General features: G+C 42.8%; 3 protein-coding genes and 1 pseudogene across 7 annotated transcripts; 1 reads left to right on the top strand and 3 right to left on the bottom strand.

Annotated features, from left to right (window-relative positions):
- Positions 1-8,577: 8,577 nt before the first annotated feature.
- ZNF285 (zinc finger protein 285) lies at positions 8,578-22,020 on the bottom strand. Its single transcript, XM_023544187.2, is given in 5 exon segments — positions 8,578-9,264; positions 9,266-9,645; positions 9,648-10,211; positions 21,503-21,629; positions 21,943-22,020. Coding segments are annotated over 5 exon segments (1,836 nt in total).
- Positions 22,021-39,266: 17,246 nt separating this feature from the next.
- LOC104845553 (NADH dehydrogenase [ubiquinone] 1 alpha subcomplex assembly factor 4-like) lies at positions 39,267-53,475 on the top strand (annotated as a pseudogene).
- A 331-nt stretch (positions 53,476-53,806) lies between these two features.
- On the bottom strand, positions 53,807-74,639 carry LOC100665953 (zinc finger protein 229-like). Of its 3 annotated transcripts, none has more exons than XM_064293778.1 (7): positions 74,576-74,639; positions 73,418-73,478; positions 62,019-62,105; positions 61,764-61,819; positions 57,987-58,113; positions 57,635-57,730; positions 53,807-55,704 (listed from the first exon to the last, which is right to left on the bottom strand). In XM_064293778.1, the coding sequence occupies exons 3-7, from the start codon at positions 62,050-62,052 to the stop codon at positions 54,095-54,097; spliced, it is 1,923 nt and encodes a 640-aa protein (XP_064149848.1). In that variant the 5' UTR covers positions 62,053-62,105; positions 73,418-73,478; positions 74,576-74,639; the 3' UTR covers positions 53,807-54,094. The 3 variants fall into 3 exon arrangements, with proteins under 3 accessions (XP_064149848.1, XP_064149849.1, XP_064149850.1); XM_064293779.1 differs by having other exon boundaries at positions 72,885-73,478; positions 74,576-74,590; XM_064293780.1 differs by lacking the exon at positions 74,576-74,639 and adding an exon at positions 72,885-72,983 and having other exon boundaries at positions 73,418-74,556.
- Positions 74,640-88,109: 13,470 nt separating this feature from the next.
- On the bottom strand, positions 88,110-123,048 carry ZNF180 (zinc finger protein 180). 3 transcript variants are annotated; one of them, XM_064293781.1, is made up of 5 exons: positions 122,775-123,048; positions 118,626-118,715; positions 108,122-108,196; positions 100,437-100,563; positions 88,110-99,114 (listed from the first exon to the last, which is right to left on the bottom strand). In XM_064293781.1, exons 2-5 carry the CDS (start codon positions 118,674-118,676, stop codon positions 97,379-97,381), a joined length of 1,989 nt encoding a protein of 662 aa, XP_064149851.1. In that variant the 5' UTR covers positions 118,677-118,715; positions 122,775-123,048; the 3' UTR covers positions 88,110-97,378. The 3 variants fall into 3 exon arrangements, with proteins under 3 accessions (XP_064149851.1, XP_064149852.1, XP_064149853.1); XM_064293782.1 differs by lacking the exon at positions 122,775-123,048 and adding an exon at positions 119,653-120,033 and having other exon boundaries at positions 118,626-118,713; XM_064293783.1 differs by lacking the exons at positions 108,122-108,196; positions 118,626-118,715; positions 122,775-123,048 and adding an exon at positions 108,024-108,104.
- Between the last annotated feature and the right edge of the window lie 21,131 nt (positions 123,049-144,179).

A 144,179-nucleotide genomic window follows, 5' to 3' on the forward strand; every position in this document is an offset into this window, starting at 1 on the left:
AACAGAGTAGAACTACCCGTAGGGCTTCCAAGGAGTGGCTGGTGGGTTCGAACTGCCAGTCTTTTTGGTTAGCAGCCAAGCTCTTAACCACTGCACCACCAGGGCCCCAATCCCATATAGGTAATTCTTATAAGAGCACAATGCTCAAATCAGGCATTTTTTTTACTAGTTAAGCTAAACTCTGGTTTTAAGAAGACTTCAGGGGATATTTTTGGCTGAACTTTTAAAGATTACCTCAGGGCAATAGCTTCAGGATCGGGGAAGCATTATTCTGCCTACTTCATAGGTTAATCGCCCCATTTGAACACAAAATGAATTTTCAAATGTGGAAATTTCCTCCACACTTGCTTTAAGGTCCAAAAACTGGCTTCCCTTTCTCAGCCAGGAGCCCTGGTGGCACAGTGGTTAAGAGCTTGGATGCTAATGAAAAGGTCAGCAGTTCGAATCTACCAGCCGCTCCCTGAAAACTCTATGGGGCAGTTCTACTCTGTCCTATAGGGTTGCTATGAGTTGAAATCGACTCACCAGCAAAGTTTTTTTGTTTGTTTTGTTTTGTTTTTTTCAGCTAACAATTCAGTCACTGTGAAACTTACTTTGGTTGCAACCTTATTTTCATTTATTGTTTTTTTTTTGTGTGTGAGGTAATTCTGCTGTGATGAGATGTTCCATTTTAAATATCCTAATTTTTCTGACCATTGATTTCCTGTGAGTTGGAAATATTGTGTACAGTGTTTAATCTGGTAATATCTAAGTATTTTTTTTTTCTTTAGCACAGCTAATAGTGTCAATAAGGAGCCCCGGTGGCACAGTGGTTAAGTGTTCAGCTACTAACCAAAAGGCCAGTGATTCGAACCCACCAGCCAGGAGAAAGACGTAGCAATCTGCTTCCATAAGGAATCCCTATGGGGCAGTTCTACTCTGTCCGATGGGGTCGATGAGTCAGAATTGACTCAACAGTAATGGGTTTTATACTGGCACTGAATGACAAACATAATACTTCATTATTTAATTTGATGACAAAACAATCTACACTCCACTGTGCCTTAATCTCATGACATTTGAAGTTTGCTTTTCTCTTTTCTTGTTTTAACATGATAGAAATGCACTGATAATAAGTAAATAAAGCATCGTGGCACAGTGACATACCTGGTACTGAAAAATCTGTTGAGTTAAAACTTTGTCTCTGCAATTTGTGGTGTGCTCAGCACAAGTGAGGAAACCCTGGTGGCATAGTGGTTAAATGCTTCAGCTGGTAACCAAAAGGTTGGCAGTTCAAATCCACCAGGCGCTCCTTGGAAACTCTATGGGGCAGTTCTACCCTGTCCTATAGGGTCGCTCTGAGTGGGAACCGACTCCACGACAACAGGTTTGATTTGGGTTTTGGAGCAGCGGTGGTAAGCAATGAACGTCACAGATTACTCAGCTCTGCTGTCATAGCATGAAAGCATCCACAGACAATATGTGAACAAATAAACATGGCTGTATTCCAACAAAATTTCATTTATGGACAGCTAAATTACCATGTGCCATGAAATATCACTCTTCTTTTTCTTTTTCAACTATTTAAAAATGTAGAAACCATTCTTGGCTCATGCGCCATGCAAAAGCAGGCAGTGGGCTAGATTAGGCCATTGAGCCATAGTTCACTTGCTCCATCTTACCTGCAGCTAGAGCTCCAAACTGATCTATAAATTCAATACAATGTCAATTAAATGCAAGCTTTTATTAGAAACTAATAAACTGAAACTAAAAATTACATGAAAATGCAAAAAACCTAAAATAGCCTAAATTATTTTTAAAAGAACAAAGAGAATTTACAATACCAGAATTCAAAACTTACTCCAAACGTATAGTAATCAAGACAACATAGGATTGGCTTAAAGACATTTATATAAGTATCCAGTGTTGAGCACCCAGTGGACACAGCATCATTTCTTAAAGGCTATTATTTCTCCAAAACATTTCAAAGCTCAAAAATTAAGTGACTGTATATGTGCGGGTCTGTTTTTAGATTCCCTATCCTTTTCCATTATTTTTCTATCCTGAGCCAATGCCACACTGTATTAATCGTATATTTATAATAAATGTTGATATCTGGTGGCGTAAGCCCCCAAATGTTCTTCATCACAGCTTTGTTCATCATTACATAACAGATTAAGGAATAAGGTTTGTTGGGAAAACATACAAGCCAAGGTCAGCAAGAGAAGGCACCAAACCCAATGCTGTCGAATCAATTCCAACTCATTGTGACCCTATAAAAAAAGAGAAAAACTGCCCCTAGGGTTTCCAAGGCTGTGATCCTTAGAGAAGCAGACTGCCACATCTTTCTCCCACGGAGCAGCTGGTGAGTTGGAACCTCTGACCTTTCAGTTAGCAGCTGAGTACTTAACCACTGTGCCACCAGGGCTCCCACAGGATCCCAATTTCTCCATAATCCCTTAGAGAAGTACCAGGGCATGGATGAAGCTTGTTGCAGGAAGGGGCCATGCCCATCCCTTTGTTTTTCCTCCCTTCTTAAAGGGCAAGCATGAGGGTACCTATGTTGGTGAGGGAATAAATTGACTATATGGGCAGCAAGCAGTCTGGCTTTAGCTGTCAACTCTTCACTGAAGTGGCACGAGAAAGCCAGTCCCTAGCACATCCCACTATGCGGAGGAAGCCATTGGGAAGCTCAGCTCACATGCAACCCCTCTCACTGAAGAATGTGGCAGTCCAAGGCCCTACTAGCTCCTGGCCTAGGCAACCCAGTGAGCTCATGGAATCATTGCACACAGTTGTTACTGTGAATGGTAAGATTTTGTTATATTTTATAACTGGCTTTTGCTGTCACATAGTGATACTATTAGCTTTTCTGCATTGATTTTTTTTTTTGTCCAGCCGATTTTTAGACCCTGTTATTTCTAACAGTTTTTCAGTTGATCGAATTTTATAGGTAGACTGAATTTTAAAAGTAGGCAATGTTGCTGCCTAACATATTAACAGTATTTTCACTTTCTTTCCAATACTTTTCACTAATTTTTTTTATCTTGTCTTACCCCTGAGTCTGGGCCAGTCCTCTGATTTGCTTTAACCAAGAGGACGCGGTAGAAGTGACATTGGGTTTGTTCCGTGCCTAGGCCTTAAGAGGTCTCTCAGCTTCTCCTCTAGAAACCGTGATACCAGGTGTCTGCTCAAGGATGAGAAACCATGAAGAGAGAGAACTCTTATAGATGGTCCCACCTATGACCATCATAAAACAGCCAGGCCCAGCTGGCTGAAGATGCACGGGGAAGCCTAGGTGAGGTCAGCTAGCGTATCCACATCAGAACCGCCCAGCTAAGCCCAACACAAATTGTTAACCTGTAGGACAGGAGCTAGATAAACTTGTATTTAGAGCCACTAAGTTTTGGCGTGTTTGTTATGAAGAGCTAATTCACATACCTAGGATGAATTATACATGGCCAGTGTCCATTACTCTTGTATTAAACCGTTGGATTTGACATTTTGATGTTTATTTAGGATCTCTGCAATTATGTTCGTAAATGAGGTTGGTTTGTCAATAGTTTCCACCGACTTGATCAGCTACACTAATTTCTGCTTTTTCCGTTTTACTTTTCTACCTGTGGAGAGAGGTTTCTGTTAGCATTACACATTTATAAAGCTAAATGTGATGTGCAAAGGCTTCTGTGGCCCAAACAGAATTAAGCTTGTATTGCTTGTGGCACCTCCACCAGGGCTGAGGGCTGATCATTGCCGTGAAAGAATGTTGCACCCATTCTGGACACAGAAGCCTCCTTCCTGGGATAGTGTTCACCCCGGATTTCACTTCTGACACATTCATGTTACCTTACTGATCATGGATAATCTCATCAAGATGGCACTTTATCCCCTAGAAGAGCTCTCTGACCACATGAGCTGTGAGAAACTTATTCACCAACCTCTCCCACACCAGACTTCTGACATGTCTCCTAGTTTGTCCATAGGTGTTGAGACCAGTCTGCCAAGCCCTTTAAGCCTACAACTATCACACAAAAGATGGACAATGAATATATTTCCTGTATTTTCTATCTAACCACTGTTCGATTTACATGAAATTCACTGTACTCTTTGACCCTCAAAGTCCCATTTAAACAGCAGTTTCAGTCGTCACCTGATCAGTCTGGGTCCAATGAAGAGACAGAAATCACACAGTGGGTTAAACAGGGGAAGTTTAATATAAAAAATTAATAAACTGATGGAAGAGTAACTATAAGATTAAGAGTAAAGAGTAACTATAAGTAACTATAAAAGTAACTATCACACACATACAGGGAGAGTACCCAAAGAAGAACAAACTTACAAGGGGAGCCCTCACCCCAAGGCTGGGGTTCAGACTTCATTGGAGATGTAGCTACAGCCCATTGGATGGCAGAGAAGCTTTCTGTTCTGCCTTAATCAGAGCTGGTCCCCAGTTGCCGGGCAGGCAGGAAGCAACATTCCAGGACATAGGCACATCATAGGCAAGCTGATACTGGTAGCCGAGTGGATGGACAAGCAGATGGAGCAGTGCTGGTGGCGGGCACAGACGAGTCACAGCCAGTGGCCAGACACACAGGCATGCAGAGGGAATGGGTGTGTCAGTGCTGCTAGGAGGTCCACAGTGTGTGGTTATCCATGCTGAGAGTCTACAGGAAGGTGATCGCCAGGGTGAGTCTGCAAGGTCCCGGAGAAAGTGTGCATTCTAGGCATGTGGTTAGTGCAAAGCACCACCAGATGGCCTCACGCCCTCACTGCTGGCTGACTGAAGCTGCCAGAAACAGCAGCAGAGCCCCTGTCTCCTGCAATGTCCTTCCAGCACCCTCTACTGAGAAAGCTTGGCATTGTGCTCACCGTGAAGGAGAAATGCTCAAAGGAACTCCAGTCATTATGAAAGAGCTTGTATTGAAGGGTGAATTTGGAGCTAAGAAGCAAAAAACTTATACTCTTTCATCAGTTTAATAATTCTTGATATTAAACTTCCCCTGTTTAGCCCATCATGTGGTTTCTGTCTCTTAATGGGACCCAGGTTGATCAGGGGACAACTGAAATTGCTGATGTGACTGACGCATCACCCCTAGACTTAACTACAATCATTGCCATCCGAGCTGTAGGTCAGTACCTCTGCAAACTTCAGGTTACCTAGGAAGACACATACGATAAGGTTCAGCAGGCCAAGGATCAGCCCAAGAAGTATCCTGATCAGTGCAGAGACTCAGGGAAGGTCACTCAGTGAGAGGACAACTGGCTCTCTTACTGGTCCATTGCACTAGTTACTCACGCAAGGAGTTAGAATACAGCAACTACCTGGCAACAGGTCAAGCCTATTGCCTTCTATTTCTAGCAGTCTCTTTCCAAGGCAAAACTTTACAATCTTTCGTCATTACTTGCTCTCTCCAAACAACCAGTCTGCCCTATCATGAGTTCTATTGACAACCTATAATGAAGAAATATTGTGTAAGAGTTGCTGAACATCTAATGATAAAATTGTTACAGAGAAGAGTAAAGCCCAGCGAAAATAATTTGGGGAATTACAGTCCTACTTTAGGCTTACCCCTGCCTGGGTTAAGTTCTCCAAGCAAACAAACCTTGAAACAACACTGAAAAGTTTAGAGGTAGGTGGGGGGATGGTCTCCAGTGCTGCTCTGAACTCTAAAAATCTTGTGTGCCAGCCAGGGATCATACTATAATAACCTTTTACAACTTTGTTTTCTTTTTTTTCTAAACAATATATGGACACTTTTATAGGTGCAGATCAGATCTAAGGGTGGTTGATGTTAGCTGCCGAGTCGGCCCCTGACTCATGACAATCCCATGCACAACAGAATGAAACACTGTCTGGTCCTGGGCCGTATCCGTGATAGGTTGCAGATCAGATTGTTTGTGATCCGTAGGGTTTTCGTTGACTGATTTTTGGAAGTGGATCACCAGCCCTTTCTTCCTAGTCCATCTTAGTCTGGAAGCTCCGCTGAAACCTGTTCAGCAGCACAGCAACACACAAGGCTTCACTGAGGGACAAGTGGTGGCTGTACATGAGGTGCAACGGCCAAAAATGGAAGCCGAGCTACCCGCGTGGAAGGCAAGGACTCTACCACTGAATGACCAATCATAATTTACTCAATCTCTTATTCATGGACTGTTAGGTTGTTTACAGTTATTACTATTACCGCAAACATCGTTGGAACATGCTCCCTTCTGAAACCATCTTTTCCCACTTGCGCATTACCTCCTAAAGATAGAGTCTAGGAAAAAGGATCATAGGCTCAAAGACAACGCACATTGTACACTGTGATACACGAAATCCTCTCCAGAAATGTCATGCCTGTTTTCTTTTTAACCAACTTATATAAGAATGCTCATTTTCCACTCTCTCTTTTTTTTTTCTTACTGACAGTGAGTTTTGTTAATCTTTAATGACTGCTCACCTGATCAGGAAGAAAATAACACTTCAGGGATGATTTTATTTGCATTTGAAAGGCTCTTCCATATACAAATCATAGCTAGGAGAAAAATGTAAGAAAAACTAGGAATAAAATATGACCCAAATGAAGAAACCTATAAATCAACTAAGACACAAAAATGGTATTAATGATTATTGAAGAGGAAGAAAGGTAATTGTGAAGATATCCTCTCTTCTCAAAAATGAAGATAATTCTAAATTGCATGATTAAATTCTACATAATACGAAGATAATGTAATTTCAAATGAAATCACAATTTTGGAGGTAGTTGACAAAATGAGTGCCCTTTAAAAACCATTATTATACAAGACTTCTGAGAAGCAGTGTATTTGCTTCTGACAGTGAACACATTTGATCTTTTTTACAAGTTACTACTTGCTTCATTAAATGTTAGTTTTATCTAATTAATTTTATTAAGACTATTTGCAGGGCACCTAGCTAATTTTTTTTTTTTAATTGCATTTGAGGTGTGAGCTGACAAACTTCTTCCTCCAACACACATTATGGAGTTTTGTTACATATTACAGAGCTTTTCTACTACGTAGGATTAGGATTTCTTAGATGGATAAATTGTACTTTTTACAAAGTTTTACCACATGTACATCAACTGGAAGTTTTCTCTTTTATGTACACACCAATGAATGGAAAGATTCTCACTGAAGACATCCTAGCCACATCATTCCAGATGACTTCCTTGCCATGTAGAGCCTTAAAGATTAAAAAGTTTGAACTTAGAATTATACTGTTGCTTTCCTATGTGGACTCCAATGACTGTGAAATATGTTGCTATTAAATCTCTCCGTATTAGTCAGGATAGGAAAGGCAACGCTGTAGTAACAAATAAACTACCAAGATCTCAGTAGTATCACACAGTAGCTGTTTGTTTCTTACTCACAAAAAAGTCCAGCACAGGTCAAATAGCCACCTTCCAATATCCCAACCTGGAACATGCAGCCTCCAAGGTCACCTTGACAGGGAAAGAGAAGCCTGGAGTAGTACATCATGAAATGTTTCTAAGGGCCGAGCCTGGAAGTAGCTCATATCATTTTGCTCACACTCCATTGGCTGGAACTCAATCGCAGAGACTCACTCTTAACTGCAAGTGTTGCTGGGAAATGAAGTCTCCCTATATGCCCAGGAGATGGAACCAGCGTAACAGATACAGCACTGTCTCTGCCACACTCTTAAAATATCACTCCTATAGAGCTTCCCACCTACATAGAAATCTAATAGATTTGAACACCTGAGTATGGATTAATGTTCTTAAAACACTAATAACATGGGTGTTTCACTTCCAAGCACACTTTTAAACATCCTTTACACAAAGGGTATCTTTTTCGTACGGACTCTCTCAAAAACCTAAAGGCTTTAGCTGAGCTGAAGTCCTTACCATACTCATCCCAATTAAAACTTTAAAAAAAAAAAATTTTTTTTTTTCATGGGTACGGGCAGTCTCTGGGTTACAAGCGAGATCCGTTCCTAAGTCTGTCTTTAAGTCGAATTTGTAGGAAAGTCAGAACAGTCTGTGTTTAAGCCAAATTTGTAGGAAAGTCAGAACAGGCACATACAGTTCTCATTTAGTGTCAGTCTAAATGTCTGCCTTAGTATATAGTATATATTTTACCTTTCTATGCATATAAAACACTTCCAAACCACGCAATGTCTTCAGAGCATCACAAAGTGGTGTGTGCATTTGTTATGATGAACTATTGTATTTAACTCAAATTTTTTAATATATTAGGCTTTATGGTAGTCCGTTCTTTAGTACGAATTCTCTGTAAGTTGGATGCTCATAACCCGGGGAATGCCTGTACATCCTTTAATGAGAATGTGACCTCTAACTCTTGCCGCTGCCACAAACCACCTATTGTAGAGGATCACTTACTTTGCCACTGCAGCAGAAGTCACTTGACAGGAGCTGCACAGAGGTTCTTGAAATTTGTAGAAGTTCCCTGGAATGTTCCTAAGAATCACCTGCTTCAGTGCTGCAGGCTCACATCATAGATGGCAATGTCTCTAACTTTTGCTCCTCCAGCCTTTCGAACAGCTGAGGAAGCCCCTCATCACCTGGGATACGTAGAGTGGCTTCTGTTTTCTGGTTGATCCCTGCCTCACTACATCTATCATGCTTCTGTCCTTGTATGCAGTCTTTGATGAGTAAGCAGGTCTGAGATATAACTAAAACCCTCGCCACACTCATGACATGTATATTGTGTCTCGCCTATATGCACCCTCTGATGAGCAAGAAGATATGAGTTGCGACTGAAGCCCTTACTACATTCTTTACACTTCTAGGGCCTCTCTCCTGTGTGGACTCTGAGATGAACATGAAGATCTGAATTCCGGCTGAAGCCTTTACCACACTCGTCACATTTATAGGGTTTCTCTCCTGTGTGATCTCTTTGATGCAAATGAAAATATGAGCTATAACTGAAGCCCTCTCCACACACGTCGCATCTGTAAGGTTTCTCTCCAGTGTGAACTCTCTGATGAGTGTGAAGAACTGAACTGTATGCAAAGCCCTTGCCGCACACGTTGCATTTGTAGGGTTTCTCTCCTGTGTGGACCCTCTGGTGGATATGAAGGTGTGTGCTTTGGCTGAAGGTCTTTCCACACTCATTACACCTATACGGCTTCTCTCCCGTGTGCAGCCGCTGGTGGACTTGAAGAACGGAGCTGGAACTAAAGCACTTACCACACTCACTGCATTTGTAGGGTTTCTCATCTGTGTGTACCCGCTGATGGACAAGAAGATTAGAGCTCTGATCAAAGGCCTTCCCACACTCTTCACCTTTATAGGGTTTTTTTCCCTGTGTGCACTCCCGGATGAATACAAAGCAATGACCTGAGTCCGAACCCCTTATCACACACATCACATTTGTAGGGCATCTCTCCTGCATGAATTCGGTGATGGTTGTGCAGAGAGGAGGTCTGCCTAAAGCCCTTACCACACTCATCACATTTATAGGATTTGTCTCCTGAGGGGACTTTTGGATGTCTGAAAACGTATGAGCTCTGTTTGTAGCCCTTGGCCCACTCGTGACATTTATAAGGTTTCTCACCTGAATGGGTTTTATCAGGAACAAGATCTGAGCTCGGACTAAAGTCCTGTCCACACTGGTCACATTTATAAGATTTTTCTCCTATGCGAGTGCTGTGATGAGTGTGAGGATTTAAATCATCTGTGAAGCTCCACAGTGATTACATTTGAAAGGTTTTGGTACTGTATGGACTACCTTATACTGTCCAACTGTTTTCATAACCAACTTTTTCCCACAGTTGTTGCATCTACAACATTCCACTCCTTTACATTCTTGGGAATTATCACGACCACGTGAGGTCCAATCGAAGCTCTCATCACACTGATCACATCCATACACTTTCTTTTCCACATGAATTTCCTTACACCTTCCCTGAGAATTCTGGGGCTCAGTCATGATGCTGGTTTTTCTCCAAGATTCTGAGGTCAGAACCTGTGTCAGCCCTTTCCAAGCTGATGGGTTTTCTAAATTAATTGCATTTACCACAGTTTCATTTTCCAAAATCTGAAGAAACACTCTTGCCCATTCTTCACAGAAGGAGACACCTTTTTCTAAAAGTTGGGGACAAACTCCTTGACGATTTATGACATAATCCTTATTCTCAGTTAAGTCACTGAGTCTTTGTTTCCAAATCTGCCAGCAGTAGAGCACTTCTTGTGAGAGGTAACTCAATCCTTTCTCCTGAAGATTTGAAACGTTGCTTTTAATTCTGTCTCCTATAAGGACAAAGAATATTTGGCTAAGAGATCAAGTAAACTGTCCAGAGGTTTACTGAAAATGAAATAGGATAGGGTGTGAAGTTGTCACTGGCTTCTATGCAAACACAATGCAATTTGAACCAGTAATTCTAATCCGCAAGCTTCCAATTAGAAATCAGGTGTTGCAGGGAAGTCAAAAGAAATCTTGGGAAGAGTTTATAAAGGAATTGGCACCCAAAATAAAACACCAGATGATTTTGCAGTAGAAGAAAAGGCACTAGAACTACCTGACAGGGAGTTCGAATCTCTAATATTCAGAGCTATCCAAGAGTTGAAGCAAAAAGCAGACAAAAAATGAGGAAAAAATAGACAAATTCATGGAAAATACAGACATAAAAAAAGTGGAAGAATTCAGGAAAATAATACAAAAATAAAATGTGAAAATAAATTCACAACTGAGAAATCATACAAAAGATAAACAACAAGATTTCAGAAATGGACAGTGTCATGGAAGGCCAGAGAAGCAGGTTTGAAATGATGGAAGACAGGATCAGTGAAGTTGAAGACAAAGACTTGGATACGACTCTGAGGAAAAATCAGAAAAAAGAACTAAGAAAAATGAAGAAACCCTTCATTTTATAAAGGGAGAAATTTACCTCCCTGCTATAAGAGGAGGAGTCAATAAAAAGTGTTTAATTATTTTGCTACGGACAGTATGAAGAAGGCTTCCGTGTGATTCACGTATACACACACACATGCACACATGATACAAAATAATGGGGTGTTATATGCTTTTTTTTTATATGCTAGACAAGGAACCCTGGAGGCACAGTGGTTAAAGGACTTGACTGCTAAGTGAAAGGTTGGCAGTTCGAACCCACTAGCCACTCCATGGGTGAAAGATGCCACTATCTACTTCAATAAAGATTCCAGCCTTGGAAACCCTATGCGGCAGTTCTACTTCATCCTACAGAGTGACTATGAGTTGGAATCAACTGGACAGCAACAGGTTTGGCTTTTGGTTTTATATATTGGACATGGTAAGACACATAAAGGAACACAAGAATCTCCCAAGACACAGTATAAAGGTTGTAGAAACAAGCAATGTGTCCTGTCTCCTGATAACGTTCCCCTTTTCACAACACTTCCATATGGTGTTGGGCTATCATGTATGCTTATGTATCACCTGTACAACTGTACATGCTGGGCCTAAAGCAGCAGTGAGGACTGAAAAGGGGATAACACTGGTCCTGGGGTTGAGGGGAGGCACATGTATACATCTGAGACAGGCTTAAAGAGATATCCTTTTTATTTTCCCTGAGGTTCTCTGGCTTCATGACAAGATAATATCCACTACGATCCTGAAATCCACTTCCTTAATTTCTCTCCTTTTAGGATATTGCAAAATCTCAAATACCCATGACTCTGAGAACAGGAAGTGTGGCCTTGTCAATTGTCTGGCACACAGGGAAGCAATATTATACTAAAGGGCCATAACAGATAGGGGTGAGGCAGAATAGGGTGGTCACACCCCTGGCATCCTAAAATGGGCTTCAAAATGGCCTGAACACCATGGTCAAGACCATCTGGACACTGCTCTTGGTTCAAGGTAGTTTCTGGGTCATTTTATTGAAAGTGATTTTAGTTTGAAAAATAGTGTCAGGAAAAGGGGGTCTTTGAGTTACCTACAACAGGCTCAAAGCAATGGTTTTTCCCAATTGTTTTAATTGTAACCCATAGTAAGAAAAGCATTTTATACTGCAAGCTAGTACACACACACATACACACACACACAGACCATTAACTGAAACAAAAGTTTTACTAGTTGATACTTACCTTACTATGTGCAATGCATGCAGATAAACTCTTTTGTGTTCTATTCTATAAAATCTACTTTGCTTTTAAAAAACTGCTGGACTATGAAAGGGCAAATATCGTTTGAGTCTACTTACATGAAATATATAGAATAGGTAAATTCATAAAGACAGCAAGCCTATTAAAGGTTACTGGGGGGCTGGAAGCGAGGGTGGGAATAGGATGTTATTGTGTAATGGATACAGAGTTTCAGTTTGGGGTGATGAAGCCATTTGGAAAGTGGGATTTGGAAGAAGTCTGGATAGATAATGATAAAGGTTTCACAACACTGTGAATGTAACAACATTGTAATATATACTTAAAAATGGTAAAATGGGGGCCGGAGCCAAGATGGCGGAATAGACAGACGCTTCTGTCGAGCCCTCTTTACAACAAAGACCCGAAAAAACAAGTGAAACGAGTATATTTGTGACAAGCTGGGAGCCCTGAGCATCAAAGGTAAGCTTAGACAACGAACTGAGGGGCAAGGGGAGGAAAAGACCATTCAGAAGTGGAGAGGAATTGCTGGACCTGAATCGCGGGGAGCCCTCAGGCACCATTCCTGGAGCAGCTGCGGCGGCGGCGGGCTGGCCCTAGCGTTGGGCCGCAGTTTCCTCAGGGAGATGCAGCCAGCCACACAGCCCACTCTCACCTCCGGAACCTGAGGAAAAGGGCGCTCTCGGCAAAAGCTAATTACTTGTGTATATTTTACCGTGCCCCCCGACCACCAAGCCGGCTTCAGCAGCTGAATCCCTAGGCCTGAGATAGACCCTGGTGAGCACCTGGAGCCGTCCTCCCAGCCTTGGGGAAGGAAAAAATTTCCAACTGGGGGGAAAAGATAATTTGCTAGCTCCATTAACTGGGGGAGCTCAGGACAGAAGCGGCTCCTGTCCAGGCATAAACCGTCTGTGGACCTTGAGCACCTTTCCCTTCTGCATGGACCTGTGTGGGCCTATTTCAGGAGAATAGGCCCTTGTTGGCAAACTCCAGCCATTTCAGCTGTGCGGTGGAGAGGTGGGAGTTTGACGTTTGACATTGCTTTGCCTATTAAACAAGGTACACACCTACCCACAACAGGGATCTAAGGACGCGTGGCTCCACTTGGGTCGCCTAGCCACCTGCAACAGGGGCCCAGGGATAACTGGTACCTCCCAGTCCTTACAACAAAATCTTTGGGTGCCCATGGTCCCTCTGCAGAGCCCACCCACCAGCACGCTCTAGGGAACAGAGACGCATTTTCCTCAGAGACACTTGGGGGTCGGTTCTCAGCCCCCTGCCTTGTTCAGAGCGTGACCCCCTGCTGCAATCAGATATGGGTATATACGCCAAATACCCCTGCCCCTCTAAGACTGTAGGACAGAGCCTGTACCACACACTTGATATCAGCTACCTGGAAACCTGAGCTGAATTCATACAAGAACATTGAATGGACTCCTAGACTGATATACCTGATAACAGCTCTGCCCAGCCGGGAACAGGACACCAGAGCTCCAAAGGCGAAAAAAATCAAGCTAGCTCACTCAAGCAACCCATAGGGGTATACCGAAACAAAACAAAGCAAGCAGCTACAACACAGTAAGCAAGCATAAACTAATACAATAACTTATAGATGGCTCAGAGACAACAGTCAATATCAAGTCACATAAAGAAACAGGCCATGATCACCTCAACAGGCTCTCAAAACAAAGAATCCAGGGATCTTCTATATGAAAATGCATTCCTGGAATTACCAGATGCAGAATACAAAAGTTTAATATACAGAGCTCTTCAAGACATCAGGAAGGAAATGAGGCAATATGCAGAACAAGACAAGGAAGAGACAGATAAAACAACTGAAGAAATTAGAAAGATTATTCAGGAACATAATGAAAAGTTTAATAAGCTGGAAAAATCCACAGACAGACAACAATCAGAAATTCAGAAGATTAACAATAAAATTACAGAATTAGATAATTCAACAGAAAGTCAGAGGAGCAGAATTGATCAAGTAGAAGCTAGAATTTCTGAACTCGAAGATAAATCACTTGGCACTAACATATTTGAAGAAAAATCAGATAAAAGAATTTTAAAAAATGAAGAAACCTTAAGAATCATGTGGGACTCTATCAAGAGAAACAACCTACAAGTGATTGGAGTACCAGAACAGGGAGGAATAGCAGAAAATACAGAGAAAATTGTTGAGGATTTGTTGGCAGGAAACTTCCCTGATATTGTGAAAGATGAGAAGATATCTATCCAGGATGCTTATCAAGCTCCATAAAGGTAGATCTTAAAAGAAAGCCACCAAGACGTATTACAATCAAGCTTGCCAAAACCAAAGATAAGGAGACAATTACAAGAGCAGCAAGGGATAAAAGAAAAGTCACCTACAAGGGAGAGCCAATAAGAATAAGCTCGGACTACTCGACAGAAACCATGCAGGCAAGAAGGCAATGGGATGACATATTTTAAAAATTAAACGAAAAAAATTGCCTGCCAAGAATCAGATATCCATCAAAACTGTCTCTTAAATATGAAGGTGAAATTAAGACATTTCCAGATAAACACAAGTTGAGGGAATTTGTAAAAACCGAACCAAAACTACAAGAAATACTAAAGGGACTTCTTTGGTTAGGAAATCAATTATATCAGGTATCAACCAAAGACTAGAAAACTGGGCAGAGCAACCAGAAGTCAACCCAGTCAGGGAAATAAAAAAAAAAAAAAAAAAGCAAGATTAAAAAAAATAAAAAAGCCCAACACAGGGTAACGGCGATCTTATTATATAAAAGAAGACGACATTAAAATAATAAAGAGGGACTAAGAAATGTAATCATACACCTTCCATATGGAGAGAAAGATACAGCAATACAAAGAAATAAAAGTTATAAATTTAGAAAAACAAGGATAAATAATAAAGTAACCACAAAGGAGACGAACTATCCTACTCATCAAAATAAAATACAAGGGAAAAATACAGACTCAGCAGAAACAAAATCAACAACAACAAATATGAGGAAAGGACAATATCTAAAGAAAATCTACATAGCACATAAAATCAAGTGGGAAAAAGAAGCTGTCAACACACAAAAGAAGACATCAAAATGATAGCACTAAATTCATACCTATCCATAATTACCCTGAATGTAAATGGACTAAATGCACCAATAAAGAGACAGAGAGTTGCAGAATGGATTAAAAAATAAGATTCGTCCATATGCTGCCTACAAGAGACACACCTTAGACTTAGAGACATAAACAAACTAAAACTCAAAGGATAGAAAAAAATATATCAAGCAAACAACAATCAAAAAAGAGCAGAAGTGGCAATATTAATTTCTGACACAATGGACTTTAAGGTTAAACCCATCAGAAAGGATAAGGAAGGACACTATATAATGATTAAAGGGACAATACACCAAGAAGATATAACCATGTTAAATATTTATGCACCCAATGACAGGGCTGCAAGATACATAAAACAAACTCTATCAGCATTGAAAAGTGAGATAGACAGCTCCATAATAACAGTAGGAGACTTCAACACACCACTTTTGGTGAAGGACAGGACATCCAGAAAGAAGCTCGATAAAGACACAGAAGATCTAAATGCCACAATCAACCAATTTGACCTCGTAGACATATACAGAACACTCCACCCAACAGCAACCAACTATACTTTCTTTTCTAGTGCATATGGAACATTCTCTAGAATAGACCACATATTAGGTCATAAAGCAAGCCTTAGCAGAATCCAAAACATTGAAATATTATAAAGCATCTTCTCTGACCATAAGGCGATAAAAGTGGAAATCAATAACAGGAAAAGCAGGAAAAAGAAATCAAACACTTGGAAACTGAATAATACCCTGCTCAAAAAAGACTGGATTATAGAAGACATTAAGGATGGAATAAAGAAATTCACAGGATCCAATGAGAATGAAAACACCTCCTATCAGACCCTTTCAGACACAGCAAAAGCGGTGCTCGGAGGCCAATTTATATCAATAAATGCACATATACAAAAAGAAGAAAGGGCCAAAATCAAAGAACTACCCCTACAACTTGAACAAATAGAAAGAGAGCAGCAAAAGAAACCCACAGGCACCAGAGGAAAACAAATAATAAAAATTAGAGCTGAACTAAATGAAATAGAAAACAGAAAAACAATTGAAAGAATTAACAATACCAAAAGCTGGTTTTTTGGAAAAACTCAACAAAATTGATAAATCATTGGCCAAACTCACAAAAGAAAAACAGGAGAGGAAGCAAATAACCCAAATAAGAAATGAGATGGGCGATATTACAAGAGACCCAATGGAAATTAAAAGAATCATATCAGATTACTATGAAAAACTATACTCAAACAAATTTGAAAACCTAGAAGAAATGGATGACTTCCTAGAAACACACTACCTACCTAAACTAACACAAACAGAGGTAGAACAACTAAATAGACCCATAACAAAAGAAGAGATTGAAAAGGTAATCAAAAAACTCCCAACAAAAAAAAAAAACCCTGGCCTGGACGGGTTCACTGCAGAGTTCTACCAAACTTTCAGAGAAGAGTTAACACCACTACTACTAAAGGTATTTCAGAGCATAGAAAAGGATGAAATACTACCAAATTCATTCTATGAAGCCACCATAATCCTGATACCAAAACCAGGTAAAGACACCACATGAAAAGAAAATTATAGACCTATATCCCTCATGAATAAAAAAAAAAAATGATGCAAAAATCCTCAACAAAATTGTAGCCAACAGAATTCAACAACATATCAAAAAAATAATTCACTATGACCAAGTGGTATTCATAGAAGGTATGCAGGGATGGTTAAACATTAGAAAAACAATTAATGTAATCCACCACATAAATAAAACAAAAGGGAGAATCACATGATTTTATCAATTGATGCAGAAAAGGCATTTGACAAAGTTCAACACTCATTCAAGATAAAAACTTTCAGCAAAATAGGAATAGAAGGAAAATTTCTCATCATAACCACCCCTCCAAAAAAGGGGCATTTATACAAAGCCAACAGCCAACATCACCCTAAATGGAGAGAGCCTGAAAACATTCCCATTGAGATCGGGAACCAGACAAGGATGCCCTTTATCACCACTCTTATTCAACATCTGGAAGTCCTAGCCAGAGCAATTAGGCTAGATAAAGAAATAAAGGCATCCAGATTGGCACGGAAGAAGTAAAAGTATCTGTATTTGCAGATGACATGATCATATACACAGAAAACCCTAAGGAATCCTCCAGAAAACTACTGAAACTAGTAGAAGAGTTCAGCAGAGTATCAGGATACAAGATAAACATACAAAAACAGTTGGATTCCTCTACACCAACAAAAAGAACATGGAAGAGGAAATCACCAAATCAATGCCATTTACAGTAGCCCCCAAGAAGATAAAATACTTAGGAATAAATCTTACCAGAGATGTAAAAGACTTATACAAAGAAAACTACAGTACACTTCTGCAAGAAACCAAAAGAGACTTACATAAGTGGAAGAACATACCTTGCTCGTGGATAGGAAGACTTAACATTATAAAAAGGTCTATTCTACCAAAAGCGATCTATACATTTAATGCAATTCCGATCCAAATCCCAACGACAGTCTTCAATGAGATGGAGAAACAAATCACCAATTTCATATGGAAGGGAAAGAGGCCCTGGATAAATAAGGCATTACTGAAAAAGAAGAACAAAGTAGGAGGCCTTACTTTACCTGATTTTAGTACCTATTATACTGCCACAGTAGTCAAAACAGCCTGGTATTGGTACAACAACAGACACATGGACCAATGGAACAGAATTCAGAATCCAGGCATAAATCCATCCACTTATCAGCAACTGATATTTGACAAAGGCCTCAAAACAGTTAAATGGGGAAAAGACAGTCTTTTTAACAAATGGTGCTGGCATAACTGGATATCCACGTGCAAAAAAATGAAACAAGACCCATACCTCACTCCATGCACAAAAACTAACTCAAAATGGATCAAAGATCTAAATATAGAATCTAAAACGATAAAGATCATGGAAGAAAAAATAGGGACAACGTTAGGAGCCCTAATACATGGCATAAACACTATAAAAAACTTTATAAAGAACGCAGAAGAAAAACTAGATAACTGGGAACTCCTAAAAATCAAACACTTATGCTCGTCCAAAGACTTCACCAAAAGAGTAAAAAGACTACCTACAGACTGGGAAAAAGTTTTTAGCTATGACATTTCTGATCAGCACCTGATTTCTAAAATCTACATGATACTGCAAAAACTCAACTGCAAAAAGACAAACAACCCAATTAAAAAATGGGCAAAAGATATGAATAGACACTTCACTAAAGAAGACATTTAGGTAGCTAACAGATATGTGAGGAAATGTTCACGATCATTAGCCATTAGAGAAATGCAGATCAAAACAGCAATGAGATTTCATCTCACTCCATCAAGGCTGGCATTTATCCAAAAAACACAAAATAATAAATGTTGGAGAGGCTGTGGAGAGATTGGAACACTTCCACACTGCTGGTGGGAATGTCAAATGGTGCAACCACTTTGGAAAACAATTTGGCGCTTCCTTAAAAAGCTAGAAATAGAACTACCATATGATCCAGCAATCCCACTCCTTGGAATATATCCTAGAGAAATAAGAGCCTTTACACGAACAGATATATGCACACCCGTGTTTATTGCAGCACTGTTTACAATAGCAAAAACATGGATGCAACCAAGGTGCCCATCAATGGATGAATGGATAAATAAATTATGGTATATTCACACAATGGAATACTACGCATCGATAAAGAACAGTGAAGAATCTGTGAAACATTTCATAACGTGGAGGAACCTGGAAGGCATTATGCTGAGTGAAATTAGTCAGGTGCAAAAGGACAAATATTGTATAAGACTACTATTATAGAACTTGAGAAACAGTTTAAACTGAGAAGAAAATATTCTTTTGTGGTTACGAGAGTAGGGAGGGAGGGAGGGTGGGAGAGGGGCATTCACTAATTATAGTGGATAAGAACTATTTTAGGTGAAGGGAATGACAGCACACAGTACAGGGGAGGTCAGCACAATTGGACTAAACCAAAAGCAAAGACGTTTCCTGAATAAACTGAATGCTTCGAAGGCCAGCGTAGCAGGGACAGAGGTCTGGGGACCATGGTTTCAGGGGACATCTAAGTCAATTGGCATAATAAAATCTATTAAGAAAACATTCTGCACCCCACTTTGAAGAGTGGCGTCTGGGGTCTTAAACGCTAGCAAGCATCCATCTAAGATGCATCAATTGGTTTCAACCCACCTGGATCAAAGGAGAATGAAGAACACCAAGGACACAAGGTGATTACGAGCCCAAGAGACAGGGCCACATGAATCAGCGACTACATCATCCTGAGACCAGAAGAACTAGATGGTGCCCAGCTACAACAGATGACTGCCCTGACAGGGAACACAACAGAGAACCCCTGAGGGAGCAGGAGAGCAGTGGGATACAGACCCCAAATTCTCATAAGACCAGACTTATTGGTCTGACTGAGACTGGAAGGACCCCGGTGGTCATGGCCCCCAGACCTTCTGTTGCCCCAGGACAGGAACCATTCCCAAAGCCAACTCCTCAGAGATGGATTGGACTGGACAATGGGTTGGAGAGGGATGCTGGTGAGGAGTAAGCTTCTTGGATCAGGTGGACACTTGAGACTATGTTGGCATCTCCTTCCTGGAGGGGAGATGAGAGGGTGGAGGGGGTTAGAAGCTGGCGAAAAGGACACGAGAAGAGAGAGTGGAGGGAGAGAGCAGGCTGTCTCATTAGGCGGAAAGTAATTGAGAGTGTGTAGCAAGGTGTATATGGGTTTTTGGGTGAGAGACTGACTTGATCTGTAAACTTTCACTTAAAGCACAATAAAAATTATTTTTTAAAAATGGTAAAATGGCAAAGTTTATGTCATATATATTTTACCACAATAAAATTAAAAAAAACAAACTACCGATCTGAACTCTGGCCTTGGGGAGAGGGTTCCCCTCCTACGCTAACTTGATTTCAGGACCCACCAATGGAGTTACATTCTGCAGTTTGAGAAACAACTGACAGATATGCGTATTTAGGCAAAAGAGCCCTAGGTCTAGAATCCACAGATATAGTGGTACTTCAGTTTCACACGGCTATTAAAAACACCAGGTCCACAGTTTGTTGCCCTGGAGTCAATTCCAACTGACAGTGACTTTACAGGACAGAGTAGAGCTGCCCCGTAGGGTTTCCAAAGAGCAGCTGGTGGATTTAAACTGCCAACCTTTTGGTTAGCAGCCGAGCTCTTAACCACTGCGCCACCAGGGCTCCGGAGTCAGATTGGCAGGGTTCAAATCTAACTTCCTTTTCTTCCAAGCTGTGTGACCACAGGCAAGTTACTTATCCATTCTGCACTTCAGCTATTTCAGCTGTAAAAGGGGGTTAATAATGGCAATTATCTCATCAACTAAACTGAGGTAATACATATCTGCATAAGGGCTTTTGAGAAATTGAAATTAGCTTAGATAATTATCAAAATATAAACAAGCTGTTATGGATTGAATCGTGCCCCGCAAAATATATGTTGTAAATCGTAACCTCTATGCCTGTGGCTATAATCCCATTTGGGAATGAGTTTTCTACTACCTTAATGAGACAGAATTAGTACAGTGTGTGTCTTGAGTCAATCTCTTTTGAGATTTAAAAGGAGCAGATTAAGGACTCACAGATGGGGGAAGACAGATGCCACACCACATGAAAATCACCAAGGAGCGAAGGAAGAGACGCTGAGAAGACAAGAACAATTCCCCAGAGCTGATGGAGAGACAGAGCCTTTTCCTAGAGGCAACAGTCTGAATTTGGACTTCCAGCCTCCTAAACTGTGAGAATATAAAGTTCTGTTTGTTAAAGCCCCCCTACTTGTGGTATTTCTGTTATAGCAGTGCTAGATAACTAAGACACAAGCTAACACTTAATATCGCACTTACTATGTACCAGGTACTCTTCTCATAAGTGTTAACCAAATCAAAGATTTGGTTTGTTTCCTTTGACACTAGTTTGTCCCATTATCCCCTAAGGTGCTTGGTGGTGTGTGAACTTCATCAATCTCATGCTGAGAAATACGAGGAAAGAATGAGAGCCTAAAAGTGTGAGGAAGTAAGAGACAGCTCACTAACCACATCAGCCAAGCCCACAGGCCAGCAGGTGCAGCGTTGGAGGGGGGCTCCCTCGCCAAACTTCACAAAGGGCCACCGCTCACATTTATCTACAAAAAAAATCTAAACTGCAGAGTTCTCACCTGCACATGCATCTCTTTGGAGTTTGCTCTCCATCGGCCAGAGTTTCTCTTTGTGCTCCGACTGGAATATTCTATCTGGCTTGAAACTGATCATTTGAGAAAACAAATCCAGTGGTTTGAGGCTTAGCTCTAGAAGGTGATTGTACTCACCCACTGAGACGAGGTTCCTGAAGTTCTCCAGCATCACATTTCGGTACAGGCTCATCTGGGTCTTGTCCAGTACTGCCAGCTCCTCTTCAGTAAAGACCACAGCCACATCCTTGAATGTCACTGCTTCCTAAAACACCGAGCACACTCCACATCCATCATCCATGCAAATGACCATTGGAAGAAGAGAAAAGCTGCAAGCCGTGCCTGTCATTAAGTGAACTGTCTCTCTGCCCTAAAGCCTCACTTTTCAGCCACGCTTTGCAATGCTGGAGCTGGGGACTTGAAACCACACTTCTGCCTTGCAAGCTGGCTCTATGTCATGCTCTGACAGTTGGTGAAGGGGGCACTAGAGGGATTCTGCAAAGCTAGCAGAGGAAGAAGGGGCTTTGTCCTTCTTGTTTGCTTCCTGTTCTTACATCACCCCAGTAATGCTACTTTACCCCGACAGCAGCAGCTCCTTTCCACAGCAATAGCTGAATCCGTGTGGCAGTTTTTCCAACACTTGGAGAACCAGCCATCATGCCCCGCCTCACAACCACCAGCACCGGCCAGCTGGGGTCTCCACATCAGAAGTCTGGGTCCCAGGCCTACAGTGCTCCTTCTCTGAGCTCAGAGACACCAGCCAGCCAGCACACCTCCTCATAATTTGGAGGTTCCACACCATACGGCCCCTCCTCTAAGTTTCCAAGTCTCTTTCCTTTGTTCCTTCAATGTATGGACTGAATTGTGTCCCCCTAAAATATGTGTGGAAACCCTGGTGGTGTAGTGGTTAAGTGCTACAGCTGCTAACCAAAGGGCCGCTATGGGGCAGTTCTGCTCTGTCCTATAGGGTCACTTTGAGTCGGAATCAACTCGATGGCACTGGGTTTTAAAATATGTGTTGGAATCCTGACCCTCGTACCTATGGATGGAATCCCATTTGAAAATAGGATTTTCTTTGTTATGTTAATAAGTCCCTATCAGTATAGGGTGGGTCCTAAACCTAATCACTTCTGAGTTATAAAGAACAGTATAGATGAAGATTTGAGCACAAATGGGAGGAAGATAAGCTGCCATGTGGGAATCGCCAAGGAACCGAAGAAAGCCAGGGCCGCAGACGCTGAAAGAAACAAGGGCCTTCTCCCAGAGCCAACACAGAGCGAAAGCCTTCACCTAGAACTGGTGCCCTGAGTTCAGACTTCTAGCCTCCTAAGCTGTGAGAAAACAAATTTTAACTTTTAAAGGCACCCACCTGTGGTATTTCTGTTTCAGTAGCACTAGGAAACTAAGATACTCAGAGAGGTTTGTAGCTACTTTCTGCAACGGCTACGGCTACTTCGTGATCCATTAGAGTTCTTTCTTTACCCTTCAGTTGCCTGGTTAACAACCTGATGCCTAGGTAAACATTTTTTATATTATATTCTCTCTGTTCAAATAGTTGATACACTTTTCATTTCCTCAATGGACACTTAATAATACAAAAGCCCTGAGAAGCATGGAGGAAATTCAAAGTTTTGAGTGAACAAAGTTTCTCTTCTCCCCTCCACATTGCCTGTATCACACTGTTAGCCACCCATGCTCACACAAAGAATGTTACAATAAATGTCCATGAACGTGTGCCTTTCAGTGCTTGTAAGGGTGCTTCAGGAGCCCTGGTGGTACAGTGGTTAGGAGCTCAGCTGCTAACCAAAAGGTCAGCAATTCAAATCCACCAGTCGCTCCTTGGAAGCCCAATGGGGCAGTTCTACTCTGTCATATAGGGTCAGAATTGACTGGACAGCAACGGGTTTACAGGTTTTAAGACTGTTTCTACAGAATAAATTCCTAGACCACAGCCTACTGAATTACTGTGGTATACATGTTTTATAATTTGATTGATATTTTCAAAATTGTCCTCTAAAAAGGTTGTGCTGATTCACAGGCCTCGTAGTGTTTGGATGTTCCATTTACCATCACTCACCAAGTCTTGGCATTTTCAATTCTCTTTCATGGCAGATTCAGCTATTTCTATCAAATTAAAGGACACTGAGATGATAGGCCACCACCAATCTGTCAGTCTGTCATACTGTGATGGCCCGTGATGCTGGAAACCATGCCACTGGTATTTCAAAGACCAAGAGGGTCACCCACGATGGGCAGGTTTCAGTGGAGCTTCCAGACTAAGACATACTAGGAAGAAAGGCCTGGCACTCTACTTCCAAAAATTAGCCACTGATAACCCTATAAATCACAACAGAACACTGTCCAAAATAGTGCTGGAAGATGAAACCCTCTAGTTACATCCATAGTCACTGTAACAATGGACTTGAGTTTACCAATGACCATAAAAACGGACAGGGCCAGTTTCCTTCTGTTGTAATGGGGTCACCACGAGTTGGAGCCACCTTAGAGCAACTAACAACAAAAACAATAAGACAAGACAGCTAAAAGCACCGGCTCCTGGATCAAAAAATAATAATAAAATGGTAAAAGGAAAAGCGTTGGGATAACTGGGAACATCTGGATATGAACTAAATATTTAAAAATAGCATCGTATCAATGTGTATAATCTAGTAGCGTCAGACCTCATCTAACTGCACGAGGAGGGATGAGAATCACCACCATCAGCCCCAAACTGGTGCCTATGAGGTGGAGGTCAGACATACCTCCACTCTCCAACCTTTTACCAAATTCTGACACCAGCCGTCCCTCTCATGGTACTCTCTACTTCTCTGCTGGGTTCAATAATTCATTGAAATGGCCACACAGAATGCCCAAACCATACTCACAGTTACGGGGTTTATTAGCAAAGTAGCAGGTTACAATTCAGGATCAGGATCAACTTGAAGGAAACAGGATACAACTTAGGATGTAGGATACAGTTCATCAATCAGGACGGCTTCCAAACAAGACAGCTCTCAGCTCCTTCTCAGCTGAGTCCGCAGGCAGGCCCTTCGCTCAGGCCTACTGCTGCAGGGCCACACTGGGCCTGGCCTCTGCCCTGCCTGGGCAAGTGTTACAGCTCTTTTGGCTCTGCCTACAAGTGCCCAGAGGCACCCCAAACTTCCAACATGCCTCCTGCCCAAAGGAACTCAGCTCTCTGGCTCCATAGGTCAGCAAGCACACTGAAGCCATCTGCCAGTCCCATGCTGCTGCCTGTCCCTTGCCACCGCTGGTCCTATGTGCAGCTGTCTCGTGCCACTGCTATCTTGTGCTACTCCCATCTTCAGTGTTAAAAGTCTCTCTTTATCCTGAGTCTAGGAGGTTCTCAGCCCAGAGCCTGGGACCAAAGGAGGCACTCTGCTCCAGGTTCTTTTTCTTGATGGTGGCAAAGTCCCTCTCAACTCTGTAGGATTAGCCCTTTTATAAGCCTACTCCTCCCATCAAGACCATGAACTGACCAATTCCCTCAGTAGCCTACAGTCACCTAATTTGCTTAGTAATCAACCAACCCCTGCAAGGGTTTTACACACTTTGTTTCCACAGTAAACTGTCCAATCCCTTTGCAAGATTGTGGCCTAGCAAATCATTTTGGCAGAACTACAAACCCAGGGCCAGAAAGGTCATACATAAAGAGAAATTGTTGTACTGCAGTGTAAAATTTGAGTGTGATAATAGTACTGTGGAAATGTAGGAGAATGCCATTATTCTTAGGCGATACATGCTGAAGCATTTAGGCATGAATTATAACGATGTCTGAAATTTATGCTCGTCTGGATCAGCAAAATAAAATAGAGAGAGGCATGCATGTAAGTATGCATATACTGTATTTTTACTCAAGTAGTGTGTGACTTTTAAGTTTGTCTGCCAACCGGACCCTTCCCCCATGAGGTATTTTCATAAGATTGCTATGCTCAACTTTTTACAGCAACATGCAAAAAAAAATTGGCATAGCAACACTTACGAAAATACCTCACAGGGAGAGGGTGCGGTTGGCAAATAAACGTAGAAGACATGCATTATCTGCATAAAAATATGCTATATTATTATTTTTTTTATATTATGTGTATGTTTGTATGTGCTTGTTAACAAATGGTGAATCTAGGTGAAGAGAATACATTACATTATTCTTTATCAGACAATGTTCCTCTGCCATTCCTAAGCTTTTCACTATCTAATTCTTTTCAGAAATAGACTGTTGGGTCCTTGTTCTTAGTCTTCTTAGCCCAGAAGCTCAGCTGAAACCTGTCCACCATGGGTGACCCTGCTAGTATTTGAATATTGGTGGCATAGCTTCCAGCATTACAGCAACACACAAGCCCCCACAGTACGACAAACTGACAGACGCATGGGGAACAGACTGAACAGGTATGGTGAAAGGATACAACCCTAATGCACACCTTTCCTGACTTTAAACCACACACTATCCCCTTGTTCTGTTTGAACAACTGCCTCTCAATCTATGTACAGGTTCCTTATGAGCACAGTTAAGCGTTCTTGAATTCCCATTCTTCGCAATGTTATCCCTAATTTGTTATGATCCACACAGTTGAATGCCTCTGCACAGCCAATAATACACAGGTAACATCTTTCTGGTATTCTCTGCATTCAGCCAGGATCCATCTGACATCAGCAACAGTATCCCTGGTTCCAAGTCAACTTGTTGTTTTTTTTTTTTTTTCTAGTGCCATCGAGTCGTGGCAACCACTTGTAGGCACTGATAAAGTAGTTTGTTATGCAACGCTGCCATCTCCTGGTCATATCTTTTTCCTTGACCAGCAAACTCCCTGGAACTTAATACTCACCGCCACTGAGTCAATCTGACTCATAGCAACCCTGTAGGACAGAGCAGAACTGTTCCATAGGGTTTCCAAGGCTGCAATCTTTAGGGAACCAGACTACCACATCCTTCTCCCACAGAGCAGCTGGTGGGTTCAAACTGCCAACCTTTCGGTTAACATTTAACACTTAACCACTGTGCCAGCAGACTCCTAATCCCAAATATAGGAAATATAGGACCATGAACTTAGTTTCTGCAACAAAACAAAACAAAAACATACAAACAAATCCGTTGCGATTGAGTTGATTCTGACTCATAGCAACCCTATAGGACAGAGTACAACTGCCCCATACAGTTTCCAAGAAGCGCCTAGTGGATTTGAACTGCCAAGCTTTTGGTTAGCAGCCATAGCCACCAGGGTTTCCAAGTCATTACTAGGGGAGAATAAAGTAGAGAGAGGGTTGTTCCAGATTAGAAGAGATTATGAGATGTAACAACTAAATGTCACACGCAGACCCTCGGATCCTGATTCAAACAAACCAACTGTAAGAAAACATTTTTGAGACAATCTGGGAAACTTGATTATTGTCTGGGTATTTGTTAGATGATAATTAATTCGAAGACTTCAAAGAAGGATTGATAATCTCATTAGTCCATGTTTAAAGAAATACATACTGAAACGTATGGGGGTGTGTGCTAAATTAGATTGTTGTTTAGAAATACCCTCTCCCATGCTCTCCAATCCCACTAATGGACCACAGTGTATTTCTCTACCCCGTGATTTTGAATTTGAACTTGCTCAGGCTGCCAGGTGACAGTGTGCGAGTTCTCAGCCTAGGCCTTACAACATCTTGCATGCTTCTATTTGTGCTCTTGCACCTCCTCCATCACTGTGACAACGTACCTGAACCATTACACGAACCATTCGTTACCTCAAGCCAAGTAATACCAAGTAAGTACAGGTAGTCCTCGGCTTATGATGGGGTTCCATTCCAATGACTCCATCGTAAATTGGTTCTGACGTTAAGTCAAATCTCTCTCTCTTTTTTTTAGTATTCATTATTTCCTTTTATTATCAGTATCTTTAGAAATAAAATCTTTGAATGTCTGCGAGTGAGCCTCTGAGAATGATAACATCAGGAAATTACATACTGGAACACTGATGTAGACATATTACCAAACGATAAGATGTACAAAAAAAAAAAAAAAGATGGTCATAAGTGCAGTTTGTCATAAGTGCAGTTTGTCATAACTTGAATATGTCATAAGTCAGGGTCTACCTGTACTTAGGACATTGGCTTTGGGGCCAGGCCGCAAGAGTTGCGGAAACTGTTTAGGAGGCTGGAAAAATGGTGGCCTGAGTGATGTAGTGGTGAAACATTTGGTAAGACTGTTGCTGGTGATAATGGCAGAAGGTAGAAAATGTACCTAATAAATTTGTGGACTTGGGCAAGATGGCTTCCAGGCAGAACATTGAAAGTGTGAGCTGGTTTATTTTAGTTGCATATAATAAGGTACTATAAGAAAGTAATGAGCTCAGGGAAAAATAAAGATAACCAGTATGAAATAACACGCATTCTGGGATTTTCTTTAAAATACTTTGGGAAAGAAAAATGAGATACATGGCAAAATGTGTGTTTTTTTAAATAATTTATTTTTGTTGTTGAGAATATACACATAAACTCATTGCTCCCTAAGTTTCCTACCTAATCTTTTGAGTTGCTGTTGTCAGTTTGATCCCATATAGGTGTGTGTGTGCATTACGTGAAAGTTAACAGAGTAAATTTTTTCCCGTTTAATAGTTTGTGCATAAAGTGTTTCTTGACCTTGGTTTTATTCCCCACAATGTGTCAGCACTCTCCTCCTTTCTGCCCTGGGTTTCCCATTTCCTTTTGTCCTGATTTTCTACCTCTTCCTGCCTTTTCACCTTTGCTTTTAGGCAGATATTGCCCTTTTGATCTTGTATAATTGATTGTTCTAAAGAGTACATTCCTCTCAGGTGTTACTGTTTATCTTATGGGCTTGTCTATTGTTTAGCTGGGAGGTGGTCTCCAGAAATAGCCTCAGTTACAGGTCAGAAGGGTGTCTTAGGGCCATAGTCAGCGGTTCCTCCAGTCTCTGTTAGACAAATAAGTCTGGTCTCTTTTGTGAATTTGATTTTTTGTTCTACATTTTTCTTTCACTCTGTCCAGGATCATCTGTTTTGATCCTAGTGAGAGCGGTTGGTAGTAGTAGCTGGGCACCATCTAGTTCTTCTGGTCTCAAGGTCATGTAGGCTGTGATGCATGTAGTCAATGTGGTCCTTTAGTCCTCTGGACTAATTGGTCCCTTGAATCTTTGGTTTTCTGCACTCTCCTTGCTCCAGAGGGGAAGAACCAATAGTTGTATCTTAGATGGCTGCTCACAAGCTTTTAAGACCCCAGACACTAGTCACCAAAGTAGGATGCAGAACATAGTCTTTATGAACTATGTTGTGCAAACTGGCATACATGTCCCCTGAGTCTATAGTCCTTTGTCTTCTAGCCTAGGAACTTCACCCCTTGAGGTGTTTAATCATATCTAAGAGTTTTCCCTAATTGTACTCCTTGTGTGCTCTATATGAAATATCTATATAGAAATACCCACTGCCAAGCCTGTACCTGCCAGTGGGTATGTTCCTTTACACCCTCCCACACCTCTTGGTGTATCGATCTACCTATTTATCCATTTGTAAATTATTGTTTGTTAACACTATTGTTGCAGGATTGCCTAAGCTATAGTAGTTACCGTAAAAAGTTTCTCTCAGTGCCCTCTCCTGCCTTGGTCATGTGCTGACTCCCCCAGATTATGTACTTTCTCTTCACCAATATTAACACATACGTTCTGCCTATTTGGTAATTTCCCTTCCTTCCCCTGTCCATCCTTTGTAATCATCAAAGAATTTTTTTTGTCTTTTTTTTTTCCTGTTTGTAAGCCTTTTGTTGTCACTTTATAATAGTGGTCTCCTACAGTATTTGTCCTTTTATGATTGACTTATTTCACTCAGCATAATACCCTCTAAGTTCATCCATGCTGTGAGATCTTTTATGGATTCCATTCATCTGCTGGAGCCCTGGTGGCACCGAGGATAAGAGTTAAGGTTAGGAGTTCGGCTGCTAACCAAAAGGTCTGCAGTTGGAATCTACCAGCTACTCCTTGGAAACCCTATGGGGCAGTTCTACTCTGTCCTATAGGATCACTATGAGTCAGAATCGACTCAATGGCAATGGGTATTCATCTGTTGATGGGCACTTAAGCTGTTTCCATCTTTTTGCTACTGTGAATAATGCTGCAATGAACGTGAGTGTGCATATGTCTATTTGTGTCACGGTTCTTATTTCTTTAGGGTAAATACCTAAGAGTAGGATTGCTGGATTATATAGTATTTCTATTTCTAGCTTTTTAAGAAGTGCCATACTGCTTTCATAGTGATTATACCATTTTACATTCCCCCCAACAGTGTGTAAGGGTTCCAATTTCCCCATAATCTCTCCAACATTTTTTATTTTCTATTTTTTTTGTTTGTGTGTTTGTTTTTTATTATGGGCAGTAATGTTGGGGTGAGATGGTATCTCATCATAGTTTTGGGTTGCATCTCTCTAATTGCTAAATATCTTGAGCATTTCTTCATATGTTTGTTATCAGCCTGAATGTCTTCTTTGGTGAAGCATTTGTTCATATCCTTTGCCCATTTTTTAACTGGATTGTTTGTCTTTTTATTGTTGAGATGTTGCAGTTTTCCATAAATTTCAGAGATTATACCTTTGTCAGATATGTCGTAGCCAAATTTTTTTTTCCCAATCAGTAGGTTCTCTTTTGGCTCTTTCAGAGAAGTCTTTTGTTGAGCATAAGTGTTTAATTTTTAGGAGGTCCCATTTATCTGGTTCATCTTCTGCTGTGTGTGTATTTTTAGTTATGTTTGGTCTTCTATTTATGCCATATCTTAGGGCCCCTAGCATTGTCCCTATTTTTTCCTCCATGATCTTTATTGTTTTAGGTTTTATATTTAGGTCTTTGATCCATTTTGAATTAGTTTTTGTGTATGGTGTGAGGTATGGGTTTTGTTTCATTTTTCTACAGATAGACATCCAATTCTGCAAGCACCATTTGCTGAAGAGACTGTCTCTTCCCCATTTAATGGTCTTTGGCCCTTTGTCAAAGATCAGTTGACCATAGGTAGATTAGATAGTTCTTAAAAGAGCACAATGCTCAAGGAAGATATTCTTTAATAGTTAAGCTAAACTATTGTTTGGTTTTAAGAAGACTTCAGGGATATTTCTGGGTTAAGCTTTAAAGATTATCTCAGGGCAAGAGTTTCAGGAGTTCATCCATCTCCATGGCTTTGGAAAGTAGATTCCATGGAAATTTTAGATTCTGTTCTGTATTTCCCCCCTTTTGATCAGAATTATTCTATAGAACCTTTGATCAAAATGTTCCGTAAAGTAATGGTAGTCAGGCACCATCTGGCTCTTTTGGTCTGATGGCAAAGGAGGCAGTTTCTCATGGAGGCAATTAGCCACATATTTCATTATCTTCTCCTATTTCTGACTCTCTGTCTTCCTCTGTTGCAAATAGAGACCAATTGCTGTGCCCTGGGTAGCAGCTTGCAAGCTTTTAAGACCCCAGTCACTACAGAACAAACTAAAAGGTTGAACAGAAGCACTGAACACATTATTAGGCCAATTAGCTGGGATGTCCCATGAAACCATGGCAAAATGTTAATTACTGAAACCAGCACGATGAATACTATACATGGAGGTTCATAATACTATTTTCTCTGTGTATGTTCATAACTAATTTTTTTCATGATTAAAGAAAATCTTTGCTCCATCCTATGATGGACTTTTTCATGTGTCAAATTGGCTAGGCTACAGTTTCCAGTTACTCAATTAAACACAAATCTAGGTGTTCTGTGCAGGTATTTTGTAGATATGATTAAGGACAATAATCAGTTGAGTATGGGTAATATCCTAAATAATCTGGGTGGGTCTGATTCAATCAGTGGAAAGGACTTTAAAAGCAGGGCTAAGGCTTCCCTGGTGCCCTGGTAGCGAAATGGTTAAGAGCTCAGGCTGCTAACCAAAAGGTCGGCAGTTTGAATCCAACAGCTACTCCTTGGAAACCCTATGGGGCAGTTCTACTCTGTCCTATAGGGTTGCTATGAGTCGGAATCAACTAGATGGCATACAACAACAACGCTTCCCTGAGAGAAGAAGCAATTCTACCTGCGGACAGCAGGTTTAGACCATGACCAAGATTTCCAGCCTGGCCTTCCTGATGGCCTGTCCTATGAATTTCAGACTGTCTTAGCCTGTTCCCATAATCAGGTAAGCCAATTCATTGTAATGACTCTCTTAATATATATCTCCTACTGCTTCTGCTTCTCTGGCTGAACCCTGACTGATACAGACAGACCCATTCAAATCTTGCTACTTACGTGAACCAGACCAGTGACACTCAGAGTGTGGTCATGTGTACAGACCACAGATGCTATAAAAGTTTCTGAACTTTTACACTTGATGTCTGTATTTCCCTCTCATGGACCTATAATAGGCAGTTCATGACTGTAAAAATGGTGTGGGGGCAGCATCTGACCTCCTCTAACTTCACAGAGGGGAAGGAGAATTAAGATCAACACCCCAAGGCTGATTCCTATGGGCAGAGGTCAGACATGCCTCCTCTCTCTGCCATCTTTACCAGTTCTGACACCAGCTGTCCCTCCCATAGCACTCTCTATTTCTCTGCTAGGTTCAATAGTTCACTGCAATGGCCACACAGAAGTCACAGGCAATACTCATGATTACGTGGCTTATTAGGGAAGTAACAGATTATAATTCAGGTTCAGGAACACTTAGGATACAGTTCTTCCATCAGGCCAGCCTCTTCACAGCCATGCCTGCAGACACATCTCTCTCTGGCCCTCAACCTCTGCTGTGCTTGAACAAGTATCACAAAGCTCTTTTAGCTCTGCCAATAAATGCCCCCCTTCCCTGACACCCCACTCTGCCAGTAAGCCTTGGCTGCAGGTGCTCAGCTCTAGCTCCGTGGGTCACCAAACCTATGTCCACCAAGTGCCCAGAGGCACCCTACTCCACCAGCAAGCACTGCCCAAAGGCACTCAGCTTTCTCACCACGTCATCTCCTGTCAGTCTCCTGGTTCTGCTGCCTCTGCTGCTGCCATTTCTTCTTGCTTTCTTGTCATCTTCAGTGTCACAGCTCTCTCTCTGTCTCCTGGGTCTAGAAGGGTCTCAACACAGGGATCCCAGGTTCAAAGGACACACTGCTGCTGGTTCTTCTTCCTTGGTGGTGGTGAGATCCTCTCTCTGCTTTGGAATTGGCTCTCTTTCAAGTCTAGCAGAATGGCAAAACTGACCAGTCTCCTTGGTGGGCCACAATTACCTTATCTGCACAGTCCCACCCGATCACTTGAGTGGGAGTTACCAGGCCACGGTGAGAAGGGCCACACAAAAGCGATTCATCACACCTCAATGAATGGCACTGGTCTATGGACCACTCTTGGAGTAAAATGGAACTTGACATCTCTGAGCCTGTTTGTGAATTTCTACAAAGGAAAAAACACCTCCTACCTCAGCTATAAGCAAGGTAAAGCGTCTAACACATAGTTGTTGCTCAAAAAATGCTGAACTCCTTCCGGAAAATAGAGGCATCCAGTTCCTCAGAATGGGTGTGATATTTAAAGAGAAATAAGGAAAGCTTAACTTGCCTGGAACTTAATCATACTATCTCCCTCTTGGAAAGGGCAGGATCTAGAGAAAGGAGAGCTGTGAAGAAGAAAGAACTCATGAAGTAAGTTGTGAACGGATATTGGTTCCTTCCGATCGCTACAATTTTCTCACACATTCTCCTTCCGCAAGATATCCTTTCCCCTCACTTCTCACTCTCAGCAGACTGATCCTGATCTACGCAGTTTGCCCTTCCCCCTTGCTCCACCCCACCACCAACCTCAGACCCTTGTGTAACTCCTATCTCTCTCCTCCAGCTTTCAGGTCAAAACCTCCATATTCTTTCCTTTTCTCAGACTTGTAAACGCACTGACATCACCTATATCCTAATTACTCTGGAAAAAAGGTTACAAAATTGCTGATTTGGAGAGAGAGTTTAGGATGGATTCTTGTTGACAGACGTCTTCTTTTGCTTCTACCTTCAAGGAGCCAGACATGTTTCTGTGTGGCTGGGGCCTGTGGTCTAAAGAGCTTTCAGTTAGCTAAGACCTTGAATCTTGGCTTCCAAAACTCTCCAGTGCTCATCACCTAGAGCCTTATTGCTTTTGCAAATATTGACTGCACGTTGTTGTTGTTAGTTGTCATGAAGTCGATTCCAACTCATGGCGACCCCATATGTGCTCCATAGGGTTTTCAAGGCCGTGACCTTTTGGAAGCAGACTGCCAGACCTGTCTTCTGAGGTGCCTCTGTGTGGGTTCAAACTGCCAATCTTTGGACTACTAGACAAGCGCTTAACATTTGCGCCACTGAGAGCCTCCATTGACCACATGCCTACTACACATAAAGACACATTCTCTGCGCTGGAGACACTCACAGTATACTGAGCTATGAACTCTCTAGGATTACATATTATTGTTATTTTAGGTGCCGTCGAGTCAGTTCCAACTCGTAGTGACCCCACGTACAACAGAACGAAACAGTGCCTGGGCCTGTGCCATCCTCACAATCATTGCTATTTTTGAGCTATGTTTGAACCCATTGTTGCAGCCACTGTGTCAATCCATCTCCTTTTCACTGACCTTTTACTTTACCAAGTATGATGTCCTTCTCCAGGGACTGGTCTCTCCTGATAACATGTCCAAAGTACATGAGACAAAGTCTCACCATCCTTGCTTCTAAGGAGCATTCTGGCTGTACTTCTTCCAAGACAGATTTTTGTTCTTCTGGCAGTTCATGGTATATTCAGTATTCTTTGCCATCACTATAATTCAAAGGCATCAATTCTTCTTCAGTCTTCTTTATTCATTGTCCAGCTTTCGCATACATATGAGGTGACTGAAAATACCATGTTCAGGCACACCTTAGACCTCAAAGTGACATCTTTGCTTTTTTAATGCTTTAAAGAGGTCTTTTGCAGCAGTTTTGCCCAAAGCAATAAGTCATTTCATTTCTTGGCTGCTGCTTCCATGGGCTCGGATAGTGGATCCAAGTAAAATGAAATCCTTGATAATCTCAATCTTTTCTCCATCTATCATGATATTGCTAATTGGTCCAGTTGCAAGGATTTTTGTGTTCTTTATGTTGAGGTATAATCCATACTGAAGGCACTAGCAGAAAGAACCCAGCAGTTGAGGCCCCTGGTTCTCAAATAGAAACCCTCCACATGTACATACACTCAACACCCTTCTGTGTCCTGCCTGGATAAATGGATTTCCCTCACCCTCTGGCTTCCACTTGAGTTCAGACAATGGGGAAAGCCAGAAGGAGATCTACGGAAAAGACAAGAGTGAGGTCACAGTATTTATTCCTCCAGCTCTTTCCCTGCAGGTTGCTTTGGGATGGCTATGTTCCATGTCCCTTGACCAGGGGCACAGTTCCCATCAGGTGGCCTTCATCTGGTAGCTCTTTTTCCAGGTTCTGGTAACTGCTCCCTCCCTTAGTCTTTCAAGCCTAGGAGTAGTTAAGGAACCCTGGCTTTGAGATATTGCAATACCCTTTGTTGTGTACCACACCCTGCCCACACCTTTTTTTTTTTTAATTGCTATAAAAATATATTTAACACATTTGCCAATTCAACGTTTTTCATGTGTACAATTTTGTGATAGCAATTGAATTAATCCTGTTGTGCAACCCTCACCAATAAGCATTGCCAAATTTTCCTTTGCCATAAACAGAAACCCACTGCTTCCTAAACAATGAATCCTCCTTTCCCCTTCCCTTCCACCCCTGGTAACTACTAATAAAACTTTGATGTCTATACCCTGGCCTATTCATCTCATACAAGTGGGATCATACAATATTTGCCCTTTTGTGGCTGACTTATTTCATTCAGCATAATGTTTTCAAGGTTCATCCATGGTGTAGCACATATCAGGACATTTCTCTTTATGGCTGTGTAATATTCCACTGTATGCAGTTACCACATTTTGTTTATCCATTCATCTGTTGATGGACATTTAGGTTGTTTCCACCTTTTAGCTACTGTGGATAGTGTGGCAACAAACGTTGGTGTACATGTGTCTGTTTGCATTGCTGCTTTCAAGTTTCTTGGGTATATACCTAGAAGGAATTCCTGGGTCATATGGTACCTATACCCTTTTAAATTGTCCCTTTATTAAGCTCTACTTGTTACTCAATTTGAGTGTTCTGTTTATTTCCTGGGAATCCCTGGGTGGTGCAACTGGTTAATGGGCTTAGCTGCTAACTAAAAGATTGGAGGTTTGAGTCCACCCAGAGGCAGCTTAGAAGAAAGGCCTGGAGATCTACTTCTAAAGAATCAGCCATTGAAACCCCTGTGGAGCACAGTTCTACTGTGACACATGTGGGAGTTGCCATAAGTTGAAATTGACTTGAAGGCAACTGATGGGTGATGGTGGTTTATTTCCTGCTGGGACTCTGATGAACCCTGTAAACACAGTGGGGGAGCTTAGTATATAAATGTCGCTTATTTAGGCACTGTGGGAACTCCAAAGATTAAAAAGTAAAAACCAGAACCATGGCTTTGTCCTCTAGACAGTGCTTCTCAAACTATCTGTGCTGAAGGTCCAGTTTATTATTACTATCACTATTATTTTCAGTCTGTCACAGACTGATATTTTGATAAAACACAGTAAAAAGAAATTACTAGAAAAAGGAAACAAAACAGGCATGCAAATTACAAGTCCAATTTTTTAAATTATTGTTGTTGCTGTTAGGTGCCATTGAGTCAGTTCCAACCCATAGCAACGCTATGTAAAACAGAAGGAAATGCCACCCAGTCCTGTGCCATCCTCACAATTGTTGTTATGCTTGAGCCCACTGTTGCAGCCACTGTGTCAATCCATCTCACTGAGGTTATAGATTGCTCAATCATGATACTATTCAAATTGCTATACAATTTTTTAAATATTTTCTCTCAATCTCTGAAATTATCTTGTCACAGACCAATAACATATTCTCAGACTGGCATCAGTCCATGAAACACATTTTGAGTTGCACTGCTCTAGCAGCTCACAAAGTTATAGAATCAGGTTAATAAGGTATGAAGTGTCTTTTTGGTAACACCTTGGACTCTTTCCTGCCTATAAGAGATGGCACTGATCATCCCTTTTTTCTAGAGTCCAACAGAAATTTATTGAACCCATTGTTATTAGCTGCCGCTGAGTTGGCCTCTGACTCATTGTGACCTCATGCATACCTGAGTAAACAAAACACTGCCCAGTCCTGCACCATCCCCATGATCAGTTGCAGATTGGACCCTTGTGCTCCATAGGGTTGTCACTGGGTGGTTTTTAGAAGCAGATCACCAGGCCTTTCTTCCTAGTCCGTCTTAGTATGGAGGCTCTGCTGAAACCTGTTCAGCATCATAGCAACACACAAGCTTCCACTGACAGACAGGTGGTGGCCGTGCGTGAAGTACATTGGCCAGGAATCGAACCCAGGTCTCTCGCGTGGAAGGTGAGAGTTCGCCCACTGAATCACCACTGCCCTCCTTCAGCTCATTAGCATAGCAGTTATCATATAATTTTCCAATGGCTAAAACCTACCAGAAACATCCCTTCCTTCCTCTATCCGAAAACTATAAATCACAAAGAAATAACTAAGCCTTGGTTTTTTATCCACAGTGCCTTTTTGCAGGTAAAAATCCTGCCATTTATCAAACGCCCAATGTTTCTTGCCATTAACAAATTCATAAATAGAACAGCTCTGATGCAGAGATACAAATACATCAGGCTCTCCTCTTCCAGAGCCCGTTCCCGCTTAAGAGTCTACAATGGGGCAGGCTTATTTCCATGCACACGTACACACATGGATATCCACACAATGTGTGTGTGGAGGCGGGGTGGGGTCGGTTCCCTGGATGTTTGGGTTTCAGCCTCTCCCTGCCTGTATCAAAGTCAGCGTCCCAGCAGGAAACAGATGGCACATTCAAATTGGAAGAGAGTTTAATAAAGGGACTACTTACGATGGGAGCCCTGGTGGCATAGTGATAAAGCACTTCGCTGCTAACCAAAACGATGGTGGTTCAAACCCACCAGCTGCTCCACAGGAGGAAGATGTGGCAGTCTGCTTCCATAAAAATTACAGCCTTGGGAACCCTATGGGCAGTTCCACTCTCTCCTATAGAGTTGCTAAAAGGAAACTCTATGGGGCAGTTCTACTCTGTCCTATAAAGTCACTTTGAGTTGGAATCAACTCAATGGCAACCGGTTTCGTTTTTACTGTGGTGAGTACTTCCCTTACCATAGTACTATACTGTGGTTGCTTAATTATTTCCCTCTTTGCCTCTAAGCTCAGAAAGTACAGGGACCTTACTCACTCATTCAACAAATAATCTATTAAATTCTTCCTGTACACTAGGAAGTGATCCAGATCTAGAAGATATTGCAGTGATAAGTCCTATGGATTTAAAAAAAACAAAGGAGGCAGAGAAGGAGTGTGATTACCTACATAATTTACCACTACTTGATATTTTATCATTTAGTCATTTGTTTATGTTTATCATTTGTCTTTCCCCGCTAGACTGAAAGCCCCCCGAGAATTGGACTTTTTGTCTATTTATTCTCAGCTTCTTGTATTCTCACAATGAAGAACAATGCCTGGCGCAGAGTAAATACTCAGTGAATATTAAGTGAATGAATGAATCAAAGTTGTCTGTAACAGTCCAGACTCAGGATGCTGGAAATTGCCAAGCACCAGCTGGTTTGACAGAGCCCACCCTTAAACAAACAAAAAGCTAGGCCTTTTGAGGCTTGACCCTGACTGCACATTTGAGGTCTTGGTGACTGAGGACACAGGGGGTCTAGTCTGAGGGGAATTCCCGAGGTCCGGCCCCTACTTGCTATATGCAACTCAGTGGGGACTCAACCTCTTTATGCTCTGGGCACCATGTATATATATTTTATTATGAAAATGTCAAACACATTCAGAAGTAGACATAGTATAATGAACCCCCATGTATCAATCACCCAGCTTAAACAATTACCAACACATGACCACTCTTGTTCCAACTACATCCCTCCCCACTCCCCATGGTCCCACATATGATTTTAAAGAAAATCCCTGACGTTGTATTATTAAACCATAAATATTCATAAATATTTCATTATGTAGCTCTAAAGGACACTATAATCACATCTCATGAGCCCCAGTGGCACCATGGTTAAGCATTGGACTGCTGATGGAAATGCCAAAAGGTTGCTCCGCAGGAGAAAGGACCTGGCGAGCTGCTCCCACAAAGATTCCAGCTTAGGAAATCCTATATAGCAGTTCTACTGTGTCCTATAGTGTCGCTACTTGATGGCATACAACATAATCACCCCTAGAATAATTAGCACCAATTCTCTAATTTTTATCAAATACAGAGTTAATGTTCAAATTTCCAACTTGTTGACTGCAATTTAACAATTAACGATTTGTCATGTAATTTATGGAAACCCTGGGGTCTTAGTGGTTAAGTGCTACCACTGCTAACCAAAAGGTTGGCAGTTCAAATCACCAGGTGCTCCTTGGAAATTCTATGGGGCAGTTCTACTCTGTCTATAGGGTCGCTATGAGTCGGAATAGAATGGACCGCAACGAGTTTGGGTTTTTTGGGGTTTTGTTTGTTTGTTTTGGTTTATGTATTTTATAATGCTCAATATTTACACTACCTGGCTCACAGCATGCTGGTGAGAATGAGGTTAATTATCTTCGCAAGTCCTTTTCTAAATGGACCCAAGAGTCACAAAACCCCAGATTTACTACTAGAGACAGGGGATAGGTCGCCCTGTTCCCAGAGGGCAGAACCTCTGCAGGACAACCAAGAATGCCTGCCTGGAGTCAGAGCTGCCAAATCCCAAACACTGAGTTTACAACCCAAGAAGGTCCTCTCTGCAAAGGAAACCTTGGCGTGCGGGAGCCGGAATGCTCCCGGCCAAACCGAGAGATGATCAGCCCAAGCGATTCCCCAGACCCTGGATGCACAGTTTGAGCCACCCCGCCCGCCAGTCAGGGACGCACGGCCCAAGACTTTACCCCCCCGAACCAGCGATGCACAGCCCGGGTCAAGGGCCCCGACCCCCCGCCCCGGTCCAGAGATTGAAGTCCCCAGACTGCCCCAGCCCCGAGCCGGGGATGCACAGCCCAAGCCACTACCCTGGAACTTGAAGCTGCACTACCCAAGTCAATCCCCCAACTCGAGGCTGCCCCCCAAACTGACCCAAGGTCTCCCCACCGCATCTTAGGGAGGCCGGGTCGGAGACCCTCACCACCCACCCTACCGAGGAGGAGGTGTCATCGGTCCCCCAGTCCCCGCTTCCAACTCCTCCCACTCCCATAGACGGGGCTGGGTCATAGCCGCCAGCCCTCTAGTCCCATCCCCGGCGAAGCCGCCAACGGGGTCGCGGTCCAGGCGGCCCTCACCTCAGCGCCCCAAGTAATGTGGGCCGCTTTGCGCTCCCGGAACCACGGCGCATGCGCACAGAAGCCTGTGGACTACAATGCCCAGAAGCCCCTGCGCGGCGCGGGGAGGGGAGGGCCGTTAGGGTGCCTTGGGGAGTCGGCCGGGCCACCCGGGCAATGTCCATTTATCTGTAATAATAACGATGAAAATAATAGTGAAGTAATAATACTGATTAAAATATATCGCTCCTCACCCGTAATAAACGGAAGCAGAAAGACTCCTCACCTAAAGTTAAAAACTAAACCAAACCCGTTGCCGTCGAGTGGATTCCGTCTGTGAGAATCCTTATACTTATTTTGTAGAGTAATCCTTTAATTTCAAAAGCGTGCAACTTTTCAATTAAAAATCACTTAAAAGTGCTTTTTTTCCCCTTCTAAGATCACAGGTCGTTTCTATTGAAGAGCTTTCTGGAAAATATCCTGCTAAGCTTGACACAAGCTGCCAGGTAACTTGTTTCCCTAGAATGGACTGGATTGTGGTGGTTCCCCCCCCCCCCCGCCCCAACCCCGGCCCATAAGAAACTGAGAGAATTGACAAACATTTTCTGCTGTCCTTAATCAGAGGATAGCAGGGGTCTGGGGTATCATTAGTAGTCCCATGGTGATGCAACGATTAGCGGTTCAACCCACCCAGAGGTGCCTTGGAAGACAGGCCTGGCAATTTGCTTCTGAAAGGTTGCAGCCTTGAAAACCCTATAGAACAGCTCTACTCTGCACGCATGGGGTCACAACGAACCATGATTGGGAACTGACTCCATGGCAACTGGTTTGGTGTTTGCTTGAGGAATCTCTTAATAGAGTAATATTTCAACAAATTAAGAGAACATGGACAGTTTTCAGATTTTCTGTGATAAGAACCTCTTTTTGGGATGTCCCCTCATTCACATTTTAAGTCTTCTACTAAATAAAGTATCTTTTTATTTGGTGCCATAAGGGGGTAAGAAAATTGAATAAGAATTTCGCCACTGCCGTTGCCGTCGAGTTAATTGCAACTCACAGAATTTCACCAGAGGGCCACAGTTCAGGACTGAAGGAAAGCAGCTAAAAGGGTACAATCTCTTCCCACAGTTGCTTGGTCCTCCTGGCAAAGACTCTGTTTTTTCTAGTTGTTTAAGGTAGAAGCTTAGATTTCAGATCTTTTTTTTTTTTTTTTTTCTAATACATGCCTTCAATGTTATAAAGTTCCCTCTAGTTACTGCATTCGCTGCATCGGTCGAATTCTGATAAATTGTGTTTCGTTTAAAGTATTTTTTAATTTCTCTTCAGACTTCTTTTTTGACCAAGGTGTTATTTAGGAGTGTGCTGTTTAATCTCAAATATTTTGGTTTTCCGACTATCTTTCTGTTTCGATTTCTACTTTAATTCCATTGTGGTCTGAGAACATACTTGATATGATTTCTATTCTTTTAAATTTGGTAAGCGTGCTTTATGGCCCGGGACATGGTCTATCTTGGTGAATGTTCCATATGAGTTCAAAAAGAATGTGTATTCCGCTGTTGTTGGATGAAGTATAGTAGAAAAGTCAATGAGATCCAGTCAATTGGTTGTGCTGTTCATTTCAACTATGTCCTTTGCTGATTTTCTGCCTGCTGAATCTGTCAGTCATTGATGCAGGGGGGCTGCTGTCTCCAGCTATAATAATGGACATGTCTATTTCCCCTTGCACTTTTATCAGTTTTTGTCTCACTTATTTTGACACTCTGCAGTCTGAAACCCTGGTGGCATAGTGGTTATAGGGCTACAGCTGCTGACCCAAAGGTCTGCAGTTTGAATCCACCAGGTGCCCCTTGGAAACACTGTGGGGCAGTTCTACTCTGTCCTATAGGGTCGCCATGAGTCAGAATCAACTCAACGGCAATGGGTTTGATTTCTTTTTTGGGTAGTCAGGTCCATACATATTCATGATTGTTATGTCTTCTTGGAGAAGTGGACCCTTTACCATGATATAATGCCTCTCTTTATCCCTGATAATTTTCTTGGTCTGAAATCTGCTTTATTTGAAATTAGTATAGCTACTCCAGCTTTCTTTTGATTAGTGTTAGCATGATATAAAGGAGCCCTGGTCGTGCAACGGTTAAGCGCTTGGCTGGTAACCAAAAGGTTGGCATTTCAAACCTACCCAGCAGCTCCTTGGGAGAAAAGACGTGGTGATCTGCTCCCATAAAGATTTCAGCCTAGGAAACCTTACAGGGCAGTTCTACTCTGTCACATGGTGTCACTATGGGTCTGAATCTAGTCTGCGGCACCCAGCAACAAGAACAGTATGATATATCTTTTACCATCCATTTACTTTTATTCTGTCTTTATATTTAAGGCAGATTTCTTGTAGACAACATACAGCTGCATCTTGTTTGTTTTTTTGTATTCACTCTGATAACCTCTGTTTTTTAATTGGTGTATTTAGACCATTCACATTTAAAGTAATTATTGGCCCCGAAACTATTGCCCTGAGATCATCTTTAAACCTTAAACCAAAATATCCCCTTAAGTCTTCTTAAAACCAAACAATGCTGTTGTTGTTGTTAGGTGCCCTCGAGTTGGTTCTGACTCAGTGACCCTGTGTACAACAGAACGAAACACTGCGGGGTCCTGCGCCATCCTGACAATCGTTGTTATGCTTAAGCCCATTGCTGCAAGCCACTGTGTCAATCCATCTCATTGAGGGTCTTCTTTTTCACTGACCCTCTACCAAGCATGATGTTCTTCTCCAGGGACTGGTCTCTCCTGATAATATGTAAAACAAACAAACAATAATTTAGCTTAATGAGTAAAAAATATCTGCCTTGAGCATTGTGCCTTATCTATGTGGGATCAAACTAACAACAGCAACTTGAAATATTAGATGGGAAACTTAGGGGACAGTGAGTTTATGTTAATGGAAAATAATTTTGAAAAGGAGGGTAAGAATGGCTGCCCAGCTTGAAGATATAATCATTGTGACTGAACTGTTCATGTAGAAATTGTTGAATTGGTATATGTTCTGCTGTGTGTATTCTCACCACCAACAAAAACGAAAATAAACTATTAAAAAAAATTTTTTAAAGAATAATAAAAGTAAAAATGGTTAAAAAAAGTGATTATTGATATGGCTGGATTAATACCTACCACATTTGTAACTTCTCACTTCTCTCATCTTCCACACTGAGATGTTCTGGGACCTTAATTTCATATATTCTTTTTTCCTCATTGACAAATATTTAGACTTAACGTAAGATTTACTGTATTTTTTTTTTTTTTTACACACTTATTGTTGACCTGTACGTTTTCCTCTTTGTCTTGCTGGACTATATTCTTAAGAAGTTTTTTTCAGAAAGTCTGTGGGTGTTAAATGAGCGCCAGTGGCGCAGTGGTCAAGAACTCAGGCTGCTCACCAAAAGGTCAGCAGTTCGAATCCAGCAGCTGCTCCTTGGAAACTCTGGGGCAGTTCTGCTCTGTCCTCTAGGGGCGCTATGAGCCAGAATAGACTTGACAGCAACAAGTTTCCATGTGCAGTGTCTTCATTGCTCTCACAGTAAATGCTTCTTTGCCTAGGCATAGAACAATAAGATAAAAGTCATATTATTTCAGAGCTTTGAAATATTATGTCACTCTCTTAGTCTTTTGTTATTGATGAACAGTACGATACCAAATTATTCTCATTCCTTTATGGATAATATTTGGGTTTTACTTCCTTTCTTGAAGATTTAAGATTTTCTTTCGTTATCTTTGTCTTAGTTATCTAGTGCTGCTGTAACAGAAGCATCACAAGTGGGCGGCTTTAACAAAGAGAAATTTATTCTCTCACAATCCAGGAGGCTAGAAGTTGGAATTCAGGAAGCCAGCTCCAGGGGAAGGCTTTGTCTCTGTCTGCGCTCGGGGAAGGTCCTTGTCATCAATCTTCCCCTAGTCTAGGAGCTTCTCGGCGCAGGGACCCCAGGTCCAAAGGACACGCTCCCCTCCTGGTTCTTCATTCTCGGTGGTAGGAGGTCCCTCTGTCTCTCTGCCCTGTTCTGTCTTTTAAATCTCAGAAAAGATTGACTCAAGATACAGCCTAATCTTATAGATCGAGTCCTACCTCATTAACAAAACTGCCTCTGATCCTGCCTAATTAACATCATAGAGGTAGGATTTACAACACAGAGGAAAATCACATCAGATGACAAAATGGTGGACGATCATACAATACAGGCAATCATGGCCTATTCACACAATACTGGGAATCCTGGCCGATTCAATCTATAACAATCTTCAACTGAAATTCTACCATGACTTATTTGGATGAGAGTCTTTTTTTTGTTTGTTTTTTTTAATTTCTTCTGTTGAGCACACATCAGTATCTTTCAATAAGAATCTCCAGCTCTATTTTCTTGTTTTTTCTTTTTTTTATTCTCTACTATTGGCGCAGTGGTTAAGTACAGGGCTGCTAACCAAGGGGTTGGCGGTTCAAACCCACTAGCTGCTCCGCGGGAGAAGTATGTGGCAGTCTGCTTCCATGAAGATTACAGCCTCAGAAACCCTGAGGCAGTTCTACTCTGTTCTATAAGGTTGCTATGGGTTGGAATGAACTCAATCAAGGGCAGTGTGTTTTGCTTTTGGTTATCATATCTGTACTTTCTTTTTGGCACTTTTATTTGTCAAATGGAAACCCTGGTGGTGTAGTGGTTAAGAGCTACGGCTGCTAACCAAAAGGTCGGCAGTTTGAATCCACCAGGTGCTCCTTGGAAACCCTTTGGGGCAGTTCTACCCTGTCCTGTAGGGTCGCTGTGAGTCAGAATCGACTCAATGGCAACAGGTTTCGTGGTTTTTTATTTGTCACACGTTGGATCCTTTGCCATGTCTCTTAATAATCCATTATACACACAAGTGTTGTTTTCTTGCATTTTACTCTGGAGTAATTCCTTGCCTTAATCTTCCACCTCACAAATTTGCTCATCACCAACAATGTCCATTCTGTTGTTCTGTCCATGAATTCATGGTTTTACTTAAATCATCTTATTTAGACCATTTTATTTAAAATATATAATTTCTAAAATAACTTCATTTTCAAAGATGCAACATATTCTTGAATATTTCTGAGGATTAATTACATGCATTATATTAATTAGATTGATTTTTACATAGCAGCACAAAACTGAACATATAGAAAAGCCAGCAGCTGAGGAAACAGGAGACTTTATAATAAATGAGGATAAGAGATTAAAAAAAGAACAGGTTTATTTTGATGACCTGAGAAAATGTGCTTATATTCATCTCTACCTGAAAACTTACTAAAATGACAGTAATTTTTTTAATAGTGTTGAAAATATACATAACAAAACATATGCCAACTCAACAATTTCTACATGTACAATTCAGTGACATTGATTACATTCTTCAAGCTGTTCAACCATTCTCGCTATCCTTTTCCAAATAGAGAGTAAATCACAACTAAAAGTATAAACCTGCAAAAATGAAGAAAACAGAAGTTACTAGATGAGAAAATTACACGAATAACTAGAAGGCATTAAGTTACTGGCTGAAGCACAGCAGAGGAACCACAGCTTAGATAACATGCAGGAGGAACTGCAATACACACAAAGACGTAGACAGCTACATAGATACATGAAAAACCAAACCTGGTGTTAATTCCAACTCAGTGACCCTACAGAACAGAGTAGAAATATATACTGCTCTACTGATATGTTGTTGTTGTGACATGAGTATATATGTGTGTGTGTGTGTGTGTGTGTGTATAAACCCATCACTGTCAATTCCAACTCATAAGGAAACCCTGGCTACTAATCAAAAGGTTGGCAGTTCAAATCCAATGGGCACTCCTTGGAAACACTATAGGGCAGTTCTACTCTGTCCTATAGGGTCACTGAGTCAGAACTGACTCCACGGCAACAGGTTTGATTTTCTTTGGTTTACGCATAAAAACCAAACCCAGTGCCGTCGAGTCGATTCCGACTCATAGTGACCCTATAGGACAGAGTAGAACTGCCCCACAGAGTTTCCAAGGAGCACCTGGTAGATTTGAACTGCCATCCCTTTGGTTAGCAGCCGTAGCACTTAACCACTACGTCACCAGGGTTTCCACATATATATATATAATTAATGAAAAGATAAATGATGTTCTAGAAATAAACTTTACAAGCAACATGTGAGATCTATATCCATACTTTTTTAAAAACACTATTGGCAGAATAAACTACATCTTCAACAAAAAGACTATCTTTCAGTTTCCTAGTGCTGCAGTAACAGAAATACCATAAGCAGGTGGCTTCAAAGAAAAGAAATTTATTTTCTCACAGTTCTGGAGGCTACAAGTCCACATCAGGGCCTTGGCCGTATTGATTCCTTCCCCATAGATAGTCCCAGGCATTTCTTGGTTCATTGGCTCCTTGGCTTGTAGATGATCTTCACATGGTATCTGTCTCCCCAGCTGCCCATCCTGTGTGTGTGCGTATCTCTGCATCTAATCTGCTCTTTTTATAACTCAGAAGTGGTTAGCTGCAGAATCCACCCTACTCAGGTATGATCTAGTTAACCTAACCAAGGGTAATAAGGATAATTCTCTTGGACACCAACTAAAAAGACAACCTGACCTTAAGAATCAGCACCAAGCTGGTTCCTGTAGATGAAGGTCAAATATACCCCCATTTTCCACCTTCTCCATCATTTCTAGTGCCAGCTGTTCTCCTCACAGCACTCTTTCCCTATTGGGTTCGATAATTGATTAGAACAGTCAAGAGAACTCATTGAAACAACATGACTGCAGTAACAACTTTAATAACAGGAGGTAAACAGAAACGAAGATATGTGAAGAGCAAGGTTCAGGAGGGTCCTGGCATAGAACCTCAATGTCTCAAAGGGGATCCACCTACGCTTCCTCAAAACCAATATTCAGTCTCACCCATCAGGAAACTTTCACACGTGAAACTCAATGAGCTCACTTGGCTGGTTGGCTCTTGGCCACTCCTCTCAGCTCTTGGTGGGGCTTGATCTTTATACTCTGCTGCCACCATCTGGGTCTGCTGTTGTCTTCACTTCTGGTACTGTTGCAATTGCTGCCTCCATTGCCGTTGCAGGTTTAGTCAGTTTGGGAGGGTCACAGCACAGGGTCCTGGTGTCTAAAACACACACTCCTGTCCTGCTCTAGTAGATCAAGAGTCCGCATCTGAGCCTCCTCCTTCTACGGTTTTTACCAGTCACTGGCCAGGCCCCTCAACAATCCCTGCAAAGGTCAACTACAGGATGGGGCCTCGCCAGCCAAACCCCATAAAGGTCAGATTGGGTGGGACCCACCCAACTGATCCTGGTAAAGGCCAACTATTGAGTGGGGCTTTGGAACCAGGGCCAAAAGACCAATTTATTATTATTAAGTGATTCCACACTGTGCACAAAGAAAACCGTGTTTCCAAACAGGATGACATCCGCAGGTATAAACTTACTGCTATTGAGTCGATTCTGACTCGTGGCGACCCTACAGGACAGAGTAGAACTGCCCCCCAGTTTCCAAGGAATGCCTGATGGATTTGAACAGCCGACCTTTTGGTTAGCAGCCGTAGCTCTTAACCACTATGACGCCAGGGTTTCCATTCACAGGTATAGGGGTTAGGATTCCAATTCATATTTTGGGCAGGACACAATTTAATCTCTAACAGACTCCATTCTTGATTAGGAGGGCTTTGTTAAAATATCAGTCCTCAACCCAGGTAACATAAAGTAAAAGACTATGAATTTGATCACCCATTATAATTATCTATATACCAAATAACTAGGGAAAGTTATCCTCAACACATACGACAGATAGTAGCTAATTTCCTTGAAAACACACGGACACAGAACAAGAGAAAAACACTAACAAAAAGAAAAATGGGTTAAAGACTTCAAAAGGCAGTTAACAGAATAAGTGACAAAAATACATAGAACTATGACCAACCTCATGATTAGTAACGCAGATTATAACAAGGTATCATCTTCATATATTGACAAAGATTACAAGTTTTTATTATAAATAAAACGATCATCAATAATGCAAAGAAATAGATCCTTTTTGTTATACGAGTACACCGTATTGGTATAAAATCTTGGGAGGAAAAGTTGGCAACATCTTCTAAATTTTAAGATGTATTTAAAAAAATAAAAAACCCATTGCCAAGGAGTCGATTCCAACTCATAGCAACCCACAGGACAGAGTAGAACTGCTCCATAGGGTTTCCAAGGAGTGCCTGGTGGATTTGAACTGCTGACCTTTTGGTTAGCAGACATAGCTCTTAACCACTACACCACCAGGGTTTCCTTAGAATGTATATAACCCTTGAAATGATTGCATTTCTAGGAATTGATGCTACAAATAATCTCCTAAATATGAAAAGGGAAAATGTACAGTAAAACCTGTGTAAGGTGGGAACCTGTCAGAGAAGGAAAACTAAAATATTTTCCACTAAATAGAGAGCAATAGAAAAGTGGTGGCTGCACCCCATCAGAGGCAGAAAACTTGAGAGACCCGGAAAAACTAGGTGGTCCCGCATAGTTTTTGCTCTTATAGGCTTCACTGTATATGGAGCCCCTGGGTGGTGCAAGCAGTAATCTGATTTCTAATTTGAAGAAAAAAAAAAATCACTGGCTGATGTTTGGAGAATGGATTTTGAGAGGGAAAAAACTAGAGACGTGGAGAACAATTAAAAGGGTATTGCAGTAGTCTGGGAAAGAGATAGTGGTGGCTTGGACTATGGGGTAGTGGTGGAAATGGAGAAGAGGGGACAGGTTTGAGATATAATCTGGGCATTAAAAACCAAAAACCCATTGCCATCAAGTCTATTCCGACTCATAGCAACCCTATAGGACAGAGTAGAACCATCCCATAGGAAATCCAAGGAGTGGTCGGTGGCTTTCAACTGCCGACCTTTCGGTTAGCAGCTGAGCTCGTATCCACTGTGCCATCAGGGCTCCTTCTTCTTCCTAGGAGCTATTTAGCATGTCTGGTCTGGAGGAGACAAGATGGCTTCACTTATATGCCTGATGCCTTGGCAGGGATGGCTGGGCTCCATCAGCCTTACGTGGAGGTTCAGGTCTTCAAGACTGAGTGTTCCAGAAAACAGGAAGCAAAAGCCACTGATTAAGGCTTAAGCCTGGAAGCTGGCACACTGTCACTTGTGCTATCCTCGGTTGGTCAATAAAATTACTAAAATCAGCTCAGATTCAAGGCTGGACTCCACCTCTCAACAGAAGTAGGAAAGAATTTGTAGCCGTCATTCATCTATGACATCCACCTACCTCTCTCCAATCTCATCTCCTACACTTTCCGCCTCACTCATTACATTTCAGTCACACTGGCTTCCTATTACCATAAAACACAGTCCCATCCCACCTTAGGCCCTTTGCACTGTTCATTCTGCCTCCAGTTCTTTCGAATGCTTGGATCTTTCTCATCCATCAGGTATTCATTCAAATGTCATGTCTGGGAGCAGACATCATTCTTTTTCTTCAAAGCACTCAGCACGTTCTGAAATTAATGTACTTGTCTTTATATTTTCCTGAAATGTAGAAATTCAGATCCATGAGGGCTTAATGGCTGTACCTCAAGTGTTCAGAACGGTGCCTGGCACACAAAAATCTTTTGATTGGTCAGATGTCAATCAGTAGTATCAAGAGGTTGAATATGATAGGCAGGTACTCCTGATGGCAAAATTACACATAACACTGCACACAACGCTGTGACCATGGGGTTCAAGGCAACATGAGGCTTAAGTGCTTTCAGTGCTCGGAGCATAGCTGGATGCAAGAGAGCTCCTGTGGAGGAATAACCAGATTTTAGTTTCTTCCTATCTTCATACCACCTCATCCTGATGGCTGCTGGTAGGTTGCCTAACCAAGTTGGCATTCTTCATTTTCCTTCTGTATCATACCTAAAAGACACTTGGATTCTGGCTGAGGACTAGCCTGTGGAGCAGTTGCAACTTATCTGGATCCATAACAGTCCCTCAGATATAGGTGTCCCCGCCCCCCCCCGCCCCCACCCCGCAGCATCTGTATCTTAGATTCTCTTTGTCTGGTAGCACCAGGGCAGCCCCAGGTAGCAAAGACGGGCTCGGCCCAGGGCAGTACGCAGGTCTCCTGAGTCACCAGATGGAAAAGTCAGCCTGGAGAGAGCACATCATGGTGCATTGCTCTCTATGAAGCCAGGCGTGTGGGCTCTCTGGTCTGAGGGCCAGAATGCAGAAAGCTCCTTACAGTTATCCAGACGGCCTCATCACCGATGAACCATCAGAAGTCATACTGCCTCCGACAGGCATCTAAATCACAATTCTCACAGTGCATTTGTATACCTTGAATTTGATACTGGGTGCAAGTGAGCAATAGAAAAAAAAAGTTATAGAGATTATATAACATAGATCCTTGGCCATAACGGGACTATACCACCAGACTAATTTTTTTCTAAGTAGCTTTATTATAAGATTGATATATATACTCTTTAACAAGTACAATGAATATATTACATACCCCAAATCTCATCTGCCAGACAGAAGCAGTTATGATAATGACCTCCTGCGTACATTTTTTTTCTTTCATTCTTTGTATATTTAAGTGTGCAGGCACGCACACGCACACACACACACATTAAAAAAAGGGGTCATACTATAAACTTTCTTGGTTTACTAGTTTGTGGGCAATCTTCAATATTACTATAGCCGTACCTGAACATTGTTAGTGGTTTTCCCTTGTATACAAGTACCTTATTTAAGTTATTAAATTATTAAGTATCCAACGGACACTTGGAGTATTGTTTTTTGCTATTGTAAAAAAAAGTCCAAGACTCAACCATATTTATTCGTCTTTTCCCACATGTGCAACTATCTCCCAAGTATAAATTACTATACATTTATTGCCACTTCAAAGGTTATACAAACTGAATTTTATACACAAATTCTTTCCAAAACAACTATACCTATTTCACTCTAACCAGTACTGCATAAGAGTATATGTTTCCATATATTCCCACTGTTGGTGGATTTGGTTAATCTATTTTACCACTGATAACCTGACAAGTTAAAAATGGCATGTCTCTAAATTTTTATTCTAGTATTTTTAATGTTAAAAAAGGTATGAAATGAAATGGGGTAAAAAATAGTATATTCATGATAGCAATATAATTCCTAGGAAGACACTTAAGAATATACAGAACTTACTTTAGAAAATCTCTAAAAAATATTCCTGAGGGGTTGTAAAAATATGATTCCACTCTTTATGGAAACAGTATTTTCAAAATGGAAAAATATCAACATTTCAAAGATAAAACTTCTTCCCAAATTAACCTATGAATACAATGCAATCCCAACTGACAGTTCCGTTCAACAGGATTTTGTTTTTTAAACGATTAAATAAAATATTCCTGAAGTTTATTACAACCTCTCTGAGAGGTTTACCTCTGAGGTAAAACACAATCACAAAGACGTGATGAAATGTGATAAGAGATGCATTACCCGGAGCTGCCAAGAGGACTTTCCCTACACTTGCTCCAAGCCTTCTAAGTTATGGGCTTCAGTAAATGTTAACACCACCTTCTATGTTTTATAAAAGCTATCTTTAAAAAGAAGAATGTGGCATCAGGATTGGAGGAAGACTCATTAACAACCTGCAATACGCAAAAGACACAACACCTTGCTTGCTGAAAGCAAATATTTAAAGCACTTACTGATGAAGATCAATGACCACAGCCTTCAGTAGGGATTACACCTCAACATAAAGAAAACAAAAATCCTCACAACTGGACCAATAAAGAACATCATGATAAACGGAGAAAAGACTGAAGTTGTCAAGGATTTCATCTTACTTAGATCCACAATCAACGCCCCTAGAAGCAGCAGTCAAGAAATCAAAAGATGCATTGCATTGGGCAAATCTGCTGCAAAAGACCTCTTTAAAGTGTTAAATAGTAAAGCTGTCACCTTGAAGACTAAGGTGCACCTGCCCCAAGCCATGGCGCTTTCAATCGCCTCATACGCATGTGAAAGCTGGACAATGACTAGGAAACACCGATGAATTGATGCCTTTGTGTTATGCCGTTGGTGAAGAATATTGAATGGACTGCCAGAAAAACAGTAAATCTGTCTTGCAAGAAGTACAGCCAAGATGCTTTTTAGAAGTGAGGAAGGCGAGACTTTGTCTCATGTACTTTGGACATGTTATCAGAAGGGACCTGTCCCGAGAGGATATCATGCTTGGCAAAGGGTCAGCAAAAAAGACAAAGACCCTCTATGAGACTGATTGATACACTGGCTGCCAACAGTGGGCTCAAGCATAGCAACGAGTGAGGACGGCACAGGACCTGGCAGTGTTTCCTTCTATTGGAGGGTCACTATGAGTCAGAACCTAACAAAATCTTTACAAAGGCATACATGAACTTTTTAGCTAAATAACAGATTGTCACATAAAGTATATTACCAATGAGTACTGTGCACCTTTAAAAAAAATCACCTATATGTGACCAAATGGTCAACAATTACTCTAAAGCAGAAGTTGCCCAGTGCTGGTGTTTCCTCATGAGGTGCGAACCTGAGAGGGTATCAGGCTGTGAGGAGATGGAGGCCTTGGTGACTCACAATCAGGAACTTCAATCTAGAGAACCAGGTGGAATGGGAAACCAACAAGATAAAGCCCTCTCTCGCTTCCAAGCACCCCTCCACCAGGAGCCTATGGAGATAAGCCGCCATCTAGAAATTAAAGGAGAAACTGCTAGAAAAGATGACAAGCTGCTGTAATTACTAAAAAATGTATATGTTGATTCCAAAGATCCCGTGTCTCCTATGCAGGCAAAAGATGGTGGAACGCATCAAGAGCCGAGGGAGTTGAAATTGTCGAAAGGCCATCACTTTGATACAATGGGTCTTACAAACATTCCCAAAGAAAAATTTTGATGGCAGAGGCATTAACACTTGTCAATAATCATAAACTTTAACCAGATACCTGGACTGCTGAGAAAATAGCACAAGAGTACCATCTAGAACTAAAAGATGTAAATTCCCTTTTCAGATACTGTCTCTTTTGAAGTCAACATCTTTCCTCCTGAAGACAAGAAACGAAGAAAATCAGGAAATCACTTGTCCTAGGTGTACTCTCCACCCCCTTGTCCTATTTGTTTCCACATTTTTAGCATATTAAATTATACAAGTTGCTGAATGTTTAAAGCTCTCTCCTTATGAAAGCATACTATTTTTTGAGCTCTGCTGACTTCTTAGCATTGCTGATTTTTTTTTTAAACTTTAATTTGGTTTAGGCCTATGATTGTACGTATGTCAGCATAAATCTATTAATTTATTATAACAAAAGAATTAATGGGTTATTTTAGGCACTTTGTATCAGCTTTTAAACTGGTCATGTGGCCTCTTGGGGAATGTCCGGAATCCCTCATTAAACAGTTTCACTTTTCAGTTTAGGTGGTAAGTGAAAGTAAGAGCTTTCCTAGGTGTTAAGGCCTTTCTTGCTACAGAAAGGGAGAACTGACAGTAAGGTAGAATAACAGTATTTCCCAAATAAAGGCAGACAGCAGACTGGATAAAAACCAACACAAAATGTTTTTTTAGAACTACTTCAGGAATGGATAAAAAATATTAAGGGGTTCCTTTGTTTTACACTGCTTTTAAGTATGGAATAACTATCTTTCAAATTATAAATAAATAAAGCAAAAAGCAAAAAAAAAAAAAAAAAAGCAAAGAAGAAAGGGTAAAGGGACAGGGAAACCAGATTAATGGAAGCGAAACATCCAGAAGCAAGTTAATGTAAAATGTTGTGAAAAATGTAACCAAAGTCTCTGAACGATTTGTGTAGTAATTGTTAAATGGGAACCTCAACTTTCACCAAAAACACAATATTGAAAAAAAAAAAAAAAGGCTTACGTGATATTGGTCTCAGTAAGGTGACAAATTGTTCCCACATTTGTCCCATTGACAGGTGTTTTCCCCCCCAAGGAATCCATGCCCATAATCTGCACCTGTGATACATTCTCACTACTCCTTTACAAAGCTCTCAGGCAGGCTCTGAGGAAAGTGACAATTTTTTACCAAGGCCATTACCATGCCATCTAAAGATTATTCTGCTGTATAACAGAGTCTTGAAGACTGAAGTTTGTGACTGAAGTGCTTTATTTACCAAACTTTCATCTTCTCTTCCTACACAGATGAGCTAATGACTATGAAAAATTCAGCCTCTTCAGCAGCCCTTCATACACATTACCTTCATAAAGTCTTTCTCCTGGGTTGGCTCTCAAATAAATATAATGTCCTGAGTTCTAACTACAGTCCTCAACTGACACCTACTAATAACGTTTCTCACTTAAAATGCACTCTCTGATGATTTCGCAGACCTGCGCTTCGACTGTAGCTTTTCCCACACTCCTCACACTTATAGGGTCTCTCTCCCGTGTGGACTCTCTGATGGACCTGAAGAGAGGAGCTTTGACTAAAGCCCTTCCCACACTCTTCACACCTATAGGGCTTCTCTCCTGTGTGGACCCTCTGATGGCCGTAAAGATGTGAGATCTGACTGTAGCTCTTCCCACATATATCGCATCTATATGGTTTCTCTCCCGTGTGCACTCTCTCGTGGCTGAGCAGACCCGAGCTGAACCTGAAGCCCTTTCCACACTCCAAACACTTATAGGGCTTCTCTCCTGTGTGTAATCTCTGATGGGTGCGAAGATTTGAGCTGTAACTGAAACCCTTGCCACATTCATCACACGTATAGGGTTTCTTTCCTGTGTGGACTCGCTGATGTGTGTAAAGATTTGAGGTGCACCTAAAGCCCTTGCCACACTCTTCACATTTATAAGGTTTCTCACCTGTGTGGACTCTCTGGTGAGTGAGAAGTACTGAGCTATAACTGAAGCCTTTGCCACACTCAGGACATTTATAGGGTTTCTCCCCTGTGTGGACTCTCTGATGAATGAGGAGGTCAGAGCTGAAAATAAAACCTTTACCACACACATCACATACGTAGGGCCTTTCCCCAGTGTGGACTTTCTTGTGACTGTGAAGGTCTGAGATCCGCCAGAAGCCCTTCCCACACTCGAGGCATGTAAAGGGCTTCTCTCCGGTGTGGACCCTCTGATGGACTTGGAGGTCCCAGCTTCGGCCGAAGCCCTTCCCACACTCACATCTGAAGGGCTTCTCTGCTGCGTGCAGAGAGTCAACGCTTTGCTTGGAGCCCTGACCACACTCAATACTTGCAGATGACAGTCCTCCTAAGGGGATGCTTTGGTGTTTGTCAGGACAGGCACTCTGCCTCACGTATTCCTGATATCCATAGGGTTCCTCTTCCAAGTGCACTCGTGGATGAGTGGGAGAGTTGGAATCATCCCTGAAGCCGTTTCCACCTTCCTCGCTTTTAAAGCCATTCTCGCTAGAGTTACTGTGATAAAGTACTGCCTCATCAACACACTGATTCTGATGCTCGTCGCATTCATAACGTTTCTCTCCTTCAGGTGGGCTCTGATCATCGTGGCAATGTGATATCCAGCTGAAGCCATAATCATCCCAATCACATTTATATACTGTATCTTCTGTGCCGATTTTTTTACAGCTGCCTTGAACATTCCAAGGCTCGTTCACAAGGGCCCAAGATTCCTGAATGGGGACCGGGCTGACAGCTTTCCAGGCTGGAAACCCTTGATTTTCCACGTTGATGGGGCCATTCCCTTGAAGACCGTCCACCACATTCTCAATCTGAAAACCCTGAGTAGACTTGCCTTCCCGCCCTTGACAACGAGAAGCATCCTCCGAAAACGGGATCTCTTTCCCCTGAAGATTTATTCGGTGGTCCTGATTCCCAGTTAATTCACCAGTCACCTGTTCCCACAGTTTCCAGTAGGAAAGCTCTTTGTGTAAAAGGACTTTTAATTCTTTTTCTTGAATATACTCCATATCCTTTTCATTCTTGTCTCCTATGGGGTTTAAGACAATTCAGAGATGAGAATAAGTTAAAGACTGGCTCAGGGATTTCAGCCTTAGTTAGGTGTCGTAACTGTCAGGAAGAGGCTTCTGTTAACAAGCTTCGAAACTAAAAGCTAATATGAACAAATTACGTCTCATTGTAGAGTTGCTCGGCTAAGGAATTCTGAACAGATTTTTACAGAGAAAATCATTTCTCTAGTCATGATGCTGTTGCTAATAACAAAACAAAACCTACTGCTGTCAAGTCAATTCCGACTCATAGCGACCTTATAGGACAGAGTAGAACCGCCTCATAGGGTTTCCAGGGAGCAGCTGGTGGATTCCAACTGCCGACGTTTTGTTAGCCACCAAGCTCTTAACCACTGGGCCACCGGGGCTCCATTGCTAATAATATGTAACACCATTATGTCACTACAAATATCACCATACATACATATTTTATATACAGTGAAACCTATGAGAGCTGGAACTTGACGGGACTGCCTTGTTTTTCTGGATCTCGCAAGTTTTCTGCCTTTGACGGGGAGCAGTCACCACTTTTCCACTGCTCTCCATTTAGTGGAAAATATTTGAGTTTTCCTTCTCTAACTATACAGATTCCAGCTTTTACAGAACGATCGATCGTTAACCAAAAGGTTGGCAGTTCGAAGCCACTAGCGACTCTATGGGAGAAAGAAAGATAAGGCAGTTTGCTTCCATAGAGATTTACAGCCTTGGAAACCCTTTGGGGTTGCTACAAGTTGGAACCGGCATGACGGCAGCGGGTTTTAGGTTTTATGCCACTATAGATCTAATATAGGTTCCTGGGTGGCGCAAATGGTTTGCACTCGACTTCTAATGGAAAGGTTGGTGTTCAAATCCACCCAGTGGCACTGCAGAAAAAAGTCCTGGTGATCTGATTTTGTAAAGATTAAAGCCAAGAAAACCCTACGGAGCTCAGCTCTACTCCGTAACACAAAGGGTCACAATGAATCCGAATCAACAGGAAAGCGATGATTTTTTTTTTCATAGATCTAACACTATAACATTGAACAATATTATAACATTTCCTATATACATGTGCTAGGTACTCCCTCCAACGATCACATATTAACTTCATTTAATCCTCAGAATAACCTTGAGATAGGAACCATTATCTTCATTTTACAGCTGAGGAAACCAAGGCACAGAGAGGGTAAGTAACGTAGCTTAGGAAGTCGAGGAGCTGGGCTTTGAAAACAGAAAGTCTGGTTTTAGAGCCCACACTTAGTGCTCTCACTACACTGCCTCCTAGGGGTAACTCCAATTCTGGATATGTGTAATCTGATCTTGGGGGCAGAAACAAAACACCAAATCCTCCAAAGAGCACGAGCCGTGTCTGTGCCTTCTGTGAGCACATTAAACAGGAATCCAGATGACACTGTTCAGGCACAGAGAAGAAGAACACTCAACTTACACATATTACTCACTGGGAGCTACTGAACTGCCATATTTACCAAATAGTTTCAGGTGATTTTAAGAAAATTGTCCATGTTGTCTGATGTTCTTTATGGGCTATTTGTATGTTGTAGGGCTGAGTTCAGAGGAATCTATTTATAACCAGGGGCTTCTAGGACACCTGAGTTAAGTGAGAAATTCATCAGAGGATTCTCCATATTCTGGAATGGCCTGTCTGCCACTGGTCTGCCTTACACTGCCTGGCTGTCTCTATCAGAGGGAGGGAGGTCCAGAGATCCCTCACTCACCCTGGGTATATCACTCTCTGAAAAAGCACGAAGGGACCATGAGAAGGTGGAGACCAGGAAGTAAAACCCAGCAGGAGAGTGACTTACAACGGCACGGACAGCACCCACAGCCAAGAACAAAATGGGCAACGGGGTATCTGTGCGGCAAGCTCACCTACTCACTGCCTAGCCGGGCTCTCATCTCCGTGGCTCTCACCTGGATAAGCATCCACTGCAGCTTCTCTCTCTGTCACCCAGGTTTCTTTATCTTGCTCCAAATGGGATATCTTATCAGATTTGAAAGGCTGTTGCCCTGAAAATGCAAGAAGATGCAAGGTTTAGGCTCATTTTCTAGACATAAAAATAATATGAAAATGTAATCCCAAACCCATGATCTTCAAGTCTTTGAAGGACAGACAGGGAAGAGATCCAGGACTGGCCAAATAAAGCGACTTAGAACAGGTCTACAAATAAAGGTTTTAACCTGGGTAGGAGACCAAAACATCCTCTCTAGGGAATAAGAACACTACAGTAAGTTAAGTTTCAATACCTGGAGAGATTCCCCTTACCCGCAGAGACCAGGTTCCTGAAGCTCTCCAGCATCACATCTCTGTACAGCTTCCTCTGGTCACAGTCCAACAGCTCCAGCTCCTCCGCAGTGAAGACCACAGCCACGTCCTTGAACGTCAATGACTCCTAAAATGTGAAGTCCATTAACATAAATATCCACTAGATGAAAGGTAAATTGGGCATCATTAAGAAAGGTAGACAAGAAAGCAGGAAGTTGACTGGTGTGGGGTCACACCAAGTGTTATTACTGTTTGGTGCCAATAATTTCAAGCCCACCAATTCATCTCCCCTGGCTAGCCAAAGATTAAAGCAAGGAGCATTCTTTGCTCAGTGTGAGCACTTCTGAGAGTAATTCCTAGAACTGAAATGGCTGAGTCACAGAGTCTGCACAGGTTAAAATTTGACTCTAATTTGTAGACCACCAACTTTTCCTCCAAGACGAACGACAACTTACAGTTCTAACAGTGCCTAATTACGAGTGTCCATGCTACACCCACTCCACGTGAGTATTATCACTGCTTCTGCCAGGTCAGAGTTCCTCACCAACCAGGCCCTCACCCCACCATCAGCAGCTGACAAATCCTGCTCTTTGCCGCCACCGACCAACCAGTTGCCTTTGAGTCAATTCCGACTCATGGCAACCCAGTGCATGCCAGGGAAGAATCATGCTCCACGGAGTTTTTGACGGCTGATTTTTTGGAAGCAGGTCGCTCTTTCTTCCAAGGTACCTCTGGTGGACTCAAACCTCCAAACCTTTTCATTAACAGGTGAGCATGTTAACAAAAATTGCACCCCCCAGGGGCTCCTTTGCTGCCACAGCCCCCCTTTTCAGAGGCTTTCACATTAGCACTGGACCGAAAGCAACTACTGTGTGTTGGTGCAACCATCTCCCCAGCCAGATAAGACCTCTAAGGCAGCTGTTCAAACCGAAGAGCTTCAAACCACGCTGTGTCATCCCTGGTTATGCAGTAGAGCACAGTTTTTTTAAGCTAACAGCTCCAGTAAGAAAACATGGCAGCTAGGTATTTTGAAATACTGCTATCAAGTATATCATGGTCACATCATCACTGCCACTTGCTTGGATTGTAACATGCTTTCTTGAGGGGACAAGTGTACACGTGGGCTTTCACGATTACTTCACCTGCAGCCTGGAATACCTGTGGCAAGGTTTACACAGTGAGAGTGAATTGTGATTGCACAGGTACATCACTATTTTTAGACCATGGACACATTTTCAATAAGAAGGAAGGTGAGCTAGCTATACAAAGGTTTACTGCATTAACGCTAACCTATTACTTATTCAAGAAATAGTCAGTGTTACTCCCCAAAAATAAGAGACAAACAAGAAAAACACAACCCTGCCTTTGTCGGTCTTGTGTTAAGATCAAGATCACCCCCAGGTTCAAGGATTCACCAGTAGGACTCACGAGTCTCAGCATACAGCTGTATTCATGGCTGTGATTTATTTCAGCACAAAGATATACAGCAAAATCAGCAAAGGGAAAAGGCACACAGGGTGAAATCCAGAGGAAACCAGGCTCAAGCTTCCAAGAGTTCTCTCCTCTTGCAGTCACATACGACATGCTTTATTTTTCCAGCAACAAATTGTGACAACCCGTGTGAAATGTGGTCTACCAGGAAAGCTCATTAGAGAGTCCGTACCCAGGGTTTGGATTGGGGCCTGAGCACACAGGCACCGTCTGGCCAGCACGCACCAAGATCCCAGACTCCCTGAAGAAAGCAGGTGTTCAGCATAAACTACATTGTTTGCACAGACAGGTCAGGCACAGTGAGCCATGTTTATCAGGGAAAGCTGGGAAACTTCCCCAAATCCAACTCCCAGACACCAGGAAGTACATTCACTAGATTTTTTGAAGGAGAGGAGAAGCTTGCTATTTAAAAATAATGATAATATTAATTAATCAAAATTCTTAGAAATGTACAAAATTACTGCATTTTAAAAAATTGCATACACACACACACAAAACCTCAAAAGATAAGTAATGATTATTCTTTGAATACTTGTTCTGATTTAGAATAAATTCTTAGAGTGGGAAATTCTGGATCTGAAGTACGCACAACTTCCCAAAAGCGGAAATGAGTTTACTCCCCGTCTGCCTGCGGCTGTGAGGATCCACCCATTTCTCCACACGCTGCCTAACAGCGGACACTGATCTTTCAAATCTTGGGCCATCTGCCAGAAAAAAATCATGTCTCATTACAATCTGCAATGCACTGATTAACAGTGAGGGTGATCATCTTTTATATGATTATTGGTCATTTGTGTTTCTTCCCTTCTCCCTTCCTGAACAAGACGCTCAGGTCTTTATTGACACCCTTCTTTTTAAAGTACCCCAAACCAAAAAATCCAAACTTGTTGCTGTCGAGTTGATCCTGACTCACAACAACCCTACAGGACAGAGTAGAACAGCCCCACAGGGCTTCCAACCCTGTAATCTTTAGGGAAGCAGACTGCCTCATCTTTCTCCCACGGAGAGGCTGGTGGGTTCCAACTGCTGACCATTCACAGTTAGCAGCCCCGCATTTAATAACAATGCCACCAGGGCTCCCTTTTTGAAAGTAAGAATGTTAAAATGTTGCCATGGATGAAAGCCTCCTGCCCTCCATTATGTTGTGTTTAACTTTGTTCATGGTGTACTTTTTGATAGGGATGAAGACTATTACATCTAGGAATGAATTAAAAAAATGTCCCACGGAGGAGAAAACCCCTGGCAAAGAAGGAGAATCCATTATTTGTAGTCACCTCACTACGTAACTTGGGCCCAAGGCCCTAGATGAGTCTAGTACTGACAGGCGGCACAAAGTGCAAATGGGTAGTTATGGAGTCTGTGGAGTAAAGGGTTAACCCAGCAGCCCTGGATTGCCCAAACCCTGCACATTCCAAGGAAAGGTCTGCCCTTGACCTAGTGCTGGGAGATAACCCGTAAGACCTTGGAATATCCACCCTGGTAAGTATGACTTTGTTTACCTGAGGCCTTCGGCCACGCCAGACAGCTTATGTTAACAATGTGACTTATAGTGACAGTCTGGGGCCACACCAGATAGTCTGCGCTAACAATGTGATTTATGGTGGGGGCCTTGGGCCACACCAGATAGTCTGTGCTAACAATGTGATTTATAGCGGGGGCCTTGGGCCACAATGTATCAGTTTGGCCTCTAGAAGGGCTGGAGGCTGAGTAAGGTAGGCTATGCAGGCAATTAGCCATGACTGACCCCCAGTAAAAACCCCAGACTCCACGGCTCAGGTGAGCTTCCCTGATTGGCAATACTTCATGCACGTTGTTACTATAACTGCTGGGAGATTTAATTCAGCATTGTCCATAAGACTCCCCTTGGAGAGGACAACTGGAAGCTTGAGACTGTTTTCTCCTGGTCTCTGCTCTACGTGACTTTTCCTGTTGCTGATTTTAATCTGTATCCTTTACCATAATAAACCATATACTCACATACAACAGCTTTGCTGAGTTCTGTGAGTCCTTTTAACCAATCATTGAATCTGAGGGTGGTCTTGGGACCCGTGATAACAGCCATACTGACCTGGGTTCATATCCAGGATTCACCACTCGTTTCTTCATTTCTCAAACAGAACCATACTGCATCTCCCACAGCTGTTCTGTGGGTAAGTGCGATGAGTAACGTGATCTACGCACATGCCACATTTTCATCTCCTCTTTCTTTTATGAAGTTAAGGGAGAGATGTTTACTCTCCGGTGCCCAAAGTGGTATTTCTGGAGAGAAAAGGAAACTTAACGCACCTGAGACTTGGTCTCATCTTCTTCTTGGGAAGGGGCTGAGGCTTCAAAATGAATTGCTGCAGGAAGAGGAAGAAGCCATGAGGAAGTGGTAGTGCCTTCTCTGAGCTCTTAGACCACCGACCTGAACCTTAGCAAAGTGTGCAGCTTTACGTGTTGGTTTCCTCCCACTGCAAGAATTCCTTATTCACCCAACTGTTTCCCCACCGGCACCCAGCTTGGATTCTCTCTGATCCCACAGCCTTCGTTAACTCTCACCTCTCTCCTCATGTCTTGAGGTCAAAGTCTCCATGGTCTCCTTTCCTGGGCTTTCTGAACACAGCAGTGCTTTTATTTATTCTCTTCCTGAGGTGGAGAAGCAAAAAGACAAAGTGCTTCTTCATTCTTGAGATTCTCCAAGCTCTGGCAAGGAGCGTCAGATGGATACCTGTGGTCAGAAGTACCTGCCTCCCCCTTCGCCCTTCAGAGGCTGAATGGCTCCTATATGCCGGGATCTGGCTTGAGCCATAAAGGAGCAAGCAAAACGGGCCTCACAGGACTGGAAGGATTTAGAATCCTCCACAGCAACCCTCCAAACGCCTGAACACAGGCTGGGAAGAGGAGTACATGAGTTGCTAAGGCTTCCTTGCTCCCCAGCCGGGACAGTGATGAAGATAATCCTGACTACGAGTGTGATGAGTCAGATAAAGAGGATGATCCCTTTGTTTGTGAGCTATTCTTGCTCCCTTCAAAAAAATAATACTTAGGGGTGGGACCAAGGTCTCCGGGTCCCTGCTGGGGGCTGGTGGCCCCCTGTCCTTATTAGGGTGCAAGAAGGAAAACCAAAAAACCAAACCCGTTGCCGTCAAGTAGATTCCGACTCACAGCGACCCTACAGGACAGAGTAGAACTACCCCAAGGACTGCCTGGTGGATTCAAATTGCTGACCTTTTGGTTAGCAGCTGTAGCACTTACCCACTACACCAGCAGGGTTTCCAAGAGGGAGAAGGGGGGGATCTAGGTCTTCATGGGGCCCTTAGATAAAGGTGGCCAAATGACGATAATCCCAGGCCCCCACAGGGATAAACGCAAGCTGGTGGCACTGGGGGATTTTGGGGACCAGGGATCATGGTTCCCACTGCTGAATGCACTATAAGGATCGACATTCTGGCAGCTTGTGGCCTGGAATACCACTGTCCCCTGAAAAGGTGTGCCCCTACAACAAAGAACTGGAGCCACAGCTGTGGAAGGCGTCCACTCCGCCAGCCTCCTGAATTGTCCAAAGCCTGCTGGGTTACTCAACAAAAGCAGAACAGCACTCCAGGTAGAAAAGACAACTTGACCCTATTGGTTCAGGCAGGAGTGTTAAGGACCACCCGGTTGCAGTGTGACAGCCCAGCACAAATGCCTGTAAAAAAGGCCTCAGGAGCCTGGAGGCTGACAACAGACTACCAGGGATTGAATGCCAGATGCCACTCTGGGCCCCTGCAGTCCCTGCTACCACCGCTGTCACCGAGGTGGTGGCAGCCCGCACGGGAGATTAATACACCGTTACTGACCTGTCTGATGCCTCCTTTTACGTCCCTTTGCAGGTCGAAGATCAGGGCCAATTTGTGTTCACGTGGAATGGCCTGACCAGTTAACACAGTTGCCATCAAGGTGACCCTAACCCACGGCAGCCCCATGTGTGTCAGAGTACAACTGTGCTTCCTAGGGTTTTCAATGGCTGATTTTTTGGAAGTAGACTGCCAAGGCTTTCTTCTGAGGCACCTTTGGGTGGGCTCAAACTTCCAACCTTTTGGTTAGCAGCCGAGTGCATTCACCGTCTGCACCACCCAGGCTCCGAGAGCGCAACTTCACTGCACTTCTGCTGCAGGAACAGTCAACCCCCCGGCAACACGCCACCAATGTGAGGGGCTACACTTGCAACAAGCCCAACTACTCCCGAGGAGACCTGTTCTCCCCTGCATGGATGGCATCCTCATTGCAGGCCCTGCCCAAAGTACACCAGGAACCAGAGATGTATCCGTGGTCAGATTTTTAAAAACTGCTGTCCTTGGTAGTTCCTACCAATAAGAAAGAGGCTCAATGGCTGGTAGGCCTGTTTACTACTGGAGATGACATACATCAGGGCATTCTTCTGGCTCCTCTAGTTAAGCTTACTCGTAAGATAAAACCAAAAACCCATTGGCTTCGAGTCGATTCCAACTCATAGCAACCCTATAGGACAGAGTAGAGCTGCCCCACAGAGTTTCCAAGGAGCATTTGGCGAATTTAAACTGCCGACCTCTTGGTTGGCAGCCGTAGCACTTAACTCACAAGATAAAAAAAAAAAAAAAGATAGCCACCTTTAAATGGAGCCCCCAACAACAGCAGGCTCTAGAGGTCATTCAACACACAATCACTTGGGTTCTGCCACTGGGGCCAATGAAGCCTGCCAGCCCCGTGGACCTACAGGTCTCGATGACACCTATCAACGCAAACTGGAGTCTATAAGAGCAAAGAACTGCCACTGGGGTGCGCTGGCCCCTCAGGTTTTGGACACGCAGACTAACTGATGATGTAGCCACTAGGTACACCCCTTTCACGCGGTAGCTTTTACCCTGTTGTTGGGCCTTAGCGGAAACAGAGCATTTAACCACTAAAGCACCCTGTATGACTTTAAGACCAGAACCTCTCGTCCTCACATGGAGACTCACTAACCCTACTAAAATAGGGCAGGTTCAGCAGGGCTCCACTGTTACATGAAAATGGTACATCCAAGATCAAGTCAATGCAGAAAAGGCATGTGATAAAATTCAACACCCTTTCCTGATAAAAAGTCTTAGAAAAATCGGAATAAAAGAGAAATTCCTCAATATAATTAAAGGCATATATGCAAAACCAACAGTCAACATTATTCTCAATGGAGAAAGACTGACAGCCTTCCCTTTGAAAACAGGAACGAGAAAAGATGTCCGTTATCACCACTCTTACTCAATATTGTACTGGAAGTCCTAGTCAGAGCAATAAGGCAAGAAAGAGAAATAAAGCGTATCCAAATCGGAAAGAAAGAAGTAAAGCTATTTCTATTCGCAGATGACATGATCCTATGCATAGAAAATCCCAAAGATTCCATAAGAAAACTTCTGGATGTAATAGAGGAATTCAGCAACATTGCAGGGTACAAGATCCACATACAAAAATCAGTTGGGTTCCTTTACAATCACAGGAAGAAATCCGAAAAAGAAATCAAGAAAACTATACCATTTACAAGAACCCCCAAAATGATAAAATACCTACGAATAAACCTAACCGGGGATGTAAAGGACTTATACAATGAAAACTGTAAAACTATACTTTTTATAGAACTATAAAACTATAGCTTTTATAGAACTATAAAACTACAGTTTTTATAGAGCTGTAAAACTATAGTATTTTATATAACATTGTTGTTGTTGTTGCCATCAAGTCTGCTCTGACTTATAGCAACCCCATATGACAGAGTAGAACTGCCCAGTGTTTTCTAGGCTGTAATCTTTACGGGAGCAGATCGCCAGGTCTTTTCTTCTGTGGAGTCGCTGGTGGGTATAAACTGCCAATCTACTGGTTAGCAACTAAGTGCTTAACTGCTGCGCCACTAGGACTCCTTAACACTATGACAAAGGGTTAAAAGAGACCCACATAAAAGGAAGAACACTGCATGCTCATAGATTGGAAGACTTAACGTGAAAACGTCAATTCCACCCAAAACAATCTATAGGTACAGCACAAACCCCAATCAGATGCAAGCCAAATCACAACACTCTTTGCTGAAATGGAAAAACTAATCACCAACTTTATATTGAAAGGAACGAGGCCTCAAATAGCCAAAGCAATATTAAAGAACAACAAAGGAGGCGGCCTCACACTCCTGAATCTTATAACACAATATACAGCTACCGCAATCAAAACGGCCTGGTACTGGCTGAATAATAGACACACAGACCAGTGGAACGGAATCGAGAACCCAGAGATAAATCTATCCCTCTGTGAACAGCTGATTTTCAACCAGGTGTCAGAATCCATTCAATGGGGAAGCAACAGTCTCTTATAACAAACGGTGCTGGCAAAATTAGATATCCACTGGCAGAAAAATGAAACAGAACCCATATCTCACACCCTACACAGAAACTAACTCAAAATGGATCAAGGACCTAAATTTTAAAGCTAAAGCTATAAAGTTCTTAGAAGGTAACATAGGGACAAAATGATGGGACCTAATTTGTTGTAAAAATAGATTATCAAACACAACGCAAATACACAAACAGCAAAAGACAAATTAGATAACTGGGACCTCTTAAAATTAAATACTTATGCTCATCAGAAGACTTTATCAAAAGAGTAAAATGACTACCTACACGCTGGGAAGAAATCTTCAGGAACAACAAATCCGATAGGGCTCTAATCTCGAAAATATACAGAAAACTCCAACAACTCAACAACAAAAAAACAAACAACCCAATTTAAAAACAGGCAAAGGACATGCACAGACATTTCACCAGAGAAGACATTCAAGCGGCCAACAAACACAAGAAAGATGTTCTAGAGCACTGGCCATTAGAGAGGAGCAAATCAAAACTACAGTGAGACACCACCTCACCCCTGTTCGGATGGCACTGATAAAAATGCGAAAAACAAACAGAAAACAACAAATGCTGGAGAGGATGTGGGGAGATTGGAACCCTTATCCATTGCTGGTGGGATTGTAAAATGATACAACCACTATGGAAAACAGTAAGGTGCTTCCTCGAAAAACTAGATATAGAGCTACCTTATGATCAAGCATTCTACTCCTAGATATAACAGCACCCCTAGGGATTTGATAGCCATGATACGAACAGACTTACGCACACCTATGTTCACTGCAGCACTCTTCACAAAGGCAAAAAGATGGAAATAATCTAAGTGCCCGTCAATGTACGAATGGCTAAACAAAATGTGGTACATACATACAGTGGAATACTATGCAGCCATAAAGAATAATCATGAGTAGTCATAACATCTTAAAATGTGGATGAATCTAGAGGGCATTATGCTGAGTGAAATAAGTCAATCACAAAAAGACAAATATTTTATGATCTCACTTTTATAACAAGATAAGAATAGGTATATTTAAAGAGACTAACATTGGCAGTTACCGTGGGTCGGGGAACATCACTGTCTAGATAGTAGACACTTGTTATTTTTGGTGATGGGAAACACAGAAATGAATATGGGTGAAGTGTGCACAGGCTGATGAAGGCAAAAGACATACTAACATGTAAACAATAAAAAAGGATCCTTTAGTAATTGCTATGGCATATATGTTGCAACAAGGGCAACAACAACCAAAAAATGTGTGTATGAGTATATATATGTATATATGCATAATTGTGTATAGGTTTGCACACATGAGTATACACGTGGCTATATATAGGTATACGAAGATGTATATACATATTTGTATGTGTATACATGTATATATATTCATATATATAATAAAGCACATGGGAGCACACTTACAGATACAATTTAGAAACAAACACCTCACGGGATTGCTTCTCTGGGTTTGAAGGCTTAGGATCATAGTCTCATGGTACAACTCGGTCAATTGGCATTAAGTTTTGAAAGTTCATAAAGTTTATATTCTCCATCCTAGTCTGGTGAGTAGTGCCTAGGGCCTTAAAAGCTTGTGAGTGGCCATTTAAGATACAACTATTAGTCTCCACACATCCAGAACAAAAGAGATAGAAGGAAACCCAAGACAGAGAGAAGAAACTAGCACAGGACTATCTACATGAACGAATCATGGCCTCATCTGCCCTGACAATATTCTTTAAAACTTGAACTGAACTATCCCTAGGTCACCTTTTATCTGTGTAACGGACTGGCTCACAAAAGAATACCACCTATGAGTACTGTGCTCCTTTGAAACCAAAAGGTCAATAACTATTTAAAAAAAATAAAAGATGAGAAGAGGGTAGGGAAGCTAGAGTACTGGAAACAGAACATCCAGAACGGAAATAATGAGAATGTTCATGCATTGTGAAGAACACAACCAATGTCACTGAACAATTTGTGCAGAAACTGGTGAATAAGAACCCAATCTGCTGTGTATGCTTTCACAGAAAACACAGTATTAACTAAAAAAAAAAAAAAGAGCAAGTCAACCGGCTCCATAAGCCAGTTGGAGGGGGCTGAAAGGCCTGCAGGGGGAGCTCCTGCCCCTCCCTTGACTAAGTGGGGGTCATGGTTTAAAAATGTTCCAGCTGAGAGGATGGCTTGGCTCATAAGGGAATCCACAGAGCTCAAAGGCGATGGAGGCCACTGGGCTGCTGCGGCCATCCACCCTGAAGACGGCCACCTTCTGACGGAGCCTGGATGAGGCCTTTCTGCCCAGCGGGCCAAACTCCATGCAGTGGCGATGGCTGTGCAGTCCCCTCTAACAGCAGTTTCCTGCTACATATTTACAGACTCAAGAGCTACTGCTAACAGACTAGCCACATGGTCCACTGATGAGCAGGTCAATGACTGGACTATTAAAGGCTCCTCTGTGTGGGAACAAAGACTATGGTAGTAGCTTGAGAGCTCGAAAAGAGATCTATTTCTCAATCATGTTGATGCAGTGGCAAAGGACCCTTTAAAACAGGCCATGAATAAATGTCCCACAACAACCAAACATATGCCCAACGAGTTGCAATGACTGCCCAATGGGTCCACCACAAAACAGGATATGAAATCCTACCTCAGACGCAAGAATGGGCCAGATCATGAGGTCTCTCTCTCTCTAAAAAGTAGAAGCCAAAGACTCAGCAGCCATGTGAATTCTGTCAGCAAGGAGCCCAGTCCATGTAACATAGAGAGCCGAGTCATATCAGCTGGGGATTAGACCTGACACAACTGTGTCATATTGACCACAATAGATTGCGAGTCCCTAGTCTTAGGCTCTGGTAGTGTCTCACCACTGTAGACATGTACTCCAGCTATGGAGCAATCCCATGCATCATGCAGACACTGCGAGCACCACTGCAGCTTTTAAAAAACATCTCTATCATGTGTTTACATGTCCAGCTGGGCTCCAGTCAGATCAAGGTACCTCATTTACAACATAAGCAACTCAACAGTAGGGACACTCCATGGCATAAGGTGGACTTTCCATGCCCCCTACCACCCTGAAGCATTGGAATGGACAACTCAAGCAACAACTACGCAAAGGCCATCAAGAACAACTCAGAAGGTGGTACACTCATCTTGTCAAAAACCATCGGAACATTAAACACTGCACTGCACTGCAGCGGAAATGAAACATGCCACTACAATGTTGTGCTGGACACTACTAAGCTTGGAGTTGGTGAAGGACCAGGTAGTCACCTGATTAGGCTACGCCTGCAGAATCTCAGTCTCAGTACACCCAACTACTCTCTCTTTTTTCCTGCAGGAATGTGCTCCCTGGGGGTGGTTTGGTGTGTGCACCACAGGAGTTCCACTGCAGGCGTCCCCAAGTCCAACCCAGAGGCAATGGTATCTGTGGGTGCCTCCCTCCTATGGTACTCCAGAGGAATGGGGGTGGGGCAACAGACCACAGAGGCACTAGGGTTCCTCTGCTCACATCTGGGACTCCCAACTCCGCCATGTAAGTGGGAGACATGATAGGCTATGTCCATTTTGTTAAGGATGGGACCTGCCTTTCCAGACTGGATGATCGGGGCCAAAAGGCCTGTGTCAAACAAGAGGAGCAATGGGTCCCCGCAGAAGTTGTAGCCTTGGGACTCGGACAAATAACCTGGGTGGCCATATCTGGGCAACTGTCACCTCAAGTCATTGGGAAGGGAATGTTAATAACATCATCTCTTTCTCTCCCTAGAATACCTCACAGGGATGAGAAAGCCCCGCACCCCTGGGCTCCAACAATATAGGCTTTTACTAAAGCTACCAACCAAACCAACTGCTGGCTCTGTGAGCATTTGAATCAAGATGACAGGCCATTGCTCCATGTCACTTCAGCCTGTCTGTCAATATGGTAGACAACACCGACCTATTGGATGTTATGACCTAGAGTCTCGAGGATATCACTCTGCAGACACACACGGTTGACTCCACTGGATGTGGGAAAGGTCTTTTGAAGCACAAGCGCTAGCTGTGGTGAGTGCCCCAAATTTAGAGAATTTCCTCCTTTGTACTGAAAACATGAATGCACGAGCTGTACTTGGGAGAAGTTCCCAATGACTACTGTAACCAAGTAACATGGTTTGATTCTGGAATGGTATTTTTGAGCCTGAGTCTAACAACACTGTGGGCAAAGACACCATCTCAAGACATGATAAAAGTGTCCAATGTACAATAAAGGGTGCCTACAGATGGCAGAGTCCCTGGGCAACTCCAACAGTTAAGCCCTTGGCTGCTATTCGGACACCTGGCGGTTCGAACCCGCCCAGAGATGCCTTGGAAGAAAGGTCAAAGTCATAACAATTCTATGAAGCACAGTTCTACTCTGAGACACACAGGGCCTCAGTTGGGATGGGCCCAACGGTAACTGTAGGTACTAGATATAGCTGATACACTGGGGAAACTCGCAGGCACAATACAAACCCTTCCCCCCCTCCAAAAAACAAACATGATGTGGTCAAATTGATTCTACTCATAATGACCCTATGTATTACAGAGTAGAGCTGCTCCACAGGGTTTTCTTGGCTGTAATGTCAATGATAGGAGCCCTGGTAATGCAGTTGTTAAGTGCTCAGCTGCAAAGCTAACCTCAGCAGTCGAACCCACCAGCCATTCACTGGAGAAAGATGTCAGTCTGCTTCTGTGAAGACTACGGACTTGGAAACTCTAAGAGGCAGTTCCACTCTGTCCTGTAGGGTCACTATGAGTCAGAATCTACTTGATGGGAGCAGATTTTTGGGGGGGGGGGGGGGGGGCGGGGGAAGGGTTCATCCTAATGGAAGCAGATCACCAAGCCCTTCTTCCGCAGTACCTCTGAGTGGGTTCAAACTGCCAAAGTTTAGGTTAGTGGTTGAGTGCAAATAACTAGCGTATAAAAATCCAGGAGTTTCCCTGTTAAGACTAGAATTCAAAACAGTCGCATGGTGGGCCTTAGATCTCAATTAACTTGGCCTGGTAATGGCACCACCCTGTTCAGGTGCAGACTTCCAGGAGGAGGGCCTCTTGTACCACCTGCACCAGAATGTGTACCACCTGCATGTGACTGGATGAGACTTTTCTGAATACATGGGGGTTGGTGGTGCACTCATGCCCAAGTGACTAAAAAGAGAGATAGAAATACTCGTTTGTCACCTAGTTGGTGAGTTAAGGTGACTACACTAACCCTGGCATTAAGGAGAGCTGGGCTCTTCATTGTATGTGAAATCATTTGTATAAGGGCGTTTCCCTGCAGCGGTGGGGACAATGCAGCTTGGGGTATGTTGTCCCTAATGTCACTGAGTGAAAAGACATAACATCCTCCAAAATGCCCAATCTGGGCTCTTTTGCATGTTGTAACTGTTTTACAACAGAAAATCTTCTGCAATGTACTAGTGCCTTCCATCAGGCAGTATGTAGCCTGATCCCTGAAATCAGGGCAGATAAACTGGAAAGGGCTATATACATGGCATGTCCAGTACTGCTGAAAAGGGGTTTAATTCTACACTTGAGTCCTTGGGACTGCTCCAATGCACAGTGGATGGCATAGTAGCTGTTATGGATTGAACTGTATCCCCCAAAAAATGTGTCAACTTGGCTAGGCCATGATTCCCAGTATTGTGTGACTGTCCACAATTTTGTCATCTGATATGATTTTCCTATGTGTAATAAATCCAATCTCAGTGATGTTAATGGCGTGGGATTAGCGACAGTTAATAAAGCAGGACTCAACCTACAAGATTAAGTTTGTGTCTTAAGTCAATCTTTTTTGACATATAAAAGAGGGAACTGAGCAGAGACAGAGGACCTCACACAACCAAGAAGGCAATGCTGGGACCAGAGCATGCCCTTTGGACCTGAGGTTACTGCACTGAGAAGATCCTAGACCAGGGGAAGATTGATGACAAGGGCCTTCCTCCAGAGCCAACAGAGAGAGAAAGCCATCCCCTGGAGCTGGAGCCCTGAATTCAGACCTCTAGCCTACTAGGCTGTGAGAGAATAAACTTGTTTGTTAAAGCCATCCGCTTGTGGTATTTCCATCATAGCAGCACTAGATAACTAAGACAGCATCCATTGCCCTCCAAAATCACAGAGTGCTGGACACTGTGATGGTGCCTGTCTATGCTAAGAGACAAATGTTTTTACATAAATGAATCAGGACATAAATAACATAGATGACATAGAAAATACAGTTCAAGTCCTCCACAAGATCTGAAAAGTGCAGCCCTTTGACCTGTTCATCTGGTTTGGGTTAAGCAATGGGTGGGGCAGCTGGTTTCAATCTGTTCTCCAAGCAGGTCTGATCATCCTGCTGGGATAATTTTATTAGTTGCCATCCACGAACGTTGCTGATTTTAGAAAAACGGTGTACAAAAGTGACACCTATCAGCTGTGCACTGTGCTACAGACATTTAGCCCAATGTGCGAAATGGACAATGGACATACCAAGAATGCTAGTTTCTTTGCTTCTCTGTCTGTTGAGGTCCCAGAAGAAGTTAAGGGGGAGGCTGAAAGACTATGGAAGGGGGCAGTATGAGCGCAGCCTGCTGTCTTTCCCTGTGACCCACAAATAAACCTTGCACTGAGGACCAGATGTGTTAGTCTGGCTTCATGGACAGGATGAAAGTGTGGGCTGGCTCCCTTTTCTGGAGCGTCTTGACCCAACACACACACTAGGGCAGCTGGTGGGCTATGGGCACATCCCTCCCCTCTTGCCCTGAGCACATGTCAACATTCCCAGGAACTGTTTTGCTGAGTGTGTGGCATCTGGCCAACCGAGCTTCTATGTCTGCTTCTGATGGGGAGGGAATGAGGGCCCTTCTCTTGCAACAGAAGGAGGATGTGCGTAGACTATCTCCCTGAGTTGGCTGTGGAGTGAGACCCACTGGCCATGGGGAACCAATGCCCACTACTGAAGCTGACCTTGGTCTCTTTTGTCTATGTGAGTAAAGTGGTGTTCCACCCAGTGCCTGTCTGAGTTGTGTTTTTATTGGCAACACTGACCTTTGCAAGGCATGAAATGGGTTCACATCTAGTGTTGCTGCTACTGGTGGCAGGCACTGTTATGTCCTTTGCGATTCTCCGTGTGGTGGGACTCATCCCCTGGAGGTGGTAACAAGCGTCACTTCCTCAATAAATACACTCAATAAAAACTCTGGGGAATTCCTTAACCTTCACCAAAAAAACGAAACCCGTTGCCGTCAAGTAGATTCTGACTCATAGCGACCCTACAGGACAGAGCAGAACTGCCCCATAGGGTTTTCAAGGAGCAGCTGGTGAATTCGAACTGCTGACCTTTTGGTAAGCAGCCGAGTTCTTGGCCACTGCACCACCAGGGCCCCTCCTCAGCCTTAGAAGAAATCTATTTCTGGGGGAAGGCAGCTGCGGCTAAATGGCCAGGATGGGCATTTGAGAGAAAAGCAGGGGAAAAATAATGATGTCAGGAAAGCTGACCTCTATGTGGGAAAAGAGCTGGCATTCTACAAAAAAAACAAAATAACAAAACAAAACAAACAAAAAACCAAAGTGCTACTCACCTGTAACTCTAATAGAAAGAAAGAGTCCAGAAGTTATTCCTTCTTGTTCAATGCAGATCTCCTGGGGAAAGGCACCATCCCAAGAAGGCAAAGGAGTCACATGAAAGAAAAATGAACCATGAGATAACATGATTTTATCACAATTCTCAACATGCCACTGGAGGAAAACTTTGAGCACCAAACAACAATAAAAAAACCAAACCCACTGCAGTCTAGTGGATTCTGACTCATAGCAACACCCTAGGACAGAGAACTGCCCCATAGGGTTTCCAAGGAGCACCTGGTGGATTCAAACTGCCGACTTCTTGGTTAGCAGCCACGTTCTTAACCACTACACCACCAGGGCTCCTTTGAGCACCAGTGGGATGTAATCTACCCTTTCCTAAAAAAGTAAAAAAGGGATCAAGAGTCCAGGCTGAGGCCTCTCTCCCGACATGACTCAGAGATGGGCCCACGCCTTGCTACTTGGGGCCTTGTCCACAGCCTGCACTCACTGTAGCTTCCAGGACACAGTGAGACTCAGAATACAATCTCGAGATTTGTGTTCAGAGCTCTTACATGCTGTGTGATACCGAGAGTGGAATTCAACCTGTGTGTGCCTCAGACACTAAAAAAAAAAAACCAGAGCCAGTAACCATACATCAAAATGACTCTTACGACTTGTACACAGCTTAATCATTCTCAAAGGACTACACACATAACGTGAGGAATCAACTTCTGCAGCTCTTTATAGAAATGACTTCAGACAAAACTTTGAAATTAGTATAGAAGTGGGTGGGCCTCTGCCCTGAAGGAATTAAAATTATCATCAATCCGCGACTGCCCGGAATTGAGTCTCCCAAGCTGCGAGATGTGCGTCTCAAAGACGGTGCTGCCGGCCCCGAACGGTTCTTTCCAAGCCTGGGGGTGTCGGGGGCAGTCGGCCCCAAAACCAAGGCTGCCCGGCGCGAGCCCAACTCCCCCGTCCACCCCGGGACGATCGGAGTCCTTCTCAAGGTCTTCCTTCGCCAGGCCGATCTCCTCAAAATCCCCTGCCTCAGACCATCCGCGCCATGACGTCCGCGGTCCCTTCCCCCCCGAAGTCTTAGACAGCCCGCCCCTGCTCCTGCGGCCCGAATGAAGACCCTAAGGAAGACCCACGTCCCTCAGATGACTCACCACAGAGAAGAAACGACGATAGGCGTATACTGGTCGGAAGCGGAAGTGGGCGACTACGGGGGACCGGACTACACTTCCCAGAACCCTCTGCGGTGCGCAGTCTTATTTAAGTTCCAGATAGTGACGTAGATGAGCGGCCGTGGCCAGCCCGTCCCAGAAGCAGGCGGAAGCGCAAGGGTACTGCCGGTAAGGGCGCTCGTTAGATTTCTGCGCTTGACACTGAGGCACCGCAGCGCCTTCCTTTTTTTTCTTAAAAGAAAAAAAAAGTAATTACTTGTCTCTAACTTGCGCATGCTGTAGAAAATCTGACAATATTCTCAAACAAATCCATAATCCCACCACCGAGAGCTATTAAGCATTCTTAATGTTTTGGTATAAAGTATATTTAATTTTTTATTTCAAGAGTAGTACATGTTCAAAGTAAGAAAAAATCATAGTCAAAGAACAAAATTAAAATCCTTTGTAATCCTAGTGCCGAGACAAACATCATTAATATCTTGTTTTATATATTTCCTGATCTATTGGAATGAATATGTATTTTAAAACCTCTGCTCCAAGAAAAAAGTATCATAATATTTTATGACCTTTTTTTTTCCTCCTACTTCATATGTCTTAGGGTGGGTTCTCTAGAGAAGCAAAACCAATGAAACCTGTGTACATGCGTGTGTGTATACATACGTGTGTGTATACATACATGTGTGTGTATACAAATATCTATACATATCAATTCTGACTCATAGTGACCCTAAAGGACAAAGAAGAGCTGCCCCATAGTGTTTCCAAGGCTGTAATCTTTATGGAAGCAGACTGGCAGATCTTTCTCTCTAGGAATGGCTGGTGGATTCCAACCACTGATCCTTTGGTTAGCAACCAACCACTTTTTTTTTTTTTTAATAATTTTTATTGTGCTTTAAGTGAAAATTTACAAATCAAGTCAGTCTCTCACATATAAACTTCTATACACCTTACTACATACTCCCATTTACTCTCCCCCTAATGAGTCTGCCCCCTCCCTCCTTCCAGGCTCTCCTTTTGTGACCGTTTTGCCAGTTTCTAACCCCCTCTACCCTCCCATCTCCCCTCCACACAGGAGAGGCCAACATAGTCTCAAGTGTCCACCTGATGCAAGTAGCTCACTCCTTATCAGCGTCTCTCCCCAATCCATTGTCCAGTCCAATCCACGCCTGATGAGTTTGCTTCGGGAATGGTTCCTGTCCTAGGCCAACAGAAGGCTTGGGGACCACGACGGCCGGGATTCTTCTAGTCTCAGTCAGACCATTAAGTCCGGTCTTTTTATGAGAATTTGGGGTCTGCATCCCACTGTTCTCCTGCTCCCTCGGGGATCTCTGTTGTGCTCCCTGTCAGGGCGGTCATCGGTTGTGGCTGGGCACCATCTAGTTCTTCTGGTCTCAGGATGATGTAGTCTCTAGTTCATGTAGCCCTTTCTGTCTCTTGGGCTCATAATTACCTTGTGACCTTGGTGTTTTTCATTTTTCTTTGATCCAGGTGGGTTGAGACTCATTGATGCATCTTGGATGGCCGCTTGCTAGCGTTTAAGACCCCAGACGCCACACTTCAAACTGGGATCCAGAATGTTTTCTTAATAGAATTTATTTTGCCAATTGACTTTGATGTCCCCTGAAGCCTAGTCCCCAAACCCCCGCCCCTGCTCCGCTGACCTTCGAAGCATTCAGTTTATTCAGGAAACTCCTTTGCTTTTGGTCCAGGCCAGTTGTGCTGACCTCCCCTGTATTGAGTGTTGTACTTCCCTTCACCTAAAGTGGTTCTTACCTACTATCTAATCGTTAAATAACCCTCTCCCACCCTCCCTCCCTCCCCCCTCTCCTAACCAGAATGTGTTCTCGGTTTAAACTATTTCTCAAGATCTTATAATTGTGGTCTTATACAATATTTGTCCTTTTTCATCTGACTAATTTCACTCAGCATAATGCCTTCCAGAGCAACCAACCACTTAACCATTGTGGTACCAGGGCTCGCTCACTCTCAAAATATAACAATTTATTTCAAGGAAATAGCTCACATGGTCGTGGAGTCTGCCAAGTCCCAGATCCATGGGTCAGGTATTGGGCTGGAGGTTTCTCCTGACTTATGTGGTTGCAGGGGCTGATGAATTCCAGATCTGCAGGTCAGGTGACAGGATGCTGGCCAATGGGGTTGCAGAAGCTGGGAAATCCCAGAAATGGTAGGCTTCTAACTGGTGAATCCCAGTAAGGGCAGATCACATGGCAGGCTGCTAGATGGTTCAAGTCCAAAGAACCAGAAGTCAGATGATGATGAGTTTGATGCATGATCCAGAGCAGGAGAGAGATTTGGCAGGGCATCTACATGTCTTGGGTGTACACCACACTCTCAAGGAAGCTCCCTTACATCAGATAAGGCAGTGAGGGTGTGATTTGGGTAAAGGTGGTGACTTAAGTCATGTCCTTTAGTAAGCCTGTGACTCAAGATGCACTGCACCCTAAGCCTGCCTCGTTAACATTAAGAAGTTTAGAATTTACAACACACAAAATGGAGGGTAATTACACAATACCATAAAATGGAGGACAATTACACAATATCAGGAACCATGGTTTAACATTAACCAGCATGTCATATATCATAGATAGCTTTCTATGTCACTAAATAATGAAATAATTTTAAGTGGTTGCTAAGGATTCTTTTTGTTATAGATGTTACCACGTTGTCCTCCAATGAAGTTATATCTCCAATCTCAGTGTATCCAAATTGGGGACAATAATTGTCTTTAATTTTTCCCAATTTGATGGGCCAAATATGCTCTCATTATTAACTGCATTTCTTCGCTCATAGATATGTTAAATATGCATTGCCATATCTATCATTGTTTTATATCTGAAAAGAGATTGACTCAAGACCCACCCTACACTAATCCTACCTCATTCACATAACAAAGACAACCCATTCCCAAATGGCATTATAACCAAAGGCATAGAGGTACAGGTTTACAACACATATTCTGGGGGACATATATCAATCTATAACAACATCCCACCTGAATTTAGAGACCATTTCAAGAATAGATTTGACGCACTGAATACTAATGATCGAAGACCAGAAGAGGTGTGGAATGACATCAAGAACATCATACATGAGGAAAGTAAGAGGTCATTAAAATGACAGGAGCAAAGGAAAATGGATGTCAGAAGAGACTCTGAAACTTGCTCTGAAGTGCAGAGTAGCTGAAGCGAATAGAAAAAATGATGAAGTAAAAGAGCTGAACTGAAGATGTCAATGGAATCTTGAGAAGATAAGCTAAACTATAATAATAAAATGTGCAAAGACCCAGAGTTAGAAAACCAAAAGGAAAGAACACGCTTGGCATTTCTCAGGATGAAGGAACTGAAGAGAAAATTCAAGAACAGAGTTGCAATACTGAAGAAGTCTATGGATAAAAAATTGAATGATGCAGGAAGCATCAAAAGAAGATAGAAGGAATACACCATACCAAAAAGAATTGGTCGACATTCAACCATTTCAGGAGGTAGCATATGACCAAGAACCACTGGTACTAAAGGAAGAAGTTCAAGCTGCAGCGAAGGCATCGGTGGAAAACAAGGCTTGAGGAATTCATGGAATACCAGTTGAGATACTTCAGCAAACAGATGCAACACCAGAAGCCCTTACTTGCCTATGTCAGCAATTTGGAAGACAGAAACCTGGGCAACTGTCTGAGACTAGTTTCTCTAGAGATGCAAAACTGGTGAAGTATATATACAGAGACACAGAGAGAGACAGAAAGAAATGTATTGCATTGAGCAAATTTGCTTCAAAAGACCTCTTTAACAGCTTAAAAAGTAAAAACAATCACCTTGATGACGATGGTGCACCTGACACAAGCCATGGAATTTTCAATCACCTCATATGCATGCAAAAGCTGGACAATGAAAAAGGAAGAGGCACAAGCTGACACATTCAAACTGAGGTATCGGTGAAGAATACTGAATATAACATGGACTGCCAGAAGAAGGAACAAATCTGTCCTGGAAGAAGTACAGCCAGAATGCTCCTTAGAAGCAAGAATGGCAAGGCTTAGTCTCATTTACTTTGGACACATCATCAAGAGGGATCAACTGCTGGAAAAGAATATTGTACTTGGTAAAGTAGAAGGTCAGTTAAAAAGATGGAGATCTTCAATGAAGTGGATTGACACAGTGGCTACATACGTAATGTGATGTATTGCTTTTGTTTGGCCTTTCTCACCATGGTCTTGTAACTGCCACCCAGGTGATTGAGCGGGACTGTGCAGATAAGGTAATTGTGGCCCACCAAAGGGATTGGTCAGTTTTGCCATCCCACTGGGACTGAAATAAGCCAACCCAGAGATGGGAAAGAGGATTCCACCACCACCAAGGAAGAACAGCCAGGAGCTGAAAGCACATCTTTCGCACCCAGGATCCCTGCACTGAGAAGCTCCTGGAACCAGGAGAGAGAGAGCTGTAGCACTAAAGGCAGTAAGAAATGGTGGTAGAGACCCAGCAGCAGAGACCTGGCAGCAGGAGGCAGCATGGTGGACTTCCTGGCCCATGGAGATAGAAAGCTAAGTATCTTTGGGCAGAAGCTGAGGGCCAGGGAGAGGTGTTCCTGGGAGCACAAATGGGAAGAGGCTGTCTTGATGGAAAAACTGCATCCTAAGTGTTCCTGAGCCTGAATTATAACTGTTAATTCCCTAATAAACCCCATAATTGTGAGCATTTTCTGTGAGTTCTGTGTGGCCATTGCAATGAATTATCGAACCCAGCAGAGAAGTAGAGAGTGCCGTGGGAGGGATGTTTGGTGTCAGAACTGGTAAAGATGGTGGAGAGAAGAGGCATGTCTGACCTCTTCCGCGTAGGTATCGGCCTGGGGCTGTTGGTCCTGATTCTCCTTCCCCCTTGTGAAGTTAGAGGAGGTCAGACATCGCCCCCACATCGTTCTCACAGTTGGTGTCAGAATTGGTGGAGAGAGGAGGCATGTATGACTTCTGTCTCAGAGGAATCAGCCTTGGGCTGTTGATGTTGATTCTCCTTCCCCCTTGTGAAGTTAGAAGAGGTCAGACACTGTCTCCACACACTTTTCACAACATAAAATAATTTAAATTATATAAGATTTTCAAATGTTTTATTGTAATATAATACATATACAAAAATGTACACATAAAATAAGCACATTTTAAAATAAATTTTCTGGAAATATATTCACATAAGCACAATCAAAATCAAGGAAGGAAACATAACCAGCACTCCAGAAAAACATGAAGTACCCATTTCCAGCCTCTAATGCCCGAATGGTGACCGCTATTCTGATATCTAACAGCATAAATTCATTTTTTTAATGTAGTAAAACATACGTATTCAAGCCGGATTCCACAGGGAAAATATTAAACGATGCAGGAAGCATCAAAAGAAGATGGAAGGAATACACAGAGTCACTGTACCAAAAAGAATTGGTTGATGTTAAACCGTTTCAGGAGGTAGCACATGATCAAGAACTGACGGTACTGAAAGAAGTCCAAGTTGCACTAAAGGCATTGATGAAAAACAAGGTTCCAGGGATTTAGGAAACCCTGGTGGCATAGTGGTTAAGAAGTACAGCTAGAACACTTCTTAGAAGCGAGGACGGTGAGACTTCGTCTCACATACTTTGGACATGTTATCAGGAGAGATCAGTCCCTGGAGAAGGGCATCATCATTGGCAAAGCAGAGGGTCAACGAAAAAGAGGAAGACCCCTAACAAGATGGATTGTCACAGTGGCTGCAACAACGGACTCAAGCATAACAACAATTGTGAGGATGGCACAGGGCCGCCAGGCAGTGTTTCACTCCGTTGTACACTGGGTCAAATGAGTCGGAAGAGACTCGAGGGCACCTAACAACAAGAATATTCCATTATACGGATATACCACATTTTGTTTATCCATTTATTTGTTGATGGATAGTTTCCACCTTTTGGCTGTTGTGCATAATGCTGCAATAAACACTGCCATTTGCATTCCTGCTCTCACTTCTTTTGGGTGGAATTTCTGGGAGTGGAGTTGCTGGGTCATATGGTAATTCCATTTTTAACTGTTTGAGGAACTGCCAAACTGTTTTAGATAGCACTTTACCATTTTACACTCCCACCAGCAATGGATGAGGGTTCCAATTTCTCCACGTTCTTACCAACAAGATTGCTGTTTTTTTTTTTTTTCTGATAATAGCCAGCCTAGTGGATGTGAAGTGGTATCTCATTGTGGCTTTGATTTGCATTTCCCCAATGACCGATAGGATCCCTGGTGGCACAGTGGTTAAGAGATCAGCAGCTAACCAAAAGGTCGGCAGCCAGCCACTCCTTGGAAACTCTATGGGGCAGTTCTACTCTGTCCTATAGGGTTGCTATGAGTTGGAATTGACTCGACGGCAATGGGTTTGGTTTTTTTTAAGTATTAATAACATGAGTATCTTTTCATGTGCTTATTTCTTTGGAGAAATGTCTATTCAAGTGCTTTGCCCATTTTTCATTCAGTTTGTCTTTTTGTTGTTGAGTTGTAGAACTTCTTTATATATTCTGGATATTAAACTCTTGTCAGCTATATGGTTCCCAAAGGTTTTCTCCCATTGGAACAGGGATGTGACCTGGTAAGGGTGTCACAATCCCACCCTAATCCTCCTTAACATAAAATTACAATCACAAAATGGAAGACAACCACAGAATACTGGGAATCATGGCCTAACCAAGTTAATACACACATTTGGTGGGGAGACAATTCAATCCATGACAGGTGGGATTGTAACACCACCCTTACTCAGGTACCCTTCCTGATCCAATGTAAAGGAAATTTCTCAAGATAAAAGGAAAGGGAAGCAAGGAGAGAGTTAGGAACCTCATACCACCAAGAAAGCAGAGATGCTCCCAGACCAAGGGAAGACTGATGACAAGAACCTTCCTCCAGAGCCCACAGGGAGAAAGCTTTCCCCTGCTACTGGAGCCCTGAATTTGGACTTCTAGCCTACTAGACTGTGAGAGAATAAACTCGTTGTTAAAGCCATCTACTTGTGGTACTTCTGTTATAGCAGCACTAGATAACCAAGACAGGGACGCAGGCTTTTACAGAGAACAGACAAAAACAAAAACAAAAAAACAAACCCAGTGCCGTCAAGTCGATTTCGACTTATACTGACCCTATAGGACAGAGTAGAACTGCACCATAGAGTTTCCAAGGAGCGCCTGGCGGATTTGAACTGCCAACACTTTAGGTTAGCAGCCATAGCACTTAACCACTATGCCACCAGGGTTTCCGAGAGCAGACAATGAAATGTAAATTTATCATGAATATTCAGGATCGACCTTCACACAGGCATCCAGGGCTTGGGGATGACTATGCATTTTCTTTTCACAAGGGTTCCATTCTTTGGGATGGAGGAAGAGGTCAATTTTCCTTCATTAGCATGTTAAGTCTCCACCCAGAGGTGGGGTGCTTACATGTATTTTGCACTTAATGAGCTAATAATAGTTCACTTAACATGCCAAGATGGGGTCGAAAACCTGCTAAAACCGGTTTGAGGCCAGCTATGACCCATTTTGTGGTTTTTTGTCAAGGCCAATTTCAGAGAAATGTGTGACCTTTTCCGCTCTTTGTAGGAAGATAGAACAGGTTATTCTTAGAAGGGCTGAGCTCTGAGGCTGCCTGTCTCAAGCAAATGGGTGCTCTCAGCGTCGCCTTTGCAGCTTGTCCATACTTAGGTCCCTCCACAGTCCATGTCATCTACCTCCGTTGCAACTCATTGAGAATGTTTTCACCCAAAGAAGCAATAGAAACACCTTCCTGCACTCCTGGACTCATCCCGCGATGATACACACAGGGAATCACAGGAATGGGAGGGTCTAGCTCTTTGACGCCCAGGGTGTTCTCAGAGAACACTCTAAGCTTTGATGAAACGTGCTGAGCAGCTCACACGTGCCTTGAGGTTCACATGCCCAAGAGGGCAAGAGGATACATGGCCGTTAAGCTCGAGTGGCCAGCCACAGTGGAAGTACCAAGTGGGAAGACTATTGAAAATAACGTTCCATTCCCTTGTCCTCTTGCCCAGCTTCTAGCACGTTTAGGTCCCTCTGCGCACTACCCCCCCTTTCGCCCCTACCCCCTCACACCCGCGCATGCGCGGCGGCACTAAGGAAGCCCTGCTCCACAAAATCAAACTGCTGGTGGGACATCCTCCCCAGGAAAACTATGCTTTTAGTGATTCTGCCCAAGACACACACATGCGCCCAAATGGGTCTTGCCACAGCCATGCTCAACTAGGTTTTGATCTGCAATTTCAGTGTGGTCTCTCCACCACCTTAGGAATCTGAATTTGAATTTGTTGGTTGCTGTTTTATGGAGCGGACTGTGACTCATGGCGACCTTACGTATGACAGAATGCAATGTTGTCCGGCTCTGCACCTGTGGACTACCAGTCCCTAATCATGCCTGCTGCTGAAACACCCAGGCCGGAACTCAGCACTTCCCCTTGGGTGCAAGAATCTATATCAGCAAATCACTACCCCACCAACCAGTAAATTTGACCACTTTTTTATATAGTTATTTTCTGTTTGGATATGCTTTTTCTGTGAAGTGCCTATTCATGTCTATTGCCCACTTTTCTGTTGGGTTGTTTGCCTATTTCTTACTGGTTTATAACAGTACTTCATATATTCTAGGTTAGAGTCCTTTGTCAGTTTATATATTTGCAATTTTGTTACTAGCAAATATCGTGTACTCTGTGGCTCACATTTCTACACTCCCACAGGGTTTTTTCCCCTCATTTTATTTATTTTACTGTGCTTTAGGTGAAAGTGTACAGCTCAAGTGAGTTTCTCATACAAAAATTTATACACATATTGTTACGTAACCCTAGTTGAAATCCCTACGACAGCATACGCCCCCTTTCCACCCCAGGTTTCCCGTGTCTGTTCAAACAGCTCCTATCCCTTTCTGCCTTCTCATCCTGCCTCTGGACAGAAACTGCCCATTTAGGCTTGTGTATCTACTTGAACTAAGAAGCATAATCTTAACGAGTATTATTTGATATTTTATAGTCCAGTCTAATCTTTGTCTGAAGAGTTGGCTTCAGGAATGGTTTTAGTTCTGGGCTAACAGAGAGTCCAGGGGCCCTGTCTTCTGGGGTTCCTCTAGTCTCAATCAGACCATTAAGTCTGGTCTTTTTACAACTCCCACAGTTTTTAAATAATAAAATATTTTAAGGCAGAGTGATAGATTCTGTGGTTTTACTCTTAACATCCATTCTAACTTCCTTCTAGTTTATAGGTTGGAAAAATTAAAGTTAACTTTCAATTAAAGTCAGGCTCCTTTACAGCTACGGTTCCAGATGCAAATTGTTACGACAATTAGATGTGTGTATATAAAATGTGGAAGATAGAAATGATGTGGATGTCATCTTCTTGCTTCTCTAGCTACTGGTGAGAAAAGTTGTGAAGGCGGCAGTGTTTAGAGATAGTTTGCATCACTGCACTCAACGTTCAGCCTGTTCATCAGCTTAATGAACCTGAAAAATAAGTTGTGGTGGCAGCAGAAGCTTCCTATCCCCTGATACACAGCTATGGTGACGTGACCTTGGACTAAAAAAGTCCAACGAGGGCTCGCTAGCACCTGTTCCTCCAGACCTTTCAACAACTGTGTAAGGACCAAATTCATTGTATTCTTCCCAAAATACTTAGAGTGGTTCCTGTTTCTTTTACTGAACCCTGAATGATACAGGCAATAAATCACCTCCAGAATATAAGTATATTTTTCTATCTTCCGTGAATTCTGTGTTACTAGGAGTCAATCTTATTATTACTGCTTCATCTCTGAACGTTATACTACTGATTCCCTTTAAGTGGTCGTTATCTTTGCCAACTCATATCAGGTGTGTGTGGGCTCCATTGGGCCTTACACAGGTCAGATTTGGGAGGCCTGTGATAATAGCAAGAGCCCCGGGAGTGCAGTAGTTAAAGCGTTCAGCTGCTAACCAAATGGTCAAAGGTTTCAACACAGCAGCCGCGCTCTGCGGGAGAAAGATGTGGCAGTCAGCTTCTGTAAAGATTTACAGCTTTGGAAACCCTATGGGGCAGGTCTACACTGTCCTATAGGGTTGCTATGAGTCGGAATCAACTTCACAGCAGTGGGCTTGGCTGGGCGATAACAGAAAATTATCATACTACTATTTTTTCTCCAAAGAGCTGGTTATGAATGTGTTGGCAAAGGAGGCCTCTCTGTTCAGGGACGTAGGGGCAACCTCTATGTTTGCAGACATGCTTGGGTACAAGATACAGTTCAATAACAGATGGGCATCCTAAAGATTGGCAATCCTCTCATAACTGTAGAGGGAATGTTCGCTTTAAATATAGCCTACCTCCAAACTATTCAAATTCCTAACACTCTGGGATCAACATCTCTCTCAATAATACTAAGTCTGGACTGCACAATTTCCCCCACTTCTTGTGGAGGCCATATATCAGAATTCCAGATTGCATTTCTAGAAGATTCCTCCAGGAAACCTGATACATCTCCCTAAGAGAACAAACTCTTCTGATTGAAAATCACCGAACAACAGACAAGAGGGGTTTCATGGATTGAATTGTGTCCCCTCAAAAATATGTATCAACTTGGTTAGGCCTTGATTGCCAGTATTGTGTGGTTGTCCTCCATTTTGTGATGGTAATTTTATGTTAAGAGGATTAGGGTGGGATTGTAACACCACCCTTACTCAGGTCACCTCCCTGATCCAGTGGAGAGTGGCTTGCACCACCTTTTATCTCACAAGAGATAAAAGGAAAGGGAAGAAGCAGAGAGCTGGGGAGCTCATACCACCATGAAAGCAGCACCAGGAGCAAAGCGGTCCTTTGGACACAGGGTCCCTGCAACTGAGAAGCTCCTGGGCAAGGGGAAGATTGAGGATAAGGGCCTTCCTCCATAGCCGACACAGGGAGAAAGCCTTCCCCTGGAGCCAATGCCCTGAATTTGGACTTGTAACCTACGAGACTGTGAAATAAATTTCTCTTTGTTAAGGCCGTCCTCTTGTGGTATTTCTGTTATGGCACTAGATGACTAAGACAAGGGGAAAACAGGGTCATTGATAAAATCTGGGAATTAAACTGGAATGTGGTTGGCCAGGAGGAAAATACAGAAACATCAACCCCACACATAGGAAATTTTTTCTGTTTTTCTGTCAAGCTGAGTAGCATAGTTTGTATCTCTAGGCATGTGGAAACCAGTATCAGCCGTTAATAAGAAAATACCATTACAAACTGTTTGTAAAACATTTTAAATGCATAAAATTCCATCAACGATGAGCCAAATTTTGTCTAACCACCTAGCCAGCGTTGACATTTTCCTTTTGTCTTAAATCAATTTACATTACTATAATGCAGTGATATGACTATATTGCATTGCAGGCTGTGATCGCGTTACGAATGCTGAACTATCTACCTACCGCTGGTAGTTAGGAACCAACCCACGTAAAGCCTGTACAGAAGAAAATGATTGAGAAAGCTGGAAAGGGAGAAGGGGCCGCCGTACCAGATGCGCTTGGCTTCCTCCTCTCTATGGCCACCGCCCATTGACAAGTCCAGAGCCGCAAGGCTCCTCACTATTGCATGCATAGCCTCTCGCAGACGGACTGCTCGGTTTGAAGCTTGCTGACTGGCCAGGCCCGCCACGCGGAGCGGAGCCTAGGTGCTTAGGTCACGCGGAAGGTGGGGCCTGCCCCTTCCAGCTCTCAAGGGTGGCGGGTGCACGTGGGCTTTCCGCTGGGCTCTCTGTGTAGCAGTGCAGTCCTGCTGCCAGCGGCCGCTCGAGGAAGAAGCCGCTGTCCCACCTGCACACGCGGGAGAAGCGCGGCCTGTCGTGGGAACCGGGGCCCCAACATCAGGTACTTGCAGGTGGTGGAGGCCCGGACTTGGGGTGCCGCGCTCTACGTGTTCTCCTAGTACAACTGGTCAATGCGCCACGCTGGGCACACGGGGCCTCCGTGGCGCCCTTTTACCCAGCTCCTGAGGCCATCACAGCACTTCTCTGTGGAATTTCATTATTTCAGCGGTTCTTGGCCATTTGGTGACTGTAAGGGGAGGAAAGGCAGTCTTAGGTTCCCGACTTCTGCATGTCCATGCGGTTTCCGGCGTCTGTGGAGAACTTCGACTTGGGTTTCCCTAAGCGACCTCTTCCCATCGCTTAGGTCTCGGGCTCACTCTGAGCACATCCTGAGCGGCACTTTGCCCCTTGCATCTGACGGGGGTCTCAGAGTTGGTGCGTGGGGCTGACAGGTCTGGTGAGGAGGTGATGGGGGAATGATCCCAATGGCTCTAGCACTGTCCTACCCATGCCCCCAACTCTCCCTCCCTGTGCAGAGGAGGGTCCAAAACCCAACAGAAATGGCCCCAGTGGTACAACGCAGATTTTTTAGTTCAGAGTCTACAATAAAGTATCTAAATAGTCTCACAAAGATTTTACAGAACAGAATCTTCTGAGTATTTTGGGTAACTTTTGCCCTGTAGGTATCTCTTCAACTGTGGAGAAGATACATACAATGGTTCATAATAACGAATGGGTGCTGGCGCATGAAAACATTATTATTGATACTGTATTATTATGTTAAAGGTGTTTTAGTGTATCTGGAAGTGTTTATTGTTTTTATGTACAGAAAGGTACCAAACCAAACCCACTGACTCACGGCGACCCTCTAGTACAGAGCAGAACTGGCCCGTAGAGTTTCCAAGGCTGTAAATCCTTAGGGAAGCCAACTGCCACATCTTTCTCCCAAGGAGTGGATGGTGGGTTTGAACCATTGACCTTTCAGTTAGCAGCCAAGCACTTTAACCACTGTGCCACCAGGGCTTCTCTATAGAAAGGTACCCTATATACTAAGACAAAATTTGACTAACTAGATGTTAGATATGAACTGTACCTAACTTTTCCAACTTACATATAAGTGCAATTTAAAGACAGATGTAGGAATGGAACTTGTTCCTAATCCGGGGACTGCCTGTACTGTACTATAATGCAGTGATGACATTCTTAAGACTTCTTCAACATGTAATTATTGGAGCAAAGGGTTTAAGTATTTGGATGGGTCTTGGTATATAATATTAAACGACATTCTAGAAAGGCTATCTCAATTTATGCTGTCCTGAATTGTTCTCATGAGGAACCTCTACTTAGACCAAGAGGCAGTCGTTCGAATAGAACAAGGGGGTACTGCATGGTTTTAAGTCAAGGAAGGTGTGCATCAGGGCTGTATCCTTATTCAATCTGTATGTTAAGCAAATAATCTGAGAAGCTGGACTATGTGAAGAACGTGGCATCATCAGGATTGGACAAAGACTCATTAACAAACTGTGATATGCAGATGAAACAACCTTGCTTGCTCGGAATGAAGAGGACTTGAAGCACTTACTGAAGAAGATCAAAGACCACAGCCTTCAGTACAGATTACATCTCAACATGAAACAAAAATCCTCACAACTGGACCGATAAGCAACATCATGATAAATGGAGAAAAGATTTGAGGTTGTCAAGGATTTCATTTTACTTGGATCCACAATCAACACCCATGGAAGCAGCAGTCAAGAAATCAAAAGACGAATTGCATCAGGCAAATCGGCTTCAAGAGATCTCTTTAAGGTGTTAAAAAGCAAAGATGTCACCCTAAGAACTAAGGTGTGCCTGACCCAAGCCGTGGTGTTTTCAATCGTCTCATATGCATGGAAAGCTGGACAATGAATAAGGAAGACCGAAGAATTGATGCCTTTTGAATTATGGTAGTGGTGAAGAATACTAAATATACCATGGACTGCCAGAAGATGAACAAATCTGTCTTGGAAGCACAGCCAGAATGCTCCTTAGAAGGATGGTGAGACTTTGTCTCACATACTTTGGACATGTTATCACGAGGGACCAGTCCCTGGAGAAAGACATCATGCTTGGTAAATTAGAGGGTCAGCAAAAAAGAGGAAGACCCTCAATGAGATAGATTGACACAGTGGCTACAATAATGGGCTCAAGCATAGCAACGATTGTGAGGATGGCACAGGACCAGGCAGGGTTTCCTTCTATTGTACACAGGGTCACTATGAGTGGGAACTGACTCAACGGCACCTAACACCACCACCAACGAATAGAAGTGTGGATTTTACCACCCACCCACTACTCTGCATCTCTATATCTCAAATTGGATTGTATAATTGAAAAACAAGTTTTTCTAATTTGATACCATAAATGAGGTTAAATTTTATTTTCACACACATCACTGAATCATTTTTGCATGTTCTGTGTATGTGTACATGAGGGAGATAGGCTGTACTTTTTGCAAAAAAACTGGTTTTGGTAAACCCTTTTGGGGACATCTCTGAAGTAGAACTTGGCTAGAGAAAGTTATCTTTGGTCATCATACAAAACAGGTTCTGGTGCCACTCATTAAAGGTCCTTAATGAAGCTGACATTTCTCTCCAGTGTCCTGGGATGTTGGTTGGCAGACCCTTATTCTGCCTGGTAGTTTTTGAGCAAAGAGACCTTAAAATGAGAGGTGAAGCTTTGTTTGTGGTTCCCAAGGGAGCTACTGCCTTAGACATGTATCCTCTGGCTTAGAGAAGTGCCAAGGACACAATAGAGAAGGTCTTAAACGGTGAAAGAGACCGTGGCCTAAGCAGAATGTGTGAGATGCACTGCGGCCTATGAGATCCTGTCAAGTCCATGGGAAATACCTGTTTACCCCCAGCCCAATGGACCTAAACATGAGATTCCTTGTTTTTATGAGTTCCAACCCCAATGCAATATACTTAAGTACCTACATCAAGATCCCTTAGTTACCGAGATACTTTCATTAATAAAAGTTTCAGCATCATGACAACAGTGGCCCTTACAGAGGAAATGAAAGCTAACGCTATTTATTTACTTAGATTATCATGTATGATTCTTTATAAAATGTAGTCTTTTCCCTCCCCAGTAATGACAACCAGGACTTTTTAAGGTAAAGTCAGATATATTGATAAATGTGATGATGACCTGGATTCAAAGGGGTCCAAATTTAACCAGTAAAATTATACCCAGTGAAGGCCAGCTATATAGGAAAGAGATAATAACAAAGAGGATGGTCCCATGGGTGACTTCCATATATGCTCCACTCCAGCATGGATTAGCAGAGAACCAATTATAATTTGTTTCAGATGTGTGGTAGATGGGGTATTATTCCCCACAATAGGAAGCGAGCTCATATTTCAATCAGGTTCTAGAACATCAGGCTGAATGATCTGAGTCCTCCAACTTTGAACAATCCAATTTTTAGAAGCAGTAGGATTAGGGAAGCTATATTACAAAAATCAACTGGAATCCTATTTAGATAACTATTTGGTTCCTAAGCCTTCCTCAGCCATACATTTAATGTTGCTTTAGAGGTGATGGAAACCCTGGTGGTGTAGTGGTTAAGTGCTACACCTGCTAACCAAAGGGTCGGCAGTTCAAATCCGCCAGGCGCTCCTTGGAAACACTATGGGACAGCTCTACCCTGTCCTATAGGGTCGCTATGAGTCAGAATCGACTCGATGGCACTGGGTTTGGTTTGGTTTTGGTTAGAGGTGATATTCGCATGCTGTTGTTGTTATGTGCCATCGAGTCGGTTCTGACTCATAGCGACCCTATGTACAACAGAAGGAAACACTGCCTGGCCCTAAATCATCCTCACAATCATTCTTATGCTTGAGCCCATTGTTGCAGCGACTGTGTCAATGCATCTTGTTGAGGGCCTTCCTCTTTTTCGATGACCCTCTGCTCTATCAAGCATGATGTCTTTCTCCAGGGACTGGTCCATCCTGACAACGTATCAAAGTACATGTGTTGAAACATCTCAGTTGGTATTCCGTCAATTCCTGGAAACTTGTTTTTGCCAATGCTTTCAGTGCTGCTTGGACCTCTTCCTTCAGTACCATCAGTTCTTGATCATATGCTACCTACTGAAATGGCTGAATGTTGAACAATTCTTTTTGGTACAGTGACTGTTATTCCTTCCATCTTCTTTTGATGCTTCCTGCATCATTTAGTATTTTGCCCATAGAATCCTTCAGTAGTGCAACTCGAGGCTTGAATTTTTTCTTCAGTTCTTTCAGCTTGAGAAATACCAAGCACATTCTTCCCTTTTGGTTTTCTATCTCCAGGTCTTTGCACATTTCATTACACTTTGTCTTCTCAAGCTGCCGTTTGAAATCGTCTGTTCAGCTCTTTTACTTCTTCATCTCTTCCTTTTGCTTTAGGTGTTCTACTTTCAAGAGCAAGTTTCAGGTCTCTTCTGATATACATTTTGGTCTTTTCTTTCTTTCCTGTCTTTTTAATGACCTCTTACTTTCTTCATGTCATTCCACCACTTTTCTGGTCTTTGGTCATTAGTATTCAATGCATCAAGTCTATTCTTGAGATGGTCTCTAAATTCAGTTGGGATATACTCAGGGTCATATTTTGGCTCTAGTGGATTCATTCTAATTTTCTTCGTCTTCAATTTGAACTTGCTTGTGAGTAACTGATGGTCTGTTCTGAATTCAGCCCCTGGCCTTGTTCTGATGATACTGAGCTTTTTAAAAAATTGTATTTGTATATCTCCCCTTTATATATTGCCTCCTGGAAAACTAACCTACACTTTGCCCACCCCCATGTGAGGGGATGACTCATATAAATTTTTTTCTTCCTTGTTTTAATAAAGAGCGAATCAGGGCCTATTACTGATATTTTATCTGCTCCCTTAAGTGATTAAAAGAAAAAAACAGTTGGCATCACCTCAACTACTATTCATGGCAACTCCATGTACAACAAAACAAAATGTTGCCTGGTCCTGTGCCATCTTTGATATGCTTGAGTCCATCGTTGGGGCCACTGTGTATTTTGAGTGCCTTCCAACTTAAAGAACTCACCTTCCACCTGGGTTGGACCCATTTACTAATGGAATCTTTATGTGTCTGTAATTACACAGCTTGTGATCCTATCTGCCAGTGTCAGGTAATGAAAAGACCAACTTGTGTGAGATGCCTGAGCTGAAATTTTAGATGCCCATTTCAATATGTAATAAGGTGAAACCTATGATTTGCAGATGATTAGACTAATGAGTTTCATTTACTGTAGGGTCCTGTATACTATCCTATTTTATCATTTGTCATAAACTTAGATGCTGATCAAAATTTGCCTACAGGACAAATTGATCAATATAAAGCATCTCTTGTGAAGATTATTAGATGTCTAGTTTAGGTCTGCAGTTCAAATCCGCCAGGTGCTCCTTGGAAACTCTATGGGGCAGTTCTACTCTGTCCTATAGGGTCGCTATGAGTCGGAATCGACTCGACAGCAGTGGGCTCTTAGTTTGTGCCTTTCTTCAGCACTCTTGATACTGCATTTCACAGTGGACCCATGGATTTGTAAAGACCAACTTTGTTCCAATTGCCCTTGACTAACAGTTTCTTGATGCTCAGAGTGTCCCTGCCTGACTGTGGAAACCCCACTAGGGCTGGCCCCTTTTGCCTATATGACACTATCCAGATGTCTCTGAAAATATTTTTATCTACAGTAACAAGATGTTAAAGTCCATTTTTATTTTTCTGTGTTAAGATAAACGGTTCATCAAAAAGTTCTGGTCCCACATTACAGCTGCAACCCAAGAGTATGAACTAATGCTACTGCTTCCAATTTAATTCCAGTTTTAACCTCATCTAACACTTTACTATTAAAGCTTTTTCCCCCCAATTCAATGTTTTCTGACCAATTTCAATGTTCCATAAATAATCACAAAAAAACCCACGATTTTAGTTTTACTTAAAGCTAGAAACTTCAGTTTTCCTTTCATAAAAAAATACAATTGGACTTTATCCAGCAAATAACAAAGAACACAGTAGTCATCTCATGTTCCCATTTGGATATGGGAAACAGACACTCATACACAGGTAAAGGCTGCACCACAGGGGGTGCTGTGTCCAATTTCTCGGGGACACATCTTGCAGTTGGCTGCATTCATACAGGTCTAGATGATCAGCACTACGAGCAACATCTAATTAAAACACCATATTATGAAAAAAGAGTCCAAATCTTTCTATCCCCATGAAAAATACAGAAATACTAAAGCAGAGAGTACACCCAGTATCAATGATGGAATCCCCATACTATTAGTAAAGAATAGTAGTATCAGCGAGTACAGATAAATAGCTTTGAGATTTCATCAGAAAAATCTCCTTTGGCTTTCCCATACGTTTGGTTCCTTTTTTTAACCTAATTCCCACTATTCAAATTTCAGCACATTCCACTTATGATCGTATCTGTATTTTTTTTTTTAATTAACAATCCAGGTTAGTGGCATGTCCTTGAAGTTTTTAAAAAGTACAGAAAATTCAGACTGTAACACCACAGAATGTTCCAGCCTACCACAAAATGTTCTTCAGGAGTAGGGTGGTCTTTGTCCTCTCAGAAGGTGAGTAATGGTGGTGGTGGGGGGGAGGGGAACGTGGACAAACCAAATATAGAGCAAAAGGAAGAGCTTATGGTCAAAATAATCACCAACAGATCTGCAGTATAAATATCAATAACCTAGGCTTAAGCAAACACTATCAAAGAATGAACTGGTGGAGCCTGGACAAGAAAGAGAAACGATAGAAATATCCAGGTTTCAAGAACAGCTGAATTCCAGGAATCGTCCCAGAAGAGATGATCTTGAAGCTTGTTGGAGTGCAATCAATGGCTTTTGTGTGGCTTTTCTCACCATGGTCTTGTAACTCCCACCCAGGTGAGTGGGCAGGACTGTGCAGATAAGGATTGCAAGGGGATTGGTCAGTTTTTCCATCCCACTGGGCTTGCAGTGAGCCATTTCAGAGGCGAGAAAAAGAAGATACCACCACCACCACCAAGGAAGAACAGCCAGGAGCCAATACATCCTTCAGACCCAGGATTCCTGTGCTGAGAAACTCCTGGAAGCAGGAGACAGAGGGAGAGAGCTGTAATCCTGAAAACGGTGAGTAGCGGTGGCAGGAGAGACCTGGCAGCAGAGACCCGGAAGCAGGCGATAGTGTGGTGGGCTTCCTGGCCCACAGAGAAAGCTGAGTGCCTTTGGGCAGAAGCCTAGGGCCAGGAAGAGGCGTGCCTAGAAGCATGGCTGGGAAGGGGCTGTCCTCATGGAAGAACTGTATCCTGAGTGTTCCTGAGCCTGAATTATAACTGTTAATTCCCTAATAAACCCCCATAATCGTGAGCATTTTCTGTGAGTTCTGTGTGGCCATTGCAATGAATTCTCAAACCCTGCAGAGAAGTAGAAAGTGCCGTGGGAGGGATGTTTGGTGTCAGAACTGTTGGTCCTGATTCTCCTTCCCCCTTGTGAAGTTAGAGGAGGTCAGACATCGTCCCCACAACGTTCTCACAGTTGGTGTCAGAATTGGTAAAAGATGGTGGAGAGAGGAGGCATGTATGACTTCTGCCTGATAGGAATCAGCCTGGGCTGTTGATCTTGATCCTCCTTTCCCCTTGGGAAGCTGGAGGAGGTCGGACACTGCCCCCACACCATTTTTACACTTGTCATGGTCTCAGATGAAAACTTAATAGAACACAGATGCTGAAGAGGCCAGAACAGGTGACATAAGTACTATGAAAAGGTTAATCAATTGCTAACCCATTTTCATTGAAATCTCATTCCCAGTGGATTACAAACCAATACTACACTGGTTATAACACAGAAAACCCAACTTTACTGTTCCAACAAATCCACTTGGCCAAAGATTCACTTGGCAAATGCCAAAAATGATATTTTTAATGGAACAATTTTTTTTAACTGAGAAGTCTATAAAACAGTCATTTATTTAGCCAGAGCCCAAATGAATCCAAATAAGGATTAAATCGTCTTAGCCAGTAAACAACTGTCTACATCACCAACTCATTTACAGTGTTATAAAACCATTTTTAGAAAGCTTTTGAATATCTACTGGCCATAATAAAAAAGATACTGAATATTTTTAGGTTGGTAATTCAACTTGGTTTTACAATCTTTTTTTTTTTTTTTTTTTTTGATACCTAGCACCTGAACCCTCTTACTAAGAACTTTCTCTAGAAGAGGAATGGACATCACCAGAGATCCCAGATTTGGGACTGGATATAATAATGTGAAGCTCTGGGTTATCCCTATTTGGGAAGAGCATGAGCATGGTTCTGATTATAAGACAGGCAGTTGTATTACGTTAGGTTATATACACATATTTAAATAAGATAAAGAATAAAAAGTGAAAAAAATGTTGATATATGGGCTGGGCAAAAGGTGAGCTATACTGGAAACCTTTTTATTCCTTTGCTGTTACTTAGAAAATAATAATTCTATAAATGGCAAACTGCCCACTTAACTAGTATGAGTGAAAGGTAAAGCCCACCTACATCTACAGACTCTCCTGAAAACTCCAGCTACTGGTGACCATAGGACCCACCAGACCTAGGCACTTGCCCTGGACTTGGAATCAGAAGAAATCAATAGAGCCATGACCTGGAGGAACTCTCATGGCCTCTGCAGCATGAGTCTAGAAGTTGTTTCTGCCTTTATAGCCCTGAGCTCAGTCCTATAGTTTCTTGACAGTTATGCAAGCCATCTAATATCCTCTTTAAGAACTCCTTTTTCTGAATCAATTGGCTAGAGCTGATTCCTATGCTTTCCAATTAAGAACCCCAGTTTGCTACAATTTGAAAAGAGCAATATGGTATTTAATGATGTGAGCCATTAAGTCTTCTACAGTAAAGTTGACTGAATCCAGGTGCAACATCTTTAAACAAACTAGAAAACAGCGATTTTGCAAGACAAAGTCTAAAGGCTGAAGTGAAATTAACTGGTCTCATCAAGTATAATAAATAAGACATACAGAGTAGATGAATTCAGTACAAAAACCATATATATTTTTTAAATACAAAAGGCTTATCTGAAAACAGCATCAAAAAGTCTGGATTTCCTTCTTAGCTAAAATCTCTCAAAAACATCGAGAAAAGCACACTTTATATTTGTCAAGCCTAAGAGGCTGAAGCACCATACCACAAAATCAGGTGGAAAGAATCCAAAGGCAGTAAAGACTGAACCCGAGTGTGAGAGGAAATGGAGATAACGTCCCCTCTGCAGGCACATTTCCCTGAAGTGAGGGAGCCACCCCTTTAACTGTAGATCAAGATCCTTCGCAATGGGGAGAACCAAGTGCAGTGTCTTTCCTGGAGTCATTCTGGATCTGAGAGCAAGAGAGTCTGGGCTAGACAGTGAACAACAGGGAGAAAAAGATATTTGCATGAAGTAGTCAAGCCCTATGACACAGTAAAAAATGAGGCTGCACAGTGAACAGCCCTGCAGACGAGTCCAGTGCTGAGTAGGAAGGAGTCATAGCCAAAATACTTACACACACAAAATCTGGGAACCTGGAATATGGTTGTTACAGGAGAAACTCACCTGATGCAAAATGAACAGTTGAAAATGAGCGGGTTCAAGAATAGATGGATGTGAAAAAAAACACCAATTTATTACCTCTCTGGGTCAGGGGCTTCACGCCTATTGCAGTCCACAGGATTAGAATCCATGATTTAGGGGCAAAGGCAAGAAACACACGCAAACCAAATCTAAAGATCAATGAGCACAAATCTTGCTTCTGTAAAAACATCCTTGCAAGCTTAATTTAGGTGATAAACACTTAGCTGGGGCATTAAAGGATATATCCCATGAGAAAGACAAGATGTGACATAAGGGGAGAACAAAACACTTTAAAAATTGAGCTCTTTTACACTGCTCTGGATATATAAAAATAAGCCCATTTGCACCTTATACTGTCCATGCATTCTCAATTCCCTCCTACAGAATATTCCTGGGCCTAAGTTCCCAGTTTCCCATTCCCAGGGCACTATTTTATTTGCAGCAAATAATATCCCTGGGAATCTAAGCCCTAAAATGTAACCCCGATTCTACTGCAAATAGAAAGTCTCAGAATCCTGAAGAATTTTTGCTAACTAGTTTCCTAGTCTTTCCTGAATTGTCAGACAAAGCAAATGGAAATCTTTGTACTTCCTTTTTGTTGTTGACTGATTTTTACTTGTATCATTATAGAAAAACAGTTTACAATCTAAAAGGGAAGAAACCCACATATAAATCTAAAAATCAAATAGAGACACCCATATCCTCTTTCAACTCTGATCCATATACAAAAATCTTCTCACAATGGTTCTAGAAATGAATGTCCTATATTCTTGCCCTGCATTTTTCACTTCATATCAGAGCCATTTTTCTATTTTCTACTAAATCTTCATATATAATAGGAAGTGCTGTATGAAACAGAAAACTACGAAACTGGGAAGTCATGCAATAAAATGATACACTGCAATATTGTTTCCCATCCTAAATTCTGATAACTACAGCAATTTTCCCATCTACTCAACAATAAGCCCACCAGTATTAGCATTCTTATCTACTCTTTATTACAAAAGAGGTCTGTCTCACTGGCAATCCAGTCTACTGACCATTTGATGGTTTTCTTTGATTCAGGCCTGAGTGTTTTTTGCAAAGAAAAGTGTCAATATTTATTACTTTTATAGCAATGTATCATGGGGGACAATTCTGATTTTGTATGTGGAACTGCTAAGTAAAACAAGCAATTCATAGTTTTTCCGTCTTTCTTCTCCAGAATGAATTTCCAGATACACAATAACAAAGTTCCCCACATACATTGTTTTTATACTAATTCTTTCCATTACATGTACTCCTTTTAAAAAACAAAAATGAATAAATATACTCTGGCTGAAGGCTTTTCACTTTAGTTACATTCATAGGGTTTCTCTTCTGTATGGGTCGCTTGATGCCTGATAAGTTTAGAGCTATTAATGAAAGCTTTTCCACACTGATTACATGTAAAAGGTTTCTCTCCAGTATGAGTTCTTTGATGTACAATAAGCCGAGCACTCAAACTGAACGTTTTTCCACACTGATTACACTCATAGGGTTTCTCTCCCGTATGAGTTCTCTGGTGTTGAGTAAGGCATGAGCTCTGCCTGAAAGATTTCCCACACTGATTGCATTCATAGGGCTTTTCTCCAGTGTGCGTTCTCTGATGTACAACAAGAACATAACTCTGGCTGAAGGATTTCCCACACTGATTACATTTGTAGGGCTTTTCTCCAGTATGAGTTCGCTGATGCATAACAAGGTGAGAACTACGGTTGAAAGACTTTCCACATTCATTACATTCATAGGGTTTCTCCCCAGTATGAGTTCTTTGATGTGCAACAAGCTGAGAGCTCCAGCTGAAGGATTTCCCACACTGATTACATTCAAAGGGTTTTTCTCCTGTGTGAGTTCTCTGATGGGCAACAAGTTTGTAACTTTGACTAAAGGACTTTCCACATTGATTGCATTCATAGGGTTTTTCTCCAGTATGGATTCTTTGATGTGCAATAAGTTTATAGCTCTGGATAAATGACTTCCCACATTGACTGCATTCATAGGGCTTCTCTCCAGTATGAGTTCTTTGATGTGCAATAAGTTTATAGCTCTGCCTGAATGACTTTCCACACTGATTGCATTCATAAGGTTTCTCTCCTGTATGAGTTCTTTGATGAACAACAAGGACATAACTCTGGCTAAAAGATTTCCCACACTGATTACATCTATAAGGTTTCTCTCCAGTATGAGTCCTCTGATGGGAAACAAGGTGAGAGCTCCGGCTAAAAGATTTCCCACATTCATTACATTCATAAGGTTTCTCCCCAGTATGAGTTCTCTGATGTGCCACAAGGTGAGAGCTCCAGCTAAAGGATTTCCCACACTGATTGCATTCAAAGGGTTTCTCTTCAGAATGATTTCTCATGTTTTGAGCAGGGGATGAGCTCTGGGAGGTTTTACTACATTTATATTGACTCTCTTGTTCAACAGAAATTCTCTGTTGCTCATTATGGGATATACTGTGGCTCAAAACTTCACCACATTCCTTAAAATCAAAGGTTTTTCCTCCTGCATGAATTTTCTCAGGTATATTTAGTGATGTAATATGAATATTATCACCAAATCCACAGGATTTATCTTCTGTTTGAGTTCTTGTAAGTTGAATAAGGTGAATGCTCTGGGGAAGATTTCCACAATCGTTATTTTCACATAATTTCTCATTGTCATCAATCTTCTGATGATTGTTTACAACAGAATTATAATGTAATTTTTTAACATGTAATGCATGTTTATGAAAATGTTTTCTTGTGGATATCGACTGGGATGAAAGAAGACTGGAATTCAGACCACTTTTATCCTCAAATTCATCACTTTTGCAGATTTTCTCATAAATGACAGCTTTCCTTCGGGTGAATGCCAGTTCCTTCAAAAGTCTCTCTTGTTTTTCCTGCTGCTTTTCCAACTGGTCCTTACAATCACGGATTTCCCCACATGAAGACAACCTAGGATCACCTCTTGTCAATCTTTCTATCTTCACTCCATGGGATGGTTCTTCATCAAAAGTGCTGTGCTTTGAAGTTGATTCTCTTCTTCCACGTGCAGTTGCCAAGTCTGAAAGAAAGCAAAATAAGACGATCTAGACAAAACATGTTAGGGTTGGAATGGTGGGATAAATTGACAAGAAAGCATGCAAACTATATGCGGTTTTGCTTTCAGATATGAACTTATAACCCACATTGAGAAAGCAAAAGAGTGGAATGAAAAACTGCCACAGCCCAATAGTATAATAGAGCATTAAAATAGAACTATTTTAATCCTAGTTTTGTCTGAATATCCAAGATTTTAGGTGTCAAATACTTGCATATTCCAATATAAGATTACCTATTCAGAACCCAAAGGAGCCCTGGTAGCACAACGTTAAGCACTTGGCTGCTAACTGAAAGACTGGTAGTTGGAATCTACCAGTGGCTCCACAGAAGAAAAGATGTGGCAATCTGCTTCCAAAAAGTTACAGCCTAGGAAATCCTATGGGGCAGGTCTACTCTGTCCTATAAGGTCACAATAAGTTGGCATCCACTCAACAGCACACAGCAACATGCAGAACCCACAGATCTTAAAAACAATTTTACAATCCTTGACAAAGAAATAGAGGGGCCTGTCCACCCTTTTTAGTGCTAGATACATGTTCACTGAAATAGAGATCAGAGTCTATGTTTCTAGGAATTTATGATGGTATGACACTTGCTAATAGCCTGTGTCAGCAACACATGAGCAAACTACATTAGTGAACCCATGCAAAAGAATGGGAACAGTGTTATTTCAGTTCCCAAAGTGTCTTATGAGTTAATAAGGCTTCATGGATTCCTGTAATTTCAAGTGAGGAAGAATGGAGGTTGGCACAGAGGCGGAAGCCTAGATGGCCACTAGATCACACAATAGAGAATACACCTGGAAAAAGTGGTAACATATGCACCCCACCAGGAGGTGGGAGATGAAGAAAAATGTTGCATTCCCTATGGGGTTTTTCAAACAAACCCTCTATACCTGTGCGTCTCGTCTCACCTGGGAAGATGTGTTGAGAAATTCTGTTTATACTCTTGCCCTTTTTCCAACTATGAGATTGTTCCAGTTTGAAAAGCTGATAAGGAAGGACATAGGACTTTGAGTGTTTGGGCTGGGATGAAAGAAAACCACTGCAAAATCTAGTCCCCATCTTTGGCCTTTACAAGCCATGAGGATTGAATAAGCTCAAGCCCAAGAGGCTGTACCTTTTCCATCCTACAAATCAGAATTAATTTTCACTAGGGAATAAAGAGCACAAACACAATTTATGTGTGGCCAAAACCATTCCAGCTGCTGAACCCTACAGCTCTGCTAAGAATATGAAATCATTCCAACAGACAGAACTTCATTGAAAGGGACTGTATTCTTACCCCAAAAGATCAGGTCCCTGTGGTTCTCCAGCATCACATCTCTATCCAGGGTCTTCTGAGCAAAGTTCAGGGTGCTCTGTTCCTCCTGAGTGTAGTCCACAGTCACAACTCTGAAGTTCACTCCTTCCTAAAAGAAGACATACATGCCTGCTCAGCTAGGTATCATTTCCTTCCAATGTACGTGAGGAAGAAAAGAGATTGGCAAATGGAGGAAGAAAAACCTGATAGCCTGGGAGGTGTCCTGAGATTGTCAGTGTCCAAAGGATTCAGTCAAGGCATACAGGTGCTTCTAAGTGAGTCTCGGCCTTAGTCATCTAGTGCTGCTCTAACAGAAATACCACAAGTTGATGGCTTTAACAAAGAAATTTATTTTCTCACACTCTAGTAAGCTAGAAGTCCAAATTCAGGGTGTCAACTCCAGAGAAAGGCTTTCTCTGTTGGCTCTGGAGGAAGGTCCTTGTCATCAATCTTTCCCTGGACTAGGAGCTTCTCCATGTAGAAACCCTGGGTCCAAAAGGTGCATTCTGCTCCTGGCACTGCTCTCTTGGTGGTATGGGGTCCCCAACTCTCTGCTTGCTTCCCTTTTCTTTTATCTCTTGTAAGATAAAAGGTGGTGCAGGTCACACTCCAGGGAAACTCCCTTTACATTGGATCAGGGATGTGACCTGAGCAAGGGTGTTACATCCCACCCTAATCTTCTTTAACCACAGGCAGAGACTATGATTTATAATGCATAGAAAAATCACAAAATGGAGGACAACCACACAATACTGGGAATCACAGCCTAGCCAAATTGACACTTATTTTGGGGGGACACAATTCAATCCATGACATCCCTTTGGGTTTTGGATGCTGGACCTGTTTTTACAACTCCAAAGAGGAATACCAGATAAGAACCAACAAACAGTTTTCCAAGACTCTTGTCCACCTTTAAGAAAATGCTTACTCTGGTTTTTGCACTGGTGACTGTAGGATTCCCACTCAGGAATTCCTTCCAAATTACCAAGAGCCTAACAGAACAGAAGTTGGCTAACTTTTTCTGCCAAAGGCCAGGTAGTATCTATCTTAGCCTTTGCAGGCCATACAGTCTTTATGATAATTGTAACTCTGTTGCTGTAGTAAGACGACAGCCATAGATATATATAAACAAATGGGTGTGGCTGTATTACAATAAAATTTTATTTACAAAACATGCAGTGAGCCAGATTTGGCCCACAGGTTGTGCTCTGCTAACGCCTGAGGTAGAAAATGAAATGTAGGTTTCAATGAAAGAAAGTATGTGTAGGTTAAAAGCAATGGATTTGGAAGAAAAGAGGTGGGTTTTCTCACTTATAAAGAGTATATGTCTGTTGGGTCCCTGGGTGGTGCAAAGAGTTTGCACTGGACTGCCAACCTAAAGGTTGGTGGTTTGAACCTACCCAGTGGCACTATGGAAGAAAGGTCTGGTAACATACTTCCGTAAAGATTACAGCCAAGAAAACCCTATGGGGTAGTTCTACTTTGTCACACATGAGGTTGCCTTGAGTCAGGCTCGACTTGACAGTGATGGGTAACTCTGGCAATCTGTCTTTAAGGATGAGTTTATTCCATTTCTATTTATTAAGCTTAATTATACCCAGTTCATTGGGTTGTTAAGTGAATTAACTGTGATAATATATGAAAAGCTGTTAGCAGACTTTACTAAGACACTTGGCAATTATTAGGATTATTAGTTTTGAGAACCCTAAAAAATTACCTGACAGTCACTGTGACTCAATAAATTTTATCCTGAACCCTTAGCCTTTGGCTGATAGTTCTTATGTGCCCACACTAGGACCTGCACTGCAGGGCTTCTTAGAAGACATTCAGTGTCTTTACTGCCATATAAAGAGGATCTCCTGGGCTGCCTCCTCTAAGGGGGTATGGGTCCGTTCCCAAGACAACTGGGCAGGAATTTTGATCCAGAGAAGCAGTGTTCAGGGTGAGCGGTCCTTACCCAAAGGCAGCAAAAGCCAAGGAAGTTGAATATCACTCAATACTAGTGGCTCTTTAAATAGACCAGATGTTCTTAAACTGTGGTTCATGAATAGGATACAGGGTTCTCTGAATCACATGAAACTACATGCAACATGCTGCTGTATATGCATTTTTCTAACTCAGGGGCCCACAGATTTCACCAAAATCTCAAAGGTTTTCTGATTAGTCCAAAAATGGGACTCAAAATTTAATTTACAAACCCAGCTATGTTGAATATTGATTTTTAGTGCACTGTTTTTCAACCTTTAATCCATGCTTCCTTTTAATAAACATTTCCCTTTGCTGTTTAACGTAGGCACCTTGAATACCAAGCTTGTTCAAATGCCAAATAAATAATACTAGATAATTTTATATTAGCACTCCTCACCAGCCCCAGCTATATGATCTTAAAGTGCCCTGGACTTCTATGGTAACACTCACCACACTTTCTTATTATCTGCTTAATGGTCAACTTTGTCACTAGGCTATGATCCATGACAGCGGGGAGAGGCAAGGTATTTATAGTTTGTAACTCCAGTACTTAACACAATGTTGATCTATAATAGACACTAAATATATATTTGGTAAATTATTTCAGTAAGGCTTTCTAATATATCCAAATAATCCTGGCCCAAACTCTGATTTAAGCCTCTCCTCTCACCTAAATTTCACCAGGCATATCACGTGCCCATGTAAAAATGTCCTTCACCAGGTTAAAAAAAACAGCTGCTGTCACGTTGATGTCTACTTATGGTGACCTCATGGGTGTCAGAGTAAAACTGTGCTCCAAAGGGTTTTCTTTTTCTTAAATAATATTTTACTGAGTTTTTGGTGAAAGTTTACAGCAAGTTAGGTTCCCATTTGACAATTTCTGCACAAATGTGTTCCATGACATTGTTACATTTATCACAATGTGTCAATATTCTCTTCAATTGTGTTCTGTTGGTTCCATTTCCAGTAATCTAGCTTCCCCGCCCCTTTAACTGTTTACCTTTGCTTTTTGGTAATTTTTGATCTTTCGATCCCATAATGATGGTTTTTGAGCAGAGCACCAATCTTAAGGGTAATATCCTTTATTTTGTGTGCCACTCTGCTATTTCACTAAAAGGTAATCTCAGGAAATACTTGGTTGTAGGTTTAAAAAGTGTCTCAGGGCTATAGCCTCAGGGAGTCCTCTGCTCTCTACTGTTCCAGTTTGTCTGGCTATTTATTTATTTAAGAATTTGAGTTCTGTTCCACATTTTTCTCCCATTCTATCCAGGACCATCTATTATGATGAGTTTTATTTTTAATAATATTTTCATGTGTTTTTCATTTAGACAGCAATTTAGGTTCCCATTCAACAACTTCTACACAAACTGTTCAGTGACATTGGTTACATTCTTCACAATGCATGAACATTCTCAATATTTCTGTGTCCATTAACCTGCCCCCTTACATTCTGTTCTTTGTTTTAAAGTAATTGTTGACCACTTGGTCTCATAAAGATGATTTTTCAATGAAGCACAGTACTCACAAGTGACATTCTTAATTTCGTAAGCTAATCAGTTATTCAGCTAAAAGGTGACCTCGGGATAGTTTTGGTTCAAGGTTTAAAGAGCATCTCAGGGCAACAGTTTCAGGGAGTCCTCCAGTGTCAACTGGTCCAAAAAGTCTGGTTTTGTTTATTTTTTTAGGAATTTGAGGCTCTGTTTCATATGTTCCTCTCATTCTATCAAGGTCCATCTACTGTGGCCCTGGTCAGCGTGTTCAGTAATCGTAGTTGGGTACGATGAGGCCGTGGTTCGTGTAGCCTATAAGTCCTCTAGTCTAGTTTCTTCTTTGAGTCTTTGGTTTCCTTCTTTCTGTTTTGCTCTGGACGAGTAGAGACCAATAGTTGTATCTTAGATGCCTGCTCGCAAGCTTTTTAAAACCCCAGATGCTACCACCAAACTAGGATAGAGATCATTAACTTTATGAACTATCTTATACCAACTGACCAAGATGTCCCACAAGACTATGGTCCTAATCCTTCAAACCCAGGAAACCAATCACACAAAGTGTTTGGTTATCTCTAAGAAGCATCCATAACTGTGCTCCCATGTGCTTTATTATATATATGGACATATGCGCATATAGTCAAATACGTGCATTATTGTCGTTGTTAGGCGCTTTTGAGTCGGTTCTGACTCAACAGAACAAACATCGTCCCATCCTGTGCCATTCTCACAACCGTTGTTATGCTTCAGCCCATTGCTGTACCGCTCTATCAATCCATCTCATCAAGGGTCTTCCTCTTCCTGGCCCTCTGCTTTACCAAGCATGATGTCCTTCTCCAGGGACTGATCCGTCCTGATAACATGCTCAAAGTCTTGAGATGTAGCCTCAAAACATCCATCCTTCTAAGGACTGTTCTGGCTATACTTCTTCCGAGACAGATTTGTTCATTCCTTTATCAGTCCATGGTATATTCAGTACTCTTCGCCAACACCACAATTCAAAGGTGTCACTTCTTCTTCAGTCTTCCTTATTCATTGTCCAGCTTTTGCACACATATGAGGTGACTGAAAACACCATGGCTTGGGTAAGGCACACCTTAGTCTTCAACTGACATCTTTGCTTTTTAACACTTGAGAGATCTTTTGCAGCAGATTCCTCCAATGCAATGCGTCACTTGATTTGACTGCTGCGTCCATGAGTGTTGATTGTGGATCCAAGTAAAACAAAATCACTGACAACTTCAATCTTTTCTCCGTTTATCATGATGTTGCTCATTGGTCCAGTTGTGAGGATTTTTGTTTTCTTTATGTTGAGGTGTAATCCATACTGAAGGCTGTGGTCTTTGATCTTCATCAGTAAGTGCTTCAAGTCCTCTTCACTTTCAGCAAGCAAGGTTGTGTCATCTGCATAACACAGGTTGTTAATGAGTCTTCCTCCAATCCTGATGCCACATTCTTCATATAGTCTAGTTTCTCAGACTATTTGCTCAGCATACAGAGTAAGTATAATGAAAAGCATACAACCCTGACCCACACCTTTCCTGACTTTAAACCACACAATATACATGCATATACATATACATACATTTACCTATCTACACACATACACACTCACATATACAAACCCATGCACATATTCATCTATGTACATACATATACTCCCACACATATATTTTTGCTTGTTGTTCAAAATTATATACGCCATAGCAATTACCAAAAGGTCCTTTCATCTTGTGTACATTTTAGTGACATCACTTACCTTTGACAAGCTGTGCACACTTCACCCTCATTCGATGTTACCTTTTCCATCACCAAAAATAACAAGTGTCTACTATTCTAGAGAGTGAAACCCTCTCTTCCTTCCCCCACTCTCATCCCTAGTAACCATTAATGAACATAAGTTTTTGTATACTTGCCTGTTCATGTCATTTCATGAAAGTGAGGGCATACAACGTTTGTTTTGTGACTGACTTATTTTGGTCAACGTAACGTCCTCCAAGTTCATTCATGTTCCGAGATGTTTCAGGAACTCATTTTTCTTTATCATTGAGTAGTATTCCAATGCATGCATGTAGGTACCACATTTTACTTATCCATTCATCCATTAATGGGCACTTAGGTTGTTTCCATTTTTTTGCTATTGTGAATAGCGCTGCGATGAACATAGGTATGCATATGTCTGTTCATGTCACTTCTATTACATCCCTAGGATATATATCTAGGAGTGTAATTGCTGGGTCATATGGCACCTCTACCTCTAGTTTTTTGAGGAGTTACCAGGCTGTCTTTCACAATGTCTGTACCATTTTACATTCCAACCAGCAATGGATGAGGGTTCCAATTTCTTCATATCTCCTCCAACACCTGTTATTTTCTATTTAATCTTAGCCATCCTAGTGGGTATAAAATGGTATCTCATTGTGATTTCAATTTACATTTCTCTGATGGCTAATGCTGTTGAGCATTTTTTTATGTGTCTATTGGCCACCTGAATATGCTCTTTGGTGAAGTGTCTGTTCATGTCCTTTGCCCAGTTTTTGCTTGGACCACAGAGTATTCAATAGCTTATTTTTTGGGAGTAGACTGCCAAGATTTTCTTCCAAGGCCCCTCTAGGTGGACTTGAACCTCCAACTTTTTGGTCAGCAGCGGAGAGCAATAACCATTTGTACCACCCAGGGATGGCCCTTCAATATGTAGATACTGACTTTTCTGGTCTTCCATCTCACCTTATTCTATTCTCCCTCTTCCTGTTCCCAGACTCCTCACTCCTCAAAACTCTTTCCCAAATCCTTGAACTGTGCCCTCAGGAACTTATCTTTCACAATGAAATCCTACAGAGTCAACATTCTTCACCGAACACTCCCTACACATCTCTGTGCTAATGGAAACTGATGCTTCCCCCTGAAGACTCCCCTCCTCTGCTCTGCAGCCCTCACAGGCTAAGGATGGCCATGCTCTCCCATTCCAGGGATGTCAATATCAAGATGGAGAGGATGTGCATCCTCCCAGTTACTCTGAAATTCGTGTCATTTACCTCAGAATCTATCACTTCTTGTAGCTTTGTCCTAAAACCTCCTGAACACTACCAACCCCATTCACTGAAGATCTATACCCACGATTTATCCTCTAATACAAGAACTTGTATCATTTCATCTTCCATCATCTATTGCATTCTCTTGTATAAAAAAACCCAATGCCATCGATTTGATTCTGACTTACAACGACCCCAGAGGACAGAAGAGAACTGCCCTATAGGGTTTCCAAGGAGCGGCTGGGGGATTCGAACTGCCAACCTTTTTGATTAGCAGCCAAGCTTGTAACCGCTGTGCCAATTTTATTACTGTACCAGTCTACATTCTTTTCCTTTCTATGTAGTGTACTCTATCTTCTTCCTCTTAACTATTCAGATAAATCTTTGTATTTGATACATACAAAAATTCCTTCAAATACTCCCTTGACCTATGGAGCTTCCACTGCATATACCTGGCAAATTAAAAAAAACTAGGTGAATTCGAATGTCAGTTGGCTATCTATGGGAAATGGGTTGCAGAGTGCCACTGGGGAAAAAAATCCACAAAACCAGGCAGCTGGATCGAGTATTATAAATTACTGGTCACCATCCTTTAAGACCAACCAGCAACCCTATTAGACCTATTTAAGGTAGTTTGTTCTCTCATAATTCAAAACTACTATTTTAAACCTTCTCCATCCTTATCAAACATTTTTCTGTTTCAACTCCCACCCTCACGCCCAACAGATAACTTCACCTGATATTTCACAGAAAAATCCAAACCTTCGGGTAACTCCCTCAACCTCATTCTTCCTATATGAGTCCTTCTTCCTATAAAAAGTCAATTTATTCACATATGCTCTGAATTAAATCCTCTGGCCTGAATCAAGGACCCTGCTTCATGGTTTACCTCCTCTCTTCTGTGATATTTAACCTCTTTTTCTCCACTAAGTCCTTCTCCAACCATTTAAACATAGTCAAATCTTCTCCATCCTTAAGGGGGGGGGAAAAAGTTCTTTCAATATCAAATCTCCTTGCAATATTCACACTTTTCAATCCTTCCCTTGATGACCAAACTTTTTATAAAAGTGTTCTGCTCTTACCTCCATTTCCTCACTTTCCACCACACTTTAATTTGGCTTCTGCTGCCAACCAGCCGTGCAAAATTTCTCAATGCGGAGAGGGGTCATGCCCGACTCACCTGGGATGGGATGGCCTGTGACCCAGTGTCTTCTCCCTCAACCTTGATGATAATTTCCTGAGGACAGAGAGAGTCCTGAGAATGCAAAACAGATAAAAGGAAAAAAATCAGGGAGCTAAGTCATGGCTCAAAACTCCCACTGTGGGTGGGCTAGGATTTGACACACCAACTATGTTAACACAGTTCACCTACCAAGCTTCCACTCCCTCCTACGGATAAGCCCAAACTAGCCATGTGGAGAGAAAGAGGACATCTGGAGGAACACTGAGACAACAGACATGGGCATGAGGCCATTGTGGACCTTCCTGGATAGCCCAACTACCAGCTAAATGCAGTTGAGTGAGTGACCCCAGTCACTAAAAGAAGCAAAAGAACTATCCAGCTGGGCCCTGCCTGAATTCCTGGATCACAGAATCATGAGCAAATAGCATGGAATACAGCATGACCAAAGCCAGAGTCATGAAGATTAATAGATTACATAAAATGTTTGGCAACAAGTGCCATCAATAAAGGCACCATCAATAAGAATCTGCACTATTAAGACTTCTTCCAAATCAGTAAGAAAAGGTAGCTTCAATGGGAAAATGGACCAAGAACAGGGTACCTGTAACCCAACTCAAGAGAAATAAAAAATGGTCAGTGAATATAAAGATGCTCAGCTCTTTTTAATCATAAATTGACTATTTCTATTTTTTTTATACCTAGTATTTACCTCTATAAAAAAAATTTTTTTTTTTTTTTTTTAATAGGAGACCATAAATTCACACCAATACCTACAATTACAATTCGACAATACATTTTATCCTAGCCTTCCTGCTTTCCACATTTGTACCTTCCTTCTCTGGCCCCCATTATCTTCATTATATTTACTTATTTGCTCAAACCCTTTGCATGTAAACAACTCCTCAACCACATAGAGTGTTTCTGATGTCTGCTGGCACCAACGCACTCAAGCCTGCACCAGCAGAGTCCCCCACTTCACGCCTTGGCAGCCCATACAGCCTTCCTGGATTGGACACACACACACATATTTATAAAATATTTTATTTGAGATAGTTTAAGACTCAGAAGAAGTTGTAAAAATAGTACAGCAAGTTCTCATGTTCCTTTCACCCAACTTCTCCCCATGATCTTATCATACATAACCATAGTAAGTACATAACCAGAGTACTTGTGAAAAGCAGCTAACTGACAGTGGTACGATATTATTAACTCAGGTAGAGACCTTATTTGGATTTCACCAGTTTTTATGTGCATTCTTTGTTTATATTTTTGTTCTTTTAATGGCAATATTTTCATTTAAAAATGTAATGCCCATATCAATAAGTCTACTTGTAACTATTTATCTTTAGCAAAATAGAAAGCACTCCTAGATGAACGTGTAAGAAATCTCACTAAAGGGTTACATTAAAACAGCAAAAATTTGGAAGGCAGGTTTAAATGTCTATTAGTAACTGTCTTGTGAAATAAATTGTGCTTTCTCTAGGCAACTGAATACTATTAAGCAACTAAGAGAAGACGAGATAGATTTGTATGCAAGGATGCATATAAAATGACAGATGTCTACGATATATTGAATGAAAAAAGTAAAAACAGTATATAAAATATGAGTAGATTTTTATAAAATATAAATATAAACAGAAAGGTCTGGAAGGACATTCTCAAAAGCATTAAAAGTAGTGTTTTTTTGGTTTTTTTTGAGGGGCAGGACTGAGAAGCATGTTCACTGCCTACATTTTAATACTGTACACAATTTTCAGTGGCATTTATTTTCTTCAGTTAAATATTCAGAAATCAGTGAAAGTGTTTTCCCCCTTGGAAAATCACTTTGAAATCAGGTCACCCCTTTGTAGCTTCCTGAGGTTTTTTCTCAACCTGTTAAATGACAGTCCATTCAAGTGTACATACTCTGCTCCCTCACAAATCTTCACGCAAGTACTGTTGGTTCTTGATTTACCACTCAATGATTTGGAAGCCTCTGAATCATAAATGAAAAGGAAACAAACTATTGTAGTATATCAATGTTGTTTTGTTGTCATTGCTGCCATTTCATTTTGTTTTTGGCCCTTATCAACCCAGAGAAAACCTCACTATTGCAGTGGGAAAGGTTACCAAAAAATGGCTAGCCTTCATGTGTTCAGAGGCAGAAAATAATTTTTTCAAACTTAAAAAAAAACATACATATACATTTAATGGTCAGTTACTGAGGTAAACCGTGATCATTCAAAGAGCTGGAACTGCCACAGTATAAAGAAGGCCCAATGTGAAAGCACAGGCATTAGGATGCCTGTATTGTTACCCAGTACAAACGCCAGCACAGTAAAACAAAACAAAACAGTTGCCACGGAGTTGGTTCTGACTCATGGCAATCCCGTGTGTCACAGCAGAACTGTGCTCCACAGAGTTTTCAGTGGCTGATTTTTCAGAAGTAGATCACCAGACCTTTCATCCAAGGTGCCTCTAGGTGGGCTTGAACTGCCAACCTTTCAGGTAGCAGCCAAGCGTGTTAACCATTTTGCACCACCCAGGAGGCCAGAAAACTCATTTAAATCCATAGAGTCCACCAGTCATGATCCAAACATGGATTGCCTGACACAACCTCCCCCGCTTTCCACTTCCCCGCCTGTCAAATCTCACCAGTCATTCAAGCCCCAGATCAAATACCACCTCTTCCATGAAGTGTTCCCAGATAGCACAAAACCCCAACTCTTCTTCCCTTAGGACTTGTTAGCTGTTTTCATCAGACCTTTACTGTGCCAGCAAAATTATGCTTCTCATATTACTTAAAACCCATTGCCTTCGACCAATTCCAACTCATATTGACGCTAAAGGACAGAGTAGAAGTGCCCCATAGGGTTTCCAAGGCTGTAGTCTTTATGGATGCAGACTGCCACATCTGTCTCCTGCAGAGTGACTGGTGGGTTCGAATCGCTGACCTTTCAGTTAGCAACAGAGTGCTTAACCACTGCGCCACCAGGGCTCCTCCTCATATTACTTATATCCTTACACGTCTCTCCCCTGGTTCATAACTTCCATACTAGACAAATATATATATTTTTCACCTTTGCATTCCCCTCAGTATCTTCAGGGGCCACAACAAAAGTTCTCCAGATTTGACAACTCTAAGGCATGGAACCGCGTGCAGGGTTTGGGACACACGCACGGGATTAAAAGCCTTTACCCCCACTTTCTGTGTCTTCTGGAGCATTTGTTAATTCCCTTCTCTGTTCAATAGACACTTGCCCATGTAATAAAGAAGCATTCTCTTTTTCCTGTGTTACAGAATGGAAACAGGAATTAGAGTGTTGACTTCCACGGAGAGAAGAGGGATGGTCAGAATTAACAACTGCTCTCTGTTGTTACAGGGGTGAGACCATGTGGGACCCAGAGTGGAGGAATGGAACCAGGCAGAGCCATAGCTGAGTGACCTATCCACTTCACGTGAGCTAGAACTGGCCTAGAACAGGGGCTATCTGCTCACCCACACAGAGATGGCCAAAACTACCCTTCCTAATTTGGGGGGTTCCTGAGGTAATAAAACAAAGCTTCTAGTCAAATCACAGAATTACTGCTAAACCCCATCCTCAAAACTTTGCATTTGAGGTGAGATGGCAGATACACCTGGAGAGAAATCCCCTGTATCCATGAGGAGGTTTTTGTCGTTGTCAGTGCTGTTAAGTCACTTCCGACTCATAGCAACCCCCTTGTGACAGAGTAGAACTGCCCCATAGGGTTTTCTTGGCTGTGATCTTTATGGAAACAGATCACCAAGTCTTTCTTCCATGGAGATGTTGGGTCGGTTTGAACCACCAACCTTTTGATTAGCAGCTGAGTGCTTAACCATTTGCTCCACTAGGGCTCTAACAGGCATCACAGGGAGAATTTTCCTTCTTTGATGTGTTCACATCTCACATTGCCCATGGGGGAAGCAGGTCATAGTTCTGCTCAAGGGGTATGATACATGGGCCTTATATGGAGACCTTGAGCTTTCTTTTTTTTTTTTTTTTTAATTTTTATTGTGTTTTAAGTGAAAGTTTACAAATCAAGTCAGTCTCTCACACAAAACTTATATACACCTTGCTACATACTCCCAGTTGCTCTCCGCCTAATGAGACAGCCCACTCTCTCCCTCCACTCTCTCTTTTTGCGTCCATTCTGCCAACTTCTAAACCCCTCTACCCTTTCATCTCCCTTTCAGACAGGAAATGCCAACATGGTCTCAAGTGTCCACCTGATCTAAGAAGCTCACTCCGACCCTTAGCTTTCTTAATCAGGATGATTCCAGAGGACACAAAACCAACTCCCCCAAACTAGAAAGATGGAAGGTTCCTCTGTCTGATTTTTTCAGGGATCCGCCTGACAAGCTGGGTCCCCCTTCTTCCGAAGCACAAGAAAATTCTCTCTACTGCTCATACCATCATCTGTGAGTAATTCTCACTTTCCTCAAATATACAGAATAGGCCCACCCCAGGACCACCAACCGGCACATCTCTGAATGCTGAGACTGATGATGGACAGGCATGGCCTCAACCACGTTTTTGGCAGGATTTTTGGTCTCAGCCCCTGAAGGTAGGAAGGGCTTGGAGGTGGCTCAAGGCCTTCCCTGACCCAATTACTTCCAAGTGTATGAGCCACTAAACTCTCTCAGGTGATGTTCCAATACCCAGATGATCTCTTCCTAAATCGGCTCATCGGAGTCAACCCTTTTACTGAAAGCCAAGACTTAGGCTCACTTAATTTCTCTCCCTGTCAGGGCTTAGTATCTTTCAGGTCCAAATCAAGTACCCATGTATCTTCTGATAATAAATAAAAAGAACTGGAGGACATTCAGAGTTGAGATGTGTGGTAGCCAGCCTCCAAGATGGCCCCCAATGACCCCATCTTCTCCTGGCACTCATACCCTTGTGTAGTCCTCGTGCCCACTGTACTGTGTCAATAGAATATGGAGGAAGTGATGGTGTGTCACTTCTGAGATTAGATCATAAAAGACACTGTGGCTTCTGTCTTTGTTACTTGAGCGTGAGCTTCCGCTCTTTCTCTCTCTCTCTCTCAGATCATTCACTCTGGGGAAACCAGCTGCAGGGCCATGAGCAGCCCTATGGAGAGGCCTCCCTGGTGTGGAACTGAGGCCTCTTGCCAACAGCCAGAGCTTGGAAGGGGGTCCTCCCACCCAGACAAGCTCTCAGACAAGTGCTGTCCCTGCAACCTCATCAGAGACCCCAGTGGCCAGAATCACTCAGCCAAGCTGCTCCCAGACTCCTGACCCTCAGGAAACTGTGTGAGATCATAAAGTTTGTTGCTTTAAGCTCCTAAATTGTGAGGTAATTTGTTACACAGAAATAGATAACTAATTAAAGAAGAAGGTGTTTTTGCTTTTCTGTATAGTTTTAGGAAATATAAGAAGTGTATTTTTGTCTGTAAGAACTAAATCATGAAAGGCAGGGCTCCGCCTGAGGCATCTTTCTCTCTGGTGCCTTACATGAGACCTCGTACTGCTAAAACAATCAATGAACAGACTGAATAACATCAAAGAAAATGGCCACAGAACCATTAAGATCCCCCAAAAATACCCAAAGTCATTGGTTTAAAGTAGAATGCCAATGGTCACACATTAAAACACATCTTACCTAGAGTTTTGATAAAGATGTAAAAATGTAAATGTAAATTTACATCTGCATTAAAAAAAAAAAAACCCATTGCTGTCCAGTATATTCTGACACATAGCAACCCTACAGGACTGCCCTATGGGGCTTCCAAGGCTCCTCTGTAATAGATACTATTACCCTCATTTATGGATAAGAAGCCCTGGTGGCACAGTGATTAAGTCCTTGGCTGCTAACCAAAAGGTTGGTGGTTCGAACCCACCAACTGCCCTGCGGGAGACAGATGTGGCAGTCTGCATCTATGAAGAATCAAAACCAGACCAATCCAAACTCATTGCCGTCCCTACGGGACACAGGAGAACTGCCCCATAGGTTTCTAAGGCTGTAATCTTTACAGGAGCAGACTGTCACACCCTTCTCCCATGGAGCTGCTGGTGGGTTTGAACTGCTGACCTTTTGGTTAGCAGCCCAGCAGTTAACCACTGCACCCCCAGGGCTCCTTACATCTGCATAAAAAAAATCGGTTGCTGTAGAGTTGATTTCAGCTCATAGCAACGCTACAGGACAGAGAAGAACTGCTCCATAGGATTTCCAGTGAGCGGCTGATGGATTTGAGCTGGTGACCTTTTGGTTAGCAGCTGAGGCCTTAACCACTGCACCACCAGGACTCCTGCTCCCTCTAAATAGTCACTAAGATGAAAACAACACATAGAGGAAAACCCATCCATAAATATCCCAGCTCTGACTGAAAAATACCTAGCTGGCACAATGAGATCAGCACCAAATCAAATGCTGTCTCCATGATCAGATACACGTCTTCGCTAATATAAGCGATGGATGCATTGACATCTGTGATGGGCTCCTCAAAGCCTCCGCCATTTACCTGAGAAGACAAGGATCGGTCGATGGGTGAGAGAAGCTTGAGTGAAAGTGGACAGCCTACTCAGGACCAATGTCCCAACACAGAGATGCCTAAAGAAGTAGATTCAAAGGGGGGAACCATCCTGCCTGCAAGCACTTTTCTATTCAACATTTTAAGGGAGGTTCCAGCCAGCGAATAAGTCAAGGGAGGAAAAAAAAATGAAAAGTTTAAGAATTGGAAAAAAAATGTATTGTCAATATTTGCAGAAGATATGATTGTGTACATAGAAAAAACAAACAATCTTCAGATAAGATTAACAAGTGAGTTTGCTAGTTTGTGGAAACAAAAATCAACATAAAAATTAAACCGTATTTCTATGCATCAGCCAACAGAGAAGGGATATTTTTAAAAGCTATCATTTAAGGTAGCACCAAAATACATTAAAGATCCAGAAGTATATTTAAGGAAATTTGTGCAACACTTACAGGGGAAAAAGGTGCAGATAAGAGTGTGTAAAGAACTACAAATCCATGAGAAAAAGACAACCAATGGAAAGAACTACAAATCAGTTAAAAACAATCAAAGAGAAATTTCATAAGAGCCCTACACAAAAGATAACATACGAAAAGCCAGTAAGGATTGGCAAAGTTGTTCAACCTCATTATGAATCCGGGAAAATGCAAACTGAAGTCACAATGAGATACCACCATATGACTTCTAGCGGGATGGTAAGTGACACTGAATTTACTTGAGGACCTAGCTAGTTTCCCTCCCAGGCAGCTAGCCTAGAGAAACTCCTGCACTTGCACACAAGGAATCACATACGAGAACGTTTGCAACAGTGCTATTTCTAACAGCACAGAACCGAGCACTAAGTAGCTGTTGCTGTAAACCTGTAAAACCTGTGGGATATTTAGAAGTCAAAATCTGGGCAGTACTCGTGGACATTGCTATCAGCTCTCACCGTCCCCAGGCTCTCTCGGGTGCACAGGATGGATGCACACACAAGTTCCTGGGTGCTGCAAAGGGTTAATGCACCTGGCTACTAACCAAAAGGTTGGCAGTTCAAGTCCGCCTAGAGGCACGTTGCAAGAAACGCCTGGTGATCTACTTTGAAAAAATCAGCATTAAAAACCCTATGGAGCACAGTTCTTTGTCACACATGGAGTCACCGTAAGTCAGAGCTGAATCAACGGCAACTGATACACAGGCAGGCCACAGACTACGAACAAGTTCTGTTCTTAAGTCTGTCTTTAAACTGAATTTGTATGTAAGTCGGAAGGGTTAGGCACGGTTCGTGTCTAATGATACAGTAATAATAATGTTTTGATGCACGTTGCAAAGTAGCCCTCGTCTGTTATTACGAGCCATTGTATTAATATAATAGGCTTTACCGGGGTTGATGAGCGACCGTACGTCGCATGTAAGCTGGATGTTCGTAACTCAGGGACTGCCTGTATGTATGTAGACACACAGAGGTACTCTTACAGCTCCATATATTTCTACACCTATATAGGGTCGCTATGAGTAGGTATGGACTCGATGGCAGTGGGATCGGTTTGGTTTTTGGTTTATACATACTGAAAACCGGCTGTTCACATTAATACCTCCAGTTCCCGTTGAACACCACAGGGCTCATTCCAGGGTTCTCTCTTTCCATACCTGTGCCTCCCTGCTCTGACAGTGAGGACCTAGTTCTAATTACATCTACTTATTTGGCCAAACCCTCTGGAAGTCACTCATCTCCCACCTCCACTGCCACACCCTCTCCCGCAAAGACGCTCTCCTCCTTCCACTTGGGCTCTGATGCCCCCCCGTGGCTGCCCTCTGCCAAGGGCTTCCTCCTCCTGTCTGGGCTTTGACTCCCAAGACAGGCCGTCCCTACTCACAGACTCACTCAGCATGACGCTGGGTGTCAGTTCCACGTCAGGCTGCCCTGCACATCCTACCTCAGCTCTGGTACTTCACACATGGCTACTTTCATGCGTGGGCGCCCTTGACCTGCCCACACTCTTGACATGCCACACTGGGCTGAGCCCCCACTCCCAACGTGGGCATACTTCTCCAACTCCTTACTCTGCTCTGGTTCCAACACCACCCCTTGCACGGACACCCTTACCCCACCTGGGCTCTAACCACCCACACTGGGGCATTCCCTTTGTGGATGTCCTTCTCACCTGCTCTGACCCTGTCACCCCAAACCAGGCCATCCACCCTCCCACCCCCGCCATGCCTCTGTTGAATTCCTAACCCCAGATACCTGTGAACATGACCTTATCTGGAACGGGGTCTTTGCAGATGTAATTAATATGAGATCACAGCGGAGAAGGATGGGCCCTAGTTCAATATGACTGGTGTCCTTATAAAAAGAGGAGAAGAGACACAGACACAGACAGACAGAGAGACAATGGCCATGCGAAGGCAGAGGCAGAGACTGGAGTTATGCTGCCATAAGCCAAGGAGCACCTGGGACCACCAGAAGCCGGTAGACGCAGGAAGGAGAGCATGGTCCATTGGCACCTTGATTTCAGGCTTCTAGCCTTCAGAACTGTGAGAGAATACATTTCTGTTGTTTTAACCCACCCAGGTTGTGGTACTTTGTTTCAGCAGCCACAAGACACTAACACAGGCTCTGACTCCCAACACTGCTTTTCGCTCCCCAATGTGGGTACCCTCCTCACCCCACTTGAGCACTGGCTCCCCCTCATCAGGCTGTCAGCTTGCACAGACCATTTCTTCAACCCCAAGGGTTCTAACGCCCACAATAGGCTGCCCCCACATGAACTTCCTCACTCTGCTGGACTGCCACACTGAATGGACGCCTTCTTTACCCCATTTTGATCACTGGCTCCCCAGGTCAGGCTGCTGAGACCTCGCAGAGACTATTTCCTCAGCCCCAGTGGGCTCTAATACTTGACTTCTTCACTCTACTTGGGCTCTGACACCCTGTGAGACACCCTCTTCACCCTATTTGGCCCCTGACCCCCCACACATGGGTGCCCTCCTCACCCTGCTCAGTCTGTGACACCCCACGCCAGGTACCCCTCCCCCAAATGCAGATACACACCTTGCTCTGCCCCACCTAACGGCTTCAGGACAGAACCTTCCAGTAAGGGGAAGTTCTTAAGCTATTAAATGTTTTCAAATAATATTTGCTATAGAAAAACACATCTCATTGTTGAGCCTTAGCCTCAAAATGCACTCTACAAAAGTAAAAAAATATAAATAACTAAATGAAAGATTAAAGTCACTTGTAGTTTAACTCAAAGATAATCGTTGTTAACTTTTTGGTATTTTTTTTTTATACCTCTTGTAAAGAGGTCCCTAAGTGGCACAGATGGTTTGCACTTCACTGCTGACCTAAAGGTTGGTGGTTCGAACCCACACAGTGGTACCACAGGAGAAAATGCCTGGTGATTTGCTTCCGTTCAGATTACGGGCAAGAAAACTCCACGGAGCAGTTCTACTGTGTTACACATGGGATCACCATGGGTCAGAATCAGCTGGACGGCAAATAACAACATAGTCTTGCAAACTATTTTCTGTGCGCACACATAAACCACCATCCCTTTTTTTAAAATGACAATTTCTACATTAACAAAGATCATAAATCGCTTCACATGTCAGCAAATATGCATGACAGCATCACTGCCCGTGGTGACAGCGTTGTCCATTTCGTGGTTCTGCCATAATTCATTTATCTTCCCTCTTTTGTTGCATTCTTAGGATATTTCCAATTGTTCATCCTTAAACAAAGCTATGAACTGCTGGGCAAAGGGAAGTCAGTATTGTAAGGGCTTGTGACACACGACGCGAAGCCACCCCCACCCACCCAAAGAGTTATCTGGGTTAAAGGCTCAGGAAATGCAGGGAGACTCATAAAATGTGTCATATAAGTGTTAGAAGCCTAGCAGTCTTGCTGGGCAGAGGCCCCTAAGATGCTCTGAGAAGAGGCTCAGGCTCCTCGCCCAGTGGGCTAGGCAGCGGGGCCTGGTGGGAGCAAGCTCAGAGTCCCTTGGGGAAAGGGGGCTCCACTCACCTGTGCACAGACCTTCAGGGGCCCTGAGGGCTTCTCATCCTGCTCTTCCATGCTCTTCTCCAGGCAGGGCAAGGTCCTGAGGACTCGGAGCTGCAGTGGGAAGAGACAGCCCTGAGATGGCATAGTGCCCACAGCCTGTGCATGGGGGGCAGGGTTCTGCCAGGACCCCCCCACTTCCCAGACCGGTCTCTGCCCCTAGCATGCACTCCCCACGGCAAGTGAGCTCCCAGGAGATTCTGCCCAGACTCCTGCCCAAATAACTGTGCATATACCTACCATCTCTCAGGCATAACCCTGCCTCTCCAGTTCCAACCTGATTCCTCCACTGTCCTGGGGCTCTGAGCCACCTACCCATAAGCCTACCTCCTGCCTAAACATAGCCTCCCTGGCCCAAACAATGTCTGCAGTACAAATCAGTTCCTCTCCTACTCCCACTGGGTCTTGGGATCCCCACAAACACCAGCACTCCTCCCCTCAAATGGAACCTTCAGCCCCAGACAAGTACCTTTCCCTAGGGCCAGGAGCAGGGCTCCGGATGAACAACCCAGAGTCACACGTGACTAAAGGTATGAAGCCCAAGACATTGCCCCGCCCCTGCCAGGAGCTGATTCAGCTGCTGAGACTGACCCTGTCCCTCCACCTACCAGGCCCTAGGAGCTCTGGCGGCACACTGGTTAAGTGCTCAACTGCTAACTGAGCGGTCGGTGGTTCAAACCCACCCAGCGGTTCCAGGGAGAAAGACCTGGTGATCCAGTCCTGTGAAGATTACAGTCAAGGAACCCTGTGGAGAACTCCTCCTCTGCCACACGGGGCTGATAGCGCCCGACAACACAGACAGCCAGGTCCACCCTTGCACATTCTCTGGAAGATCACCTCTCACCTCCCCTCAAATAGTCAGGCTGCACCCAGGACCTGGTCCCTCCACCATTCCAACTCACTGACCCTACCAGAGGAGCGCCAGCCCAACTTCCCTCCCCAACAGCCTCCTGTGCCCTGGATTTGTAGCTTTGATCTGGTGCCTCCACTCAGCTGGGCGTCCTCGGGACTGACACTGCACCCGGAAACTAAAACAGAGCCTGGGCAGGACTGCAGGCTCCCACCGAAACACCAGCAGTGAGCACCAGCACCAAGGATGGCTCCTCCCAGGCTCAGAAGGCGTAGCACTGACTCTTTCTACCACCTAGGTGTTTTCAGGTCTGACTAATGCAAAACAAAACGGAAACAAACCACTTGCCGTCAGATCTGCTCTGACTCACGGCATCCCCGTGTGCATCAGAGTACAGCTGCGCGCCATACGGTTTTCAATGGCTGACAGGGTCTTTTTTTCATGGGGTTTTCAATGGCCTTTCTTCCAAGGTGCCTCTGGGTGAACTCGAACCTCCAACCTTTCGGCTAGCAGTGGCCACCCAGAGACCAGAGCAGCCCCCGGTGGAGCCCACCCTGCCCTGTCCCTGACCCCTCCCCGCCCACTCCCCAGTTTCTCATTCAAACAGTTTAGCATGGGTTCAGGGTACAGCTCTACCTGAACTTGCACCAAAACCCAGTTCCACCCATCAACCTCCACAGGCCCCGCCTGGGCAGCAGCAGCCCAGATTCCTACCCAAGCACCTTCCTGGGCTCCTGTGGTTCAGCAAGATCCTGTCCTTCCACCTACGTGGGCATCGTCAGGCTGTGCTGAGGGCAACATCTACACAATGGTCCCAGCACCCTTTGCCCGAAACCTACCTACAGCCTCCTGTTTCCCGCTCAAGCACCTGGGCACATGCAAAGAGGGTGCCTGGCACAGCCCCACGCCTCCGCTGCCCAGAATTTGCAGCTCAGATCCGGTCCCTCCACCCACCTGAGCACCTGCAGGCAGTTCTAGGCCTGCCCACGCCTCCCTGTTCCGGCCAAATGCCAGCACGTGTGCACAGTGCAGCTGCAGCAGCCCCGCCCCTCCTGGGACCAGAACCTGCAGCTCCCAGTTGGGGCCTCCAGGCCTCCACTCCAGCAGCCACCGCAGAGGGGTCACCCACCCAGGCTCCCTCCTCCTGCCACCCCCATGCACACACACAGCAGGTTCTTGCCCAGATCTGTATCCAGGGCCTGGGCCCTCCACCAGCCTGAAGGTCTTATATAGCCGCTGCTCCTGAAGAGTCTGCATTCCCACTCAGCCTCAATCTACATGGGACAGGTACCCACATGGCTCCATGTGTGTTCCACAGTCACCTGCCCCATTGCCTGCCTGCCACCAGAATACCCACACAGGAGCCTGAGTGCTGAGCTCCAGCTCCAGGACTTGGACACTCACCAGCCTGGGGGTTCTGGGCCCTTCCCCTCCTCCTACCCAAACATGTACGCCTGGGTGCTGTGCAGAGTGCAGGCCCTTCCAAGCCCAAATGTGCAGCCCAGATTCTGTCTCTCTACCAACCTGGGCAAGCAGAGCAGCCCCTGAGCAAAGGTCCCAGGAACACATTCCTCAGTCATAGCTGGCAGCATCCTGCTTCCTGTCCAAACAGCTGATGATCTGACACCAGCTGTTACAGCTCTAGGAGCCCTGGTGGCGCAGTGGTTAAGTGTTCGGCTGCTAACTGAAAGGTCGGTGGTTCGAACCTATCAGCCACTCCATGGGAGAAAGATGTGGCAGTCTGCGTCTGTAAAGATTTACAGCCTTGGAAACACTCTGGGGCAGTTCTATCTATTCTGTCCTGTACGTTGGAACACACTGGACAGCAGGGAATTACAGCTCTGCCCTTCCTGGGCTCAGATTCTGCACCTCCACCAACTTGAATGCCCTGGGTTCTATACTACCCTGCATGGGTCCCAGGCTCCTGTTTGGCACTCAGACACCTCCGGCATGTGCTGCCTAGAACCTGCCTCGAGGTCCTGGCCCCTCCTTCAAGCTGGGAGTCTGCAGTCCTTTATATTTCCACCTAAGGCTGCCTGAAGGTGCCATGCCTCTCCTGGGAAAGGAATCTGCAGCTCCACGCTGGTCTCTCCACCAACCATTGTGTCCCCAGGCCTGTAAGAACAGTGTCTGCTCCAGGGTTCCAGGACCACCTGCCCTGAACCTCACCTCCCACCTCATGCTTCTCACCCAAACACCTGCTCAACGTGGCACAGCCCCTCCCATCCAGGAGGCAGAATCTACAATTGAGCTTTCATCAAACGGGATGTCCTCAGTCCCTCCAACAAACAGACCCTACATTTGGGTGGGTGTAGGATGGCGCGGGACCAGGCAGTGTTTTGTTCTGTTGTACATAGGGTCACTATGAGTTGGAACCGACTCGATGGCACCTAACAACAACAACAAGGGGAGGAAGGAGTCCCTGGGTGGCTCAAATGGCAAAAAGCTCGGCTGCTAACCAAAAGGTCGTCGGTTCCAACCCACCAGCCACTTCGCGGGAGAAAGGACCTCGCAATCTGCCCCGTAAAGGTTCCAAAAAACCTGTTGCAGTCAAGTCGATTTCGACTCACAGCGACCCTACACAACAGAGTAGAATTACCCCATAGGGTTTCCAAGGAGCGGCTGGTGGATTCGAACCGCTGACCTTCTGGTTAGCAGCCGAGCTCTTAACCATTGCGCCACCAGGGCTCCCCTGTAAAAATTACAGCCCAGGAAACCCTATGGGTCAGTTCTACTCTGTCATAGAGAGTCGCCATAAACCGGAATCAACTTGAAAGCACCTCAACAACAACAAGGAGAGTATGGAGTCCCTGGGTGATACAAATGGTTAAGCGCTGGACTACTAATCAAAAGGCTGGTGGTTCAAACCCACCCAGAAGGACCTCAGAAGGCGTGGCGGTCTGCACATACGGGGTCGCCATGAATAGCAATCGACGCCATGGCAACTACCACCAACCTCCACCAACAACAGCAAGGGGAGTACAGGCTCTCCCCAACACCGATGCAGAGAGATGCCCTCTTCCACCGACCTGGGCAACCTCAGGCCCCAGACAGGAGCAGCGGCTGCCCAAACACCCGCGCACGCGCGCTGAACACAGCCCCGGAATCTTGCAGTTGTACCAACCTGGGCGACCGCAGACAGCAGGCTAAAGCGCCGCCCGCGCAGGTTTCAGATCACCCACCCGCACTCTCGCTTCTAGCTTCCCGCCTACACCCTGCGCATGCGCATATTGACACCCGGCGATGGCCCGCCCCTCACCAACCTGGGCGTCCTCGGGCTGCGGCCCAGGTCTGGCTGGTCCACGCCTCGGTACCAGGTACGGCTCCACCGCAGGACGAACTCGGGTTAAGCAGCCCCTGTCCCTGATTCCGCAGCACGACCAACTCGGGTTAAGTTAGTTAGGCCCCCTCTCCTAGTCGGCAGCCACAAGGGCTCTCGGAGTTAAGCTCCGAAAGACCGAGGTGCTAGGCGACAACAAACGTCCGCGAACGGGACAATGGCCGCACTTCTGTGCGAACCCGGAAGTGCCCTTGGGCTCGGCGAGTCGGAACTACAATTCCCAGAAGGCTCTGCGGCGTGCCGGCCTTTGGGCGGGTTTCCAGGTCCCACGGGGAGGGGGACGCAGGAACTGCGCCAGACAGGAGGCAAGGAGGCGTCAGGGTCGTGCTCCTGGTTGGACGCTGCGATAGTACGTGTCCGAGTCTGCGCGGCGCCGAGACGAGGATCCCAACCGGGGGGCCGAGACCAGGGTGCTGATGCACCGTGAGTGACTGACTGGGAAAGACCTACCCTGGACACGCCTTGACGCCCAGGAGTCGCTCTGCAAACGCAATCCGGGTGGAAACGGTGGATCGCCTGTTGTCAGACGTACCCTTGGCCCTCATGCCAAACCTGGGAGGTCTTTGCAACATCTCCGTTTCACAGTCGATGGAACTCCTAGCAGAGCCCGCCAAGAGTTTAATGTTTTTGTACACTAACAAAAACCAAGCCGAACCCAGTGCCGTCGAGTCGATTCTGACTCATAGCGACCCTATAGGACGGAGTAGAACTGCCCCATAGAGGTTCCGAGAAGCGCCTGGCGGATTCGAACTGCCGACCCTTTGGTTAGCAGCTGTAGCACTTAACCACTAGCCACCAAGGTTTCTTTTTGTACACTAATAGTAGTAAAATACTAAGATTTATTGACATTTTTTAGGTCACCAAGTCTTTCTTCCGGCACCTTCTGGTTAATAGCCCAGTACTTAATCATTTGGACCACTAGAGCCTCGCCCCCTCCCCCTTGCCCTCATCTCCTGCCCCGTTTGCTGGCTCAGCTTCTGCCACACTGGCCTCTTCCCCCTTCTCAACACAACAAGCAGTCTCCCACCTCAGGGCCTTGGCATGTGCTGTCGCCTCTTCCTGGCAGGCTTTTCCTCTCTGGTCTTGAAGCAGATGCCACCATCTCGCGTGCCTCCCCCGACCACCCATTGTGAACTTGAAAACAAGCCACTCCCTCTCCACACACTCCACTCCCTCCACCCATCTTTATTTTTCTCTATAGTACTTTTCATCATCTTGTTGGGTGCCATGGAATGGATTCCAACTCATAGAAACCGTATGTGATGAAGTAGAATCGCCCTATGGTTTTTTTTTTTTTTTTTTTGGCTGTAATCTTTAGGTTTTTGGCATCTTTACAGAAGCAGATTACCAGGTCTTTCTCCCACGAAGCCACTGGGTGGGTTGGAACCACCAACCTTTCTGTTAGCTGAGCGGCTTAACAGCTGCACCACCAGGGCTCCTTTTTCATCATTTAACACACTATTATTTTGGGTATCGATTTACTCTGTTATCCACCTGCCTTCACTAGAATGTTAGCTCCAGTGAGGGAAAGGTTTGTGTCTATTTTGATGACATCTTCAGCATATAAAAAAGATAACTGGCACATAATAAACCAAACCCGGTGCTGTACAGTAGATTCTGACGGCAACCGCAAGTGTTTCTTTCCATCGCCACTAGGTGGGTTTGAACTGACAGCATTTAAAATAGGTGCTCAAATATTTGTTGAATAAATGAAGTTTCCTATGTTAAACAGTTTAATGTCTAACATCTCATTAACCAGCCTGACTACCCTGTGAGGAAATTGTGTTGTTTATCTTCACCTGCTAGGGAAGAAACAAAATTGGAGTCCTGCTATATGGAAACAGGTTTTTTTTTTTTTTTAGACCGGCCTTTTCTTTTTTAATGCTTGTCAAAGCACTTCTGTAGTTTCCTCACTTATATTCTGACTATTAAGAGCAGCAACAAAAACAGATTGTTACTATTTAAAATGTAATCTCTCCTCCCAAGAGAAGGACGTTTGGTGGTGCATGGGCTAAGCATTTGTCTGCTAACCGAAGGGTCAGCAGTTTGAACCCACCCAGTGGATCCTCAGGACAAAAACCTGGCAATCTGCTCCGGTAAAGATTACAGCCTAGAAAACCCTATGGGGCAGTACTACTCTGTCACATGGGGTCACTATGAGTCTAAAATTGACTCAATGGCACCTACAACAACAACCCCCAACATATCTTGTATTTGGTTACTATAACTGATATTTTTAAAATATTTTTTAATCTAGTTACCTATTGAAATGTTCCTAATTCTTATAGTATTCCAGTGGATTCTCTTGGCTTTTCTACTGAAATTTATTTTCTCACCGTTCTGGAGGCTAAAAGCCCAGACTAGGGTCTCAGCTGTGTCAATTCTTCCTTTGTTGTTATAGGTCTGGAAGCCAAAACATGTCCTTTTCCAGGGACCAGTCCCTCCTGATAGTATCTCCAAAGTATGTGAAATGAACTCTTGCCGTCCTTGCTTCCAAAGCGCACTCTGGCTGTACTTCTTCCAAGACAGACTTACTCGTTCTTCTGGCAGTCCATGGTATATTCAACATTTGCCAACACCATAATTCAAAGGCATCAATTCTTTTTCGGTCTTCCTTATTCATTGTTCAGCTTTCGCCTGCATATGAGACGTTTGAAAATATCATGGCTCTGATGTCCTCAAAGTGACATCTTTGGTCTTTAACACTTTAAAGAGGTCTTTTGCAGCAGATTTGCCCAATGCAGTGTGTCTTTTGATTTCTTGACAGCTGCTTCCATGGCTGTAGATTGTTGATCCAAGTAAAATGAAATCCTTAACAACTTCAATCTTTTCTGCATTTATCATGATGTTGCTTATTGGTCTAGTTGTGAGGATTTTTGTTTTCTTTATGTTGAGGTGTAATCCATACTGAAGGCTGCAGTCTTTGATTTTCATCAGTGAGTGCTGCAAGTCCTCTTCACTTTCAGCAAGCAAGGTTGTGCATATGCATATCGCAGGTTGTTGAGTCTTCCGCCAAACCTGACGCCTCATTCTTCTTCATGTAGTCCAGCTTCTCAGATTGTTTGCTCAGCATACAGATTGAATTAGTATGGTGAAAGGATATAACCCTGATACACACCTTTCGTGACTTTAAACCATGCAGTATCCCCTCGTTCTATTCGAACAATTGCCTCTTGGTCTATGTACAGGTTCCGCATGAGCACAATTAAGTGTTCTCGAATTCCCATTCTTCACAAGGTTATCCATAATTTGTTACAATCCACACAGTCAAACACCTTTGCACAGTCAATAAAACACAGGTAAACACCTTTCTGGTATGCTCTGCTCTCAGCCAAAGTCCATCTGACATCAACAATGATATCCCTGGTTCCGCATCATCTTCTGAGTCCAGCCTGAATTTTTGGCAGTTCCCTGTTGTCTTAGTCATCCAGTGCTGCTATAACAGAAATACCACAAATGGATGGCTTTAACAAAGAGAAGCTTATTTTCTTACAGTCTAGTAGGCTAGACATCCAAATTCAGGGTGTCAGCTCTAGAGGAAGGCTTTCTCTCTCTGTCGGCTCTGGAGGAAGGTCTTTGTCCTCAATCTTCCCCCAATCAAGGAGTTTCTCAGGCACAGGAACCCTGGGTCCAAAGAATACACTCTGCTCCCGGTCTTGCTTTCTTGGTGGTATGAGGTCCCCCTGTCTCTCTGCTTCTCTTTTATATCTCAAGAGATTACCTCAAAACATAGTCTAATCCTATAGGCTGAGTCCTGCCTCACTGATAACAACTGCCACCCACCCTCCCTTACTAACATCATAGAGGCAGGATTTACAACATACAGGAAAATCACACAATACTGGGAATCATGGCCCAGCCCAATCAATACACACTCTTTTGGGGGGACATAATTCAATCCATGACACCTATCAATGTACTACTGCAACTGTTTTTGAAGAATCTTCAAAATTTTACTTGTGTGTGATATTAATGATATTGTTTGATAATTTCTGCATTCTGTTATGATTACATTACACTACATTTGTTGTTGTTTGTTGCTGTCAAGTTGGCTCTGACTCTTGGTGACCTTACGTATAACAGAAGAAAACATTGCTAGTCCTGCACCATCCTCTCAATCTTCAATATGTTTGAACCCATTGTTGCAACCACAGTGTCAGTCCATCTCATGAAGGATTTCCCTTGTTTTCACTGACCCTTTACCAAACATGATGTCCTTTTCTAGTAATTGGTCATCTCCCGATGACATGTCCTAAGTAAGCAAGAAAAATCTCACCATCCTTTGCTTCTAAGGAGCATTCTGGCTGTATTTCCTCCAAGACAAATTTGTTCATTCTTCTGGCAGTCCGTGATATATTCAATATTCTTTGCCAACGCCATAATTCAAATGCATCGGTTCTCATTCGATCTTCCTTTTTCATCGTCCAGATTTTGCATACATATGAGGCAATTGACAAGACCATGGCTCGGGTCAGGTGTACCTTGGTTATCATAGTGACATCTTTGCTTTTTAATGCTTTAAATAGGTCTTTTGCAGCAGATTTTCCCAACACAATACATCGTTTGATTTCTTGACTGCTGCTTCCATGATCCAAGTAGAATGAAATCCTTGACAACTTTAATTTCTTTGCATTCTTCATGATGCTGTTTATGGGCCCAATTGTGAGGATTTTTGTTTCTTTTAAGTTCAGGCATAATCCATACATTAGATGTAAGGTAATTACCATATTTTTACACAAATAACCCACGTGTTAACACATTTTTTGCCAACTGCACAACCCCCTACTACATTATTTTCCCAGGTGAGCTGTGTACGTTATATGTGTGGGCTTGTATTTATGTGGGCATATTTTTGAAAAAATAGGATACATGTAATTACATCTGCACTACATTAGATGTAAGGTAATTACATTACATTAGATTACATTATTGAAGGTAATCTGCTCTAACGGAAGCTAACTGATTTTATCAGTTGATTAAATCATGATAGCATATGGGCAAGATTTCAGTACGTATTTTCAGGGGCATTAATTCCATCCATAACACAAGGTTTTCTGAGAGTGAAAAAGGAAAGAATAGCAGCAGGTTTTCTTGTTTTTGCCATTCCTGTCTGTCATGGATTGTTTTTTTGTGTCCTTCCCAAAATATCTGTCAACTTGGCTGGGCCATGATTCCCAGTTTTGTGTGATTGTCCACCATTGTGTTATCTGATGTGATTTTCCTATGTGTTTTAAATTCTGTCTCTATGATGTTAATGAGGTGGAATTTGTGACAATTATGTTAATGAAGCAGGACTCAGTCTACAAGATTTGGTTGGGTCTTAAGCCAACCTCTTTTGAGATATAAAAGAGAGAAGTGAGCAGAGAGACATGGGGAAGCAGCACTGGGAGCAGAGCACATCCTTTGGACCTGAAGTTCCTGTGAGGAGGAGCTCCTAGACCAAGGGAAGACTGATGACAAGGACCTTCCTCCAGAACCGATTGAGAGAGAAAGCCTTCCCTTAGAGCTGGTGCTCTGAATTAGGACTTCTAGCCTCCTAGACTGTGAGAGAATAAATTTCTCTTTCTTAAAGTCATCCTCTTGTGGTATTTCTGTTACAGCAGCACTAGATAACTAAGACACTGTCCCATGCTGTTGGAAGAGGGAGAACTTCTCAGAGGTTCTTGCCTCCAATCTCATCCACTTTCCGGGTGTGGACATTAAAGCCCAGAGGGGGCAGGACTCATTCATGGTCACATAGTGATCTGGTGGCAAAGCTTTGGCTGGAAGCCTGACCTCCTAGCCCTCACCCCTGCCCTGGGTACCAGCTGTGGGGTCACTTACTAGAAATGGACTCTGCAGGGTGTTCCTCCTCAGAGATGGGTTTTGCGGCCTTTTGGATGGGGTCTTCTGCTGTTTTCCTTGAGGACCTGAAACCTAGAAGGCCTCATTCTTGGGCACAGGTGAGGGGGAGGGCAGGAAGGGGGAGGGAGACCATGACAGCCACACCCCCTCCCTCAGCTCTAGTATTATCATCTGGAATTTCTAGTGAAGAGGAAACAGCCCAGCCCTGCAGCCAGGGCAAACACAGTTGGGATCCCAATGGCAACGCCAACGATAACCCCTGCAGAGCAGGAGGACTGGGGACCTGGACAGGGGAGAGAATCAAGACCCAGGCCTAACACACCCTCATCCCTGCCTCCACCCCCAGTCCCAGGTTTATGGGTTCATCTCCACTGTCATTTGAAGAGCACTTGTTTTCCTGTCATTGGGGTACAGCAGCTTGTGGTTTCAATAGCTCTGTGGTCTGAGTCATATGACCCAGCTTCAAATCTCAGCTGTGTGATCTTGGACATGCTACTTAACCTCTCTGGGCTTCATTCAGTTGCCTTTTCTGTGAAATGGGCACAAAAAATAAAATAAACCCATTGCCGCCGAGTCAATTCTGACTCACAGTGACCCTACAGGACAGAGTAGAACTACCCCATAGTGTTTCCAAGACTGTAAATCTTTACAGAAGCAGACTGCCACATATTTCTCCTGAGGAGCAGCAGGTGGGTTCAAACCACCGAATTTTCGGTTAGCAGTCAAGTGCTTTAACCACTGCACCACCAGAGTTCCTTATTATAAAGAATAGAAAAATAGAAATCTTGCTAAGACAACTGCAAGATCAATGAGCTATGACTGCAAGACCTCTGAAGCTTCGGAAACAGGATACATTCATTAAGCTTCGATTGTTTTCTGAAAGAATGAATTGCAAATGTTTCAGTGAGCCTGATCACCCAAATATAATTATGTGAAACTACACAAGCTGCTTCTAAGGGTTAGTCACAGTTTGACATAACTATAAGCTTTAAAAATTATATGTATGATTATACAGCACATAGGATTCTAATATTTACTAAGACGACTTTTAGTGTCATGGGCAACAGGACTGTTTTCATAAAGCAAAATTTATAATTTAATTTCACAGTATCTGAATCATCTAGTGCTGTTATAACAGAAATACCACAAGTGGATGACTTTAACAAAGAGAAGTTTATTCTCTCACAGTGCAGTAGACTAGAAGTCCAAATTCAGGGTGCCGGCTCCAGGGAAAGGCTTTCTCTCTCTGTAGGCTCTGAAGGAAGGTCTTCGTGATGCCTCAGACTTCCCTTGGTCTGGGAGCATCTCAGTGCAGGAAACTCAGGTCGAAAGGAAGCACTCCGCTCCGGGTGTGGCTTTCTTGGTGGTATGAGGTTCCCAACTCTCTGTTTGCTTTCCTTCCCTTTTTATCTCTTGAGAGATAAAAGGTGGTGCAGGCCGCACCCAAGGGAAACTCTCTTTACACTGGATAAGAGATGTGACCTGGGTAAGTGTGTGTTACAATCCCACCCTAATCCTCTTTAACATAAAATTACAATCACAAAATGGAGGACAACCACAGGACACTGGAGATCACAGTCCAACCAAGTTGATTCACGCATTTTTGGAGGGACACAATTCAATCCATGACAGTATTCATCAAACAGGGATATTGTGAGGCTGAGATGAGTTCCTGAACGTTAATGCTTGGCACACAGTAGGTGATTAATAACTGGCAGTTATCATTAACACTGGCCTGCTGTTTGCCCTTCCTGGTTCTGATCAGGACCTTTTTCAAAGAGGTGACATCTGGCCACAGAGGTTAAGAAGTCAGCCAAGAGCGTCAAGATATGCAGATGTGGAAGGGGACTTCCTCAGATGCTAAGGGGTTCTTAGTTTCATTCTCTAGGCTCAACTTCTTTATGTCAAACAAGGATAGTAATGCCTCACCCTACAAGCTTTTGGCATTGGTAGCTCAGTGGTAGAATTCTCATCTTCTGTGTGGGAGGGCCAGGTTTGATTCCTGGCAAGTGCATCTTACATGCAGCCACTGGTGGAGGCTTGCCTGTTGCTATGATGCTGAAAAGGTTTCAGTGGAGCTTCCAGACTGAGACAGACTAGGAAGAAGGACCTGGTGATGTACTTCCAAAAATCAGCCAGTGAAAACCCTCTGGATCATAATAGTCTGATCCCCAGCCAATGATGAGGATGGCTCAGGGCCAGGCAGCTTTTTGTTTTGTTGTGCATAGGGTTGCCTACTCAATGGCGCTTAACACAACATAACAAAGCTTTTAAGGGGAATAAGGGAGATCACATGTAAAAGTATCAGCACAATGCCTCACACATAGTAGGTCTTAATAAAAGGTGATGAGAATGATAATAATAACATCAATAACAATAGAAACTGCCATTCACTGAGCTCTGAGTGCCAAGAGCCCTCCACACAGGATATCATTCAAATCCTGCAGTATCCCATGAGCCTCAACTTAACTTGATGCTTCCTCCTCTGGGCCTGTTCCCCTACCCGTCAAATGTCTTAGCAGGACCAGAGGGTTGTTCTGAAGATTGAATTAAGTGATTTGGAAAGCTACATGTGGTCTTCGTGGACAACTACGGGCATTGCTCTTGATGCAGTCAGCCTCATTTCAAACCTCAGCAACTGGACTTGAGTTTCCAGGTCTCAGTCCCTCCTTCTGTACCATGGAGTTAAGAACAGGTCTGCCTCATAGTGGGCCGCCAGTGAGTGCCCATGAATGTTTGTTGATGTTACATATGGGAAGACTTGGTTCCAGCGTATGGCACAGGCTCAATAAACAGTAATTTTATTTGTTTGTTTATCAAACACAATATGGCAGGCACTACCCAAGAACTTTACAAATATTAATTAATTTAATCCTCAACAACCCTATGATACAGGTGCAATTATTATGTTTGTTGGGTCTCTGGGTGGTGTAAATGGTTTGCACTCGACTACTAACCTAAAGTTGGCCATTCAAACCCACCAAACAGCCATACAAGAAAGGCCTGGTGATCTGCTTCTGTAAAGATTTGAAAACCCAAACCAAACCCATTGCCACTGAGTTGATTTCAACTCATAGCAAGCCTATAGGATCAAGTAGAACTGCCTCCATAGAGCTTCCAAGGCTGTAATCTTTATGGAAGCAGACTGCCACATCTTTCTCCTGAGGAGCAGCTGCTGATTTTGAACCACTGACCTTTCCGTTAGCACCTAAGAACTTAACCACTGTGCCATTACGTAATCCTTCTATAAAGATTACAGCCATGAAAACCCCATTGAGCAGTTCTACTCTGTAACATGTGCGGTCTCCATGAGTCCGAATAGACTTGATGGCAATGGTTTTGGTTTGGTTTGGATTATGTTTGTTAAAAAGATAAGGAATCAGAAGCACAGAGAGGTTAAGTAACTGGCCCAAGGTCACACAGCTAATAAGAATTGGAGCCAGGATGTGAATCTATGTGACTATATTGCCCTCTAAAGAATTCAGGGCTGAGAAACATAGGGATTCCTTGCCAGTCACATTCAATTGTTAACATGATTCCTGATTTCCCCCTAACTGCTCACACCTTCTTTCACTGGCTATCTCCCTGACTCATTGTCCTTCTAAACATTATTTGTTATTTTATACAACCCTGAGAGGTAGGCATCACAAAGCCCATTTACAGGTAAGAAAACTGAGGCTCAGAGTGGCCTGGAGAGTTTGCCAAGGCATATGGCTTGGAAGTGAAAGTTCAAGGGCCTGTGGGCTAGGGATTGGGGTTCAAGAGCTCTAGACTGGGAACTTGTTGCCAGATTCCCTCACATGGTAGGAAAAGACCAGATGGCTGGGGCCAGCGTAGGGAAAGGCCACTTGAACCATAGTGGAAGTTGCACCTGACAGACTCATCTATCACCCTGAACAAGAATGAGGTGGAGTGGGCCAGACAAGTCATTTGGTTGAAGGTTGTGCAGTTGTACAGCCCCTGGTGCTCCCAGGTCAAAGCTCCGATGATCAGCTGCTCCCACACAGATTCCCAGGTGGAGAGTTCAAGGCTCCAGCAATACTCTGTGTCTGGCTTGGACTCAGCCTAACACTGCAGGGTCAGGCTGTAATTGAACACCACCTCCACAGCCTCCAGGTGACGTCCACTCCACAATAAAAGTAGGAGAATTCAACACACCACTTTTGGTGAAGGACAGAATATCCAGAAAGAAGCTCTGTAAAGACATGGAAGATCTAAATGCCACAATCAACCAACTTGATCGCAAAGATATATGCAGAACACTGCACCCAGCAGCAGCCAAGTATACTTTCTTTTCCAACGCACATGGAACATTCTCCACTATAGACCACATATTAGGCCACAAAGCAAGCCTTAACAGAATCCGAAACATCAAAAATACTGTTAAGCATTTTTTCTGACCATAAAGCCATAAAAGTAGAAATCAATAACAGAAAAAACAAGGAAAAAAAAACAAATACATGGAAACTGAACAACACTTTACTAAAAAACTGCTGGGTTATAGAAGAAATTAAGGATGTAATAAGGAAATTCACAGAATCAAATGAGAATGAAAACACATCCTACCAGAACCTTTGTGACACAGCAAAAACAGTGCTCAGAGGTCAATTTATAGCAATAAATGCACACATTCAAAAAGAAGAAAAGGCCAAAATCAAAACACTAACCCTACAACTCAAACAAGTAGAAAGACAACAGTAAAAGAAGCCCTCAGGCACAAGAAGAAATGAAATAATAAAAATTGCAGCAGAATTAGATGAAATAGAGAATAGAAAAACAATTGGAAGAGTTAACAAGACCAAAATCTGGTTCTTTGAAAAGACTGACAAAATCAATAAACCACCGGCCAAACAGACAAAAGAAAAACAGGAGAGGAAGCAAATAAACTGAATAAGAAATGAGATGGGTGGTATCACAACAGATTCAACTGAAATTAAAGGAATCATAACAGAATGCTACGAAAAATTGTATTCCAACAAATTTGAAAGCCTACGGGAAATGGATAAATTTCTAAAAACACACTACCTATCTAAACTAACACAAACAGAGGTAGAACAACTAAATAAACCTATAACAAAAAAAGAGATTGAATAGGTAATCTAAAAACTCCCATCAAAAAAAAAAAAAAAAAAAAGCCCTGGCCCTCATGGCTTCATTGGAGAATTCTACCAAACTTCAGAGAAGTGTTAACACCACTACACCAAAGGTATTTCAGAGCATAGAAAAGAATGGAATACTCCCAAAATCATTCTATGAAGCCAGCACAATACTGATACCAAAACCAGGTAAAGACACCACAAAAAAAAAATCACAGAACAATATCCCTCATGAATATAGACACAAAAATCCTCAACAAAATTCTAGCTAATAGAACTCAACAACATATCAAAAAAATAATTCACCATGACCAACTGGGATTCATATCAGGTGGGCAGGGATGGTTCAATATTAGAAAAGCAATCAATGTAATCCACCACATAAATAAAACATAAGACAAGAACCGCATGATCTTTTCAATTGATGCAGAAAAGGCATTTGACAAAGTCCAACACACATTCATGACAAAACTTTCAGCAAAATAGGAATAGAAGGGAAATTCCTCAACATAACAAAGGGTATTTTATACAAAGCCAACAGCCAGCGTCATCCTAAATGGAGAGAGTCTGAAAGCATTCCTCTTTAGAACTGGAAGCAAACAAGGATGCCCTTTATCAGCTCTTTTATTCAACATTGCTCTGGAGGTTCTAGCCAGAGCAATTAGCCTAGAAAAAGAAATAAAGGGCATCCAAATTGGTAAGGAAAAAGAAAAAGTATCTCTACTTGCAGACGACATGATCTTCTACACAGAAAACCCTGAACAATCCTCAAGAAAACTACTGGAACTAATAGAAGTGTTCAGCAAAGTATCATGATGCAAGAGAAACATACAAAAATCAGTTGGATTCCTCTACACCAACAAAGAGAACTTCAAAGAGGGATCAACAAATCAGTACCATTTACAACAGCCCCAAGAAGATAAAATACTTAAGAATAAATCTAACTAGAAACTTAAAAAAACCTATACAAAGAAAACTACAAGACACTACTGCAAGAAACCAAAAGAGACCTGCATAAGTGGAAAAACATACCTTGCTCATGGATAGGAAGACTCAACATTGTGAAAATGTCAATTCTATCCAAAGCAACCTGCAAATACAATGCAATCCCGATCAAATTCCAATGGCATTTTTTAATAAGATGGAGAAATAAATCGTCAACTTCATATGGAAAGGGAAGAGACCCTGGATAAGTAAAGCATTACTGAAAAAGAACAAAGCGGGAGGCCTCACACTACCTGATTTTACAACCTATTATACTGCCATGGTAGTTAAAACAGCCTGGTACTGGTACACCAACAGATACATAGACTAGTAGAACAGAATTAAGAATCCAGACATACGTTCATCCACCTAGGAGCAGCTGCTCTTTGACAAAGGCCCAAAGTCAGTTAAATGGGGAAAAGACTGTCTCTTTAACAAACGGTGCTGGCATAACTGGATATCCATCCGCAAAAAAATAAAACAAGACCCATACCTCACACCATGCACAAAAACTAACTCAAAACGGATCGAAGTCCTAACTATAAAATCTAAAACTATAAAGATCATGGGAGACAAAATAGGCACAATGCTAGGAGCCCTAATACATGGCATAAACAGTACTGAAAACATTATAAAGAATGCAGAAGAAAAACTAGATAACTGGGAGCTCCTTAAAATCAAACACCTATGCTCATCCAAAGACTTCACCAAAAGAGTAAAAAGATTACCTACAGACTGGGAAAAAGTTTTTAGCTATGACATTTCTGATCAGTGTCTGATCTCTAAAATCTACCTGATACCGCAAAACCTCAACTACAAAAAGACAAACAACCTAATAAAAAAATGGGCAAAGGAAGAGGCAGAGCCAAGATGGCGGAATAGACAGATGCTTCCATCGAGCCCTCTTTACAACAAAGACCCGAAAAGACAAGTGAAACGAGTATATTTGTGACAAGCTGGGAGCCCTGAGCATCAAAGGCAAGCTTAGACAATGAACTGAGGGGCAGGGGAAGGAAGAGAAGGTTCAGAAGTGGAGAGCAGTTCCCAGACCTGAATCGCAGGGAGCCCTCAGGCACCATTCCTGGAGTGGCAGCGGCGGTGGTGGCGGCGGCCACAGGCTGGTCCTAGCGTTGGGCCGCAGTTTCCTTAGGGAGAAGCAGCCAGCCACACAGCCCACTCACGCCTCCGGAACCTGAGGATAATGGTGCTCTCGGCAAAAGCTAAGTACCTGCGAATATTTTACCGCGCCCCCCCCACCCCCAAGCCTGCTTCAGCGGCTGAATCCCTGGACCTGACATAGGCCCTGTTGAGCACCTAGAGCCATCCTCCCAGCCTTGGGGAACGAAAATATTTGCATTTTGGGGAAAAGATAATTTGCTAGCTCCACTAACTGGGGGAGCTCAGGACAGAAGCAGCTCCTGTTCAGGCATAAACCGTCTGTGGACTTTGAGCACCTTTCCCTTCTGCAGGGACCTGGTGGGCGTTTGATGTTTGACATTGCTTTGCCTATCAAACAAGGTCCTCACCTACCCACTTCAGGGACCTAAAGACTGGTAGCTTCACTCAGGTCACCCAGCCATCTGTGACAGGGGTCCAAAGATAGCTGGTACCTCTCAGTCCTTACAACAAAAACTTTGGGTACCCATGGTCTGTCTGCAGAACCCACCCACCTGTGCGCTCTAGGGAACAGGGACTCGCTTTCCTCAGAGACATTTGTGGGTCAGTTCTCAGCCCCCTGCCTTGTTCAGAGCGTGACCCCCTGCTGCAATCAGATACTGGTATACACGCCAATCACTCCCACCCCTCTAAGACTGTAGGACAGAGCCGGTACCATACTCTTGATGATCAGCTACCTGGAAACCTAAGCTGAATTCATACAAGAAAACTGAATGGACTCTTAGACTGATATACCTGATAACAGCTCCAGCCAGCTGAGGACAGGATGTCAGAGCTCCAAAGGCAAAAATAATCAAACTTGCTCACTCAAGCAACCCACAGGGGTATACCAAAACAAAACAAAGCAAGAAGCTACGACACAGTAAGCAACCATAAACTAATACAATAACTTATTGATGGCTTGGAGACAACAGACAATATCAAGTCACATAAAGAAACAGACCATGATCACCTCAACAAGCTCTCAAAACAAAGAATCCAGGGATCTTCTAGATGAAAGTGCATTCCTGGAATTACCAGATGCAGAATACAAAAGTTTAATATACAGAACCCTTCAAGATATCAGGAAGGAAATGAGATAATACACAGAACAAGCCACGGAACACACAGGTAAAGCAATTGAAGATATTAGAAAGATTATTCAGGAACATAATGAAAAGTTTAATAAGCTGGAATAATCCATAAACAGGCAGCAATCAGAAATTTAGAAGATTAACAATAAAATTACAGAATTAGACAACTCAATAGAAAGTCAGAGGAGCAGAGTTGAGCAAGTAGAAGCTAGAATTTCTGAACTCAAAGATAAATCACTTGGCACTAATATATTTGAAGAAAAATCAGATAAAAGAATTTAAAAACATGAAGAAACCTTAAGAATCATGTGGGACTCTATCAAGAGAAATAACCTACGAGTGATTGGAGTACCAGAACAGAGAGGGATAACAGAAAATACCAAGAGAATTGTTGAAGATTTGTTGGCAGAAAACTTCCCTGATAGTGTGAAAGATGAGAAGATATCTATCCAACATGCTCATCAAACTCCACATAAGATAGATGTTAAAACAAAGTCACCAAGACATATTATAATCAAACCTGCAAAAACCAAAGATAAAGAGAGAATTATAAGAGCAGTGAGGGATAAACGAGAAGTCACCTATACAAAGGAGAGCCAATAAGAATAAGCTCAGACTACTCGGCAGAAACCACGCAGGAGAGAAGGCAATAGGATGACATATTTAAAAAACTGAAGGAAAAAAGTTGCCCGCCAAGAATCATATATCCAGCAAAATTGTCTGTTAAATATGAAGGTGAAGTTAAGACATTGCCAGATAAACACAAGTTTAAGGAATTCGTAAAAACCAAACCAAGAAGGCGGGGCCAAGATGGCGGACTAGGTGGACGCTACCGCGGATCCCTCTTGCAACAAAGACTCGGAAAAACAAGTGAATCGATCACATACATAACAATCTACGAACTCTGAACAACAAACATAGATTTAGAGACGGAGAACGAACAAATACGGGGAGACAGCAATTGTTTTCAGAGCCAGGAGCCAGCGCACCAGATTTTCTGGAAAAACTAGTTTCCCAGTGATGGCTCGGAGACAGCAGTCCATATCAAACCACATAAAGAAGCAGACCATGACAGCTTCTCCAACCCCCCAAACAAAAGAATCAAAATCTTTCCCAAATGAAGATACAATCCTGGAATTATCAGATACAGAATATAAAAAAACTAATTTACAGAATGCTTCAAGACATCACAAATGAAATTAGGCTAACTGCAAAAAAAGCCAAGGAACACACTGATAAAACTGTTGAAGAACTCAAAAAGATTATTCAAGAACATAGTGGAAAAATTAATAAGTTGCAAGAATCCATAGAGAGACAGCATGTAGAAATCCAAAAGATCAACAATAAAATCACAGAATTAGACAACGCAATAGGAGATCAGAGGAGCAGACTCGAGCAATTAGAATGTAGACTGCAACATCTGGAGGACCAGGGAATCAACACCAACATAGCTGAAAAAAAATCAGATAAAAGAATTAAAAAAAATGAAGAAACCCTAAGAATCATGTGGGACTCTATCAAGAAGGATAACTTGCGAGTGATTGGAGTCCCAGAACAGGGAGGGGGGACAGAAAACACAGAGAAAATAGTTGAAGAACTCCTGACACAAAACTTCCCTGACATCATGAAAGACGAAAGGATATCTATCCAAGATGCTCATCGAACCCCATTTAAGATTGATCCAAAAAGAAAAACACCAAGACATATTATCATCAAACTTGCCAAAACCAAAGACAAACAGAAAATTTTAAAAGCAGCCAGGGAGAAAAAGGTTTCCTTCAAGGGAGAATCAATAAGAATAAGTTCGGAGTACTCAGCAGAAACCATGCAGGCAAGAAGGGAATGGGACGACGTATACAGAGCACTGAAGGAGAAAAACTGCCAGCCAAGGATCATATATCCAGCAAAACTCTCTCTGAAATATGAAGGAGAAATTAAGATATTTACAGATAAAAACAAGTTTAGAGAATTTGTAAAAACTAAACCAAGACTGCAAGAAATGCTAAAGGAGATTGTTTGGCCTGATGACCAATAATATCAGGTACCAGCACAATACAAGGTCACAAAACAGAACGTCCTGATATCAACGCAACTCAAATAGGGAAAGCAAAAAAACAAAGAAATTAAGATTAATTCTAAAAAAATAAATAAATAAACAAAATACACATAACTGGAAATCAATAGATAAACGATCACAATAATCAAAAAGAGGGACTAAACATAGGAGGCATTGAACTGCCAGATGGAGAGTGATAGAAGGCGATATGGAACGATACAAGTTAGGTTTTTACTTAGAAAAATAGGGGTAAATAATAAGGTAACCACAAAAAGGAATATCAATTCCATAACTCAAGAAAAAAGCCAAGAAAAACATAACGACTCAACTAACATAAAGTTAAACATTATGAAAATGAGGATCTCACAATCTACTAAGAAAAATGTCTCAGCACAAAAAACTATGTGGAAAAATGAAAAGGCCAACAACACACATGAAAAGGCATCAAAATGACAGCACTAAAAACTTATTTATCTATAATTACTCTGAATGTAAATGGACTAAATGCACCGATAAAGAGACAGAGAGTCACGGACTGGATAAAGAAACACGATCCATCTATATGCTGCCTACAAGAGACACACCTTAGCCTTAGAGACACAAACAAACTAAAACTCAAAGGATGGAAAAAAATATATCAAGCAAACAATAAGCAAAAAAGAAGAGGAGTAGCAATATTAATTTCTGACAAAATAAACTTTAGACTTAAATCCACCACAAAGGATAAAGAAGGACACTATATAATGATAAAAGGGACAATTGATCAGGAAGACATAACCATATTAAATATTTATGTACCCAATGACAGGGCTGCAAGATACATAAATCAAATTTTAACAGAATTGAAAAGTGAGATAGACACCTCCACATTTATAGTAGGAGACTTCAACATACCACTATCGGAGAAGGACAGGACATCCAGTAAGAAGCTCAACAGAGACACGGAAGACCTACTTACAACAATCAACCAACTTGACCTCATTGACTTATACAGAACTCTCCACCCAACTGCTGCAAAATATACTTTTTTTTCTAGTGCACATGGAACATTCTCTAGAATAGACCACATATTAGGTCATAAAACAAATCTTTGCAGAATCCAAAACATCGAAATATTACAAAGCATCTTCTCAGACCACAAGGCAATGAAACTAGAAATCAATAACAGAAAAACTAGGAAAAGAAATCAAATACTTGGAAAATGAACAATACCCTCCTGAAAAAAGACTGAGTTATAGAAGACATCAAGGAGGGAATAAGGAAATTGTTAGAAAGCAACGAGAATGAAAATACTTCCTATCAAAACCTCTGGGACACAGCAAAAGCAGTGCTCAGAGGCCAATTTATATCGATAAATGCACACATACAAAAAGAAGAAAGAGCCAAAATCAGAGAACTGTCCCGACAACTTGAACAAATAGAAAGTGAGCAACAAAAGAACCCATCAGACACCAGAAGAAAACAAATAATAAAAATTAGAGCTGAACTAAATGAATTAGAGAACAGAAAAACAATTGAAAGAATTAACAAAGGCAAAAGCTGGTTCTTTGAAAAAATTAACAAAATTGATAAACCATTGGCTAGACTGACTAAAGAAAAACAGGAAAGGAAACAAATAACCTGAATAAGAAACGAGAAGGACCACATCACAACAGAGCCAAATGGAATTAAAAGAAATCATTTCAGATTACTACGAAAAATTGTACTCTAACAAATTTGAAAACCTAGAAGAAATGGATAAATTCTTGGAAAAATACTACCTACCTAAACTAACACATTCAGAAGTAGAACAACTAAATAGACCCATAACAAAAAAAGAGATTGAAACGGTAATCAAAAAACTTCCAACAAAAAAAAGTCCTGGCCCGGACGGCTTCACTGCAGAGTTCTACCAAACCTTCAGAGGAGACTTAACACCACTACTCCTGAAGGTATTTCAAAGCATAGAAAAAGACGGAATACTACCCAACTCATTCTATGAAGCTACCATCTCCCTGATACCAAAACCAGGTAAAGACATTACAAAAAAAGAAAATTATAGACCTATATCCCTCATGAACATAGATGCAAAAATCCTCAACAAAATTCTAGCCAATAGAATCCAACAACACATCAAAAAAATAATTCACCCTGATCAAGTGGGATTTATACCAGGTATGCAAGGCTGGTTTAATATCAGAAAAACCATTAATGTAATCCATCACATAAATAAAACAAAAGATAAAAACCACATGATCTTATCAATAGATGCAGAAAAGGCATTTGACAAAGTTCAACACCCATTTATGATAAAAATTCTTACCAAAATAGGAATTGAAGGAAAATTCCTCAACATAATAAAGGGCATCTATGCAAAGCCAACAGCCAATATCACTCTAAATGGAGAGAACCTGAAAGCATTTCTCTTGAGAACGGGAACCAGACAAGGATGCCCTTTATCACCGCTCTTATTCAACATTGTGCTAGAAGTCCTAGCCAGAGCAATTAGGCTAGACAAAGAAATAAAGGGTATCCAGATTGGCAAGGAGGAAGTAAAGCTATCACTATTTGCAGATGACATGATCGTATACATGGAAAACCCTAAGGAATCCTCCAGAAAACTACTGAAACTAATAGAAGAGTTTGGAAGAGTCTCAGGTTATAAAATAAACATACAAAAATCACTTGGATTCCTCTACATCAACAAAAAGAACACCAAAGAGGAAATAACCAAATCAATACCATTCACAGTAGCCCCCAAGAAGATAAAATACTTAGGAATAAATCTTACCAAGGATGTAAAAGACCTATACAAAGAAAACTACAAAGCTCTGCTACAAGAAATTCAAAAGGACATACTTAAGTGGAAAAACATACCCTGCTCATGGATAGGAAGACTTAACATAGTAAAAATGTCTATTCTACCAAAAGCCATCTATACATATAACGCACTTCCAATCCAAATTCCAATGTCATATTTTAAGGGGATAGAGAAACAAATCACCAATTTCATATGGAAGGGAAAGAACCCCCGGATAAGCAAAACATTACTGAAAAAGAAGAAGAAAGTGGGAGGCCTCACTCTACCTGATTTCAGAACCTATTATACAGCTACAGTAGTCAAAACAGCCTGGTACTGGTACAACAACAGGCACATAGACCAATGGAACAGAATTGAGAACCCAGATATAAATCCATCCATGTATGAGCAGCTGATATTCGACAAAGGACCAGTGTCAGCCAATTGGGGAAATGATAGTCTTTTTAACAAATGGTGCTGGCATAACTGGATATCCATTTGCAAAAGAATGAAACAGGACCCATACCTCACACCATGCACAAAAACTAACTCCAAGTGGATCAAAGACCTAAACATAAAGACTAAAATGATAAAGATCATGGAAGAAAAAATAGGGTCAAACCTAGGAGCCCTAATACAGGGCATAAACAGAATACAAAACATTACCAAAAACGATGAAGAGAAACCAGATACCTGGGAGCTCCTAAAAATCAAACACCTATGCTCATCTAAAGACTTCATCAAAAGAGTAAAAAGACCACCTACAGACTGGGAAAGAATATTCAGCTATGACATCTCAGACCAGCGCCTGATCTCTAAAGTCTACACGACTCTGTCAAAACTCAACCACAAAAAGACAAACAACCCAATCAAGAAGTGGGCAAAGGATATGAACACACATTTCACTAAAGAAGATATTCAGGCAGCCAACAGATACATGAGAAAATGCTCCCGATCATTAGCCATTAGAGAAATGCAAATTAAAATTACGATGAGATTCCATCTCACACCAACTAGACTGGCATTAATCCAAAAAACACAAAATAATAAATGTTGGAGAGGCTGTGGAGAGATTGGAACTCTCATACACTGCTGGTGGGATTGTAAAATGGTACAACCACTTTGGAAATCCATCTGGCGTTATCTTAAACAGTTAGAAATAGAACTACCATACAACCCAGAAATCCCACTTCTCAGAATATACCCTAGAGATACAAGAGCCTTCACACAAACAGATATATGCACACCCATGTTTATTGCAGCTCTGTTTACAATAGCAAAAAGCTGGAAGCAACCAAGATGTCCGTCAATGGATGAATGGGTAAATAAATTGTGCTATATTCACACAATGGAATACTACGCATCAATAAAGAACAGTGACGAATCTCTGAAACATTTCATAACATGGAGGAATCTGGAAGGCATTATGCTGAGCGAAATGAGTCAGAGGCAAAAGGACAAATATTGTATAAGACCACTATTATAAGATCTTGAGAAATAGAGAAAACGGAGAAGAACACATACTTTTGTGGTTACAAAGCGGGGAGGGAGGGAGGGAGGGAGAGGGTTTTTTATCGATCAATCAGTAGATAAGAACTGCTTTGGGTGAAGGGAAAGACAACACTCAATACATGGAAGGTCAGCCTAATTGGACTGGACTAAAAGCAAAGAGGTTTCTGGGATAAAATGAATGCTTCAAAAGTCAGCAGAGCAGGGACTGGGGTCTGGGGAACATGGTTTGAGGGGACTTCTAAGTCAATGGGCAAAATAATTCTATTATGAAAACATTCTGCATCCCACTTTGAAATGTGGCATCTGGGGTCTTAAATGCTAACAAGCAGCCACCTAAGAAGCATCAATTGGTCTCAACCCACCTGGATCAAAGGAGAACGAAGAACACCAAGGTCACACGATAACTATGAGCCCAAGAGACAGAAAGGGCCACATGAACCAGAGACCTACATTATCCTGAGACCAGAAGAACTAGTTGGTGCCCGGCCACAATCGATGTCTGCCCTGTCAGGGAGCACAACAGACAACTCCTGAGGGAGCAGGAGACCAATGGGATACAGACCCCAAATTCTCATAAAAAGACCATACTTAATGGTATGACTGCGACTAGACGAATCCCGGAGGCAATGCTCCCCAGACCTTCTGATGGCACAGGACAGGAACCATCCCCGAAGACAACTCATCAGACATGATAAGGACTGGTCAGGGAGGGGGAGAGAGATGCTGATGAAGAGTGAGCTAATTAAATCAGGTGGACACTGGAGAGTGTGTTGGCAACTCTTGACTGGAGGGGGGATGGGAAGATAGA

This window comes from Loxodonta africana, chromosome 11 (genome assembly GCF_030014295.1).
Source record: "Loxodonta africana isolate mLoxAfr1 chromosome 11, mLoxAfr1.hap2, whole genome shotgun sequence".
NCBI classification, from domain to species: domain Eukaryota; kingdom Metazoa; phylum Chordata; class Mammalia; order Proboscidea; family Elephantidae; genus Loxodonta; species Loxodonta africana.

What these genes read in the sequence shown, in the direction of transcription:
- LOC100665953 (XM_064293778.1), bottom strand. Translation starts at nt 62,052, where the DNA reads ATGGAGACTTTGACCTCAAGACATGAGGAGAGAG. An exon ending in CTCAAGACATGAGGAGAGAG is followed by an intron (nt 61,820 to 62,018) that starts GTGAGAGTTAAC and finishes CTCTTCCTGCAG; the next exon opens with CAATTCATTTTGAAGCCTCA. An exon ending in AAGATGAGACCAAGTCTCAG is followed by an intron (nt 58,114 to 61,763) that starts GTGCGTTAAGTT and finishes TTCACATTTTAG; the next exon opens with GAGTCATTGACGTTCAAGGA.
- ZNF180 (XM_064293781.1), bottom strand. Translation starts at nt 118,676, where the DNA reads ATGGAAGAGCAGGATGAGAAGCCCTCAGGGCCCCTGAAGGTCTGTGCA. An exon ending in CACAGGCCATCCCATCCCAG is followed by an intron (nt 100,564 to 108,121) that starts GTGAGTCGGGCA and finishes GTCTTCTTTTAG; the next exon opens with GAAGGAGTGAACTTCAGAGT. An exon ending in CAGGGACCTGATCTTTTGGG is followed by an intron (nt 99,115 to 100,436) that starts GTAAGAATACAG and finishes GCTTTCTTTCAG; the next exon opens with ACTTGGCAACTGCACGTGGA.